The following is a 144,179-nucleotide window of genomic DNA, read 5'->3' as shown; positions in this document are numbered from 1 at the left end:
GGAAGTTAACAGAGTTACACCAGTTTTACAATGGTATTAGTGAGATCAGAATCAGGCCATTAGTCTTATTGGTAGCTCTTGGAAGATTGCCCACACAACCAGCTCCACCTAGAGCATGGAACAACAAGAGTTAATACACCAAGTGTGCTGCACAAGCCAGACCTTGAGCCTGCTAAATTCCTCTTGGCCTTCTATCAATTTGATTTCACTGCTCTACAGCCAAAATGCTTCTGAAATAAATGTAGTCAAACTTTACTAATTCTGGGTCACTGAGAACGAAAATGATGCTTAAAATTGTTGATTGGCTCTAGTTTTCAAGATATGCTATTGGGTCAGTATATACGACCCTTGACTTGGGAATGGCGGAGGATAAGTGAGTTATAAAGGGAAGGGATCTCAATTTAAACCAGAAATGACTAAAATACATCTTTGACTGGATCTATGAATAAATCTATGACTGGGTTTGGACAGTACTTGCTTTTTAGGCAAAACAATGAATGATGCAATCTGAAGCTGGTATTGCATCATACATGATATGAATTGCATCATGGTATTCCTAGAAGTCATGGATGATGCAATCATAATGAAGCTTACATCACTCTGCTGAACAAATTGCCCTATATCAGCTCTAGAAATCATACAGTGTCGTGCTCTCTTATTTGTCAGTGTTTGATTTTGCAAAGGGACACATTTCTGTTTAGCCAAAGTGAGCAGAGATGCCTCGTACTTGTGTGAACAGTGCAGATAACTTCTGCTATGTTTGTGGTGAAGTGACTTTTGCATCACAAAAGCGCAGTATAACCACTATGGTTAAGAAAGCCTATCACCTTTATTTTGGCTGCAAAATTGGAGATCAGGACAAGAAGTGGGCCCCACACATATGCTGCAACACTTGTGCAACAAATCTTCACCAGTGGTTGAACAGGAAAAGGAAATCTATGCCTTTTGCAGTGCCAATGATTTGGAGAGAGCCAACAGATCATACCAGCCATTGTTACTTCTGCATGGTGCCTCCAGTTGGGAAACGTGTGTCAAAGAGGAAAAAGTGGACTGTACATTATCCAAACATTCCATTAGCTATACGCCCAGTACCCCACGGAGAAGGACTGCCAGTTTCTGATACACCAGAATCATTCTCACTTGAGTCAGACGAGGAAGAGGAAGAGGATGAAACTTCTGGTCCTGAACCATCAATGTCACAGGACCCACATTTTCTCCCATCCTCCTCCTCTGAACCACACCTCATAACACAAGGTGAACTGAATGACCTTGTCAGGGATTTGGAACTACCCAAGAGTAAGGCAGAGCTGTTGGGCTCCAGACTACAGCAGTGGAATCTGGCAGGTGATGTTAGGGTTTCCATGTTCCGTGACTGTCAAAAGGATTTTGTCCCATTCTTCTTCATGGAAGGTGATCTTGTAGCCTGCAACAACATCGATGGTGTGATGGCAGCCCTCAACATCGTTCACGATCCAGATGAGTGGAGACTGTTCATTGATTCATCGAAGACGAGTCTTAAAGCTGTTTTACTGCATAATGGCAATGTTTTGCCATCAATTCCAGTTGGTCATGCAGTCCATATGAAGGAAACCTATGACAACATGAAACAACTTTTGAGGTGCATAAACTATGACCAACATCAGTGGCAGTTTTGTGGCGATTTGAAGGTTGTTGCTCTCTTGCTTGGTCTGCAGACTGGATACACAAAGTACTGCTGTTTTCTCTGCGAATGGGATAGTCGTGCAAGAGATTCCCACTACATCAAGAAAGATTGGTTACTCCGACAGTCACTGGAGCCTGGGAGGAAAAATGTTCAGCATCCACCATTTGTTGAATCAAGGAAGATTTTGTTACCACCCTTACACATTAAGCTGGGTCTGATGAAGAACTTTGTTAAGGCCATTGACAAAACACAAGCAGCTTTCAAGTACTTCCATGGAAAATTTCCAAGGTTAAGTGAAGCTAAGATAAAGGAAGGTGTCTTTGTTGGTCCTCAGATTTGTGAACTTCTTCGAGATGATGCATTTGACCATGCACTGCGTGGCAAGGAAAAGACGGCATGGAAAGCCTTCCAGTTAGTGGCAATACATTTTCTCGGAAACAACAAGGCAGACAACTACAGGTTGTTAGTGGAAAACCTCCTCAAGGCATACAAAAGCCTTGGTTGCAACATGTCACTAAAGATACATTTTTTGCACTCTCATCTAGATTTTTTTCCACCGAATTGCGGAGCAGTGAGCAACGAGCACGGCGAGCGATTTCACCAGGACATTGCAACAATGGAGAAACGCTATCAGGGCAAATGGAGCCCATCAATGCTTGCAGACTATTGCTGGACAGTGACAAGAGATGCTCCATTTAATGAATACAAGAGACAAGCCAAGAAGCGCCGAATAGACACTGAATAGGACTAAAATATGTACATAATAGTTTTTTGCCTTTTGTGTCATAATAAATTTTATTTATATAACCCTTCTGCTGATTTTTAAAGTGTTACATAAACAGGACAGGTGAAATATTATCATGTAAAGCAACCATAAACACATGAAAAGACCTAGGTTTACAATTTATGATTAAAACTCTACTATCTACACAATATACATAGACATAAAATGTAAAAACTTAAATATCTTAGAAACAGTAGCCAATCAGTTGTTTTAATTGTCGTATTTGAATTCAGCACATCAAAATACATAATAAATAGCACATTTTATCTCTGAAGCAGACGACTTCTCAAAAATTGTAGACCAGTGTTTTCAATGGCCTCTTGTTATGCAAACCCTTGAGTGAGCTGAGCATGCCTCCGGGCAAATGGGAACTAGAAGCACATTATGAGCCTGGTCCTGGTTTTGGTTATGGAAAGGGAGTTTTACCACTGATTTCAAAGGACTAAAGATTGGGCCTACTATGGATACACTTCTGCAAGGCAACTGAATCAGGATCCTGGCAATCAGCAGAGTATTGATGGCACATTATGGATAAGAAAAATATTGATGAATTCCACTATGTAAGTATTGGACAAACAAATATATGTGTAGTATACAAATGGTGTGGATGAAAGCTGTGATTGGGGCTTTTGGAAGACAGACTGAGCACTGTTAACAGTCTGTGGACAGAGCACCCTCTTCACCCATTAGATCACTATATAGTTTTCAGTTAACTTATTTCTTCTGCACTTTTTTGTCTATGGCCATCCAACATCGTCACAGATGAAAGGAAACATGACGAAGTCAGTCTGTCAATGGTGCTTGACAGTAGTGTGGGGAAAGAGCCAGATGTATGAGCGGCAAACCTTCTTATGGTGGCTACAGGTCCACTCACCTTATGGAGGTTGGAGCACACTCTGCTTCCTACCTCACCTGCAGGCCTCAGCCTGGACTCTCTGATGGCTCTCCGTGATGACTGCAGCAGCCTTGACCTGGCTTCTCTAGACTGAGCAGTTATGGGCAGGATTCAGTTGTCAGTGGGAATGCTGAATTTCTTGAGACCTTGCTTGATCTTGTCGCTGTATCGGAGCTTTGGCCTTCCTCTGTGTCACAGGCAGTCCATGAGTTGGCCACAGAGCACAGTCTTTGGCAGACAATCTTCAAGCAAAGGCTCCACATAGGGTGACCAAATAGAAAGTATGAAAAATCGGGACTGGGGTGGGGGGTAATAGGTGCCCCTATAAGAAAAATTCCCAAATATCGGGACTGTCCCTATAAAATCGGGACATCTGGTCACCCTAGCTCCACATGTCCCAGCCAGTGAAGCCTGTGAGCATCCAGCATAGCCTGCATAGACTGTAGGCTGGTTCTCTCAATGATCTCATTATTAGTGTATGGTGCATAGGGCTGAAGAACATTCCAATCAATCAGGACAGCTTGAGGGGAACAGCTGCCAGAGGTTTAGTATCTCTCTCAAACATGGTAATATAAAGAAACTGGTAACGCAGTCCAACACAGATGCTGGGTAAAATAATGGAGCAGCTGATCTGGAGGGTAATATAATTCACTTTTTTTTAATAGAAATAAATATCAACAAGGATATAAGCATTGCACCACCATCTTGGCATAAGAATCTGAACTTCACTGGAAATATTTCTATTAAATGCTCATGAAAATCAGCCAGGCTAGCACAATAAATCAAATGCATGAATTAGACATCCAAAGAAGTAGGAATGACTTTGTTTGGCTATTGTATCGTACATTTTCAAAGCACTCTATTTCCATATGGCTGTGGTAAGACTCATGACCTTAATGCTTTTTGAAGGAAAGGGTGTTGTATCTTAGTTTTAGTTGCAAATGGCTATGTTTATCATTTGGTTTGGTTTATATTATGGGCTGATTTTTATAAGTGGTAAAACAATGATCACTATCTTATAGTAATTTGCTAATGAATTGATTTATAATATGGAAAGCAAAGAGATGTTTTGTTTTATTGGCGACATTACCACTTACTATTTAAAATGTCAACTGTAATAATCCACAGATTGTGGAACGCAGACCACTTTCTATAGAGAGAGGGTTCTGTATACAACATGACCTCCCTCTCAGTAGGGGAAACCAATCTTCTAGGGACAGGCTGACTAGACTAGTCCAGAGAGTGTTAAACTAAAAAAAAAAAAATTAGGGATGAAGTGGAGTAAAAGGGTGGAACAAAGGAGCATTCATTTAGCAATAAATCAAGATGTCAAGAACAAAATTAATCAAGGCACCAAGAGACACAAAGAGAAGAAGTCTTTAATTGCCTATACACCAATTGGAGGAATTGGAATTGCCCATTTACAAAAATAAGTTTGACCTAATTGGAATTACTGAAACCTGGTGGGAAGCTGTTTGGAATGTGAAATCACAGGTTACACTCTATTTAGAAATAATCAAGTGGGCAAAAAAGTGGGAGAGTGCCAGTGTGTGTCAAAAATGGCATTCCTTCTTTCCAGGTCACTGACAACTTGGAAGCAAATGGTCTTGAATGTTTATGGACCAATGTTCTAACAGATACAGTATAGGATGGGGCATTAGTGGGTGTCTGCTACAGACCACCAAATAACACTAGAGAACAGGATGACCAATTTCTTATGCACCTGTTTTAATGTGTAGGAAAACTGGGGAAGTGCCAAAGGACTAAAAGAAAGCTAATGTGCCAATATTTTAAAAGGGTAGATCGAACAACCCAAATAATTATAGGTCTGTCAGGTTGACACAGACCCTGGATAAAATAATGGAACAGCTGATACAGAGGTTAATATAATTCATGCCAATCAACATGGGCTTATGGAAAATAGATCTTGTCAAACTAACTTGATATCATCTTTCTATGGCATTACACATTTGGTTAATAAAGGTACTGGTGTTGAGAGAGGTACTGGTAGACTTAAGGCATTTGACTTGGTACCACAGGCCATTTTGCTCAAGAAACTACAATGATACAAAATCAACATGGCACATAGTAAATGGATTAAAAGCTAGCTAACTGATAGGTCTCAAAATGTATGCCATGTTGGTGTAGCTGTGTCGGTCCAAGGATATTAGAGGGACAAGGTGGGTGATGTTATATCTTTTATTGGACCAACTTCTGTTGGTGAGAGAGACAAGCACCTTGAATAATCCCTTAGAATATGTGCTAACTACATTTGCTATACTATCTGTTCAACCTTGTATTAGCTGTGACACTCTGAGTAACTTTCCCCAAGCCAAGGAAGAGCTCTGTGTAGCTCAAAAACTTGTCTCTCTCACCACCAGAAGTTGATCCAATAAAGATATTACCTCACCCACCTTGTGTATTTAGGTTTCAAAATGTAATTGTAAATGGGGAATCATCATTGAGTAGTTTGCATCTAGTGAGATCCCACAGGAATTGTTTCTTGGCCCTAAGCTATTTTTATTAACGATCTGTTAGAAAACATAAAATCACTACTGATAATGTTTGCAGATGACACAAATATTGGGGGAGTGATAAATAACAAAGAGGACAGGTCACTGATAAAAAAACAAACTGGATCACTTTGTAAGCTGGGCTCAAGCAAACAATATCCATTTCAATATGACCGAATGGTAGGTCATGATTTAGGGACAAAGAGTGCAGGCCATACTTACATGACGGGGGACTCTTTCTTGGGAAACAGTGACTCTGAAAAAGATTTGGGATCATGGTGGATAATCAGTTGAACATTAGCTCCTGGTACAATGCTGTGACTTAAAAGACTAATGAGAATCATGGATTCATAAATGGGAATATTGAGTAGGAGTAGGAAGGTTATAGTAGCTTTGTATTTGGCACTAGTGTAACTGCTACTGGAATACTGTCTCCAGTTCTGGTGTCCACAGTTCAAGAAGGATGTTGAGAAATTGGAGAAGGAAATCAGAGAAGAGCCACAAGAATGATTAAAAGTTTGAAAACATGCCCTAAGAATCTCTTTATCAAAGAGAATGATAAGGAGTAATTTGATCACAGTCCATAAATACCTACTTGGGAAGCAAAATTTTGGTAAGAGAGGGCTCTTCAATCTAGCAGTCAAAGGTATAACAAGATCCAGTGTCTTGAAGTTGAAGCTAGACAAATTCAGACTAAAAATAAGGAAGAATTTTTGAATAGGGAGGATAATTAACTATTGCAACAATTTACCAAGGATTGTGGTGGATTCTCCATCACTGGAAATTTTAAAATCAAGATTGGATGTTTCTTCTAGAAAATATCCTTGATTAACCATATCTATTGGACTTGAAACAGGAAATAATTCAGGGAAATCCTATAGCCTGTGTTATGAAGGAGGTCAGACTAGATTATCACAATGGTGCCTTCTGACCTTAAAATCTATGAAAAAGAGAACCAGGTACAAAGTACCGTTTTAGCCATTTGTTTCTCACATAAGTCACAACTTTGCCTCTCAATCCAAGAAGCTCAACAGGACATCTGTGCACACAAAGGACACTGTAACATTCCCACATGTTATCATTAGTTTGCATGGTCTAGACCAGGGGTGGGCAAACTACGGTCCACGGGCCGGATCCGGCCCCTTAGGGCTTTGGATCTGGCCCGAAGGATTGCCACCCCTGTGGTGCCGCGAGCCCCACGCCGCTCTGTGAAGCAGCCAGCACCACATCCCTGTGGCTCCTATGGAAGTGGGGGCAGAGGGCTCCGCACGCTGCTCTTGCCCATGGATACCTCCCCAGAAGCTCTCATTGGCCGGGAACGGTGAACCACAGCCAATGGGAGCTTTGAGGGAGGTACCCACAGGCAAGCAGAGCCCTCTGCGCCCCCTTCCCCAGGGGCCACAGGGGCATGGTGCCGGCCGCTTCCCAGAGTGGCGCAGGGCCAGGGCAGGCAGGCAGGGAGCCTGCCCTGGCCCCAGTGCACACCACTGCCACCCCGGAGCAGCTCCAGGTAAGCAGCACCAGGCCGGAGCCCAAACCCCTCCTGAACCCCGCCCCCCAAGTCCCTGCCCTGAGCCCCCTACCTGCACCCCAACCCCCTGTTGCACCCTGCACCCCTCCTGAACCCCAACTCCCTGCCCTGAACCCCCTGCTGCACCCCGCACCCCTCCTGCACCCCAAGTCCCTGCCCTGAGCCCCCTCCCACACTGTGTACCCCCTCCTACACCCCAACCCGCTTCCCTGAGCCCCCTCGTACACCCCGCACCCCTCCCATGCCCCAACCCCTTGCCCTGAGCCCCTTCCTGCACACCACACCACCTCCCACAGTCTACACTCCCTCCTGCACCCCAGCCCCTGCCCCAGCCCTACATTCATGGTCCTGCAAGCAATTTCCCCATCCCGATGTGGCCCTCGGGCCAAAAAGTTTGCCCATCCCTGGTCTAGACTGACACTGCTAGGAGGGATTAATGCAAATATGCAATATATGTCTGTGCTATACCTTTTCGATCATTATTAAATCTTCATCCGTTCATTTAATTCACCTACTTTGAGCACATCTCAATTCCTCAGCTCTAGTGGCAGTTATGGATTGTATGCATTGATGCGAGTTTAACAGTGAAGGGGCCACATACAACAAGCCTTTCATCAAGGCTCTTCTCACTGTTTAGTTCCCTGTGGTGACCCTATGTATATTTCTTGCAAGATGATTTTATGAAGAAGTCGATTGTACCTCTTCAGGGTTAATGGATACAGAACTGATTGGGAACATATCTGACTGCAATCGCGTAGCTTTCATTTGCAGAGTTTCAGTGACTGTTCCATTGTAATTCACATGGCTTTGCAACCCATGAATTTCTCTTTGAAGTTGAACAAGCCCAAAAGCTTAAATCCTAACTCATCCAAAATGGCCAAGTATTTTCTGTTTTCTCATTAAAACTGTGTGAAACAAGTCTCCCATAGTGTCTACTCAAAATCATAATTTGCTCCAAATTCATTCAAAACTTGATCAGAAATTAAATGGGATTGACAACCCTTCCAGTGAACGTGGCCAAATTTGAGGTTTAGACAGAGTAAAAAATTGTCAGGTTTCAAATCTCATTGTGAACATTTGGCTCGGCTCTAATAGTGAATTAATTTGCCCAAAATGTTTCATTAGAGATGGGCCCATGCAATAAAACTCTGCCCTGAAAACGCTAACCTTCAGCGAGGCTCAGATCTGGAGTTTTATTTTCGCCAACTATAAAGACAGGAGGGACCAGATGCTAAGGTCAGGACCTAATGTCCCCTCAAATTCCAAACACAAAAATTCACACTATGTGGATCAGTGTTTTTCTTCAGACCCATTTATATTCTTCATTTACAACTCATGTTACTTAACTAGTATTTTCCCCTTAAGCCTATATTACTTTGCATAGATACAGTAAGTGGAGATATAAAAGCAGACTGAAGATCTTTGAAGCCAGACACCACTATAGCTCCTTGCCCTTTCTGGATTTGCAGTGGTGTCTAGGCTATGCTGCAAAAAGATTTATGGCTTTTAATCTTCTCATGTACTACAACTGTTAAGTACAGTATAATATATATGACAGGAATTAGTCCTGAATTTATTTAGGGTTTTTTTTTTTTTTTCCTAGTTCATATGTCAGAAAATGGCTATTTTCAATTATTTATTAGGAAAGTAATGTTTTTCGAGGTGGATGCATTACTTTTGTTATCTGCTTTCAATTAGCTGGGAATTCACTGTGTTCAGCCAAATGTCCATTCATCAACAAATTCCAGATTCCTGGCAATCTGAACAAATTCCCAATTTTCTTCTTTTATGGATAAAATAAGTGAGGATGTTCATGCCTCATGCTAAATCATGGCTGGGGGTGGCTAACCTGGAGAGAGAGGGAGAAGTGACTATGGAAGTTAATGGATGTTACAAAAGAAGTAAAGCCATAAACTCTCACGCCCCTTTTTTCAGGCGCATCCAATTATATAAATTTAGGCTCCCCCATTCTTTCCCAATCTGTGAAGTGGTCTGAGAATGCAGTAGCCTTTCCTCCAAAATACTGGAGACAAATTCATTGGGGAGAGCGAGAGAGCTTTACCATATGGACACTGCCCGATGCAGACAAATGTGAAAATAAAATTCAAGTAAAATAACATGCACATTGTGACACAGAGTGCAGGGAGTGGATAGATGAGCCTGCACTCTGATCACTTAGATGCCAATTCGTTCCCCAGAGAAAACTGGCTGAGGTAATTAGACAATCAGACCAGTGGGTTGGGTGGGATAAAGAGCCAATTAGCCCAACAGCCCACGTCTGGTAAAGAGTCACAGCAAGAAAGTGCTGGTTGCGGGAGAGAGAAAAAAAGAAACAAAGGGAAAGGGTTGGCTGAGCCCACTCACACAGAGGCGTCTGGGAAGGGAGACCTCTGTTGGTCCTCAGCTCCTGATGAGAGGACCAAAAGCACAGAAGACATTGTAAATAGACTGTTGCCTGAAGGCACTGGTAGTATTGGTGGAGGGAAGTCAAAATAAAGGGCCCTGTGAATGCACAACTAGCGGAGCCTGCGCAGTTTCTGAAGGACGACAGGAGTGAAGCCGTGCCCTGTTATACATCCAGAAGCTTTGCAGCGTACACAGCTGTTCCACTGACCAGAATTGCCCTCCCAAAGAAATGATTGGGGGGCAGCTGTGCTGGTGTCACCAACTACCCAGTGAACATGAGCACACTCTGGCAGTGCAGGGGGGTGGGGTGTTAAACCAAGAGCCGTTGGGTCTAACTGGCCAGTCCTAACAGCTCCAGCAGAGCACTGAGGGGCATCCATACGCAATGAGCACACTCCTGTAGGGGGCTTCACAGCAGCAGTAGATCTTTACAGAACAGTGTCTCAGGTACTGTGAAGTGCTGAGAGGCACTTTCATTTATTTAATCAGCAAGAGTAGAGCTAAGGCAAATTAAAGAACCCGGTAGTATGATGACTGGAACTGGAGCAAGCTACCTCAGAAACTCTACAGCCTCAGCCTGTAACACAGGCCTCTCAGCATATTTAATAAAGCTCTGCTTCCTACAGCTCTGCCTGCAGCATCACTTATTGCTAATGACATGTGCCCCAGCTGAAGTCTAACTGGGCAAGTTGGGTCACCAGTCTCACCAGGAGGGCAATCTCCAGGACGTCCCTGTGTCAGTCTCTCACCAGCAATGCACTGGCACTGGCATTGCGCCATTCAATTTTTAAAAGACTTTCTTTTATTTGTTCAGCATTTAATTTTACAATGAGAAAATTATCCTACCGGACATTCTCTAAGCAGACCGGCATTCATTTAAAACCAAGATGCAAAGTTTACTGACAATCAACCTCACATACCTTTCAGTGGAAACCACACATCACACCCACAGGCAATGGACATTAAACCACAACATGGAAGTCAACAAACAAGGCATCTGTCAGACCAACAGGGGAAGCAAATTCCAATGCCAAAACCCCATCACTAAGGCCTGGTCTCCTTTTGAAAGTTGTACTAGCATAACTATTTCAATTAGGTGTCTGCAGGGATTACCAATAGAGTTATACTGGTTCAACTCCTAGGGCTGGGCTACACTGGGAGGGAGGGGATCGATCTAAGATACGCAACTTCAGCTACAAGAATAGGGTAGCTGAAGTTGACGTATCTTAGATCAACTTACCTCGTATCCTCACGGCGCGGGATTGACGGCCGCGGCACCCCCGTCAACTCCACTTCCGCCTCTCGCCCTGGTGGAGTTCCGGAGTCGTCGGGGAGTGTGTTTGGGGATCGATTTATCACGTCTAGACGAGACGCAATAAATCGATCCCCGGTCAATCAATTACTACCCGCCGATCTGGCGGGTAGTGAAGACGTACCCTAAATGTGAACATAGTTATACCAATGTAAAGGTGATTTATTCTGGTATAATTTATTACCCTTCCTGTACAGAAATAGCTATACCAGTATAAAGCACCTTTATACAGATACAACTATGTTTACACTAGGGGAGGTGTACTACTTTAACTATACCGGAATAGTTAAAGTGGTGCAACTTTCTAATGTAGACAAGGCCAAAGGTCTTGCCAGCAGTCCCCAGATGTTAAAATCTGGACACTGTTGCAAAAATTCCCCTGCTGATCACACCTCTCATGTAGCGCAGCGGAAGCGTGCTGGGCCCATAACCCAGCAGTCAATGGATTGAAACCATCCTCTGCTAACTTGAGTTTAGGGGGAGGGATAGCTCAGTGGTTTGAGCATTGGGCTGCTAAATCCAAGGCTGTAAGTTCAATCCTTGAGGAGGCCACTTAGAGATCTGGGCCAAAAATCAATACTTGGTCCTGCTAGTGAAGGCAGGGGGCTGGACTCAATGACCTTTCAGGATCTCTTCCAGTTCTATAAGATAGGTAGCTGCTGTGTCAGAGGGACAGTCTTTCATGATGTGGTTAGATAGACTGATACCAATTTTCCACACATATGAAGTGCAAATTATTGCATGCAATGGAACTGGGAATAACAAGATTTTTTTTCTTTTTCCTTTTTTTGGTTCTGAAAAATTGAGAAAAAAATTATTTTTGGTTAAACTGAAAATGAAATTTTTGAATTTTTTTGTGAATTGAAAAGTTAAAAAAAATTGTTTTGAGTCAAATGTTTCATTTAGTTTGACCCAAAACAAAATATTTTGTTTCAATTTAGAACATTTAATGCTGTTTACTTTAAAAAAAATTAAGGCCATTTTAAAACAAAAAGTCATTTTGAATCAAATAATAAAAAAAATTGTTTTGAAAATATCAGAATGAAACATTTGGACTTTTTCAGAATTTTGTTTGTTTCTTTGTTTTCAACATGAACGATTTGGGGATGAAAGAAACAAAATCACAAAACATTTTGGCATCACAAAATCTGCATTTTTCACCAAAAAAAGTTTCAGGCAAAAATTTTCACCCAGATCTAACAGTGACAAATCCTTGTGTGAGGTACAGCTATAAGACATTGACTTCTTTCCTTTTGTCAAATATAACCCAACCCTGCAAACACTCGTGCATAAATGCTTGCAGGATTAGGGCCTAATTTTCTAATTCTCTTTGAAAAATGCATTGTTTGTCTGGCAATATTTACTACAGTAGAAGCTAGAAACAGCAGACATCTGACCTGCTGTATAATAACCCAGGCTGTTTATTGTCCATGATTCCATGATCCTCTGTAGATAGCGCTGGAGAGGTATGGTGTTTTTCAATATTTGTTTCATTATTTCATTAGAGATTGCAATTTGACAATATTTGTCAGTATCACACTCCTTTCCTTTTTTGGAACATCAGTGTCATCACTGCTCTTCCTTACCCCTCTAGCACCTCTCCAGTTTTCTAGGCTTCTTAAAAAATAATGGTTGGTGGCTTTGAACAATAATTATCTAGTTCCTCAATGCCATAAGATGCAAGGTACCTAGATACACTTATCAGAATATGTACAGAATACACTTTTCCAAGTATTCCTTTGCCCACTTTTTATCAACAGCTATTTTTACTATTGTTATATGTACTCTGGTAGTAATTAGAGCCCCCAGCTGAGAACAATGTCCCATTGGGCTACGCACTGCACATAGTAAGAGATTGTAAACCCTTAGTGCATGGACTATCTAAATAGACAAAACAGAGTCAGAGTGGAAGACAGGAAGTATTATCACCATTTTACAGATGGAGAATCAAGAGACAGAGAAATTAAGGGATTTGCACAAGGTCACAAAATATATATGTAGCAGAGCTAGGAATTGAAACCAGCTCCCCAAATCCCAGTCCACAAGACTGTCCTTCCACTCTTTTATGTCTTTGTTACTAAGCACTCAAGTCAGCACTTGACCTCAATGGGACTACTCACACATGTGAGGTGCTTAAGTACCATGCTGAATTGGGGCCTAATTATCCAAACACATTTCCTTTATTTTTCCTCTGAAGTGTAGGTTTTCAAAAGTAGTTCAGAATCTCTGCCATGTTAGAGCCATTCATTTAATCTCTTGCCTCATTTAGTCATGACATTGCTATGCCTCTTGGATTTTTCTTTCCTGGTTTTATTGTAAGTGTTCTCTTGCTCCTGTTAACTCCTCTGCTTATTACCTCATGCTGCTCTTCTGCTGCCTTATGTTTCCTGATGAGTCCTAACTAACTCTGGCTATTCTTCTTTGGTCATGTCCCTCTTTTTGCTTCCCAGGAAAGGTACCGGCTGCTTTTCATTCCTTCCATTTTTCTTTTTCAGTCAGACTGTAGTCTGTAGCACATTCATTATGCTGTGGGGTAGGATTCTCCAGCCTCCTTCCTCATGCATGGATTGTCATATATCTCTCACTGTCTATTTAGGTTCTTATATTGTGCCCATCACCACGGTATCTGAATGCCCTCTTTCTCACTGCACCACATTCATCACACTATATTTCTTAATTTGCTGACGCTTGTCCTCCTGAAGTGTCATCTTTCAACTACTCTGTTCCATAAACCCATTCCTTTCTATGTGGAGTTCAAATCGCACATGGTAACTGATATCAAAAATCCATATCATTCTGACTTCTTCATTTAGAGCCTCTGGTTGCTTTCTCATCCCCCAGACAGGAAATACATCACCCTAGAAACACACAGCCCACCAGCCAGCTCTCATTTTCAATCATTCACCAGTCCAAGTAGAGAATCTGTAGCTGAATGTGTCAATCCCCCAGGAATGCCTTCCTCTTGAGCTCCTTCATTGGCTGATTTCTTCCTTATTCCCTCTCACACATTTTCCTGAGTAGTAACTCTTTTCTGAGTCTGGGTGACCAGAGTTATCTCACATGCTGTATTTCTTAGCATGTAAGTAAATAACGGGAGTCATCTTAAGCTTGTGTGTCTTATTGACCTTATTATGGAGGTAGTAAATATTCATCACGCATACAACAGTTTTCCAAACCAAGTTCAGGATGTCTGAGGAGAAGGGCATGCCATTTTTCATTTAAATTGTTTGTGTATCACTCAACGAGCAACCAATCTCCACGCAGTGAGATGGTTAGTCTGCGGCCTTGGGATAATGCTGTGCTGCTTTGGTTTCTTGGTACTGTGCATCCCACAATACCCCCTTCCCACCACTGCACATCAGCTTTGTTGATGGCGTGTGTTCATCTAGACATCTTAAGTGTTTTCTCGCCGATGATACCATTGTGTTCTCTTTAACATCTGTCTAATGTTCTGCAGCCTACATGGTTGTGAATTCATGTGTTTATTTTACTAGCAGAATACACCTGCAACCTAAATATTGTATGATAAGCAGATGTTTGCATCTCTGAATTGAACCATGCACAAAGATTTGTAGACCCAAAAGCTTCAGATTTAGTGAGTGAGAGCCAAGGTCACTGGTGGACTTTCAGATTCAATAAATCTTGCCATTATTGGGCGGGGGGAGGCAAGGAAGAAGTCGTTATAGACCTATAACCATTTTAAAAGTATGCCACTGATGATCTGCAAAACAGATGTAAGTCAGGTCAATTTTTGATACATTAAACTGACCCCAGCAGGGCAGGAGATGAAATAAACTAGAGGTCTGACTGGGAACCACACAGGGAACATGAAGCACGTCAGGAGTGGAAATGGCAATAAGAAGCCACTGTTCTTACCAAGAGGAGGAATAAAATGCAATTAAAAAGACCAAATGTTTGATTCACACCATACAACAAAGCTGATATTTATATGGCTCCGCATGAGATGTATCTGAAATTAGATGTTTGTAAATCACATGTGGGAGGGTGGCATGGGGCTAAAATGGACTGCAGTAGTGAAGATGTTAGATTGGCATCCTTAACTCTGAAGTCCTCCATCATCAGAGCAGGTACAACTGCTGTGCCATCTTCTCCCCCCTGCCTGCCATAATAACCACCGGGCAAAGTTCTCCTATGACTGGCTGAGGTTCTGTGGCCTGTGTTATGAAGGAGATCAGACTCGATGACCATAACGATACATTCCAATCTATGAATATACCATAAAGCTGTCCTGGCAGACTTACCTCTAAGGCAAAGAAGATAGTTCCATTTTGATAATCCATCCAGTCCTTGGCCTCACTGCTGAGAATATCCCAGGAACCATATAGCCAATTGAACAGCCATCACCTTGTGATAACTTTAAGTCATACTGATCTGGGCTTGATCTGAAGCAGTGACATAGAGGTGATAGGCACCATATGCTATTCCCAATCCCTGCAGTCAGCTAGTCCCATTTCACACAGGGAGTTTTGCTATTTCCACCATTATTTTCAAAACAAACTCAAGTGGCCAAAAGTGGCTTCTTGAGCCATTTATAATAAAAATTAAAACACCTGCATGTGGACTTTTCAAAATCAGGTTATTTATATTTGGGTGCAGAAGGACCGACTCAGGAGCCTAACTTTGGGCATCCATATTGGCCCTAGTTTGTCACTTCTGGAGATGCAGGTTTCATTTTAGCTCCCACACTGCTGTATGCAGGATATAGGAATACATGGCCTCACGGGCTGCTGCTGAAAATTTCACTGTAAATGCAGACTTAGAAAAAACTGCTACAATAATGTGTTTGATTTACAGCAAACTGTGACATTCTAAGCCCTCAGTGAAACTACTATTTCAAAGCATACATCCATCACCTATTCTACATCTTGCATCTTTTACTTCCCACCTCCTCCCAAGTTGTTTCATACTTGAAGATATACAAAGCAAGATTATATGTCGTGCTCGCACTAAGAATTCAATACATAAGAACGGCCATCCTGGGTCAGACCAATGTTCCCCCAACCCAGTATCCTGTCTTCTGACAGTGACCAGCGCCAGGTGCTTCAGAGGGAATGAACATAACAGGCAATCAGCGAGTAATCCATCCCCTGTTATCCACTCCCAGCCTCTGGCAAACAGAGGCTAGGGACACTCAGCGTATGGGGTTGCATCCCTGCCAGTCCTGGCTAATAGCCATTGATGGACCTATCCTCCACACCCAGAACTGGGATGCCAACAGTAATGAATATGACTATCAGATTCACTAAGTGCAAGTTCTTCACCATCACTACAAGCTTCAGAATCAATTAAAGAACATATATTTGAGTGGCTTGTCGCCACTATATTTTGCCATTCATTTATTGGGCATCAAAAATACGAGCAGTGAAAATCCTAAGTAGCCAGAATAATTGAGGGGCTGTGTTCACATTTGCCCTTTCTGAGCTGTGTTCCCAATGTCATCAAACCTCTATTCTTAAAATTCTTCACCAGGACTTCTGACTTTCTTAAGGAAAATAACAAAGCATATTCTATATTTTATGTTCTGGGGAAGGACATATTGTAAATGTCCATGTCCTGGAAACCACAGTACATTGGTCTGATAACAGAGATATCCCTTAAGGACGCTACCAGCCTTTTTAGTGAAAAATGTGTCAATTTTCTGCTTTGTTGCCATCCCATCTCAGACTAGCCTGCAGGTGAAAGTGAGTTTGGTATTCACTATTTATCACAAACTGAGTACTCATCCAATTTCTCATTACTGAAATAAGGCATTAAAAATCAAAGTAATCTTTCACTCAAAGGGAGACTTTCCAACCAGCTGTTTCCTTCAAAAGCTTTGCTCCTTCTTTTCCCCTATTGCCTCCCCTAGGGAGCCCACAGGGAGACAGTATTATGTAGGATGCCAACTGTTGACTATTCATCATGGCCCTACTCTCCAAGGGCCCATCTACCTTGAATCATTTATCACTTGGGGTTGTGTGTGTTGCTGCAGAAATAAATCAGAGCAGGGAACACCAGATGCTCCTGCATCACATGGTTCTGTCTTAATTTATTGAAGAGGTGTTTCTTTATTCAGCATAAATGGAAGCAGTGTGGTTCTCACTAGGCACGGAGCAGCAGGGACAGTGATTTAGCTCCACTGAATAAAAGTGGGAATAACTTTCCAAGAGAGAAATTTAAAAGTAAAAGCACGCGAGCTTGGAAACACCCACGGGGTGAGCAAACGGTCAGTTTTCCAATTAAAGCCAGTGGGGAGAGAGCTCCAAGAAAAACACATTTAGTGCTTAAGTGTGTGTCTTTTGTTCTGGGCACACAATATCATTTTGTTTCTTGGACTAGGTCTTGCTCCCGGATAGAATAACTAAATATCCAGCTATAAATCATAGGATTCAGGCTTGCTTTTCTTTCTTCAAGGTTGTATTATATAATAAAAAAGGTCAAGTCAATGCAAAGCAAGTTGTAAGCTGCAGATCGACAAAGTACAAAAGGCCCTAGGTCTCTTCAAGAAAGTACCCTTCAAGAAAGATAGGGCTAGTGCTAACGTGAAGATCTACTTTTGTTACAGACCACACAAATCTTCTCAAGGGTAGCAAGAGTTTCTCCTGTTCTTGTTTTCCTTAATGCTCTTGGAATAGTTATGTCACTAATTACATAAAAAACAACTTAATTTGACCCCCTTTTGCATGCATATTCATTATGAAAGTCTTGCCCAACAACATATGGGAGTCTGTCACAGTGCCAGGACTAGAAGATCTCAGCTGTCCTAGGTTCCAGTCCAGAGTCTTTAACACATAGCAACCTTTTCCTTCGTGAGATCTTCTGCCTCATTCACTGTCCGTCTTGTCCACTGAGGCTCTGAAGCTGCACCATTAAAGTGAATTGGAGCTTTACCACTGACTTTAAGGAGTGTAGGGTCAAGCCCTAATTGAGGCAAGGCCCCTCTGGAACAAATACTACATCATTGTTTAGTTAAAGACTAGCCAAATTAACATTGCACGGACAACCTTAATTTTGGTATTTCCTAACTTTTGAATGCTTAACTTTGCATTCTTAATAGCCAGTGTCAGAAGACGGGATACTGGGATAGATGGACCTTTGGTCTGACCAGTATGGCCACTCTTATGTTCTTGTAATCTAATATAATATCCTCCTTATTAAAAACAATACATGGAAGAGCTGAACTTAGAACCCATGATTGCCTCTGGCTCCAAAGCCAGTACCCATTTCCTTCTGCCAGAGGAGGAAAGCAGTGGTGAGAACAGCAGCAAAATTCACCATAATTCACTTGATTTATCACTCTAGCTTTGTGCCCAACAAGTAGGCATTTTAATGGGGGGCTAGAAGCATACTCAGCGCTGATGGTGTAACACCAACAGACACCAGTTGTTGGTGGGCAAAATTGAACCTGGGACCTCTGTAGCTAAATCCATGAGTCTCTACTGCATGAGCTAAAAGCCCCATAGCTGTTCGCTAAGGCTGTGGCAGACTCATTAATCTCAAAGTGGTCTTGGTGCCATTAGAGAGGACAGAACACCACACCCAGGAGGTGTGTGGGTTACAATGGCCCATAGGAAGCTCTGGAGCAGGCGCATGATTAGTGCTGATGGAATGTTCCAGTAATGTAGCATCATGTCACTAACAAGCTCTGGACAGTCACAAATGGCCATTTTCAGAGGCTCAAAACTTGGCCGAATGACGGTGGATTTTTTATGGTGACAAGAAAAATGCATCTCTCTGAGCCAGGACTACTCCTCCAGCCTCTTTTCAAGTCTCTGCTTTAACCCCTGGAGATATCAGAGTTCTTTGAAGATATGACTGGAGGTGGGGGAGGGAGATTTTAACCATCCCTATTTTCCTTACTGCATTCTCAGAAATGGCTTCACCATTTTCCACTGACATTTTCCTAAATTATTCATCCAGAAGCAGACGTCTAGCGTGGAGAATTTCCGCCCAAGCAGTTAAAGTTGACAAAGTTATAAGCCACTGTAAGCAGCACCTTCATCCAGTACTGAGAAAAAAGTTATCTTAACTACGTTGTGGGGGACTTTTGCCCCCCAAAGAGGTTCAGAAACTAAGAGCAATTCTTTAAAGAGGAAAATTTTAGGCAACTTTTAACTCTAGGACTATGTCTGCACTAAAATAGCAGTGGAGGCAGGGGTAGCATGGGGGGCAGCTCAGGCTAGCCTCCTGATTGTAAACCCACCCAGACCCCAGGGTACATACTCTGGTAGATAGCCCAAGCTGCCACCCACGCAACCCCTGGCTACATTGCTATTTTTAGCATGATAGAGCTAGTACATATCTGTCTATCCACATTGGGAAACAGTCCCAGCAGCGTTGTAGACATACCCAGCCTGTTGTCTCATGAAGCTTTCAGGACACTGGGAAATCCTGAGTAGTCAATAAGAATTTTGTTTATCCCCCAGCAGAACACAGATTCCACTAAATCAGAGCTGCTCTCCTTAAAGACACAAATGTTAGAAAAATTACTGTAAATTGCAAGATGGCTAGGTAAGGTAGCAGCAAAATGTAATTTCCATTATAAACCCATCTTCTCCCTCTTCCAGCTTTCTGTAAACATGTCTTCTATGGAGCAAAACTTTTGTCTCAGCCTAAATATGAACTTTTGGGGGGAAGTTTGAACAAAACCCCTACAGCTGTTTTAGAATTATCCAGGAGGGGAACAAATGCACATTTCCCAGTATCAACATTATCTCGGTTTTGGTTTTTTTAGTTCAAGGGGAACATTTTGTTTATTTAGAATTAGACGGGGTTTTTTTTATTTAATTATCAGCATGGTACGTCCATAGTTCTCAATGAAAAATACTCAACTTGTTATGTTTGAAAAAATATGGTTTAAATCTGAGATGTAATTAGTAATCAAAATGACTACAAGTATGCATTGTGGACGGGTTGAAGTTTTGATTACTCACTTTGCTGTTGAAAGCACAACTTCTTATATCAAGTGAACCAAATTCAATTCACCTAAAACATTTAGAAGTTGCATTTCCTACATTTCCTTTGCTCCCTTAATGTTTCCATTAACTTAGGTCTTTGCATTTTTAATTGGACATTTAAACAGTCTCTAATTTTGCACTCAGAATTTTGCTTTTGCAATCTCTTTTGGGCAAAACTTAGTGGATGCAAATGACTTTGGACTAAATGTATTTGGACTAAATCTGCAGAAGTTATCACATAGTTAGACATCTGCAGTAAACGATGTGGTTTGAGCCCACAATTAAGAACTTGTCTACACATGGAAATTTACTGGCATTACTATACCAGTACAATTATAATGCTATAATTATGCAGTTATAACTCCTTGAGTGGGCTCTCTTTTTTGGAATGACAGAGCCTTTCTTTGGCTTAGTTTATGTTGCTTGAGCATAACTGTTCACAATTTTAATTATCTACAGTCACAAAATTGGTATCTAGATTCAGACACTTTTTAAAATTTGACCTGATATACAATACAGAGAGAGAGAGAGACAGACTGACAGACAGACACAAGACTAGCTAGGTAGACAAATAAGTCAGTAAACACGTCTAAAAATGTTTTCAATTTCAAAAAATATGAAATGTAAAAAATAGGAATTGGTGCTAACAATAAAGGCCTCATTCCGTCAAGGTGCTTAAGCACATGCCTAACTTTAAGCACTAGAGCAGTACCCTTGAAATCAACGCAACCAGTCTTGTGCTTTAAGTTAGGCACTTGCTTCTAGCCTTGCAGAATTGGGGCTTTAACAGACATCACCACAGATACCTCGGAGGCAAAGGTTCATTTGTGGTTTGGTTTTCAGGACTGCTCATCATTGCTTTGCGGTTTTCTCAGCTGCCGCATCTCACTCATTAGAAAATTCCCATAACGGGGGAATCTCAGGAGGCAGTGGTGCCAATTCAGATATTTCTTGGGGGCAAATTCTGTTCCAGGCCCCCCAGGAGGGACCCTGTTCTCGTCCCCGCTCATCCCTTTCCTCCTGCAGGGACCTTGGATCTCCTTCAGCCAGGGAGCCTTCTCCTCTCTTACCCACACAGTGCATGAGCTGGTGCCACCAGGGAATCATGCTCTTGGCAGACTCCCCTGCACTCTGCTGTTCGGGCACAACTCCCCCTGCACCAAGTCACACCATCATTTGGCCCAGCCAACCCTCTGTCTGGAGGGTGGGCAGCCGGGCCAAATTTGAGTGGCGTTGTGACCCCATGTGCCAGATCTCAATGCCGCTCACTGAAATTTGACCCAGATACCACTACGCCTGTATGGAGGGGTGGCTGGGTCAAATTTTAGTGGCTTTGTGACCACACAGCCAGAGTGATGCTTCAAGACCACTCCAGCAGCAGCCCTACTGATTTACTATGGGACGACTGCTTCAAAGTGGTCAGGCCATGCCCCTCCTTGCAACCCCAGCTCTGTGACCTAGGAAACTTTGCGCAAGTGCAAATATCTTGGGGGTGTGGGGATATTTACTCCCCCTCATTTACACCACTTCCCAGTTGCGATAAATTAAATTATAAATGAGAACTATAGCTACATAGATCACATTTCAGCAAAGAAAAACAAGCCTTAAGGACCCTTTTAAAGCTATGATAAATTAGACTGTGCATGGTACAAATATTTATCCTGCACCTTTATTTCTTTCTCACTGGTCAATTTAATTAAGACGAGTCCCTTTGGATTATATTTCTGTAAGAAAGGTGTGTTGCATTCTTTGCCCAAGAGGGACGTCATTCATTTTGAATGAAGATCTGAAAATTCATGTCTCCGCAGCTTATGAATATAGATGTGATTTAAAATACACACTTGGCTTGCTTGAAGTCTTAAGCATGGCTTGTTTTTTAAAGGCCCGATCCCAGAAGCACTGCCGAGTAGAGAGTATATGATGATGAGTTGGTCCCAATTATTTTCCTTTGACAGGAAAAAAGGAACAGAAGTAAAATAACACTAACCCATTGGCCAACTTTCTGACAAAGGGACGGGGGGAAGAGCCATTGTGGCCTCAGCTCTCTTCTCTCCAATCTCACAGACCCCCACCTCACCCCATAAAACACCAGGTATTTGCCAATCTGTAGCTTCAAAGGGAGGTGCCAGGGCGGGGAGAGGTGAGTCAAGCCTGATTACAGAGACTCGCTGTGGCATCATCCCTCAAATTTATAAGGATCAGCCCACAAAGATCAGTATTATCTTATGCACATAACTTCTCAGCACTGTTTGCCCTCACTAATGGCTCAGGTGCAACAGGGGAGCCTATGCCAGCGAGGCTCCAGCATGGCCGACAGGTTCTACGAGATCCAGTGAGTACCACTGAGGCCCTGAGATTTGTGGGGACTCCACTGGGGCTCTCAAGCACTCTGTGGATTGGGAGACCCAGGCTCATTGCCCACTCTGGAATGCAGGTGACGACCCCCACCCAACCCCCTTTTGCAAGATGTGGCAGACTGTCCGTGCAGCAAGGACACAGAGGAAGTGAGATGACCTTAAAACCAAAACAACTCCTGATGCCTGACACAACATATCAGTTGGGAGCCTGTTGCACAACACACTCAGATCATTTCTGAGGATGCCACGTTAACTCCAGAGGCCGTGTGACCCAGTGGCTTGGGCCCGGGACGAGGATGCAGGTGACCTGGGTTCTATTCCCAGCACTATCACTATGACCTCATGCAAATCACTTCACCTCTCTGGTTCCTTTGTCTTGTCTATTTAGATTGTGAGATCTTTGGGATGTGGATTGTTTCTCACTGTGTAGCTGTAAAGCACCTAGAAGCTTGCGAGACCCCCTCAGTGCTACTAGAATACATGTATACAATTGTGGACAAACAACATCACTTGTCCCATAACCTCAGCCGTACAGAACGCAATGCCATCCACAGCCTCAGAAACAACTCTGACATTATCATCAAAGGGGCTGACAAAGGAGGTGCTGTAGTCGTAATGAACAGGTCAGATTATGAACAGGAGGCTGCCAGGCAACTCTCCAAGACCACATTCTACAGGCCACTATCCTCTGATCCCACTGAGGAATACCAAAAGAAACTACACCATCTGCTCAAGAAACTCCCAGCTACAGTACGGGAACAAATCTACATGGACACACCTGCAGAACCCCGACCAGGGGTATTCTATCTGCTACCCAAGATCCATAAACCCGGAAACCCTGGACGCCCCATCATCTCAGGCATTGGCACTCTGACAGCAGGATTATCTGGCTATTTGGACTCTCTCCTCAGACCCTATGCTACCAGCACTCCCAGCTATCTTCGGGATACCACCGACTTCCTGAGGAAACTACAATGCATTGATGTTCTTCCTGAAAACACCATCCTGGCCACCATGGATGTAGAAGCACTTTACACCAATATTCCACATGAGGATGGACTACAAGCTGTCAGGAACAGTATCCCTGATGAGGCCACAGCAAGCCTGGTGGCTGAGCTTTGTGACTTTGTCCTCACCCACAACCACTTCAGATTTGGGGACAACTTATACCTTCAAGTCAGTGGCACTGCTATGGGTACTCGCATGGCCCCACAGTATGCCAACATTTTTATGGCTGACTTAGAACAACGCTTCCTCAGCTCTCGTCCCCTAATGCCCCTCCTCTACTTGCGCTATATTGATGACATCTTCATCATATGGACCCACGGAAAGGAGGCCCTTGAAGAATTCCACCTGGACTTCAACAATTTCCACCCCACCATCAACCTCAGCCTGGACCAGTCCACACAAGAGATCCACTTCCTGGACACTACAGTACAAATAATTGATGGTCACATAAACACCACCCTATACCGGAAACCTACTGACCGCTATACGTACCTACATGCCTCCAGCTTCCAACCAAGACACATCACACGATCCATTGTCTACAGCCAAGCCCTAAGATACAACCGAATTTGCTCCAACCCCTCAGACAGAGACAAACACCTACAAGATCTTTATCAAGCATTCGTAAAACTACAATACCCACCTGGGGAAGTGAGGAAACAGATTGACAGAGCAAGACGGGTACCCAGAAATCACCTACTGCAGGACAGGCCCAACAAGGACAATAACAGAACACCACTGGCCATCACATACAGCCCCCAGCTAAAACCTCTCCAGCGCATTATCCACGATCTACAACCTATCCTGGAAAATGATCCCTCACTCTCACAGACCTTGGGAGGCAGGCCAGTCCTCACTTACAGACAACCCCCCAACCTGAAGCAAATACTCACCAGCAACTACACACCACACCACAGAAACACCAACCCAGGAACCTATCCCTGTAGCAAACCTCGTTGCCTACTCTGTCCCCATATCTACTCTGGCAACAGCATCAGAGGACCCAACCACATCAGCCACACCATCAGGGGCTCATTCACCTGCACATCCACTAATGTCATATATGCCATCATGTGCCAGCAATGCCCCTCTGCCATGTACATTGGCCAAACCGGACAGTCCCTCCGCAAAAGAATAAATGGACACAAATCAGACATCAGGAATGGTAACATACATAAGCCAGTAAGTGAACACTTCAATCTCCCTGGTCATTCTATTACAGATTTAAAAGTCACTATCATTGAACAAAAAAACTTCAGAAACAGACTTCAAAGAGAAACAGCAGAACTAAAATTCATTTGCAAATTCAACACCATTAATCTGGGCTTGAATAGGGACTGGGAGTGGCTGGCTCACTACAGAAGCAGCTTTTCCTCTCCTGGAATTGACACCTCCTCATCTATTATTGGGAGTGGACTACATCCACCCTGATTGAATTGGCCCTGTCAACACTGGTTCTCCACTTGTGAAGTAACTCTCTGCTCTCCATGTGTCAGTATATAATGCCTGCATCTGTAACTTTCACTCTATGCATCCGAAGAAGTGAGGTTTTTACTCACGAAAGCTTATGCCCTGTTAGTCTTTAAGGTGCCACCAGACTCCTTGTTGTTTTTGTAGATACAGACTAACACGGCTACCCCCTGATACTTGATAGAATACATGTAGTAAAGCATAACAAAACTGCCACTTCTGTCTTTGTGCAAAGTATGTTCTCAGAACTGGGTGTCAGAACACTACGGCTCAGTTCAGAGAGGCGTGTGCCTGACTTTTCACTAGATCAATGTCATTTCTCCCATGAGTGAAAGTTTACATGTACACGTGTTTGGGATACCTGTACATCTCTAGGCTTTCCTTTGTTCACAAGTTTGGTGTATGCAACTTGAACAATTCCTTCTGCTGCCTAGCCGATAAAGGATGAATACAATGCACCTCAAGGTCAAACAATAATAAAAGACTGCATCACTTGAGTTCCTCTTTAAAGGAACAACTTTTTGATCAAGGCTGAATAATGTGTAAATAACTCCTGTCACATTTTCTTTCATGACCGAGCCCACCAATACACTGTGCTCAGCCTCATTCACAAAACAAGGGACTTCACTGCTCGCTATAAAGGTCACCAGAATATTAACACTACCTCTGCCATCACTTCTGAAGCACACAAGCCTGACTTGAATCACTGTGGGTGATTCATGCAGCTGACACCTGGGCAGGGCTGGAGCGGGTTTCTTTACACTTTTACAGCACACTGCACAGCTTCACGGCAATGCAATTCTAGCTCCCCAGTTCCAGCACCTGCAGAAACACTTTGTATTGGACCATGGACTCCCTGTTAGTTTTATTTAAGAATGTTCAGTTAATGCCTGGCTTGCATTAACTAGAGTTTTAATTGGTGATGTCCTTGCTGAGAAGTCAGGCAAAGTCCTTGGTGAAATCTGGCCCATTGTCTAATGAAACTCATTGTGAACAAGTGGGATCCTGTCTTCAGTGTAGGACCGTAATGTATTTTAAGCCCCTGTATTTCACTTTGTTAATGTCCGGTAACGTTCCATTTTTGAAGTCTCACTGTGGCAACACTGGCACTTTTAAACCACTATACTGTATAGAATGTTCTGGGCTGCACCAGGATTGGGTGCTACAATGTTTAAATGTAAATCCATTTGAATTGGTGTAGTATTCAACTTATTATCAGTGCTACAAAAATAAATGCAACATTAAAAAAAGTAGGTCCAAGAATGACTTACATTGTACATTGTGCTGTAAACTGTAGACACTGTTTAAGTTTGGTTTTCATGCTTTGGTTATGAAAATACACAGTCTGCTTCCAGAATGATGGCAGGCTGCCTGCTATCCTTAAGTGATACCAACTCAGTGCAGCAAATGTGGAACCAGTTAAAGAGTTGATGTGAACAACAGCAATATTAAATAAAAAGAAGTTCTATATTGTTCTCTAACTTATGCTGTGCATGCGACAATGGAGCATGTGAAAGCCTTTTGACAACAGATAGCAGAGTAATCCTAAATGTTTAACCAATACAACTGTCACCAGCTTACCATCCTGGAGCGCCTACCTCAGGCCGATCACAATGATGCAAGTGAATCCACCCTTAGGTTCTCCTCTTCCCATGGATTTGTCCTGTCACATCAAACCAGAAGAACCAACACCAAGTTTCAAGTCCAGTTTGACGCCTTTTCCTCAGGCTATCACTGTTTCTTGGAACAAAACAAAAACAAAAAAAAGATAAATAAACAAAGCTCCAATGATTCGTATAGGCTTTTACATGTTGTAAAAGGCTTGTAGTATAGCCAGTTATTCAATGGGTCCAGACCTTCTTGAGTCATTCCCCTTTTGTTCAAGGCATTCAGCCAGGACCCCACTGATCCAGAGGTTACTTTTCTTAGTTCACACACCATAGCTTTCTGCTGAATGTTTAGAGTTCCTTCCTTTCATGTTCTATGCCTAGATCCGGGGATCCCTACCAGAGGCTAAGGGCTTCCTACAGTCTCCTTTCACCAGCACATCCTGGGATCCCTGCCCAAGCCACTCCACTCTAGACAACCCCTTCCTCCTTGTTCACAGGGAGGACCTGAAGAGCTTTCTATATCTGCAACATCTTCATTCTCTCGCCCCTTTGGGCTCCCCCTCCTCACTCCCTTAGCTGCCCTTCCTGATATTATCATTTGTCCCTCATCAGGGCCACCTACTCCATCACAGGGGAACTGAACCTGATTCCCTTAAAGGGTCCAGTCACCCCATGATAGAAACATTACATAAAAACAAAATTGAATTCACCAACAGCAAGGCCCTCAAGAGGAGGGTATCAGTCACTTGACAGCTACATGCTGAAGGCTTGATTCTGCTTTCCAACATGTGTGGCATTAACATCAACACTATAAATCCATGTACAGCTCTATGTACCCCACTAGCATGGAAAAGCTTACCCAGGAGGCTTTCTAGAGGAGAGTAAATATTCCAAAAATATCGTAATACCATTTTACTGATAATCCAAAAGGTAACAGACACAATTGCCTTTGATTTGTAACCCTGCTTCACAACAGAGGATGCACCCCCTCACACATGTGTTTTCATACAAAAGTGCTTATTGATAAAGGAAGGAAAAGAAATACAGAAAAGCGTGGACCTGTCACTCCAAGAAACCAGTTGGCAGTTTAGGCTTTCCAAAAATGACAATGACTTAAAGAATAGGGCATTGAGGTCACCACAATCCTAATTTTAAACCTCAACTAAATGATAACCCATGTGAGTAAAGGCCCTGATCCAAAGCTGGCTAAGTCAACAGGAATCTTTCCAATGACTTCAACGGGCCCTGGAGCAGTGCCTAAATGTATATATTTTGTTAAAAAACGCATAACCCTGATGAGTCCAGTATTCTTCTTCTCTGTAACTCATGTAACAATCATGCCTGCCTGCTTAAATTAAGGACTATTTTAAAATAATGAACTGATTCTAGTCCTCGGTTCTGCTCCCACTGGAGGTTTTTATATATAAACATTTGTCTGTCACTTTACCATTTCCCTATACTTCAGTGCTGTTGTTGCAGACCTGCAGGTATAATAGGCTTTACAGACCAATGTATAGACTATTCTTAGGATGATGCGTGTGATGCACTGTACCACTCACCAATATATATGCAGAGCATTTTAAGAATGTTCTCTGATGGATAGGAATTATTGCTTTTACTATCCCGGGCTAGTTTTCCTAAAGTTACTTAAGAACCCTCTGTCAGTTGTGAGCTCTGGCTCTCATTGGAGTCACAATCCATTTTTATATCATGTACAGTGTATGATGCTGTGAGTTAAGGGAGGCAGCAAAATAAGACCCATTTATGCTGAATTAAGGTCAGATCCTGTTCACACTGAAATCAATAATAAAACTGCCACTGACTTAATGACCATTAGGATTGCCTCTTCAGACAAAGCCCTCTGCTCCACTAGGGTGCCGGGTCTCTTGTTTTTCTAATCTGAAAAACTGATTTTGCCTCAGTGGGTTTTCTTTTCTTCATTTTGTGCTTTCCTACAGGGAATCAATGGGTGCATCTCTGGATCTGCTGACTGGCCATAAAATATCAGTGCGTGTGCCATATGGAAAGTGTTGAAATGCATTTGCATGTTTGCTTAGGGATTACACCACTGTTAGCTACAGTTATTCCTGAAACATAACCCAAGAGCAAAATAAAGAGGATCGTTACATTAGAACAGATCTAAAGCCAACAGAGAATACATTTGCTTCCGGGTAATTGCACTTGCAAAGAAAAATATTTGATGGCGATATTTGCGGAGGTTCTGTCTGCATGATAACTGGCTCTTTGGAAGCCTTCAACACCGACCCCACCCCATAGGCGTAAAGGTGACAAATGCAATAGCACAGAGGTCAAAAGCATGTATCTCAATAGCCATTTGAGACACAATCCCGCTCTGAAACAGACTCTCACAAAAAGTAACAGAATAGAAGCTATGAAATGATGGGGGGGGGGGGAATTAAATTAAAACAGTGGTTACATAAGCAGGACAAGCAGTATGTGGGAGAGGGGGGATGGAGAGAAATTGATCCATTGCATACACTCTGGCTTTTCATGCAGAAATGGATTAATTCAGCTGCAGAGGCCAAAACATTCAGCTATTTTGATGAATTCAAACATATACACAAAATTAATGTACTTCAGCAAAAAACTCCCTTGGTACAGTTGGCTGATTATTGAACAACTGATTATTTAATTAAATAGAGTCTTGGCATCTTGCAAAACATATTTCAATGCATTTGTTTTTTAGATAAAGCAGAGGGTTGGTGTTGTTTGCAAATGATTGCATTAATCACTCCCTCAGCTCTGAATCCAAAGGAGTTCCTACTACAGAAAAGCTTTGCCCGTGTTAACCTTCAGGCTGCCATTGACGCCCACAGACTCTCTTCCATCCAATCCATCTGTCCATCAAGAATGCTGGCATCAAAATGGTTAAAGAGATGTAAAAATCCAGACACTACTGGTGGTGGGTTTTTGTTTGTTTGTTTTTAAATGAACATTCTTGAATAATCGCAGTGGAGGGGATTTTTGTTCCCACTTTCCACAGAGGGGAAAGACAAGGTGAAGACGTCATCAGAGCTTTTAAAACTAAGCCTCTTTCTTTTATTTAAAAAGGAAGGTTTTCCTATTGCCTGCAGACAAATTCAGAATTCATCACTGTTGCCAGACCACCTGGGACATAGGGAGGATGGGAGCTTTCCAGATGGGTTTTAAGACAATTCATTTATATTTATATAGCCAGAATAAATGTTTTTCCTGAGATAGCATTTCCTTTGCTGTATCTAGACCACCAACAAAAGAGGGAGGCACAGAAATTCTACTGCATTAATAGTCTTGGTGTTTACAGCTTTGGCATTTATTAACTTTTGGGAGCTGTTTATTGAGTCATAAACAGTACTAATGGGGATATTATCTCTAAATTATAGAAGTATTACAGTATTTGGGTTAGTTAAGAGAACAGTTTAAAGCAGTTACATAGTTTCAATTTATCACAATTACCAACATGATCCCATAATGGGAATTTAATTGCTAATTGTTGGCTTATACTATGAAAAAAATACAGTAATAACTTATGACATATAACACATGCACATGAGTGCAGACACAAACACACACACAGGCACGCACACACTTCTATAATACCTCCTTTCTATCCTATCTTCTAATATAATGTATTTTTATTACAGTGACTAAATTCATCAGGGCCTCGATTCAGCAGCCCATCCCAGTTCAACAAAGCATTTAAGCATGTGTGTCTGCTGCACTGCGTTCAATGAGATTTTTAAAACATGCTTAAATTGCTTTGGTAAATAGTGATGGGCTTAAGATCACACTTAAATGCTCTGATGAACTAGGGTCTAGAAGCACAACACAGTTAAGGAGAAAACCTGACTCCACTGAAGTCAATCTGACTTTGCTGTTGACTTCACTAGAGCAAGAATTTTATCTATGGATACTACAGCTGGAAACTGATTCAAAGCTCACTGAAGACAATGGGTGTATTTCTATTGACTTCAGTGAGCTTATGGATCATGGTGACCAAACTGAGAGCCCTGAGTTTCCACTAATACATGCAAGTGGAAAGTTTGTACCACTGAACCTTCAAGACAACGGCATTCTTCTAACAGTTTTCCCTTTCAATGAGGACATTTTCTAAACTACCGTAGTTAACACTATGAACTTGTACTGTGAAAGGGTATTTCTACCAAGTTGCTAACCATTGGCTTACACCATGGGCCTGAGAAGCGGCTGACTCTGAACTGGCTTCTCCAATTTTTACTAAAGCTAATTCTCAGTGTAAAACTATTAGCTAAAGAAGGGGAAGAGGAAGCGGACAGATGGCTCAGCTGAAGGGCAGTTGAGGACAGCCAATTTATTTATTGATAACACATTCCAAAACCAAACAAAAACTGCCAGATGTTTCAGACCATCCAGCTGTATACAGTAATAGCCTATATAACATATAACCTTAATATACTATACCTGGATGAAATGTCTTCCTCTTTCTTCCTTCCCGTCAAGATACTAGTTTTATTCTCCCGACTGCTGGATCAACCAGATGAGAAAAGTTATTCTAATGGCTCTGTAATTCCTTATCAGGAACCGTGGGAGCATCTGATGGTGTTTCACCAGAAATAAGCTGGCAAGTTGCTATTGCTGAAAGAGGGACATTTCTCTCCTATTATAGTTGAGTGACTAAATCTTCTGAAGCTTCAGACATCATGGTATTAAGATCTTTGTAGATCCACCATGGGAAGTTTGTACCTGGGGATACTCAATTGCCTATTGAGCTAAAAGACAGACCAAAGAGAGGGTCTATCAGTTTGTTTTGGTGTGGGGGAGGCCCTCCTTGGCATGAGATGGAATCAGCTCCTATTGACACCTGATGTAATAATGAAGAAGAGTGAGCTCAACGCTATCTTCACTCATCTGGGCAAAAATGATGTGGTAGCATGAAGGAGAGTGAAGGAGACAGGCAGTCATTGGCACTGATCTGGATGTACGTGAGGGTGATACAGTTGGCACTGCTGTCCAGGAGAGCTGGTGTACTGAGCCGGGCATGGAAAAATATTATAAGATGAGGAACATTACTCATGTTCATGGTAAGTTGATGCTGGTTCATGACGACACTGTTTATGGGTGCCTGCATCTGATGTACAGACATCTTTAGTGCAGACATACAGATATGGATTGAAGAAGTTGTAGGAGACAGCAGCTTAGCAATGCATTAGCTGCACCTGGTGGCAGGTAGCCCTTGCTCTCATATGACAAGTTATTTGGCTGAAGCAGCTTTTTTGAGGAATATGTAGAATTCCCATTCTGTCAGGTACCGCGGCTCTTGAACCCAGGCCGGGGCAGGGAGGGGGCAAAGGGAGACGTGCCAAGCAAAAGCCTGTCTCTGTGCCACAAGCTTACATGAGGGAAGTGCAGCTAACGCCTCACCACCACAGACTACTCTCACTGACTCAGCTGGGTCAGGAGACTGGCAGCAGACTGCTGATTGGACACCACCAAGCATAAAGTTTCCCGTTCCTGTCTGACCTTTTGTCTCAGCAACTAGTTGCCAGGTCTGCTGCTGACCAGAGTCCTGATATCAAGTTCCTGACCCTTGTCCCTGTTACCATACCTTGGTCCTGGTTCCTGCCTCCTCAGCTGGTTCTGCTCCTTGCTCCTGCTTCCTCACCTTAATTCCAGTGACTGACTCTGGCCTGACCCTTGGTGTGAATTCTGATTCTGATTCTGGCTTAATCCTTGGCATGGCTACCGACTCCACCTTGGCCCTGACCCTTGGTTTGGCTCCTGACTCTAACCCTGTCTTGGCTTCTGATGCTGCCCCACTATGGCCCCTGACACATTCTCAGGTACTGGGTTGAGCTAGTAAGTCAACATTGGGTACTTTACAAAATCCAGTCCGCATAGTGGGGTGAGGCAGTACCTCAGTGTGCATCTCAGCTACTGTCATGTAAAGCTGGGATGTCTGTGGACAAAAGTTATATTTAGGATATGAGGGAGGCTCTTCTCCAGAGACTGTTCGTTAAGATCAATGGCAAGGACTGCCTCCCACTTTATGAGATAAGTGCTTTAAAGTTGTGGCCTTATGCCATCTGGAAATATAATCTTATGATATGGTCTTCATTCAGGCATCTCATTAGCAATGTGAAGAGAGAGAGGAAGCCAGTGGCAGGATTAAGGGGTTGAAATAGTCAGGGGGGTTGTATGCTTTATGTTACATTATACAAACAATAAGGCTGGCTGATGATTGGCTGGGGCCTCTTCATTGCCACTTGTGAACAGAAGATCTGGTGAAAATTATTTGTACTATGTAGTTCCACACAACTTTGCCAGGCGCATTGTGAACATGGTGGCAAGAAATGAAAATCCTTACATGAACCTGCTATGCACCATTCCTAGTAGATTTTTCTGTGGCTATCCATGTTGCCTAGGCCATGAGAAAGAAAAGAAGGCACAGACAGAAGTGTGGGGGGGGGAATTCAGTGAGTATTACTAAAAATACACAGAACAGCATTACAAAATAGTCAAAAGACAGAAAGATGGTAGTTCTCAAACTTTCTTTCCAAGAAAAACAAGTCTTGTTACTAATCTACACAGAGATCTTGTCAGACATCTGAGAAGGCATTTTCAAGTCTAAAATAGCTTAAGGAGTGATTTGATCACAGTTTATAAGTACCTACCCAGGGAACAAAAATGTGGTAATAGAGGGCTCCTCAATCTATCAGATAAAGGTATAACAAGATCCAATCCCTGGACACTGAAGTTAGACAAATTCAGACTGGAAATAAGGCACACATTTTTAATGATGAGGGTAATTAACTTTTGGAACAACTTACTAAGAGGTGTGGTGGATTTTCCATCATTGGCAATATTTAAATCAAAATGGGATGTTTTTTCTGTAAAATATGCTTTAGTTCAAACAGGAATTAATTCTGGGAAGCTCTGTGGCCTGTAGGACGTTGGACTGGATGATCACAATGGCCCCTTTTGGCCTTGGAATCTATGACATTATGGAGTCTAATCTATGTTTTAAATGTATGACCACAAAACAAATCAGATTTAAATAATCTATTAAACTTGTTTATAATACAGAATCATAAGATAAGCTAAGTATTTGTCTTTCTAAATTAAGCACTTGTCCTTCTCCTTGAATTGCAATTTGAGATAAAAACCTGTGATCCTCAGTCAAAGAATTTGATAATTTCACAAAAGTAACCAGAAAATACTAGTGCAGAGCTGAGAGTCAGACCTTCTGAGTTCTAATCCCGGTTCTTCTACTGACTCACTATTGCCTCAGGCAAGTCCCTCCACGTCTCTGCCTCAGCTTCCCCACCCTTCTTAAACTGAAATAATACTTACCAGCTCACAGGGTTGCAGTGATAATGAAGGAAGTCATGTCTAAACATGGCTTTGAACTCGTACAGTGCTATATACGTGCAAAGTACTGACAGGAACTCCACTTAATCATCACAATCTTGACCAATGAGCAGGGTATCAATTCGTTTCAAATGAGAAATTGCTGTTTTACACTGAGGACACCCGTTCACTAAGACTGGAATAAAACCACCAATTCATTTCACACAGATTCCCCAAATAAGTTTTGACATCGATCGATTTAGGTTGTATGTAAAGCAAAAATCAAGAGCTCAGAGTTTCTGTGTTACACTTGCAAGATATTTACTTCTATATTGGGTAGGCTGCAATTATCTCTGATACCAGGAAATGTTATGCTTTGCTAGAACCCCTTCATAAACTAACTGGCTTTGACATAAACAACACTTTAGATTCAGCAGGGATACATCAACATAAAACTAAGCAGCATGAAAAAAAAATGGAAGAGAATATTAAATTATTGTGCCGATATAGTCTGACTTAATGTTGTCGATGATAATTTTTGTTTGTTTGCAGATGAGAATGGTTTAGGGTCAGTCACACTTTGCTATATTTGATTCTCACTGTAAGACTTCTGAATATTTGTGCATTCTACATATAACCAAACATGAAGATCAGTTTAAAGGATATTTTTATTTGTGCTCATGTACTTACAGTACAGTACTTTGTATTTTGAAAGAATTACAAAAATACATGAACTATATTTCTACATTGGAGTAAGACATTTACATTCAATAAAATCTACATCTGTGATTCTTTTATTTTTTAAGGAAAGTTTACAGTATCTGTCCAGATACGCTTGGTGAAGTTGCAACAGTAATTCAAAAGAAGTGACCTGCATAGACCAGATTATTCTTCAATGCCAAAAACATCCTGTATTAGGGGTAAATATTTGATCCTTTTCACTGGAAGGGATGGTGGCTGCCCACTCCAGTCATCTTCATACTGAAAGTGATAAACAAGAGGACAAACTCAGAACTCCATTTTGAAAACAAAAATAACTAGAAATGTCACAAAATAATGTTAAGCAAGTTATTTCATTTCTACATGCAAATCACCTGTGGAAAAAAAACAAATTTGTAAAGCATATCTTCCTAAAGAATATGGTATTATCAATTTTGATCAATGCTGCTGAAGTTTTAATTAAAAATATCCCTCCATCTCCACTTCTGTCCAATTTTTTAAAAAAAATTAAAGACTAGTGTACTGTTTTGTTCAGTTAGACACCTATACTTCAAAAGATATGTAGGTCAGCTAAGAGAACAAGACACTGTAGGAATTGTCAGCTTTGAAACTAGTAGACAAAACGAAGAAGAAAAGGAAGTTAGAAGATCAAAACTTCAGGACTAAATCAATGAGTAAGAATACAAACTGAAATTTTCGTTTGTCAAATATAATCATTTAACACCTAGACAAAATTACTGTAGTGCATATTAAATCACAGCTCGGATAAAGATTCAGCTGAGAAAGTCAAAGAATCAATAAAAGGATTTACATTCCCTTTGGTATCTTCTCTTTCTTCTTTTGTTACTCATCTTTTCATTAAAATGTACTCATCTAAAATAAATTCATTATTATATATTACAGCTAACCAACAAAGTAATAAATTGAATAAATAATGCCACCACAGCCAATTTGGACATAATTTACTAACATGTTTGTTAATGTACTATAGTTCAGGATATCTCAGTATGTTATGTAATTTACAGCCTTTTTTTTTTTTTTTTACACAATTAATACAGAAGTGATTCTCCTATCTAGCAGATAACTGAATACACCTCTGTGGCTTGGGGCAGGGATTGTTGTTGGGTTTTTTTGTTCTGTGTTTGCAAAGTGCTTAGCACAATGGGGTCCTGGTCCAGGACTGAGACTCTAAGGCACTATTGTACTGCAAATAATAAAATGAGAATACAACCAACAACTTCCTCTTTTTGACCTTGTCTGCAACCTTGCTCCCCTCAAGTCCGTTCACTGTGCTGCCACTAAGATGGTCTTCCTAGCCTGTAGCTCTGTCAGCTCACTTTCTGCAAGCCCCTCCACTGGCTCCAGTGCAAACACAAATGTCTTTTCCTGACCTTTACAGTGTAACCCTGCCCAAATTATCCCTGATATTTTATTATATTGATCACAGCCTTTGTTCCACTAAAGATGCCAACCCTGACTGACTTCTTGGTTCACAAATGCCTTTGTCTTTTCTCCCTTGCTGTCCCATGTACACTGGAAAAATTCCCTGCCAAAATCCATAAAACCAATCCTCCCTCAAATCACCTCTGCCATGATGCCTACAAAACACTGTCATCTGATAACAGTGAGGCAAATTGGCAAGCTGTGATCACAGCCACTGATTGGCTTATTACGACTACAAACTGAACACACTGCCTCTCCTCACTACCACTCAGGTCCTCCACCCCCCATTCAAGGTTTACTTCAGGCATACCACCTACAAGAAATAAGTCAGTCCTCTATGGCTAGTCTGTGGCAGTTGAGCAAGCAGCCAATACAGCTAGGAGAAAAATATGAAATAAATAACAAGCCAACATATTTGTATATTTTTCTGCCTCTTTTATCACCGCCCCTTCATATGGTGCTCATCCTCTTAGTTTTGTAAGTGCTTTGGGTCAGAAACTGCATCTACCTCTGTTTGCACAGCACCTAGTACAACAGTGCCCTAATCCTGACAAGCATCACTGGATGCTATCACAACATAATCATTGAGTAATATCTTTGAGTAGAATTCCGAACTCCCTGTTCGAAAAGTGCCCTCATCGAAACATGGAGCACACACTTTTTAAATCTGAAACATATCCAGTATAAGGTCGATTTTGTAAAAATATGTACAGGATCTTAATTATATGCATATAAGAAATTTTTTCCTAATTAAGGAGTCCAAGAAAATGACACCAAGGAAAGCTTAGCAACTCAGCAGCACTGTGCCCTCACTAGCCCCTATAGACAGTTTTATAGGCTCCAGAAGAGTGAGCAAGTAGTGCTGCCACTATGCTGTCAGGATGAAAACACAGCACTTGCATATAACTGGTGAAAATATGCAGCTGCTGAATTTAAAATGCACTGAACCCTAAGCTTCTAAACCAGTAGAAGCAGAGGAGACTAAATGAAACACATTCAATAACAGCAGTCAAGGGCTGGATCAGAAGAGCGATGTTATATGCGCACTAAGATGCTTTGGATTTCTTTGCTATGACATTTTTAAAAAATCAATTTGATTGGATTATTCACAATGCTATTTTAAACCATTCTATTCTCACACCAGCACAGGACAGCCAGGTCAGCTTAATCTTTGCCGTTTCCCGAAATGACATTTTTACTTACTCTAAGTACTAGGCTGACAGAGACATATTAGTTGATTTCTCCGTGCTACTCCCACTACCTACCAAGGAAGTGGTGTATTCTGTGCGAGTTTCCATCGAGTTATAGAAAATTGTAGGTACATTTTGCAGTGTCAGTGGAGTTTGTAGACTTTCCTGATAATTGTGACTTCTGAACATAAGGTTTGTGTAATAGAAAGGGTGAGCACCTGATAGTCATGCCCTTGTTCACAGGACAGCACAGCCCTTTTCCTTCCTATATTTCCCTAGAAATCCATTAGAGATGTGGCATCCACTGTGCACAACAGAGTTACAGAGTTCCCGTGCCTTACACTGGTTCTCTGCTTCGCCCAATCCTTCACAACAGAAACAAACTGCTCGAAAAACCCAGACAAGATCCATAAAGATTGAGATATTCTTTGTTGGATAAATCAATGATGTTAATATGTTTTGACTGAACGACATCAGCGGCAGCATGAAAGGGGCTTTCAGGTTTTGTGCACTGCTTTTTTGTTTTAAACGTCTTAACTTTACCTTTATAGGAACCTTTATTGTCTGGAAAGTCGGAACTGGATTCTCTCTCCAATTCAGCCCATTGACAAACTTCTTATAATCTACTTGTTCCTTGCCATCTTCAAACCTAAACGCAGAATATTTATATATATTTTGATTCAATTGTGACATATTTTAATATACTTTGCCATATTTTACATCACACAACAATTGCATTTTTGATAATTAATTTCAAAAATATAGAAAATGGACAACAGGCCAAGGAGAAGACTCTGCAGAATATGTCTCTCTATTGTACTATATATTACACTTCATATAAAACTTTACTCTTCATTATTGTCTGTCACATAGGACTTTTCATTGTCTTTAAAGTCTATTAGAGTTCAACTCATTTCATTTTTTAAATATGACTATTAACCAATTTTTCTTTAACACACGAACGTTATGATCAGTGGAAGCCTTATCGTTCTGGGATAAAGAGTGAAAATGTTCTTGGAGGCACCCTGCAAAATCCTGTCTTTATGTTTAGAAGAGAACTTGCTGGTGCTATAGACACAAGAGAATACAGCTGATCTGGTTTCTTTTGCTACTTTGATTTATATTCCTTTCATAAAAATAAGCACCCATCCAAAATGCTTAGCGCACCCATTTTGTGATCACCAGTGCTGAGTCGAGCAGAACAAATACTTCCTACTTTTTGATTAAGAAGCAAGCACGTGCCATAAAAGTTGACTGGCATTAACCTTTGATTGCACATATATCTTAATCTGATCTATGGTGCACATGCATTGAATTTCATAAGCCTTATGACATGTGATTTGTTTTTGTTTTTATTACGAACCTGTAGTATTGCTTTCAACCCTCTGAAGAAAAAGTTAGAGTACTGCATTATCTGCTACTCTGAAACCTACATTATGTTGACATCCTAAAACTTCATTAATTAGAACCTTTGAAGTTGTATGTTCTCAGTATATAGGTTGCCCTTTTGCTGGTTTGTGGAAAGTCAAGATATAATCCACAGCACAGACTCAGAGTTGTACAAGTTAACCGAGCAGTTTTTTTTATATAGGCAAAGTGAAAGAATATAATTACTTAAACCTGTACTGGACCACTTTCATCTAAGACTGTATAGGTGCAATCCAGTGACTCCCACTGACTTCAGCAAGCATTGGATTGGGACCAAAGTCCTTTGATCTGACTGTGAAAGCACCCTGAACAGCTAGGAATGCTGTCTCTGAATTAATACCCTTAACTAGAGTGAAAATTTTCAAGCCTGGGTGCTGAAAATTAGGCTCCTAAATCCATATTTAGGCAGCTATGTAAAATATTCCAAATTCATACTGGTATATAGTAGGGGGATACAAATCCCTTGACTCCCATGGACTGCACCTGCTTACACAGGTGAATTTGAATAAGGCGATGCCTTATTTTTGAGTTATGAGTTTGGAGCCAAAGGTACTAGATGGACTGGAAAGAGATGCCCTACATTTGAATGATCAGAGTTAATATGAGTAGCTACTATAATGCTTTTCAGTAATAAAGGAAGTTAGATTTGCCTCTTCCAAAAGGAGACAACTAAGATCACTTGCCACCTTGTTCCTCTTTAGTTTAGCTCTAGAATGTCATCAAAGCATTTGAGGTTAGAATATGTTATAAGATTCATTCCTCCCCACAACACTTGGAGAACAATTTTCTTTTCTTTGGCAGAAGACAGATAGCTCTTGTTTGTGGCCTCTGCAAAATGTGTTCACCTTGGATTACCCCAATGTGTAGAAGCCTGCTTTATCAATTTGTAAGAATGTAGTGCTGAGTGACCCAACCTGTTTACAAATTTTTTTTTCCCCAGCCAGGAAAGTTGCAACCCAAGTGTTCTTTTTCTAGATAGCAATATTTACAGAGCTTAAGTTCCTTTGTTTTGAAAAACACTTTATTAAAATGTTAATCTGATAGCCGTAGAAAGTACTATGTCACTTAGATTTAACGGAATATTTGTTGAGTATGCTGTGCTGCTACTTCAGTTTGTTTGATAGCTTCTGTATATTCTGGGTATGAATAAGTGTTTAAGTTGGTTACAGGAAAAGATTAAAGGACTAACACAAGCTGGTTTGTACAACTAGTCAGTATGAGCTAAGTAATGTTGGTGGCTAACCTGTGGTAAATATATTGATTACCATGTACCCAATAAATGTATACTGCACTACCTGTCTGTCATAGGGTACTGAAAAACCAAAAAAATGTTTGTCTGTCTGCCTCAAGATCTTTTTTGTTGTGGATGGGGAATTATGTCTACCCTACTGGAGGGAGCATAACACCCCCAAAATATACAGAGATTTGAGGGTAGGTTGCTGGGTAAAAGTCACCAGGGCACAGGCACCAAGAGACAGCAAAAAAGCAGAGAGATCCTGGCCTGTTGTGGGAGGGAAGTTCTAGGGGGAGAATTATTCTGGCCCAAATCTCATTGCTCTGGCCCTTCTGAGGATCAAAGATGCCTGTAGGTCTTCTCCCTCTTTCTGTTAAGCCAGGGGAGGTGGGGTGCTCAGAGGAATGTGTGACCCTCGGGGTGGTACCATATAAAAACAAATTATCAGTTTTGCATTGTTCAAATTAAAATTGAAGCAAAACGTAATGGTTTCGTTGTGTGTTGGCTCATACACACATGGAAACTTGGGGGCTATACAATGGAACTAAAAAACATCCAGCAAACAGCTGCAAACTGAAGTTGCTGCATTTTCCACAGTTCTACTCAAAATGCATCTAGTTTGCATAAAGATCGTCTTTGATGCATGCACTCTTCTACTGTCTTGTTCATCACTTCATACCATATAGGAATTACAGTAAATTTTGGAGTTACAGTGAGTGGGCCTCCTGGCACAAAGAGCAACCACTTGGGATATTGGGTTCCAGAGGCACACCCACTCCTGCCCTCCCCAGCCTGGCAGTTGCCCCCAAGGCTTTCCTGAGTCACAGCTGCCAAGCCTCCATCTGCCCTAGAAGCCCACCACAACTACCTCACAGCAGCAGGGCTGAGAGAAACCACCCAGATGTGTCCATAGCAATTATTTAGCATAAAACATACAATATGTTTTTTAAAAAGCCACAAGATGCGTGCAGTACGGATGAATTAACTCGTGATCTTATATTTGAAACCTGTGTCATACATTCCCTCTACCTGCTTCCTTTCCTCCATTTTATCTTTCCTCATTCACCATGTCTCTAGTTTGTAAGCCCTTTTTAATTGTCAATTAGTGCACTGTTAGGTTCACAGTGAATAAAAATAGGATCAAAAGAAAATACCAACAATTTCAAAATGCAAAATTTTATTTTTCAAGCATTTTAATTGTGCTTGTGTATTAAACAAGCTCATTGTTCCTTGTATGTTTGCATAAACTTAAAGAAATGCTATAATAAATGCTGCATTTTACTAGTAGAAACAAATAGGAAGCCTTTTCATATCTTAATACATCATAGTAAAAAATCTGCATCTGCTCTGTAATTTTAAAAAATATATTTATACCAATGAGACACTAAGAATTGCCTTAGTACTTTCAATGCACTGTAACTTCACATTATTGGCCAGGATTCTCTCTTCACTTGCTTAGATTGCGATACTCTTTGGGACAGAAATCTTGGGCTCATTGAAGCCAATAGCAAAACTCCTATTTACTTCAATGTGACCTAAATCCTTACTCTGTTTGATAAGTGCCATGGACACCTGTGGTATTATTTAACATTTGTATATAATAGATATTTATGGGTATTACTTTTTAAATAGAAAATTAAAAGTTAACAATAAGTTATTTATCGTTTAACCTCAGGAAAAAAACTGCAAGCTGTAGGATATATACCCCCAGCTAATGCATTAGCTAAAGCTGCCAGTGTTGTGGGATTTGCCTCATTTTCCTCCTTACTACATTTAATAAATTCAGAAATGTTCATTACAAATACCCATGGAAACAAAAATCAAATTATTCCTCATCCATAAAAACAGGTGAAGGGCCATCAGTGATAAGCGGCACTGCTTTAGATTAAACAGTGGACTTTCCAGGAGCGAAACTGGCTTATAAGCAGCAATGCTGCTGTGTTAGATGTTTCATGACTTTTCAACCTTCATGAGAAACAGGGGGATGGAAGGCAAGATACTAAATATCCTTCAACCTCTCCTATTACCTGTAAGGTAGAGTTTGAAGCCTCCCAATAAACTGGAAATTAATTCCAATTAAATCCACTACAGGAAACATCTTCCAGACCACAAACCCCAAATAAACACAAGTCACTATTAAATACACATCCTTACTTAAGTGGTACCAACTGCACAAGCCTTTGTTTAAAAATTTAAATACTTTTCTCTTATCTGTAATGTAAGGACTCACTGTATACACTGAGATCTTTCAATGCAATGAATCTTTATCTTATCACTAAAATTATTCACAGTCCTTTATCATGTAAAGCAACTTTTAGAATGAAATGATCTTCCAATAGATATTAAGCATCCTCCTTGTCTTCTAAGCTTGTATATTATTTTAATAAAAAGAACAGGAGTACTTGTGGCACCTTAGAGACTAACAAATTTATTAGAGCATAAGCTTTCCAAGAAGTGGGCTGTAGCCCAGGAAAGCTTATGCTCTAATAAATTTGTTAGTCTCTAAGGTGCCACAAGTACTCCTGTTCTTTTTGCGGATACAGACTAACACGGCTGCTACTCTGAAACCTGTGATTATTTTAATAATAATTTTAAATTAAAGGGGTTTGGTGGATTTTATTTTTTTTGAAGCTGACTCCATTCAACCCCCCCTCCCCTTATAAGAGAGGTTGTCAACTTTCAAAAGCTTTCCCTAATACCAAACAAGATATATTTATTTTTGAAGCCTATAATGTATCAGGTCTGTCAGTTCTTCTTCGGTGTTAGTTAGTAAATAAAGGAAAACTCCACTTCATCCCTCCTCTAAGTTGCATCTATTCAATCACAGTCTTTGAGACTATGAGAATTCTAGCTCTAAATGCCAATTGTCCCGATGCACTTTTTGTGCTGGACAGCTTTGTGGGAATTCTAAAACAATGAATTTTATACGTCTTTTGACTTATGCTTGTGACTCAACTGTCAGAAGTGATGAATGGCAGCAATTTGTAGAAGTCATCCATCTGGCTACCACAGGGAACTCCTCTGAATGCTTTTGGTCCATAGACAAACTGGGCTTGAAAACAATGGTGCCTTAGGTTTCTTAAGGCAGACTTGCAGGTATAAGAGTGACTTTAAAAGGTTTCTCCCCAAAGCAGTGTCCTGTGAACTTGGTGAAGTGTGGAGGGCTAGATTTGGGCATTAAGGATTTAAAGGTGGTCAAACTTTCCCTCACCTTCCTGTTTGTAGAGAATCCTGTCATTCAATGGTAAATCCCTGAAGCATACATTGAAATTCTGCTAAAAGCTAGAAGCTTGCATGCATGAAAGCATCTATTCCTGACAAGAAATAAGACCTCCTTCTGCTTTTTACATGATGTTAAGAGGTCTCTATAGCCTCAAAATAATTTTCTTAATGACTTCTAGTAGGAGAAAAGAAGGAACCAAAGACCATATTCTAAAACTCATAAAGTAGACTGTTGGCCAGTTGGCTTAGCCCTGCTTCAGAGCAGGGGGCTGGATTTGATGACTTCTCAAGGTCCCTTCCAGCCCAACATTTCTATGATTCTGTGGAGGCCTAGCAATCTGTGATGAGTGTTCAGATCACCATCTGGTAAACCTGTTTTTATTGTGAACTCTGCCCTCTAGAGTCTTGACACAAGGGCACTGAACATTTGTGCTTTTCTGTTCTTGTCCTGATCAGTGTGGCTGATCAAGGATCTTACCTCAAAGAATATATGTACAACCAAATTACACACTCCAAGAAAAAATACTGAAACTATTATGTAAATTCTGCTTTTGCCAATAATTTCTCTCCCTTTTCTAAAAAACTTAAAATATATATTTCAGGTAAGAACAACAACAGTAATATAGGGGTAACAAAGAAGGACTGTTGTATCTACAGTAATACCATCTATTTGATTCATTAACTTTTCCATATTATTCATCATGGCATCTTTCTGAGATCATATATAGTGTACTTTCTTGAGATACTATGTTTGTTCACCAAACCAATACACGGAGAAAGTGAATGTAAAAATGGGAATTCTCTACCCATTTATCCCAGACAATAAACATTAGTGGTTAATTCCTGTAAGCTTATTCAATCACAGCGTACATGCTTAGCCTAGGTGATTCAGAGGTGAAAGTAAGCCAGTACGCCCCGGTACGGCGTACTGGCAAGAGCCAGTGCGCCATACCGGGGCGACCTGGCTTCCTCAGGTGGCAATTTAAAGGGCCTGGGCTCCCAGCAGTGGCTGGAGCCCCAGGCCCTTTAAATTGCTGCCAGAGCCCTGCTGCTGGAGCCCTGGGATAGCGGCAGCAGGGCTCCAGGGGTTATTTAAAGGGCCAGGGCTCCCGCTGCCTCTACAGCCCTGGCCCTTTAAATAGCTGTCAGAGCCCCGCCACCGCTACCCCAGGGCTCCAGGGGCTATTTAAAGGTCCGGGGTGGTAGAAGCAGGGGAGTCCTGGGCCCTTTAAATAGCCGCCGGAGCCCTGCTGCCGGAGCCCTGGGGTAGCAGCAGCAGCTGGGGGCTCCAACAGCGGTTTAAAGGGCCCAGGGCGGTAGCGGCAGCTGAGCCCTGGGCCCTTTAAACTGCTGCCGGAGCCCCCAGCTGCCGCTGCTACCCCGGCAGGGGAGGCACTTACCGGTACAGGGCGGGCCGGGGCTGGCTCTGACCCCCCATCCCCACCCCTTCCGCCCGAGGCCAGAGCTGGCCCCAACCCAGCCCCGTACCAGTAAGTCCCTATTTTTACTTTCACCCCCGACGTGATTTTTTTCTGCCAACCAAAAATGACAAAAATGCTGCAATTCTCTTCCTTGTTAATTGCAAATGTTTACCAGTATGAAGACTCAAAGAAGTGCACGGAAAGAATCAGCACCATAGCACATACCCAATTGTGTGAACTGCTGAAATTCTTAGGAAATATTTCTACAATTTATGTTAAATACTCACCTACCATTAAACATACATTACATTATAGTGCAAGTGACTTGTACTCACACACCACATTTTATCTGGTCTTGACTTACATGGTCAGCAAAGCTCGCAGAAGATCATCAGCCAATGGCAATCTGAAGGACTTGCAAATAGTCCTGCATTTCTCATGGGGCAGCAACCCACATCTGCACAAATATAAAATGAAGTGAAAAAATGTCCTTCATGTTGTCTATCTTCACAGGTTTAACAACATGGAAGCAAAATGTATATTTCAAATATAAAACTTGTTGGAAATCTAAAGGTAAAAATGAAAATTGTATTTCACAAAACTTCACTTTTGCATAATAGGAAAAACCGACACTTTACACACAAATACTTCAGGGGAAGAGGGCTAAGTCACATGTATGGACTTTCACAGGTGGAAGGTATCCGTTTACAGATTTCTAATTCTAAATCTATGATCCCACAAAACCTGAAGGACAAACAATTTATGTAAGTGATTATTTTGAATTCAATAAAAATCCCAGATTTTTTATTTTTTGTTAAATGTCTATTTTTCCTCCTATATTTAAAAAAATGTTTTTCTATGGTGGCGGGGCCAGGAACATAACTATTTCACAGGCTACTCAATACATTTGAAATGATGGAGACTCCATCAGCAAATCAGAAAGAAAAAAAGAGGACAGAGAAGCAGTCTAGTTCTCATCCATCCTCAAGTGGCTCCTACCAGAAACCAGATCCTTTGAATGCATTCATGATATGCTAGGCAAGAGAGAGACAGAACCTGGGTCTCCAAATAGAATTTTATCAAATCGTGAACCAGCTAAAAAAAAAAAAAAAAGTCAATTATTAGCTTGAATTAAATACAGAAATCTTACTTTTCACAGTCATTGTATACAAAGGTAGCAGACAGTTGTCCGAAATTCTCAACGCTATTTTTCTTTAGCTGTTCTTGAGCCACAGCAAGAAGGAAATTGATGTCCATTTCAAACTCATTTTGCTCGCTGTAATGACGTCCAATAGTCATAATTTCATGTTCTGACAATTTTCCACCAGTGATATTCACCATCAAATTTCTGTTAGCAAGAAACAAATAAATTAAATAGAAAAATAAAGCAAAACAGTCAATTAAAAGGTGAGTATTCAATCTAATTAAGAGTTCTGTGAAATTAGGTGATGTACTATATACTCAACTTGTGATGCTGATATTAAGTCCATACAGTTTAACATGAACTCAACACTACTCAAGAAACTGTTTTAGAAATTACATAAATTTTAACTCTTTAGGGAAGAGACCATTTCTTCCTACCATTCTGCAGAATACCTAGCACAATGCTGGTACTATACAAATCTTTGTAATCTCTGAAATACCTTTCCACAGCCTTGTCTTATTGGAGTCATACTGAAGATAGTATTTATTGCATCACTGTCTATGTCCAACTACTATACATGATCTTATTTTATCTTATCATTTATAAACTACTTTCTACCCTACTTGATCAGATATTTGTAGAACTATGAGCTAGCAACGCAACCGGACTTATGTCACATACGCAGAAAATACATAAAATAGGGAAACAGGCGAGGATACTGCCAAAAGGACAGAGTGATAGAGCTAGCCATGCAAATGGGGCAGAGGTGTGAAGTTCCACTCCCCAGCACAGAGGAAGTGCTGTGAAAGCTGGCCCCAACCCAGAAGCGCTGATTGGCAGAGGGATGAAAAAACAAGGAGCTGGGCAGAGAGATGTCAGGAGCATGGTTCATGGCTAAACCTTGCACTGTTCTCTGATAATGTAGCCCTTAATAGGCAACAATTAATTCATAGCACAAATACATACTGCCCTGTAGCGGGGTGATTACCCCGCTCCTGCCCTGAAGGGCTTACAATAGCCCTGGGAGAAGGTTGTGGCTGGGAGCTGCTAAACTGGGCTGACTGGGAAGTGGCTGCAGCTGGGCCACACCCCAATCAGGCCACAGCTGGCCTGTATAAAAAGACTGAGAGCCAGGAGTCCAAAAAGTCTCCCTCTGCTTGTTGAGGGAGAAGGGCCTGGCTGCTTAGAAGCTAGGAAAGGTATCTAGAGTGGAGCAGGGCTGGGGAAAGGCGAGAGGAGCTGTGGAGCTCCAGCCTAGAGAACCCCCAGGCTGCAGGCCTTGATAAAGGCCAGGACAGGTACGGGGGCTACAGAGGGGTAGCCAGGGGTGGGCAAAGGCAGCAGGTCCAAACTCCCCCCTTTGCCAGTGATGAATGGTATGTACACTGCAGTCTGCTCCAGTGAGCGGGGGCTAGATGGTGACTAGCAGTAGCCATATTCTGAGGTGAAGTGGGGATAGTTGGTGAGGGTTCCCCTGGGAGGGGGAGACCCAGAATTGTGGGGGTACTGCCAGGGGGCAGCATCCCAGCTAACAGGGCACCGGAGTCCACGGAGGGACACGGGGGCCAAGCGGTAGTGGATCACTGGCCTGCAGAGGGTGCTCTGGGCTGGAAATCGAGCTAATTCTCTGAGAGACCAGCAGGAGGCGCAGCGGGGTGAGTCCTCTCGGCTATATGCGCCCCCCCACACACACACACACCTCTACCACAAATGTAATGATTTTTGTATCTGTTTCTTTTAAATGATTTGCTTTTTGGGGAGCCAGCCCAAATAAAAGTGTCAATCCAGGGCCTATAAAGTCTAAATTCTCAGAGCTATTCACTAAAGGATACTGAACACAACGTACTATCTGCTTTGATTCAGCTGATTCGCTGTGAGCTGGACTTATACTAAGTAACACAGAAAGACCCTTTATGTACAATGACTGGAGATGAATATCAGGAGAGGACAAGGTGTACAGGGCTCCAGATAAATCTTATTTCCAGACACAGGCAAACTGAGCATTTGCATTTTAAATGAGTGCATGAAATACAACACTATACCAAAGCTTGGTCCTGCCCTTGTTATTATGTGTTTTACGGTAATGCTCAGAGGCCCCAATCAAAATTAAAGCGCTTTGTGCACATATGAGTAGTCACACTGACTTCAGTGGGTCTTTTCACATGCACAACTTTACAACCACGGTTAAGTCTTTGCAGGATTAGGATCTAAATAAATCCTTCCATATGTTTTCTCAACTCAGACAATGACAATGAAAGCACCAAAGATTTCCTCCGATTTCTCTTTTGGGATTTAAGAGACTTCCTACGGTTACTATGATCTGAAAAGTGCTGAAGATCCAAAATTCCAACTCAGAATTTTATTGACTTCTCCTGCCAGGAAACAATGTCAAGTAACACAAATCTTCCCTATGCAGTATAGTTGTAGTTGTGTGGGTCCCAGGAAATTAGAGAGACAAGGTAGGTGAAGTAGAATCTTTTATTAGATCAAATTCTATTGGTGACCGGGACAAGCTTTCAAGCCACACAGAGCTCTGTGTGGCTCAAAAGCTTGTCTCTCCCACCAAACAGAAGTTGGTCCAATAAAAAATGTTACCTCACCCACCTTGTCTCATAATTTTTCCCTGTAACTTAGTTTTCTTTTCTTTTAATTTTTTTATTCTATAAGAATGAAGCAGATTGCAATCGGAGATTAGGAGGGGCAGAGAAGAAATTATAATTAACTGCTCAAGAAAACTTTCACAAGATAAATGAAAGAGCAGAATCTTCATTAAACCCATGTGATTCTGCTATGTCTCTCACTGTGAATCGCCCTGCATATCACCTTCTGAAAACCAGAGGTCAGGACAGGACTAAGACAGTGTTTAAGTTTCCAGACTGGTCTTTGCTCTAAGAATATAAGAATGGCCATACTGGGTCAGGTCAAAGGTCCATCCAGCCCAATATCCTGTCTGCTGACAGTGGCCAATGCCAGGTGTCCCAGAGGAAGTGATGCTAACAGGTAATGATCAAGTGATCTCTCTCCTGCCATCCATCTCCACCCTCTGACAAAAAGAGGCTAGGGACACCATTCTTTACCCATCCTGGCTAATAGCTATTAATGGACTTAACCTCCATGAATTTATCTAGTTCTCTTTTAAACACTGTTATAATCCTAACCTTCACAACCTCCTCAGGCAAGGAGTTCCACAGGTTGACTGTGCTCTGTGTGAAGAAGAACTTCCTTTTATTTGTTTTAAACCTGCTGCCCATTAATTTTATTTGGTGGACCCTAGTTCTTATATTATGGGAACAAGTAAATAACTTTTCCTTATTCACTTTTTTCACAGCACTCATGATTTTATATACCTCTATCATATCCCCCTTAGTCTCCTTTTTTCCAAGCTGAAAAGTCCTAGCCTCTTTAATCACTCCTCATATGGCACCCATTCCAAACCCCTAATAATTTTAGTTGCCCTTCTCTGAACCTCTTCTAATGCCAGTATATCTTTTTTGAGATGAGGAGACCACATCCATATGCAGTATTCAAGATGTGGGCGTACCATGGATTTATAGAAGGGCAATAAGATATTCTTCATCTTATTCTCTATCCCTTTTTTAATGATTCCGAACATCCTGTTTGCTTTTTTGACTGCCACTGCGCACTGCATGGATGTCTTCAGAGAACTATCCATGATGACTCCAAGATCTCTTTCCTGATTAGTTGTAGCTAAATTAGCCCCCATTATATTGTATGTATAGTTGGGGTTATTTTTTCCAATGTGCATTACTTTACATTTATCCACATTAAATTTCATTTGCCATTTTGTTGCCCAATCACTTAGTTTTGTGAGATCTTTTTGAAGTTTTTCACAGTCTGCTTTGGTCTTAACTATCTGGAACAGTTTAGTATTGTCTGCAAACTTTGCCACCTCACTGTTTACCCCTTTCTCCAGATCATTTATGAATAAGTTGAATAGAATTGGTCCAAGGACTGACCCTTGGGGAACACCACTAGTTACTCCTCTCCATTCTGAAAATTTACCATTTATTCCTAACCTTTGTTCCCTGTCTTTTAACCAGTTCTCAATCCGTGAAAGAATCTTCCCTCTTATCCCATGACAACTTAATTTACATAAGAGCCTTTGGAGAGGGACCTTGTCAAAGGCTTTCTGGAAATCTAAGTACACTATGTCCACTTGATCCCCCTTGTCCACATGTTTGTTGACCCCTTCAAAGAACTCTAATAGATTAGTAAGACATGATTTCCCTTTACAGAAACCATGTTGACTTTTGCCCAACAATTGATGTTCTTCTATGTGTCTGACAATTTTATTCTTTACTATTGTTTCAACTAATTTGCCCGGTACTGAATTTAGACTTACTGGTCTGTAATTGCTGGGATCACCTCAAGAGCCCTTTTTAAATATTGGCATTACATTAGCTATCTTCCAGTCATTGGGTACAGAAGCTGATTTAAAGGACAGGTTACAAACCATGGTTAGTAGTTCCGCAATTTCACATTTGAGTTCTTTCAGAACTCTTGGGTGAATGCCATCTGGTCCCGGTGACTTGTTACTGTTAAGTTTATCAGTTAATTCCAAAACCTCCTCTAGTGACACTTCAATCTGTGACAATTCCTCAGATTTGTCACCTACAAAGGACGGCTAAGGTTTGGGAATCTCCCTAACATCCTCAGCTGTGAAGACTGAAGCAAAGAATTCATTTAGTTTCTCCGCAATGACTTTATTGTCTTTAAGTGCTCCTTTTGTATCTTGATCGTCCAGAGGCCCCACTGGTTGGTTAGCAGGCTTCCTGCTTCTGATGTACTTAAAAAACATTTTGTTATTACTGTATCTTCTGAGTTTTTGGCTAGCTGTTCTTCAAACTCCTTTTTGGCTTTTCTTATTACATTTTTACACTTAATTTGGCAGTGTTTATGCTCCTTTCTATTTACCTCACTAAGATTTGACTTTCACTTTTTAAAAGATGCCTTTTTATCTCTCACTGCTTCTTTTACATGGTTGTTAAGCCACAGTGGCTCTTCTTTAGTTCTTTTACTGTGTTTTTTAATTTGGGGTATACATTGAAGTTGGGCCTCTATTATGGTGTCTTTGAAACGTGTCCATGCAGCTTGCAGGGATTTCACTCTAGTCACTGTACCTTTTAATTTCTGTTTAACTAACCTCCTCATTTTTGCATAGTTTCCCTTTCTGAAATTAAATGCCACAGTGTTGGGCTGCTGAGGTGTTCTTCCCACCACAGGAATGTTAAATGTTATTATATTCTGATCACTATTTCCAAGCAGTCCTGTTATAGTTCCTCTTGGACCAGATCCTGCACTCCACTCAGGACTAAATAGAGAATTGCCTCTCCCCTTGTGGGTTCCTGTACCAGCTGCTCCAAGAAGCAGTCATTTAAAGTATTGAGAAATTTTGTCTCTGCATTTCATCCTGAGGTGACATGAACCCAGTCAACATGGGGATAACTGAAATCCCCCACTACTACTGAGTTCTTTATTTTGGTAGCCTCTCTAATCTCCCTTAGCATTTCATAGTCACTATCACTGCCCTGGTCGCTTTAACAAAGCTTCTCAATAGCATGAACAATACCTCTGCAGATACTTTCTGCATATTCTATTTATATATTTCCGGTTTTCTATGCTGTGTGATTTGGGGTTTGTAAACAGAATAAATAAATGCTATAATTATAATTCTGCTTCACTGCATCATATCTAAGGGTGTATTTTCTCAGTGTAACTTGAGGAAAATTACACAAGAGAGGATCTGTACATTATGGAGAAAGCTATTTTGACTCATTAACTAGGCAGACAGGAGTATATTTGAACTGTAAACTTCAGAGCATAGTGAAATTCTTGTCTCATTCTAAGACAAGTCAGGAAGATTGTAGTACTGGAGCATAACCTTAAGTGTCCTTTACAGCTTCAGGCTGTCATGCAGGTGTGTGCATGCATTAAAAATATGCATTTTGTAAAGGCCTCTAAGTGTGAAATGCTGTGAAAGATTAAAAGCAATAGTAACATATGAGAAAATAAAAGACACATGTTTCCTCAACAAAATTGACTTTTTATAGAAGCAGAGAGGTTTTCTGTTTGCTTTGGCATAAAAATATTTCCCCCCCCCCCCCCCGAATGGTGGAAATATTTCCAGGAAGTTCTATAGTAATGCATATATTGCAAAATGGATCAGGAAGACATGGTTAAGATATTTCAAATCTGTGGATACTCCCCTGTCAGAATTGGTGGGATTCCACTCCACAAGGGGGTTCAGAAGGCCTGCAGTTGCAGGTGATGGGCACACCTTATGAGATACAGCTCATCCCTACAGGAGCACTGAACCTCAGCACACATGAGATATGAAGAGGTAGGCCTGTGGTGATCCATGTGAGAGATGAGGCTAGAAGATCTACTGCTTTGTGAGTCCTCCTCTCCTCTCACATTCGAGGAGGAGGCTATTGAAGCCATGCTGTTTAAAGAGTAGACCACAGATTGGCTCCACAGCCTTAGGGAGAGAATTCATCTCATTCCACACCCCTCTCACACTGCCCTGTACACGGTTTAGCACACAGGCTGTTCACAGCTGCGCAGAATTCGGGCTTCAAAGAATACATAGCAAGCTTACATGTAACAAAAGCTACACCTCCCAAAATAAAGACTTTTCCCACTATACATAAGTGCAGTCAGTCCTTCTCAAGTCTGCCACTCCAATTTGGTAATACAAGTGCTAGAGACTTTGACACCTTATTAATGCATGGCAGAGAACAACAAAATACTTCAGATAATTAGTTAATAATTTGGACCAAAGCAAATATTTAATGATCAAGTTATTTGGTTTTTAAACAGATTACTGGGCATGTGAAATAAACTCCTTACTCAAATAGTAAGGTTTCTCAACATATCATCATCAACTTGGTGTTTTGCCCTTTCTTACTGTAGTAGTAAGACTAACCATCTCAATGCATTTAATGGTCTAATATCTTGACTTTGATCATGGACTAACACCTATTTGATCTCAATAAAACTTCTAACACTGATCCTTGAGTACCTTGAGCAAAAAGAAGGTGCCAGTGGCACTGACTTCTCCTGGTATGACTCTTACCTCTCTAGCTACTCATTTTTCATTAATGAAGATGGGGTTTCTTTCTTTCGTTGATACTTCTACTATAAAGTGTTACAAAGACCTGTCTTTGGCCCTTTTCTTCTCACCTATATCTCTTCTAATATATTTCATCAGTAGTTTCTATCTGAGCTAACATTTCTATATGGATGACATCCCATGGTACATTTCTTTATTTCCCATTTACCTACTCAACTTATTTCTGAAGCTCCTGATTATATCATCATATACTACTACTCAAAGTTTCAAATCTGAAGTCCGAAGTAAAACAATCTTCTCTGTCCCACAGCTTTGACTTTACTACCACTCTCCTTAGCTCAGACCCCTCCTTTACCCCAAAGCCAGAAATTTTGAAGCTGGCCTTGATCCTGAATTTAATTTCCCCTTCCATATATAACTTGCCTATAAATTTGTTCATTACCACCTATGGATCATTGCCAGAATTCTGACTTCCATTAACCCAGCCTCTGCTCAAATACTTATTCATGCTTTAATCATTGCCTGAGTGAATTGCTACATTCCCCTCTTTTAAGATCTTCCTAGTTTGTTTCCTATACTTCAAGGGGCCTGGATTCAGTAACCAGGCTATCATCTTGCTCAAAGAATCAGGACTCAATTAACCCCATTCTCTGTTATTGTTTCCTATCCATCTCTGAATTCAACTCAAAATTGTCTTCCTGCTTTTCAGAACTTCCAGCTGACTTGGCTGACCCTACCTGTCTGCCCATACGTTCACCTGCTCCCCTGCCTGTGCAGTTCTGATCTTATTCTCCTGTGGCTGCTCGGCTAACTCCACAGAGAACAGCCATATTCATTTGTGCTGTCCAAGCTATTCAAAACATTATCTCGTTCTAAGCCAGAATCACTTCCTTTTCTTTAAATTCACCTGAAAACCTTCCTTTGTATTGCATTTCACACAAAGTCCTAAAACTAGTGGAAATCAAATACAAGCCATCTATCACTTAACACACAACTGTGCAAAGAGCTTCAAGAAACAGCAATGCTCTGTACATTTCCTGAAAATCACCCTAAGGAAACGTTAAAACTGCGAATCCCTCGTTCTTACCGGAAAGGGTTATATTCAATCACCATGGTGTGGTCAGGGTCAGTGGCTGCAAAAATCTGCTTGATCTCTCTGGAACTGGGTTCTCCTATAGCCTTCAGTTTGTTCAGGATGAGGCTGATATTGGCCATTGGGAACTTAATGGAGGGGGGAGAACAGAAAATACATATTACACTCAGAAAGGCATTACTTAGTTAATGTATGCACAGTGTTATGGAGATGTAAGGCACTGTATAATTACTAAATATTATCATCCTCATTGTCTCATCTCAAATGTGCAGTACATATCACAGCACTTTCTATGTGAGTTTGAGAAAAAGCCAACTATGAGAATTTGCTTTTTACTGAAAATGTTAAAAGCTCAAATGTACTTATCTGTTATACCTTCAGAAAGCTTAAATTTTAATTACTGAAAACGATGCCCAGTCTTGCTTCAATGCAACATCAAAGCAGGTAGAGGTACATTTTTAAAGCATAAGTTTAAAAATTATTTTTGCCCTCACTGTCCACTGCTGCATCCCAATTAATCCTCATTTAATACATATGATCAATTTAAAATAAATCTTTTCATCCTTCGCTTTGGTGAAGAGCTCACTACAGTTCCAATGCATATGCTCAGTCATATAAACTTGTCATTCACACTGGGTTCAGCAGAAATTGTATTATTAGGAACCAATTTTTCCCAGAACATAAGATGAACATTTATTTCAACAAGTAGCATTCTTCCCGATTGGGCCATTCCAATTAGACTTGAGCACTTAAGCTTCAAATCCAGTATTCAGCTTTGCTATGTTAAAACCCTGTACATAATTTGCTTGATACTCTTAAAAGTGTGTAGTCAACAAGAATAAAACTTTGATTTTTATTTTTTGGAATAAAGAGTCATTTAACAGATGCTGAATCAAGTTCTAGAAAGTCAGACATGCTCTGCTGCAGAACATACAGTATAATGAAACAAACTGAAAACACTTTTCTCCCATTCGATACACAATGTTGTTTTGAGTAGCAAATATTGAAATTGGATAAGGCTGGCAATTAAGGATCTAACCATAAGAGAGGTTGGGCCTGACTAGGGTTACCATTCGTTCGGATTCCCCCGGACATGTCCGGCTTTTTCGAGTTAAAAATAGTGTCCGGGGGGAATTTGTCAATGTCCGGACTTTCCCCGCCCCCCCATACAGAACGTGTGCGCGGCTTACAAAGCAGCCGGGGCTCCGACAGCCAGAGCCCGAGCCCTTCCGTCACTTCCCCCCTCCTCTCTCCTGAAACTTGACACCACTCCCCTCCTCTCTCTTCCTCCCCCTCCCTCCCTGCATTCTCAGATTGCCGGCCCTTCGCCGTCTGGAGCTCCGAGCCTGCTCCCCTCCCCCGCTGTCGAGCGCGCTGCTCTGCAGCACAGTAAGGGGGCCGGGGGTCAGAGAAGCGGCAGGGAGGTTCTGGGGTGGGGGGGGGGTAGTCAAGAGACAGGGAGCAGGGGGGAGGGTTGGATGGGTCAGGAGTGCGGGGGGGGCTGTCTGGGAGTTGGGGGTGTAAGGTTTTGGGCAGTCAGGGTACAGGTGGGGGGGTCTCAGGAGGGGGCAGTTAGGGGACAAGGTACAGGGAGGCTTAGGTAGGGTGTGGGGTTCTGGAGGGCAGTTAGGAGCAGGGGTCCCAGGAGGGGGCAGTCAGGGGACAAGGAGCGGGGGGAGGTCGGGAGTTCGGGGGGGGCTTTTTGGGGGGGTGGATAAGGTTTTGGGCAGTCAGGGTACAGGTAGGAGGTAGGGTCCTTGGGGGCAGTTAGGGATAGGGGTCTTAGGAAGGGGCAGTTAGGGGATAAGGAACAGGGAGGCTTAGGTAGGGGGTGGGGTTCTGGAGGGCAGTTAGGAGCAGGGGTCCCAGGAGGGGGGGGACAGGGAGCAGAGGGGTTTAGATGGGTCAGGAGTTCTGGGGGGGCTGTCAGGGGGTGGGGGTGTGGATAAGGGTTGGGGCAGTCAGGGGACAGGTAGGGGGTAGGGTCCTAGGGGGCCAGTTAGGATGTGGGGAAGGTCTCAGGAGGGGGCAGTCAGGGGACAAGAGGCAGGGAGGCTTAGGGAGGGGGTGGAGTCCTGGGGGGCAGTCAGGGGACAAGGAGTGGGGGGGAGGGTTGGGGGTTCTGAGGGGGCAGGAAGTGGGAGGGAGTGGAAGGGGCAGGGGCGGGGCTAGGACGGGGGCGGGGCTAGGACAGGACGGGGGCGGGGCTAGGACAGGATGGGGGCGGGGCTATGGCGGGGCTCCTCCCGTCCTCTTTTTTGATTGTTGAAATATGGTAACCCTAGGCCTGACTCTTAGTTACACTTAACATAACCGCGAGTCAGGCCCAGCATCTCTTAGGCATCTTTACATAACTCTGGTTGTGTTAAGAGCCCTAAAGGTGGGTGTACCTTAAGACCCTAATAACATTTCCTGAGCAGCGCAAAGGGGCCTTAGTGTAATTAATAATCACCAGTTCGAATTAACCTACCTGCTAGACAGGACATGCACACTTTGTCACTTAGGACTTGTCTACATGAACACTTCCTTTGCAGCAAGCTGGAGTGTGAATCTACCCTGCACTAGTGCATGGCAGGCTAACTATCCATGTGTACCTTGCTGACACTCATTAACAGTTCCTTAATGTGCTTTGATCTAGTCTCTTCAACTTGGCTAAAATATGTAGAGCTGTGTGGGAACTGGAATTTCTAATTTGTGGGAAATTCCTCAGTTTCTAACTTTGGTTTCATTCAAAATCAGAACAAAACCAAACAATTTCAAAATTTCCCACAAAATGATATTTTTGAAAATAATTCATTTTGGATCAATCAAAATGTTTCCTTTGATTATGACTTTTTACATTTTTTATAATATAAAAATGAAATAAATTTCAAAATTAAAATACTCTGTTCCAAAAATATAGAAATGGAACTTTATCAAAATGCTTTTTTTTTTTTAAATCTAAACAACATTGCATCAAAAATCAACACATTTCTGCAGAAAGTTTCTGTTTTGGCATAATGGCATTTTGTAATGGAGAAATGGTCAGTTGGAACTTTTTTGACCAGCTCTAAAAACAGACACTGATGAGGAAAGTGATCAAGGCAAAGGAAGGAAACAGAGAACTAAAGGTTAAAGAAATATTGAATTTAAAAATAAAAGGATTAATAATAATCTTAAAACTCTCTTCCTCTAGAATGTATTTATTTTTCATCTGTTTATCTCCAACTTTTATTGAAGTTCCTTACATTTGCTCAGGTAAGTGAAGTACATGACTCCCTGGACCATTGTGACGAATTAGTATACTTAATCCTAATATTCAGTATTCAGATACTATGCATAAATCACCTAGGCATCAATACAACAGTAAAGCTTATTCTCACCATCTGTTTTAAAATCTTATCTGCAAGAATAATAGTTTTCAAAACTCATTTTTAAAGGACTGTTTTCTCAATGTTTTTTGTTCACATTTTGCCAATTGGAATGCTGATATATGCATTCACTTAGTCTGAAAAACTAGGATCTCATTTATTTGCTTAGGGATTAATCAAATGCAAACAGCAGCTCCAAAGAACATTTGTAGTTTAATGGTGCACTGTATATTTTGGAGCATGGTTTGGTTATGATACTAGGAGTACAAACAAATTGCAGGGAATAAGAGGTGTATATAGCTTTATCTTTTTATTAATACATAACAGTTAAAACACTTTATATCAACAAGCACTCTACAAACAAATAATCCTTACTTCACCGAGTGAAGTAGACAATGTTAGTATCCTTATTTTACAAAGAAACAGAGGCTGAAAACCTGTTTGTCTCACTCAGATGAGTAGTGCATGGGGCCCAAAGGCATTAAGGGCTAGACTGTCTACACTCTACCACGACTGGGTAGTGGAATAAGGATTTCCACCCTCCCACATGAAACAGCGTTAGGCCTACCCACCCCTGGGATCTGGGACTTCAGCACAGCAGAGTCCTTGAATGGCTGCTTCTTGCCCCCCTTCCCTTTCAGTGAGCAGGTGGTCAGGGAATAGGTAAAGACCTGACTAGAGTAACACTGCCCCCGCACACCTCCACCCACCCACCCACAAGATGGCAGGACACAGGGCTGGAGGGCAATCCCCTTTCTTGTTAAGGACTGATTCAGTGTATTCTTTGCCCTTCCCCAGCTGCCACTGTGGGAAAGGACAGCTTTGGAGAAATTATGACTCAGACACACCGAGTCTGAGACACATTTCCTTCTGGTGATCCACCACAAGCAATGCAACTTATACTCTGCACAGAACTGTGCCTCAGGGCACAATCTGGCCCTAAGCAAGTTGCTCAAGGTGAGTATGGCAGAGCAGGGGTTAGAACTCAGGAGTTCCTGATTTCACATATTCTTCAAATGCATTTTAAAATAATTTCAGAATAATATTTTCAACATTTCAGAGAAAAGACTTCCCAAATATGTACACCTACAGTTATAATTATTTCATCAGAATCTCCCTAAGTGTATGCTTCTGCACAACATACCCAGACCAGTAGTCCACCCATAATACTCTGCAATTCTTTATAGTAGCTTGTTTTTATCTTCTCCTCCAAGTTACTGTTTCTGCCAGTGCCTCATGTGACAACTGCTGTGGGAAGATGCAGCCAGAACAACTATGAGATACCTGTGTGGCTTTGGTTAACATAGACTCGGTTACCAGGACCATGTATAAATTAACTGGCACAATAAAAGTATGTGTCATCAGTTTTTCCCATCCCTCTGCTAATTATTGCTTTCCTTTCTGAAAACAATGCCAGTGTCAGCAGATCATGAAACTCAATGCAACTGAGAGCTTGAATCCCCAGCTGTGAAGGGAATATGTGATATTTGTGACGAAGCACATGATCAGAGAGTATATACATCTCTACCCCGATATAACGCAACCTGATATCACACGAATTCAGATATAATGCAGTAAAGCAGTGCTCCGGAGGGGTGGGGCTGCGCACTCCGGCGGATCAAAGCAAGTTCAATATAACACGGTTTCACCTATAACGTGGTAAGATTTTTTGGCTCCTGAGGACAGCGTTATATCGGGCTAGAGGTGTATATATACACACACACAGAGGGGGGTAGTGAAATTATCAAATTGTTAAGATAAATAATTAAATAATGATAGTTCAGTATACATTTTAGTATGAAGAAATATGGTAAACTTGGTTCTGAGAAAATTATATAGATAAGATACTCAATGCACAGTCCTGAAAGGCAAAATTAAATAGCAAAAGCCCAATTCACCTCATCTGCATGCTTCTCCATATAGTTGAAAGCATACTCATCAGCATCCACCAAAAGAAAGTTGTGACCATGGAAACAAACTTTGGCTCCAACAAACAGATCCTGAGCTTTGAAGTACTCAGATATCTCACTCTTAAAGAGCTCCTGCCCAGGCTTCTTAATACGACTTCTTTCCAGGAACTTCCCACCAAGTATCCCTGGAGGAACAGAATTGTAAATAATTAGCTGTACTTTGCTATTTTGTTTTTAAATATTAGTTTTCATCTTCAAGTTTCATCTCCCAGACTCTCCCCCCCTCATTCCTGAAAAGGGCCATCTAGATCAGTGCCCACAGCAACAATTACACTGTGCACATTCCATGACATGTGATCCTTTTAATGCCTGCCAAACACCTTCCTTTTTTCATGAAAATGTGACAGAAGTTTGCCTCTTCTCACGGTTTCCACAACCCAGACATCAGCACTGGGATCCTTGGGAGGGATACAACACAAGCAGTTGCACTTGAACAGCTAAAGCCAAATACAGCTTTGGATAAGGAGAAAGTCCTAGTCCTATATAGTGAATTTTTGGTTTACCATTATTCCAACTTCTTTTTAAGAGCTTATGAATGTGAAAAACATAGCTCTAGCTTTCCCAGATAGCTCTTCCAATGCAACTTAGTTCTGATCAGTTTTCCTTTGTAAACTTGATGTCCTCGTGGTAATTTTATTTTCATATATAATGATTTCATTCACCTCATGGGAACTGAGCATGTGGTTGAAGGGCACTGTGTGTGATTTATACTATAGGGGGATTTTAAAATGTAAATGACATTTAAGTGCCAAGTACAAGTGCAAGTAGGGCAGAATGGGTACCATTGTTTGTAAAGCTAAAGTGACTAGTATGTAAAATACTAGAAGGAATAGGCTTTCTTTTGAATTGATTTACTATAGTTTTGCAATGCCCAGCAAATCTGCATCACATTTACCAAGTTCTAGAAAACAGTTTGTCAAGTGTTATGTTTTATCAAGATATGTTACTATGTTAAATGTGCACTACGCCAATTCTGTAGTGCCTGGGCCTCATTTCCTGTTTATATCTAACCTTTCAAACCAAAAGCCAAAAAGCATACTTTTGTAACTTTTTATGATGTCTTACATATTCTGTAGTGATGTAAATCCAATAAAAGGCTGATGGACAGTGTAATAAAATGCCATTTATAGTCAAAACTGTAAGTGAATGTGAAACCCAACTACTTATTAAACAAGAGTTTGGATCAGATATCTTACTTAATTGCTCCACTAACATCATAAAAGTGATAGAAAAAAATACATTAAGGTAATGATCAGGGTCTAGCTTAAATCCAAAAAAGCAGGAAAATTCAAAGTTAAGGATGGAACTCTGAACTTAACACATTCCTTTTCACCTAGGTATAGCAGCACATATGATACTTTAGATCATACAGTTTTAGAAGATGTATGCAATACTTAAGCACAACTGGCCACCATGAGATTGGAATTTTAGCCCTGACTGCACTTCCCTCATTCTGTGTGTTTAAATTAGAAATTTACCTTCATGTATTTTTCTAATGTTTAAAAATAACACTTTTCTAGTATTGCAAATAAAAATTAAAATAACAATAAGGAACACTGCTAGGTTAAGGACCTTAGGTTGAGATCAGATGAGCAATTTCAACGGAAATCTACAAGAAGCAGACTCAAAATAAACACCAACAAAAAAGTCTTCCACTGAGATCAGATCAGTCCTTGCAAGTGTTTGTACAGCTGCTAGATTAGTATTAACACAAGGTGAAAAATGGGTTATAGTCTCCTATATGGGGAGCCATAGGTCTCAGATTTTGCTCCCCTTTTCAACAGAAGCTTCAAAATGTCCAAAAATTTAAATTTCTAATCTAATTTGCAAAATATTAATAATGAGTTGCTTCTCCCCCTGTGATTTTCAGGATGCTGTACTGAGAAAAATGAGAACAATGTTAAGGTTGTAGTGTTCGTTTTGCAACTCCAAATAGTTTAATTTGCCTATTAACATCAATTTCTAAAATTAAAATAGGAATCATAAGCATTTTGAATCTGAGTAAAAGAGGGATGATCATTTAAAAAAAAAAAAAAAACCAATTTACTGTTACTGCGTGACTCCCATCTGGTCTGAGGTCATTATTATTTCCCCCTGCTTAGACCCATTCCAGTCCCATCTCGCTCCCTATGCCAAAGTATCCCTCCCACTCTCCTCTTCCAATCCCTGTCCCTTTGCCCTTATCCCTTGTACCCTCCCATCTGTGACCTCCGCAACCCCTCCTCTCTCATTCTTAATCTTGATTCTCTCAGCTAGCTCCTTTTTCTCGGCCTTCAAACATACCTACTTCTCTGCATCTTGAAAAATAAATCTTCCTCAGTTTCTCCCACCTTTCCAACTGCTACCCTGTCTCCCTAACCCCTTTCACATCCTAGCTGCTTGTACTTCCTTTCACTCCTCTGTTCCACAGAGACTTTTCTCACTGAGTCAGTCTCCAATGAGCTTTTCTTGGCCAAGTCCAAATCTCTCTTCTTCAGTCTCATCCTCCTTGACCTCTCCAGGCTCACCCTGCTTGACGTTTCTACTACCTTCAACACTGTTGACCATATCCTCCTTAACTCTCTTCTACTTCGCCTTTCTGAACTCATGTACTTTTATTTGACTATCAGAAACTTGATTTGGAGTGCTCCCTCCAGTATCTCCTCTGGAGGCGCCACCTCCTTTTTACTCCCAAATTCTGTCTTTTGGCCCCCTCCTCTTCTTCCTCTGAACTTTATGCCTGGGTAACCTCATCCACTCGATTTGAGCTACTACCTTTATGCTGACTCTCTCTCTCCCTCTGCCAATGACTGATCCCCTTTTGTTCCCTTCTCGCACAAGTGCCTGTGCTCTCCTGAGTGCTGGCTTCCGAGCCTGAAATGGTCTCGCTGGTCTGGTAGGCCAAGCAATCTCCCTTACTATATATCTTCTCAAAACCCACTGCTTTTCACAATCCCTCAAACAACAATCCACAAATTCCATTAAAACAATTATTAAAGGTAATTAACAAAACAAAAAAGACCACCCAGGAACTACTACAATAGGTAATGTAGTACCCAAACAAACCCTTAACTTTATTCTGTGTATTTCTTCTTTCCTGCATTTCCCTTGCTTGTTGTTCTCTTTCCAGTGTCATCTCGTGTCAATTTAGCTGGCTGAGGTGGACATCATGTCTTTATTTGCTATGTGAATTGCCATACATGACTATAGCACTACACACAAATATTTAATAATAAAATAAGGAATAAACAATAACAGCAGCAACTGGAAGCATCATATGGATAAAGGGTTTGTGTATGCATTATGCATTGCATACCATCTAAAATAAGCAGAATCCAAGGGAATGGAAAGACACTGATATATTGTTCCACCCTGAGGGATTTGTACCAGCATCTTCTCTCTATTGATAGAACATATATGGAAGCAACTGTTTCTATAGACAGTTCCATTATAACTAGTTAGAGATCTAATACGTAGGATGGAACAGTAAAAGTGTGAAAGCTAAAAGCTATGGAACATAGGTGAAGCGCCTTCCTACACTCAATTTTTGCCTCTACTCAAGGGGGGAGGGGACAGTGGCAGGTCATGGAACATATATGGACAACACATCTTGAAGAACCAATTACTGTAAAGTACAAGTAGCCATTTCTTCTTCTCTGAGAGCTTGTCCATAAACATTTCACTGTTGGTAACTCACAAGCAATGACCTAGGATACAGGAGGTGGATGCTAGGAGTCTACCTAACCAATGATTGTAGGACAGTCCTACCAAAATTAGCATCAGATCTTGATGCTTCCACTATGGAGTAATGCTGGGTGAATGTGTGTATTGAGCCCAAAGTAGCTACCTTAGTATCTCCAAGTATGGGAACATTTATCAAAGAAGCAACAGAGGTTGTTTGTGCTCTGGTAGACTGAGATGTAGACCCACCTATGAGAGTATGTTAGCTAATTCATCACATCACTTGATACAAGCGGAAATCCAGTTAGAACATCTGTGTTGAAAGGGCTTGTCCTTTAACCCTGTCTACATAAAATATCAATAATCTTGGGGATATCCTGAATGACTTAGCGTGCTCTCCTTCTATGTAGATAGGACTAAGAACTTCTGTAAAGTTCATTTCACCTCACCTTTATCTGAATGTGAATTTGGGGGGAGGAAGGGGCGGAACAGGTAGACGGATGACCTGACTTAAGTGAAAGACAGAGACCACTTTCCGTAACAATCTAGGGTGAGATCTTACTGACACCCTGTCTTTATAGGGGGCCTTGCCATCAAGTGCTTGTATCTCCTCAACCCTTCGGGCCAGTGTTACTGCCACAGAAAAGCTGTTTTAATAAAAAGTGGAAAGAAAGAACATATGGCCATTGGCTCAAAAGGTGGGGCCATTAGCCCCAATCAGTCCAATATTTAGATCCCGAGGAGGGAGAGGTTCTCTGACTGGGGGGGATATATAAACCTAGCTACCATAGGGTGTGGAAATGTAAAATATCACTGAAGTGGAGGGTGAAAAACTGAGATGGCTGCTAGGTGAACCCTCTGGGAACTCACTGACAGTCCAGAGTCCTTTAAAGATAGAAAGTAGTCCAGTATGTCTGGAATCTGTTCCAGGGATGGAGATAACTGATGCTGCACCCAGATTATGAATCTCTTCCATTTAACAGCATAAGTATGCCTTGTAGAATCTTTTCTACTGCAGATTAGGATGTTTTGTACTTCAGGGTAATAGGATCTTTCCACTCAGGTCAGCTAGCCAGCACCCATGCCCTAAGGTGCAGGGAATGTGGATCCAGATGGAGAATCTCATAGTGCCTGAAATATTACATCTGGCTGGAGAGGCAATTGAATTGGAGGTTGGATGGAGAGATTCTTTAGGCGTAAAGTACCGGAATTGTCCTGGCCATGCTGAAACTATGATCATACTGGCTGCATCTTGCCTGAACGTCCTGAGAACACTCAGGATAAATGCAATGGTGCAGGAGTATAGAACCACTAAGGATCTCAGTGTAGTATGTCAGTCCTTTAGAGAGTGTAAGGCCTCATCTGCTTTAGCACTGAGGAGTTCGCATCCCTTGAATGGGAGATCCTCCATTGTTATTTGAATTTCGTTAGAGATCCCTAAAGAGCAGAGACATGAGGATCCCTTCTAGAAATGAAAAGCAACGAGGAGTCCTTGTGGCCCTTAGAGACTAACAAATGTATTTGGGCTATAACCCACTTCATCAGATGCATGTGTATACCCAAACAAATATGTTAGTCTCTAAGGGACCATGAGGACTCCTCGTTGTTTTTGATGATACAGACTAACACAGCTACCCCTCTGAAACTTATATAAATGAGGTTACCATAGATCTAGAATCTATACCAGCAGCATCACAGGCTGCTTGGAGTGATATGCATAACCACCTCACCTTCAGCAACGAGCAACTTAAATTCTTCCCTACTGTCTTAAAAAAGCCTGCCTACACATTTAGCCATGTAATCCCACTTCAGATAACTGTATTTTGCCAACCAGACTTGGTAGTTAATGACTCATTTGCAGGCTCGATGTCGAGTAATTTTCCTCATCCAAATAAATCTATTATTTGGGTTCCTTGTCTTTTGATGTTGCTTTGTGTTGCCTTCCACGTGATCTCTCTCATTCACCACAAGAACCACCCATGATGCCAGCCGTGTATAAAATTGCTCAATACCCTGGGAAGATACTAGGTGGCAATGATGATCTGAGCTCTTTGATGCTCATACCAAAGAGGCAGGTGTCTGCCAGAGCGATTTAGCTGATTCTAGAAGTCCATCTTTGATGGGCACTACAAGAGATCCAAGTATGGACCTGTGTAGGATATCCAGAAGCTTCTGCGATTTTTCCTGTACTGCTTCAGCTGGAATCTCCAGCGTGTCAGCTATTCTGCATAACAAGTCCTGGAACAACTCATAGCCCTCTAGGGTTGAGGTAAATGACTCAGGGACAACAGTTTCATGCTGGGATGATGAGGACATGTGAAACTGGGTTAGGATGGCTTCTGCTTGGGATTCCTCACCGGGAACCATGAATGTCTGTTCAGCTGGGAGTGGAGCAGATTGGGTTGGTGGAGGTGAAGAAGGGGATCTAATCCTGGATTGGGAGGCAGAGACTGGCCTTCTAGCCTGATGCTTTCCTCTCACAGCCCAATACAGATAAAGGTACTGTTAAGCACAAGACACAAGTGGCCAAGGGAGAGGATACCAGAGAATTCTATCCCTCTTTGAGCTTCTATGTGAGGGTAATAGAAATCAACCCTTGACTCCCTCTCCGTGGTATGCTGCCTGAATATCTAGACCCCGGGGAACAAACTGGGCCAACCTCCCTACTGCCTGCAGAGCCCAAGGAGGAGAATATATAGTCCTCCTGGAGAGGAGGAGCTGTAGCAGCTGGTGTGCTAGGAGCACCTTTAGTCTGTGCCCTGGTTGGTACCACTAACGTACCTGGTACCAGTGTCAGAGCAGCAGTCGGTGCTGGAGGAGGCAGTTCCATCACTGCTAATAGTGGAGAGTCCAGCACTGAAGAGACCAGTAGGTCTTTCAATGCTATATAGGATTTCGATACTAATTATGTTGGTTTCAAAGACAGGTGAGTAGATGGTCATAGTGCCAGGGTTATTAGTATGAGAGACATGAGGACCTCAATGCTGAGAGCTCTGTACTGAGAGATTTAAGCGTTACCAAGGGAGGCACAGTGAACGGTGCCGGACTGGGTGCCTTTTCTTCTGAAGTTCGAGAGGATTTATGGTTCCTTGAGGAAGAGGACAGAGATCTCTTTCCTTTGTGGGTCCAGTGCTCTTTCCTTCCTCTGTACCCTGAGATTTTACCAAACTACAAAGATGGATCTTTAGGAGCAGCTGCTATTATTAATCATGTTTATTTTGAACAGTGACTATCACAATCAGGTCTTGGCCTATGACGGAGGTTCCTAGGTGCTACAGTAATAAATGGGGGGGGGGGGGGAGGGAGGGAGGATAGCTCAATGGTTTGAGCATTAGCCTGCTAAACCCAGGGTTGTGAGTTCAATCCTTGAGGGGGCCACTTACAGATCTGGGGCAAAATCAGTACTTGGTCCTGCTAGTGAAGGCAGGGGGCTGGACTCAATGACCTTTCAAGGTCCCTTTCAGTTCTAGGAGATAGGATATCTCCATATATTTAAAAAAAAATTATTATAAATAAATAAATAAATACGACATTGACGTGTCTAATGGCCAACAAAGAATGGACCCCTCTTTGCAAGACACTGTACAAACCCAGAGTAGTAAGTGGTCCTAGCCCCAAAGAGCTTACAGTCTAAATAGACAAGACAGACAGAGGGTGTGAGGAGTCTCTAACAACAGCAGAGTGAAAAGTGTGATAGCAGCTAACAAACTAATTCCACAAGTTTTTAACTTTTTGTGGTGGTGTTAGGGTGTAGATTTACTTAGGGATTGGTTAAATGGAAAGAAAAGAGAATGGAGAGGGGACACTGAAGGGCAGGGCATGAGGGAGACAGGCTAAGAGGGGCAGGTGTGGAGTGAAGCTGAGGTGAAAAAAATGGGAGGAAGGGAGAGGGGTGTGTTGGAATGAACAGCCAATCAAACACAGGGCAGGGAAAGTCCAGTTAAAACTGTAGAAAATTCTCTGAATGTCCAGAGGTCCCTGTTTTGGCCATTTCTACTCCAGCCAGCTGGAGACTCTGGCCAGCTAGGCCACATGGCAAAGGAAGAGGGGAGGCACCACCTGGGTCCTAGTACGTCCAGAGTAGGGGGAAGTCTCCCCTGCACAGTTCAGGGTTCAAGGAGATGCTGGGGTGAGAGATGGCCCATGAGGCCCCATTTTCTCCCACCCCCAGTGCAGCATTCCCTAGTTTGGCTGCTTCTGCTCCCACTTTGACTTCAGGAGTTAAGGAGACAGCCAGAGCACTTTTAGATAAGTATTAAGAAACTGCTGCTCCAGGTGTCTCGGGGTTTGGAAAGGGATGCACTGACCTCTCCAGGAAGAATATTTTCAGAGGAGATTCTCTACCTCTTTGGGTTCTCATAGAAACTGATTTACACGTGGTACATGATTCTGTTATGTGCACCTCACCCAAACACAGCAAGCATCTAGTGTGCCCATCATTGGAAGGCACTACAGCCTCACAGGAAGAGGAATTTTTGAAGCCTGGAGATTTCTGCTCAGCCATTATGACTGATCTCAGTTCCAGAGCTAACTCACGGGAAAACAAAAAAGTGAATTTCCTTCTAAAAGGAAGAAAGGAATTACTATAAAAAATCTGTAACAATAACACTAACTAACTAACTACTAAGTACCTAACTATCCAGAACTATTTACCTGACAAAGAATAGGCCACATAATGAGCTAAGAAGCTTGGACACTGCAAGTTCCAACCCATACCCAGAGGAAGGGAGAAGGAAATGAAGGGTAGGGTCGCCCTGCCCTTTTGGCCCTCAGAGGCACAGGAATACTCAGGGCGCAGGCATGGTCCCCAAAGAACATTGTTGGCCCAAAGTATCTGGACTTAATTGTATTGGATGCATGCTCACCAACAGTGAAATACATATGGACAAGAACTTGAAGCACAGACCGTTCATCACTAGAAAGCCTGGATGAGCCGTCTCCTGGAATTCAAATCAATGTCACTCTAGCAAGTCACTAGGACAGCTACTGGCACAAGACCAAATTTACCCTTTGAATGCCAATAAACTGTGTCAAGTATCAGGGGGTAGCCTTGTTAGTCTGTATCTACAAAAACAACAAGGAGTCTGGTGGCACCTTAAAGACTAAAATCTGTTAATAAACTGTGTATTGTTTAAGATATTGTTACATATATTAAAATAGATTACAATTATTTTGCTTTTATACTGTGCCTCTATATAATGGAAAACATATACAGTAGCTAGCATAATAATATTGATCCTGCAAAACATAGAACTTACTGTATGATTTCCAATGTGTTAAGTTTTCTATGGGTTTATCTCTATTTACCATCAATGACAACAATACAGTTTCTATACGTTATTTATAACAAAAGCAAGCTCCCCTGGGTAAGGTTTGCAAATAGAATATGTGCCACCATCTTTAGGAGCCAATAACTTTAAATGTTGTGAAGTGTTGTCTTACAACAAATGGTTTCATTCTGAGTATCACAGATTATAAATTAGCACAGCAAACTACTATTAAGGTAAAACAGTAGACCTCAGTCAAGCCTGAAAGAAACAGATGTAGATCTGACTGAATTCAAAAGGATTTGCACAAGCTTCCATTAGGACTGAGTTTGGCCATAGGGTTTAATCAAAGCAGCAGAACTCTTGGAATTACTTCCAGAGGGTTATTATCCCTTACCTGTATTTCGCTGTGGGGTCTCAAACACTGAAATTGTGTCATCACTCAGAAAATAAGAAATAATGAACTGCCGATCCTTGTCAATGGGATTATCAGTAATAAATTTTGCAAGAAAGCGCAGCAGGTTACTTTCGAGGCCTTTTCTATGAGGGTAGAAGAAGTGGAAAGAAATTCAGTACACAGTATGATGAAACTTTTCATTACTTGGAGATGTATTTTGTGAAATAAACAAAATGCATATTCTTGGTCTGGACAAGAAATGGAATGAAGTTCCCTATTTTTTCAAAAATAATTTTCAGATGGGGTTAACAAAGCCAAGCAGGGTCAGCCAGATAGAAAGGAATTATTTTTCCGGGCACAATTGGTTCTCTGATTACAGATTCTGATTACATTTGTATTCAATCTCAATTGCAAATCAGGCTCAAAGTTTATTTCCAGAAATTTCATTGGGGGAAAAAACATTTTTTAGATGTATTAATTTCAAACCTAAATACAAATCAAAATACATGTCAGGACCCGCTCCAGGAAATTTGGCCAATCAGATTCTTTTTCCACGTGGCTATTTTTTAAAATGTGAAAACTGCATGAATTCAACAATAGTAAATCTATTGATTTAGACGTTACTATTTCAAAATGTACCATGGTTATATAAATTATTAAAATTTTAATAAAGTCTTCTAAAAGCATTCTCCTTTTCTGAAGGCTCTACATGTGGGTTAATGGACCTCAGATCTGCAATGCAGCTTTGCTTTTTACTCAGGATTCATAAATCATGGCACTATCTATATAACCCACAATGGAAATAAAAGGTGCTAATGTTTTCATATTGCTATAGTACAACTGTGCATGAAAACCAGCCAACAAAGAAAGGAACTGTCAGGAAATCTCAAGAGAAACAAACGGGGGTTATATCATATTTGTGGATCTTCTGAAATTCTTTTTAGTCGTCTACACTTGGAGCCAGGGGTGTGATTGCCAGCTCAAGTAGATATACTCACACTAACTCTCATCCATCTAGCATGCTACAAATAGTAGTGGAGCAATGGTAACACGGGGAGCAGCAGCAGCAGTACAGGCTAGCCACCCCAAGTATGTACCCATGGGGTCTGGTTGGGTCATAGTTGGGGCAGCTAGCCACAACCACCTCTCACCACTGCATGTATGTACTACCACAGCAACACTACTTTTTTTTAGTATGATAGCTCAATGAGAGCTAGTGCAAGTATGTCTACTAGAGATGGGAATCACATCCTAGCTCCAAGTGTGGACATACCCTCAGAGTCTGATCCAACGCCAAATGAAGTCAACGGCGTCCTTGTATTTATTTTAATGGGAATCAGATTAGACCCTAACTTCACAGAAGACGGTATTTGCCTCGTTCACAGAAATGCCGAATGCAATGTTGCTAACCAAGTCCTAATATACCCGGACACTTAAGTAAGGTAACCTTGACATTTCACTTAGCACCCCTCTCCCCTGCAACCAGGAATTAAAAAAATTAACTGGGATTATCTTTCACTAAAATACCTGTCTTTCTCCATGAATTTCTTGAAATCTTTCTGGGGAGGTTGAGGAAGAAGGCTCAAGCAGGAGCATAGAGAATCCTCTTCAGAACCAAATCCAGTGTACGGTGGAAACTTCTTTTCTATTTTTGAAGGAGGTGGAGCCTTGAATGGAATTGGGGTAAAATCCTCTATAAGAAAATAAGACAGCAAGATTTTTTTTTCAGATCATGCTATTTTATTAAAGATATTGCATTTTCAGTATAGATGTCTATTAATATATTCGTGTAACAAAGCAGAACCTCCCCCTTTAAATCAGGGGTCCCAAACATATGGCCTGCAGAGTTAATTCCATAGGCGCCGACCTCACTGGCAGCCAAGCTCCCCGTCCCCATCCCCAACCCCCCACCTCCCAAGCACGCTGCTTCCCCACTCCTCTGCCTACCTCCCAGCGCTTCCATCTGTTTGGCAGCACTTAGGACTTTCCAGGAGGGAGGGGAGAGGAGCGGGGACATGGCGTGCTCGGGGAGGAGGCAGAGCTGGAGCGGGGATTTGGGGAAGGGGTTGGAATAGGGGCAGGGAAGGGGTGGGAGGAGGTGGGGCAGGGGCAGGGCCTCATGGACTAGATGAGCAGTCTGGGGTACAAAATTCAGCATGTATGATTCTTTGCTGTGAGAAGTTGGGAAAAATGTTTGTTAAAAGTGGCAACGTATTTTGTATGAATAGTTACTTTAAAAAGTTACTGCCATTAAAGCTATGTTGATAGACTGTTCATGTAGATCATCATCAGTGTTACTGACCACATAAGGAATAGTTACCGGTGTTTATATTTTATTAAAACCCTTCTTCGCATTACAGTTTTTAAAAAGTCAATACATTGACTTTTAATAGCATACTATATTACTCTTCATTTTTTTAATTTTTGACTATACTTTTGTATCGTTGTATAAAAAGGTGTCAGTGATGCAGCCCTCGGGCCAAAGCACTAGTCTTCATGTGGCCCTAGTGGTGATTTGAGTTTGAGATCCCTGCTTTAAATCATGCTTGCTTCACTATTTATAGGGTGAAATGCAAGCCTTATTGAAATCAATGGCAAAACTGCTATCATAATTTCGATGGGGCCAGGATTTTGCCCATGCCCTATAATGTTTGGAAGAAATCAGTCAATAGTAAGGGAAATATTATTCCTAAACAGAAAGACCAAATTTTAAAACCACTTTTCAACTCTTATCCCTTGGGATCATTCCACAATTCAAATTCCTTGCTTGTGATATTTTTTGATCTGCTTTTTGTCAATTTCTATGTTTGTATTGGAAGAACTCAAATGTTTATGTCAGTCTTGGCAAGTTGCCAATAAATTCAGTCCTATCCCAAATACATCCACCTTTTCTGAAGCTTTACTTTTATAGTCTTTCCCCTACCCTACTCTTAAATATTGCCTGAGCTCCAGACTCACTCATCAGCACTATTCCACAACTATGATCCCTTTCTCCATATGAACATGACCAATAACCAATCTGTCCTTTCTTCACATATGCTTGTCAACTCAACAAGCTGTTATAAGGTCCACTCTGATCCCTATATCTAGCGAAAATCCTGCTGCCCCAGTGTCAGCTGCTGCTCTGGTGTGCCATAGTTGCTCCCCTGAACCTGTTTTTCCCAGTATTACAACTTGCATCAGCTATTGAGGCTTACAGCCAACAGAAGAACCTAGATAGATACAGTCTTGATGATTATATTCCCTGAAAATAAAGTTTATTAACGTGGAAGCAACACTGATAGATGCTGGAAAATAAAAGTACAACGCACTAGGCAAAGCACCAGCCAGAAGGATGTCACAGCATCCACGGTCCATGAAAGAACTGAGGGCCTCAGAAAGGCAGTGTACAACAATGGCCACAAAGAAGAATGGGTTTTTTTCTTCCCAACCATTGTCTCTTCTACCTGGAGTGGGAGAGATTTAATTCACCATTTTTTCCCTTTTCATCACCAAAACAAAAGTATCCAGTGAAAATGGTGAAATTTACACATAGTTCTATAGGAAGAAAAACTGATTGAATGAATAATGCATTTTTTATCTGAAACATCCCCAACATTATTGTACTGTAGGTTTGGTTTCGGCCCATGTAGAGGAAAAGAGTGAAATTTGGGCCAATCCAAACTTTTCCTGAAGTGCTTTTTCAGTCTACATATCTATTTGAAATAGGGGTTCTCAAACTATGTCGGGACCCCAAAGTGGGTCACAACCCCATTTTAATGGGGTCGCCAGGGCTGGCATTAGATTTTCTGGGGCCAAAGCCAGAGAGCTTCAGCCCTGGGCAATGGAGATCAGGTTACAGGCCCCCTGCCTGGGGCAGTGGGACTCAGGCTTTGGCTTTGGGGAGCTCAGGTGGGCTCAGGCTTTGGTCCCCCCTCCTGGGGTCATGTAGTAATATTTGTTGTCAGAATGGGGTCGCAGCACAATGGAGTTTGAGAACCGGTGATTTAGAACATGCTAATAAACGAAGATCACAGCAACCTACTCTTTTAAATTCAGATTTATCTAAGACAGGTTTGTTGTTGAAAAGTACAGCAAGAATTCAGATGTCAGAATTTCTCCTAAGTAAAGTCCTAAACACAAGAAGCACCTTCTCCATCCTTCCTTCAGCAGTTACCTCTACTGCAACATATCCTGTTGAGAATAAGTTCTTCATGGAAAAGCTAATGCCTCCTCTTGAACCAGTCAAGAGGAGTTTCTATAAAAACAAAGCAGCCAATGTATTTCCCTCAGAAGTTACACATGCCCTTTCCATGATATAGCGCAACTAGTCTGGGAGGGCTCAAATACTAAATCAATAAATAAAAAGAAGTCTCCTGCTAGGAAATTTTCAAATTTTACACCAAAAACCATCACTGTAACAGAGTAGCATCATATAAGTAAACACATGACAAAACAAACATTATTTCTGGCAATACTGATCCTCTAAACAATTTCAATATAGTGCATGAGGAGTTACATGTGCGACTCTAGTTAAAAAACAAACACTGTGTACTTAAGTCTCTGCATACTGAGAAGGGGGGGGAAATCCCTATGAGTTTGTATGTTGAATCACAAGGTGATCACACATGTATTCTCTATTTGAAAAAGATCTATCAGATTTATAATATTGATTATTCTCAACTACGGTAGCTTTAATTTGTGGGGCTTACATAACAAATGGAACACTGATTAAGATCTTTCTTGCACTCCAACAGTGCCACCTAGTGTGTGTCTAGTAGACAAGTCAAAGATAATTGCTCAATTTAGTTTTACTCTCTTGGTACTCAGCATTTGTACATTTGTTTTAATGTGTCAGTCATACCTATAATCAACCATGCTTAATATAGCACTAATAAGTCATTATATCAACAAAATACCATAGCTTTCAATTGCTGTGTATTTAGGTGTCCATTTTTTGTCTTCCCAGGCCCCATTACATAAAGCCAATCTAGATTGGGCTCTGTGTAATTATGTACTATTTATGTGTGGTCTTTAACTTTGACCCTCAGAACCAATTCCTAACAATTTAATGATGTGTTATCCCTGAACTCATATTTTATCTCTATTAAAGTCCTGAAAGTCTGTAACAAAACAGTTAAGCAGAAGTATTTTTTGAACATTTATAAATATGTCTCTTGCTGTAACAATCTGCAGAGTAACCCAATGTTCTTATATGTTCTTCCCAAAAAACATCTTGCAAATCATTAGGGAACAATGCAGAAAATAAAGTAAGTGAAGTTCATTTATTGAAGTCTGAATACTAGTGATATCATAGCAGTATTTTCGGAAGCCTTCTCAATCCATAGCTAACTTTTCACACACAGCACTTGATCTCCCAATGATCTGCTGCACAACATCTATCCATCTCCTCACTGGTCGCCCCCTACTACAATGACCTTCTACCATTCCTGCCAACATTTTAATGTGAATTTACTGTGATATTGAAAGCCGTGGGTAATGAAATCCTATTCATGGACAGGACAGGTACACCATAGGCACTGGCAGTTTTCGCCACAATGCTGCATCAATGCACCTCAATCCTGAAACTGAAGGATCATCTCTATGGGTATGTCTTCACCCCACAGTTAACCTGGGTGATTGGTATCTGGGTCTGAGCACCTGGGTTAGGTGCTCAAGTGTGAGTGCCCCATCTGCAAAGTCCTACCCTATTTAATGTGTTCTCACTGTTTCTGCCTTCGGACATGCATGTCTGGGGGGATGGGAGGGAAGTATATCCCATGCTCCTTTGCTGTAGAATTCATTCCCAGTCAGTTGAGGGAGAATTTGTCTGTCTGGAAGGACTGTGGGAAGGGCATCGGAGGACTACTAGAACATGAGTGATTTTGTCTACATCTTCACTGCAAAGTGGGTGGGTTCTAGCCTAAGTGAAAGTGGGGTCTAACCCATACCTCCAGCTGAGCAATGTAACCTAGCCTGAGCTTAAAGCACCCTCAGACCTGAGTCAGAGGATTTTCTATCTAGATATTAGGGAACTCGGGCTAAAACCCAGGTAAGAGCTGGAGTTATCTGTGTAGTGAAGATATACTCTATGCATGAGAGAGCAGTTCAATCTCCAGAGCAATTCAAGGAGCCTTACTGTGGTGCTGTTTTTTATGATCAGAACACCTGTCCACTGACACCATCAAATTCATTTCACGTAACACACTGAATAGTCACTACATTCTAACCACTTTCAATCACAAAACAAGATCTGAACCAGCAACATAAAGGCGAAAAACTTTATAGCCCATTATTAATCCCCAGAGCCATCCAGTCCCCCTTAAGAATAAAAAAAACCTTGAATATTATATAGTCTTCTCAGTAGCAAAAATGGTGATAAGGACCAGTTCGGTAGCATAGCAAAAGCATTATGCTAGCAAGAAATCAGCTTTCAAATTTGAGATTTCATCTTTTGCTTCCAATTTCAATGGCATTTTAAAAGTACCAGTGAAGGGGTACTTGCAATTCCCTTGGACTGAAAACAGATGACTAGCGCTGGACATAATGCTTGGTTCATGTGTTTGCCAACAACCAACAGGTATAGAAGAGGCCTCCCCTAGTTTCCAACTTTATTTTAGTGAAATGGGATCCTGCTTCACAGTTCACCTACCAAGGAAAACAAGGAGGTAATGCCTCCTTTTCTCCTGCCTTCCAAAAGGAATATTACAAGAGCACCTATTTGTCACATGGTTGGCAGTGCAGCCAAAAATGTGACCCTATGTATTTTGGCTCACAAGAAATCCCTCTTCCCCCTCCACATAATATTTAATTAATAAATAATAGAAAGGTATTTAAGAAAGGACACGTCTTACTCTACTTCTGTGCTGTGATGAGATAAATATAGTTCTCCTCAGAGACATACTCATGAGTAAATTTCCCATTTCATTTGGGTATGCATTGTTTATAATGTATATGTGGCCATTGCTGCATTCAGATCATCCTTCTCTTTCTGTGCAGCTGCATTAGCAAAATTTAGGCAGAATATATCCCACATTAAGGTGTCTTTCCCTTGCATTCAGATCAGTGCTGCATTCATCCATAATAATGTCAGGCTTCCTGCTGAAGGGCATGAGCTATCGTTTACAAAGCCGCTGTCCTTTGAAAAATTTCCCTTTGCTTTCACAAATATTATGCCGAGGAAAACAGGCAGAAACATTGGAAACCTATTGATGAGCATAACCACTGCACTTCAAGAGAAATCTCCTCGTCCTCCTAAAAGGCAATTCTATCAGCATACAACTCCTGCTGAAGCCATATAGTCAAATAAATGCTTGTACAAAGAACAACAGGGGGTAAGATGAGTAACTCAAAATCACAACAGCAACAGTGAGCTCGGTCCGGCAAGGTGCTGAGCATTCTGGTCCCAATTTAACAAAGCCCTTAAGCAAGTGCTTAATCTTTGCCAAGGGCACAGTCCTACTGAAGACAAGTTAAAACTAAGCACCTGCTTATGTGCTTTGCTGGCTCAGGGACAGAGTGCTGAGCACATTGCATGATCAAGCCCAGAGAGTACATGGTATTTCTGCCCGCTCCAAATAAAGTGTGCACAAGCTCCATGGAGGACAAACATACCCTCTTCCTGGGGTCTGAATTTATAGGTAACTCACAAACAACAAAACATAAACCCCAACCTTGAGCTTTCTCCCCCAACCCTACTTGTTCCAAGAGTTACCCACAGGACCTCCTTGTCTCTACCTTTAGTCCCCTCTGACTAAAAGGTCACGCCTTTTTATATCCTGATAGGGAATCCAGGGGGTTAACACGTCACAGTAAATCAGCAGAACTTAGCAGCTTTATGCAAGGTTCTAACCCCCGTTAACAAGGTGGGTCACATCAAGATGCCTGCATTTCTACATAGAATTATAGATCCTACCACCCTATTACACACGATTTATTTTTCTGATGTGTGTGTGGGAAACACTGTGCCATTCTGCCCTCTCATAAACTTGCACAGCTAGCTGAAGTTAATATCCATAAACTAGTACCCGCAGTCAACCAGCCACTATTACACTAAAGAAACAACCTTTGCGGTCGTAATATTTAGCTGTATTACTTGGTGGGCAGATAATGGTTGTGTGTGTTCCACTTACCACACCACCCCAATTACGGAAGCCCCATTCACCATTCCAGTAATCACAGTATGGACATTCTTAATTTTAACAACATGTTCTGACGGGATCTTGTTTAATGCCTGGCATATTTGCACCAGTATTGTTCCAACTGTTTTCTTCTAATGCCAACAAATGAGACAAGAAGCAGTATTCAATATGTGTAGTTAGCTTTAATAAAGGCTTCTACCGTAATATTAGGCCAACCTCCAGAGAAATAAAATGGTGGCCTTCCTCCTTCTGATGTTTTTCAGCCATTCATTGTTGTCATTCTATAGCGCTACAGTAACTCATTCCACCAAGGAGTTAATTGGACTTTGGTCCAAACTCTGTGTTCCATCTGGTCATGAGTCTGGGTCACAAACACGTCTACCCAGATATCTTGTTTCACATGTCAGAAAAGGGCTGTAGCAGTACTTTTCTCACCACTTTTGAGCAGTCCATATACTCACTAGTTTCTATTCACTGGATAACTAAAATCGATGGTAGGATAAACTGCTCTTCCAAGAAGACACCCATACTAAAAACAGCTCTGATTCTGACTGGGGAATTCTGGGATCGCTAAACTAAATCCCATACTCCCAGAATGTTTTGCCATCTTGGAGAAAATGCTGATTGTTTTCCAAAATTCAGTCCTCCGGTTTGCAATTCTTGAGGCACTATGGGATACCTGCTGTAATGATCCAAACTGCACAGATTCTGTATAGTAGAGATCATTAAGTGTAGATTTGCCAGCATTTGTTGTGAGGATGCACTGAATCATCTCAAACACCTAAACTCAGCAACAGTTTTCAGAAAATAGATCTGACATCTTTACAAAATGCATTGTGATGAGAAGAATATGAATCATAGAATCATAGACTTTAAGGTCAGAAGGGACCATTATGATAATCTAGTCCGACCTCCTGCACAACGCAGGCCACAGAATCTCACCCACTCACTCCTGTAACAAACTCTTAACCTATATCTGAGCCACTGAAGTCCTCAAATCATGGTTTAAAGACTTCAAGGTGCAAAGAATCCTCCAGCACATGACCTGTGCCCCACGCTACAGAGGAAGGCAAAAAAAACCCAGGGCCTCTGCCAATCTGCCCTGGGGGAAAATTCCTTCCTGACCCCAAATATGGCGATCAGCTAAACCCTGAGCATGTGGGCAAGACTCACCAGCCAGACACCCAGGAAAGAATTCTCTGTAGTAACTCAGATCCCACCCCATCTAACATCCCATCACAAGCCATTGGGCATATTTACCGCTAATAATCAAAGATCAATTAATTGCCAAAATTAGGCTATCCCATCATACCATCCCCCTCCATAAACTTATCAAGCTTAGTCTTGAAGCCAATGTACACACATGTTCAGATGTACATTCTTGTTCAAACTCTGACTGAAGGTAGGGATATCGGAATAGGGAGGTGGAAGAATCAACAGCCTTTATGTAGGATCATTTTATTGTCCTGGTTTTGAAATAAAAACAGTCAAGAGCACAACATGCAAATCTGGGTTGGTTTTAAATAGATCACGATAGATGACCCATGTTCAAGAAAGATGAATTCAAACAGGCACAGGTGTAGAAAAGGGTTACTAGGATGATGAGGGGAATGGAGCCCTACCTTACAAGAGGAGGCTAAAAGAGCTTGGCTTGTTTAGCAAAACAAAGGCTGGCACGGGATATAATTGCTCTCCCTCAATACAGGGAGGGTGAAGAGATATTTAAGCTATGGGACAATGTTGGCACAAGAATAAATTGGTATAAATTGACCATGAATAAATTTAGGTGGGAAATTTGAAGAAGGTTTCTAACCATCAGAGGGGTGAGGATCTGGAACAGCCTCCCAACAGGAACTGTAGAGGCAAACAAACTAATTAGCTTTAAGATAATTTATGAAGTAGGACTGTATGACAGGGTTGCCTGCACTGAGAGAGGACTGGGCTAGGCACCTCTGGACATCTCTTACAGTTCATGCCTTATGTTCCTAAAATCTCACACTTCAGGGGCTTCTGGTGGGTCTCACTCATATGCTCAGGGTCTAACTGACCACCATATCCAAGGATGGGAAGCAATATTCCCACAAGTCAAATGGGCACAGATATTGGGCATTTTTTGCCTTCTTCTGCAGCATGGATCACAGGACACTTGCTAGGAACATCTGGGTATATCTTACTAAATCAATTCCCTGCCATTGCACTGGTGCACTTCAGTCCTGTTCACTGACTTTGGCACACAATAGTTCAGTTTCCTGAAGACTGTAACACTAACACTTTGGTCTAATTCTGGTTGTTGGGCTTGGTCTGGATGTGGTTGGGTGGTGTTTAGTGGTCTGTGATGTGCAGGAGGTCAGACGGGTGGTCCTTTCTGGCCTTAACTCTATAACAACTCCACTGGGACCCCTGCAAAACTACTATTTTGCTGTTAGCTACTTAAAGCAGATTATATATTGCTCCAGGTTTCTAATTCAAATAAATAAAAGTGTTTCTATTAATAGAGAATAACCTTTTAAAAATTCAAAGTTTAAAAGCAGGCACAGAAAAGGATAAATATAGCTACTTACTGATTCCATACTTTGTCATATAATATTCTTTAGTAAATTCATCACAGTCACAGAGTTTTACCCTCCTTCCCCAAACATTGATCACTGCCCCTATTGTCAGGTCAGAGTCTTTGTAAAATTCCTGATGCACAGTTCCTGTCTAATAAAAGAAAAAAAGATTTAAGAAGCACCTCTATGGAACTTTCTAAAAAAACAAACAAACAAAAAAAACACCACTGTTGAAATTTTACATAAATATTTGATCTTTAACAAAAAAACCTCCATATTTCACATTTTAGATGTTTTTACTCCCACTCCAAGCTAAAGCTTTTTCTAACCATTTTCACAAACACTGCATATTAAATTTCAACACTGCTCATTTAAGCAGTTCTACAGTGACATCAACATTCTTACAAATAACCTTCTTTGTTTTAAATAAGCAGGATGTTAGAAATGATAAAACAACATCTAATTACATTAGATGGCCTGAGGTATTCAAAAATATCTGACCTTACGATTGTCCAGAATGTAACGGCCTTTATTTCCTACTAAGCCTCCAAACACATTGAGAACTGTGCGATCTGTGATTGCACCAAGCTGATACAGCCCTGCTGGAGCATACTGCAAGGAAAAAGAACAGACGCTTAAGAACAGAGACTTCAGTTACCAAACAAAACCAGTAGTTGTATGAGACAATTTTTATGTGACTGTTTTTGTGTGAACATTTTTAGTGACCATATTGAGGTGTGCTAATGTTACTGACCTCCAAAGCCACTCTGCTGTTCAAACTATACATTCAGAGTCCTACTGTGCACCCAAGGGCACAGTCTCTTTCTCTGAAGCAAATGGAAAGCAAAGGTTGGCACAACTAAAGTATTGCATATCTTATTATTATTGCTGGTAGTTATTATATTATTGTAGCATGTAAAAGCTGCAAACGGGATTGGGGCCCCATTGTGTTGGGTTCTGTACAAATACAGAAAAGAGCTAATCAGCCTGTTCTATTGTGATGAATGTTCCTATAGGAGGTTTTTAATTTATACTAGTAATTTATTCTAGTTATAACCAAAAAAAAATACAAAACATTTTTAGATGAAGAATCAACTAGATGTGCGTATAACTAAAACAGATCTCATTATCTTTAATGTAACCCCAGTCCCTCCTGTATACCATCCCCATTTTGGGTAATCCTTTGCTGCCCCTTTCTCTAACTTCCATTGACTTCAGAGAGAAATAGACCCTTGAATCCCAATCCTTCAATGAGCAGTGCATGGGTACAGGGTCTGCTAAGTCAGAGCTCATTGCAAGATCAGGGTCCCAGACTGTTGGCTCTTTAAGGCAGGGATCTGTTTATTTTTTAACTTGGCCTGTAAACACCTATGGCTTACAAAATTAAATATTATAACAAATATTAAAAGCAAAGGAGGGGGGAAATAATTCATCACTGCATTACTCCAGACTTATAATGGTTCAAGTCTATCACCAGTATAAAAATGGAATGACACAAAAACATTGTATTCAAACTCTAAAACGGTAAATAAGTTATGGAGGACTAAACTAATTAGTAGACCCTCTCTAAGGTCCTGATCTAATATCCATTGAAGTTAGTGGAATGACTCCCATTGACTTCAACTGGCTTTGGATTAAGTTAAAGCAATGATACTGTAGCTGCTAGCAACAATTTACATTGCTGAATCTTGAAACTGGACTTTTTTTTTAAGGACTTAGGAAAAAATCATGGCCCAATTCTGAATGCACATCAGTTTTATGATGGTGTAACTCCACTAATTTCAATGGACTTATACTGATTTACACTGGTGTGCTGGAGTAAAACTATTAAACTTAAATTTCTGCATTGGTATAAAATTATAAGGAAAAGGAAATTGTAGAATACAAACCTATTACTTCACCCATCTGAATTTTCTCTCTTCTTGATTAAGTATAGCATGCCCAAGCCTAATTATTTTTGTATAATTTTTGTACCTATTGTGTGATCAAATACGTAGGCAAGAAAAAAAATCCCATAATTGTGATTATTCTCAGTCATTTTGATAATATACTATAATTATCATTATACTCCTAATACAGGCACTTCAAAATAATGCATTTAAGCTGTTAGTTGGCAAAAGAACTTAAAATATGCTGTATTTTTTATTCTTCACCTTTGGTAGCTTCTTCCTATTGAGGAAAAGTGGAACAGCATCGCGGCCTGAGTTTACTGGTATCACTTCTTTTATTTCAATAGTATCATCAGCCAAAAAATAGTGCAGAATAAGTTCTCGTGGGTCCCCAAATGTGGATTCTGTATCATCCCACATACAGTAAAAACGTAAAACGTGTCCATCGTGCTCCAGAAACTGTCTCAGAGTGTCAAAGCGCTCATAAGGGCGCAAGGGCTTCATACTATCTGCTATCTGAAGATCAAGGAGAAATGAAAGAGAGTTTTAAAATTACATGTTCTCAAGTGCAGAAAAAAACAGGGTAAAGACATGTTCTCAGATTAGTTTTAAGGGTTTCAAATTATGTAATTTAGCTACAGTAAATCAAACACAACATAGCCAAAGCACTATTTGAAAAAAGAAGATACTCTCGGTATATTTTTGAAAAGATCAATTATTTTAGACTTTTAAATCCTTGTTTCTCTTGCTATAAACAGTCCTTCAGATCAAAAAATTGTCAAGTTTTTAATGATAAGATATTAATAACCTGTGCAACACAAGTTTCAACAAATTATGTCTGGTACCTATATGGCTACATTTCATGATAAAAATCACCTTCTGATTTCTTTGAAGATATTTTATATCAGTAATTAACTATTGTGGAAGAAAGGTTAAACTAAAAAAATTTTTTACAGGATTTAACAGATAATGATTTGGTTATATGGAACCTTGAGCTACAAAGTGATCTATGTGGTTTACACTTATTGAATGGGGTATATTCCCTTCTTGGCATGCACTCATTTGTATAAATAGGAATTACACATATGCTTCAAAATGAAAATATATCCCATTTAGTATAAGATCTGAAAAGCAGCAGTTTCCAGTCATAGGAAGCTGCAGGATGGAGAAGTATTGCATTATATCTTACCCTGGGCTAAAGTTTTAGGCCCCAATTTAGGACAGCTTTTATATATGTTTAACTTTAAACACATGCTTAATGCTGTCCTGAATACGTATGCTTTGCTTAATTGAGAACTTGCACTGTCCAAAGAGGATGAAAGATGGCAGAATGGTGATTTTAACTGGCAAAAAATATGTAAAATTGTTGCTGAAAAAAAGCATAGGATGCAGTCAAAGAGATGATATAAACCAAGGTGTTTGAAATTAAAAAATAACTGTTGATTTGGAGTTTTCAAGGCTTCTGCGGAGCTTACATAATTGTTTTAGAAACAGACTAAACTTGATCAATCGAGACAAATTTTTGATGGTTTACATGTGGACGCATCCTTTGACCTTTATAGCACTTAGATGGGACAACTTTTGGATATTTTCTTCTCCTTAAGGGGAACTTAAAAACTTTCTAGAATGTGATCCTAAGCTTTGCACATCCATGTCACAACCAACCAGCACCAGCATTTCCATCATAGCCACCACCCTCCCCCAATGTTGGAATGCAGGGATTTACCATCACACAATTTGGCATTCTTTTCCCTAGACCTCCAAGGTGCTGTGAGCAGACTAAACAAGAAGAGGGAACTAGGCAAAATCACTTTTTCCATGGCGGTGTCTGAGCAACTGCAGAGATGTGAATCTAACGTTCCTACTGCACCTTGTTTGTGTAGCATTTTCCACCCCCACCTTATTCCTCCTGCTTCTCTCTCATCTTTCTCTTTTTGCCATGTGCTTATTTAGAGCTTGGTTTAGCCAACCAAGAGAGGCTTCACCTTGTTCAAAGTGGTCCTGAGCAGCCCAATCATAGTAAAATAAAAGATTTGTCTTCCACTGACTAGTCACAGAAAAATAAGAGCCACAAAACCGGCTGGAATTTGCACTACAGCTGTGTGTATGATTTTCCAGTAGTTGAACTGGAAATACCAAAAGAGAGAAGCTTCATTTTCATTCTTCTCTCTCTCTCCCCATTTGAGTGGGTTTATTTTGCATTGTCTTAAAAAAAAATAGGATTGACCTTTAGCAATAAAAGCTATCGAGCAAAGACATCCATTACCAACTAAGAGCTCATCAACATTAGGAAAATTCATCCTGGGTGTGTTTTCACACAGGTGTATTCTACAGAGTCAGATTAAGACAAAGGGATAGGCCCAATACCTGGAGTCATGTGATGAGTTCAAAATTTCAGTTTTCATTTGACAAAAAAAATAAAGGAAGTTTCTAGCCCTTGTAGTTATGCTGAAAAGTTTGAAAACATCAACAAAGGACAACTAGTGCACAGATGTCTGCCTGAGACTGCAGACAGCCTGACACAGCTTCCAAGATGTGTAGGCTGCGCCATGGATCTTTATGGGGTGTTAAATCCCATTGTCACTGCTGGTCACTGTCACAGAGGAGCCTCAACAACAGGAAGGGAGAGACAGACATGTGGGATCTGTACTAATTGCTGCTTCCATGGATGCTGGCTGGACCCCTGACAACTGTCTGCAAACCCCTGACCACAACTCCCACTAAGGGCAGGTCAGAAAAAAAGCACAATGCCTCCTCTCCTCCATGCTGATGAGGAAGAAAAGGAGACATAGCCCTCAAGAAAGTGACCAGGGAAAAATCTCTTGTTGCTACTCCCACTGCTCTTCCCTGATTTGTGGGGAGAGAGATCCCAAACCCTGCAAAAAACAAAAATCTATACAGGGTTTAGGAACTGACAGGGAGGGAGACTTGGTGGGATGTGTGCATGTGCACATGAAACTGGAAGCTTGTGAGACAGAGTGGGTGCCAGGCAAGGATGTGACTGGGACCTTGGGAATGCAAGAATTTGTTTCATGTAACACAGTGGTTCCCAAACTTGTTCCACCGCTTGTTCAGGGAAAGACCCTGGCGGTCCAGGCCGGTTTGTGTACCTGCCGCGACCGCAGGTTCGGCCGATCGCGGCTCCCACTGGCCGCAGTTCACTGCTCCAGGCCAATGGGAGCTGCTGGAAGTGGCGGCCAGTACGTCCCTTGGCCCGCGCCGCTTCCAGCAGCTCCCATTGGCCTGGAGCAGCGAACTGCGGCCACTGAGAGCCACGATCAGCTGAACCTGCGGACACAGCAGGTAAACAAACCGGCCCGGCCCACCAGGGGCTTTCCCTGCACAAGCAGCAAAACAAGTTTGGAAACCACTGATGTAACATAGTTTTAATAAGCAGAGAGGGTAGGGACTAATGAGGACATAGAAAAGTGCCCAAATGAATGAGTCTACAGTCACACATGTGCTTGGACCACAGAATCATAGAGTTAGAAGAGACTGCAAAGGTCATCTAGTCTAACCCCCTGCCAAGATGCAGGATTTGTTGTGTCTAAAACACCCAAGACAGATGGCGATCCCTATCCAAACTCCCTTTGAAAACCTCAAGTGAAGGAGCTTCCCTAGGCAGTCTGTTCCATTGCTCTATTGTTTTTACAGTTAGGAAATTTTTCCTGAGATTTAATCTAAATCTGCTATGCTGTAGTTTGAACCCACTGCCTCTTCTCTCTTTCTACAGAGGGAAGGACAACAACTTTTCTCCATCTTTTTTTCTGGCAACCTTTCAAGTACTTGAAGACCACTATCACGTCCCCTACTGAATCTCCTCTTTTCCAAACTAAACATACCCAGTTTCTTCAGCCTTTGCTCACATGGCTTGTGTTCCATCCCTTTGATCACCTTTGTTGCTAGCATCTGGATCCTTTACAGTTTCTCTACATCCTTTATATACACTGGTGATCAAAATTGGACACAGCACTCCAGAGGAGACATAACCAGTGGCGAGTAGAGTGGTACTATCACCTCCCAGGACTTGCATGATATGCCTCTGTTAATGCAATCTAAAACTGCATTTGCTTTTTCTGAAACAGTATCGCATGGCTGACTCATGTTGAGGTTGTGATCCACCACAACTCCCAGACCCTCCTCAGCAGTTCTGCTGCCAAGCCAGTTATCCCCCATTCTGAATTCGTGCATTTGATTTTTCTTCCCTAAATGTAGCACCTTACATTTGTCTTTGTTGAATTTCATGTTGTCGTCTATAGCCCCGTTCTCCAATTTATCAACATCCCTCTGACTTTTAGCTCTATCCTCCAAAGTATTGGTAACCCCCCGTGATCCCAATTAAATCTACCTTTAAAAATGTTAGGGAGACAAGGTGGGTGAGGTAATATCTTTTATTGGACCAACTTCTATTGGTGAGAGAGACAAGCTTTCAAGCTTACACAGAGCTCTTCTTCAGGTCTGGGAAATGTACTCTGAGAGTCACAGTTAAATATAAAGTGGAACAGATTGTTTAGAACAAGTAGTTAACCTTTTCAAGGGACTATTAAAGGTGAAGTGGAAGGGGAAGGAGGAGGAAGCTGAGGGGGTGGGTTGTTAATGGGTTACAGATTGTTGTAATAAGCCATAAATCCAATGTTTCTATGTAGTCCAGGTTCCTTAGTGTCTACCAGAGTTCTGAATGGAAGCTCCCAGGCTCGTCTTTTGAAAGTGTTGTGCAGGTTTCCTTTGAGGATGAGGACTAATAGGTTTATTAGTATTCATTCAGCCTACGCAATATCATAAGTAGGATGTTGTGATTGGGTATACAAACCCCACACTGGACAACAAAGGGTTAAAGACATGCTCTGGGCTCAGGCAGCTCTGCCCGCTATACTTGCAAAGCATGCACAGGCTGAAGGAGGAGCTTAACAGCAGTTCACTAGTGGCATACCTGCTAAGAGGACAGACTGTTAACGCTCAGCCCCTGAGAAAAGGGCTGACTGATGGCAGGAGCTTCCCCGACAACCACTGCCTGAAGCCTTCCCTGAGGGAAGTGAGGGCCAGGCTCTGACATACTCTGAGACGGAGACAATCCCCTCTGTCTCTTATTAATTCTGTTTATTTGCATTAATTCTCTTCGTTTTTTGCTCATGGACCACCCCAGAAGTGAAGAGACTGTGAAGTGACCTGGCTGGAGGATCAAGTCACAGGAAGAAGCAGATCACCACAGAGGAGCAACCATTGCCAGGAGATACCCAGCGGGGAGAGAGCTACTATGCCATGCCTCACCACAAGGAGGCATCATCAGTGAGTCAACCCCTTCACAACTGGTGAAGAATGCAGGACTCCTTCCCACCCCTGGAGAGGGTGAAGACTGATTGACCCAGACGGTCAAACACCCTACACTTCTACAGGTCTGAGTTGGTAGGTCAGACAACATGGATCTCAAGAATCTTCTCAAGTGCATGACAGAGAATCAGCAGCAGCTGCAACTCCTGCAGCAAGTGGCAGCCCAACAGCAACAGCTGGCCCGGCCCCTAGAGGCACAACAGCAGCAAAGGCTGGTCCAACAGTTAAGGGCCTGATGCAGCCCAGGGTCTCCCAGGGGTATCCCCTCCAGGCCCCATAGGCCTCACCTGTCAGTGAAACTCACTAACAGGAGACTTGAGGATGGACCCAGAGGCTTTCCTAGTAATGTCTGAGTGAGTAGCCACAGCAGCCCAGTAGCCACCTGACCAGTGAGCTACCCTGTTGGCACCTGACCTGACAGGACCAGCATAGGCTACATACTGGGGGCTGGATGTTTAAGTGAAAGCAGTTGTACTCGACTACCCTGACATCATGGAGGAGACTTTCTGACAGAGGTTCCATGGGGAGAAATTCCCCCAGGGAGCCTGACCCTGCATGGTTGCCCAGAAATTGAGACTTATGTTGAAGGTGTTTAAAGCCAGAGATTTGGACAGGAGTTCAGTTGGCTGAGCTCATCATGGGTGGAGTAATTTGCCTACATGCCTTCAGCTTAGGGTAGACACTAGGTACTCAAACACCAGCCAGAGTCCCTAGCCGATGTTGTCTGGCTGATGAAAGATGATCTAGCTGCTGAAGTGGCTCTGGCAGCATCACACAAGAACCTGCCTGACGCCAAGGGAGCCCCTCGACTCACCAGGGGTATTGGCGATGAGGCAGTATGGTCTCAGAAGCACCAGCCTCTAAGGGGCCCCAGGCTGTCCCTGTTGGGAAACCCCAGCATCTCAGGCCCCAGCCCCAACAAAGGTCAGTGGGGGCCACATGGACTCCTCTGCAGGAAAGCCAGGGGATGGAAGCAGACAAGCCACTTAAGGAAAGGCTATCTCAAACATTAGGCTTAGGGCCAGTGCCCACTGTGCCAGCAGTGGGAGTTTGCTTTTCATGTGGGCACCCAGGTCATCGGTATCACAAGTGTCGCTACATGGAGGGTGGTTGTGGATAGCTGTGGAAGGCAGATAGCTGTGCCCATAAGCAAACACCAGCTAAAGTAATGGTCTCTGTTCGGATAAACGGTACAGAGATGATGGGTCTGATGGATTCCCAGTGTGGGCAGACCCTGGTCCAGGATGACTTGGTCCCAAATCCTGAGCACCCAGGGAGTCTATCTTTCTACAGTATATTCACAGAGACGTTAATCCCTATTCTAATGTACACGTGCAGTTGACTACAGAGGAAAACATGAAGTCCCTTGTGTGGGGTTCACCTCCACACTAACCTGCCCCATTATCTGAGGGTGGGATTGGGAGCATTTCTCTGAGGTACTGAGGGAGTCTAAACCTGCCCCAGAGGAATTAATTAAGGGTGCCTTGGGAGATGGGATCTCAAACTCTGAAAAGTTGGCAGGTATAGGTGGGGAGCAGGACCCTGGAGAGAGGGGATCCATCCCAGTGAGAAAGGCCACCAAACAACAAAGTGATCTTGGTCCCCCTAACAGGAAGGGGACATTCTAACTAGAGGGACTTGACCTCACCAAGAATCAGAGGGAAGGTTTCTGGCCCTACCAAATCCATGGCTATGAAAAACACATCACGGACCATGAAATCTGATCTCCCCTATGAAATCTGATCTTTTGTGTACTTTTACTCTATACTATATACAGATTTCACAGGGAAGACCGGCGTTTCTCAAACTAGGGGTCCCAACCCAAAAGGGGGTCACTGGGGGGGGGGGTCACAAGATTATTGTGGGGGGGGGTTGCAGTATTGCCACCCTTACTTCTGCGCTGCCTTCAGAGCTGGGTGGCCAGAGAGCGGTTGGCTGCTGTCCAGGTGCCCGGCATTGAAAGCAGCAGCACAAAAATACCATACCATGCCATCCTTACTTCTGCACTGCTGCTGGTGGCAGCGCTGCCTTCAGAGCTGGGCTCCCAGCCAACAGCTGCCGCTCTCCAGCCACCTAGCTCTGAGGGCAGCGCAACCACCAGCAGCAGCGCAGAAGTAAGAGTGGCAATATTGTGAGTCCCCTACAATGGGAGCTGCGGGGGTGGTGCCTGCAAGCGGAGGCAACGCACAGAGCTGCCTGGCCACACCTCCGCCCAGCAGCTGAACGAGGGGGATGTTGCTGCTTCCGGGGAGCCCCCCACGTAAGCGCCGCCCAGAGCCCACCTCACCCCATCCCGTGCCCCAAGCCCCTGCCACCTCCCATACCCAAACTCTGCTGCTGCTGGTGGGGGGATGTGCAGAGCCAGGTAGGGAGCCTGCTGGTCCCACCAAACTTCCCCCCCAGCACCAGCGGGGGTCCTGGGCCACGTGCTGCCGTGTCCTGTCCCCCCCCGAAGCATCTGGGCTGCCCTCCCCCAGCACCCATGGGCCCCCAGGCAGTCCCCTCTGCCAAGTTTTATTCACTAGTATTTTTAGTAAAAGTCATGGACAGGTCACAGGCCGTGAATTTTTGTTTACTGCCCATGACCTATCCGTGACTTTTACTAAAAATACCCATGACTAAAACGTCACCATTAAATTTCAGATTTAAATATCTGAAATCATGAAATTTAGGATTTTTTAAAATCCTATAACCGTGTAATTGACCAAAATGGCCTGTGAATTTGGTAGGGCCCTATTTATGACCAACTGCCAGTGGTGAACAGGGAGGTGATAGACCCTCAACAAGCAGAGCAGTACCCCTGGTCTGAGCTCCAGGCAAAGCAACTGTACCAGTAGGAGAAAGACCAACTGACAGGTGAAGTTCAGTTGCAACTCCTCATTCCCTGGCCTCATAGGTGCAAGGTTATGCGACTGGCTCCCAATACCCTCTCTGCAGGTTACCTCAATCATGAGAAGACCCTGTCAGGATTCTGGATCACTTTTTTTGGCCCAGAATTCACCAAGAAGTTAAAGGCTCCTGCCCCAAATGCCAACAAGTAGGACCTAAAGGAGTGACAAAAGCCCCTCTGGTCTGACTCCCCACAGTAAGCATCCCATTTGAAAGCCACAGGATGGAACTCCTAGGGCCTTTAGAAAAAAGTGCAGCTGGGTGCAAACATGTACTAGTTATAGTTGATTATGCCACCCACTATCCTGAGGCAATCCCACTGCATGTCCCCAATGCAAAGATTATTACAGCAGAACTGCTAAAAATCTTTGCCAGAGTAAGGAGTACCTAAGGAGACTCTTACTGATCAAGGCACCAACTTTACGTCTTGGCTACTGAAGTGTGATCTATTAAATCGAAAGACTCTATATACGTCTGTCTATCATCCACCAATGGATGGTCTGGTTGAGCAATTCAACCAGACCCTGAAAAGGATGTTAAAGTTTATTGCTGAGGGCCCGCTTCACTCGGCTCATCTGATCCCTCCCCTGTTGTTTGCTATTTGAGAAGATCCCCAATCATCTACTGAATTCTCCCTGTTTGAGCTCTTATGTGGGAAACAACCATAAGGAATTCTTGCTACTTTGCAGCAGAGGGGAGGCACCTGGGGAACAGCTAGCACAGTATTACAGTTAATATCTATATTAAAAGAGTTACTTCCAGCCCTACATGTGGTGAATCAGATTTATTAGAGACAACCTCGTTTTGTATACTTTGTCTCAATAAATCTGATTCACCACATGTAGGGCTGGAAGTAACTCATTTTATACATACAGATATTAAATGTAATATTGTGCAGTTACATGCACACAAACATTGAAGACAATTTCACTTCTGTGTTCTTACAATTTTTAGTAACAGATAAGAACTGTTTTATCAAGCAAATACACACAACAGATATTGCTTTTATCGTAAGAATTTCTAATGCTAGCTATTCCCCAAATGCTTCTCCTCTGCTTCAAAGTAGATGTGCACATCAACAGGAAAATTGACCTGTCTGGGACTATATTATGTTCTATTGCTTTTGATAGTGAGTCAAAGTAAACCAAATGGGTATTTTCTTTTCTGCTTTATTCTTTTTGTACTCATTCCAAATTTAATTGACATATATTAAAATAGTTACTTGGACACATTTTTAATTTGCTGCAGGAGAAATGTTCTTATGTAATATACTTTGCATATGAATTCACAGAGGCTTTTTTGTTTGTAAAATTAGATTTTCACCATCATTGTTTTGCCTTACCTTTTGCCGGCCTCTGGTATATGGGTCTTCTGGATGATAAGCTGGAGGATTTAATCTGACTCCCAGCTTCCTCAAAAAACATTTTGTGAATTGATCACAATCTACAATCTTATATCTTCGGGCATAAAAGATTACTTCTGTATTGATGTTGAAATAATCTACAGTATAAAACTGATCTTCGTTAGGAGGCGGAAGTGGAATCCGATGACGTCGGACAATAGTTCCTGTATCAAAAAGATAAGGTAAGTATCTTTTGCTCCAAGGATCAAATTTCACATTAACCTAGTAGGCTTGTTTTATTTTTAAAAAATGGAAGAACCAACATAAAATAAAAAAATCAGCAAAAGTGAGACAACTATTCCTTTGTTCAGCAAAGATCGTGCACATAACTATATGTAAAGAGGGATCTTTTTTCTTCTTCTAACAACAACAATACTTGGCATTCATCACCTTCAGAAGTTCACAAATCACTCTCCAAATACTGAGGTCAAACACAGCTCTGTGACGCAAGTAAAGAAAATCGTTACCTTCTGAGACCAAGATTTACAAGTATGTTATTGGAATAGATTCCCAGCTTGGGGCCCTTAGATCTCAGAACATGATTGGCAGGTATTCTCTTAGCAGCATTCTAAACTGGATGACCATCCAAAGGGGAGGGCGGTCTTTGCCACTTCTATTGAGAAGCTATGGCAGCCCCTACTGCCTTTTATCACCAGTTATTTTCTAAAGAGAAAGTTGAAAAGTCACACGAAAACCAAATGGCTAAAACTCTATGGAGGTGGAAAGCTGGATGACACAGTCTGGGAAACAAAGGATGGCAGAGATGGGATGTCCCTGTACACCACTCTACAGGGTGAGAACAGTAATCCATCACTGTGATAAGAGAGGACAACTGTCCTGCCCAGGAGAAACTGCCTTAACTTCCAAGCATGGAGGGAAGGGCCTTCATCTTAAGGTCACTAAGTAGTAAGTCGGAAGCAGGGGCAATATTGGCTTCCAGTGCGGAAATGCAGACCACTGACTTGGAGAAGAGGCTCAGGGCTCACCAATCTGACAGGGACCAGAACCCTAATAGAAAAAAAAGAAACTTCACTTTGAATCTAGACAAATTTAGGACTTGCTTTAATTTTATTCTTTATAATCTATTACTAATATCCACACTTAAGAAAGGAAACCACTATTGTTTTATCAGCCAGACACTGGGAGATCAGTATATATCTTACATTTTACTATTATTCACAATCATAGCACTTTGAGCATCTCAAAAGACTTCGGGTTAATTCACTAGTATTTGTAAACACCACCCCACCCATGAAGTAGACAGAATTAATATCCATCAACTGAAACAAAGTAATTTAACCTTTCCTGAGGCCTCAGTTTTCCCACAGATAGTCTGTGACAAGAACCCAGAACTCCTGAGTCCACGTCCTGTGCTGCAGCCATAAGATAAGGAGACAAGGGCATTCATTGACTTATACAACGCCAGGAGGACTGGGGTTACTAACAATTGGAATCTCTTTCCAGAGGTTCTGAACATTATTAAATCCTATTAACCTTCAAACTGCTTGTTGCCCTATTTCTTGTTACACAAAGCCAGCCATAATCAGCTGATTGCCCAATTACCCATTACTATTTATATCATGTAGTACACAGGTGCCCTAATCAGGAAGCAGGACCCCATTGTGTTAGGCATTGTACAAATACATCACAAAGAAATGGTCCCTGCCTCAGTGATCTTACAATCTAACTATGAAATGAGCGATAACAAGCAAAAACAACCACCAGGTGGGGGAAGCACCAGGTAACGAGACAAATTAAATACAGAACAATAAGCAGTGGTCACAACACACCAGCTGCCTAATAATAGCTGGCCCATCCACAGCAGCCTTAGTTTTGCTTTTACAAGTCTAACCCCCCCAAAATAAACTCTGTCATATTTCAGCCTTTTGCTATACCCATGGGTGCCTGCAAGCATCTATCTTAGAAACCGTTGCTCTCCATGCTGAATCATGGAAGTCAAAAAACAGACAACTGATAACAGACAATGCCACCTCCAAGCCCTCACAGATAATATTTTTTAAACGTCTGCATATTTGACTTTAGGAAGAGAACTGATGAATTAGTAGCCCTTCTTCCATCTCTTGACTGGATACTTGTCCCTCTGGGGCTGATCATTCCCAACAGGCACTCCCAGCATTGAGAATGACAAACTTTACATCCATCACACTGCAAGTCTTACATTGTTTTTTCCTTTTGATATGTCTGCCTGGAAAACCGGACTCTCAGGGAAAGGGTGGAATGAACAGCAGATGGTGTCCTGTGGTATACGAGTCTCATTTATACTAATGCACTGTTACACTGTGAGCAGCACAAAGGGACTTTAAGGTGGGCGTAAATTGTCTTCAATGGGACTATACCTGTTTAAAGTTAGACATGCTTAAGTACGTTGCTGAATTGGGCACTGTGCATTGTAGTGATAAATGCCTTAAAATTACATATTACTCACAGTACTTCAGAAGCAGTTTGTAGCCTACTGCTCAAGTAATGTGCTGTAGTTAGGCATGTATAAATTAGGACCTACAATTATTATTTTTCTCTTTGGAGTGAATTTAGTGTTTATAATAAGTGGTGAAAAGACAACAGAGGACTTTAGTCCAAGGATTTATTCACGTAGGAACACCAGCATGGGCAACAGTAAAAAGGAAAGCTTTCCCACACCAATGTTTCTCAACCCATTACTGAGAAACCACCTCTAGGGAATGAGAAGGTAGTTCAGCCTTCATGTCCTTTCAGTCTTTGCCTCCCTGAGGAGCCTACCAACAAAGGTACCACTTTGTGGCAATAATTTTGCAATGAGGACATCTATTGGCTAGGACTGGAATAATATCACCAACTCATCCAATCAAAAATTGTAAACTGTTGTAATCACTACTTACAGCTACATAGTTCTTTTACCACTAACGGTTTCCAATGTGCCATACAATACTAATAAAGATGTAACAATATTCAAACAGTTCTAGTACTTAAGTGAGTACCGTGTAAGTGTGTGTCATATACAATATCTTTGGGGTCTTGTCCCTACTCTTCACCCAAGTAGGAGGTCTCTTCCCAATATCTTTCAACTGTGCATCTTGCACTCTACTTGGTACCACCTGAATCCCTTTTTGATATTTCTCCAATGTTGAGAAGTGGTAATTTTGCTGGGATTCCTCTTATGTATTCCTGTTTGGTGTGTGAATTGCCTTGTTTCTTAGTTAGCCCATGGAAATTCTTTATTGGATACCTTATTTCCCTGGGGAATGGCTTAGATGGCTTACATTCCAGCCCTGTATTCTCAGAGTTATTTGTCAAATATTCACTCCTGTTCGGAAAAGATGCCAATTCCTTCTAATTTTCAGGGTAGTTAACCAAATAAATAAATACATTTCCCACTGTGTTTGCCCCCTACTTTCATGCTACAATTTAAGACCCAGTTAAGTCACACATATATCCTATCTGTGTCACTGACCTCTCATTGGAAAATAATTATGAGCTACTATCTGGCTAGTCCAACACCAGGTCTGGATACCCACGATAGACAAAGCCTGCTCTATGGAGCCATACAATGAGTTGCAAAGATACGCCTCAGGGTTTATGATGTATCAATGTACTATCTATGTGCACATTTAGACCATGTCTCCACTAAGACAACAAATCATAACACATTCTAATTAACATGATGTAAAACACTACTTAGCACCAACTGTACACAGGCACAGGTGGTGTTTAAAAACGTGTTAGCTGGTCATGGTTTACACCTGGGTCTTGTGAGGTAATCCCTCAGCCAGCGCCTGAAATGACTCATTCCTCGGGCATGCTGCAACAGCCAACGCAGAAGCCAGGACGCGGTCAGATGACCCCCATGGGCAGCTATTTATCCCACAGAAAGAGCAGTCAGCCAGTCTGTGCAACGTCACCACTTGGCTGGGAACTCTCCCTCTGCCTTGTGGTGTTACTGACTGCTTGGGCATCCAGCCTGCACGGCTCCTGCCTCAGGCTTCCAGCCTGCTCTCACCAGCTGGCCCTACACCAGCATCCACCTGCACCTGCCCAAACCAGCTCCACCTCAGCCTCACTGAGTCACCCAGTGATCGCCCTGACAGGTCTCCCCCTGGGTTAACCATGACCTGCTACATATTTTTAAACACAACTTTCCTTACCCATATAAGGGGCAAAATCATGTTTAATTATCATTTTAGTTAAAATACATTAGTTGATGGTTTTGTAACATGATGCATCTTCCCAGTGTAGACAAAAACTCCCAAGAGTCGATTTCAACTAATTTTTCATGGATACTGTGTCTGATTGTGATACACATTTCATCTTGGTGCTAGGTAGGTAAGAATTACTTTGCCAATGGAAAATGTCTTGTGCAGAGGGTGTCAAAAGCACCCTTTTAAAAAAATGAGCTATTGTTATGCCTGATCAGGTTCATTTCTTCAAATGTAATGTAGATGATAAACTTTAGACTGGTGAATTTGAGATTTAATAGACATTGTTCAGCACAGTTTAGGCTTTTATTATCCTACTTTCGTCGGGGGGGACAGGGGGAGACCATTTCCGCATTAAAAAAATTGCCATAAGAATCCATTATAAGAGGACCTGTGTATGCATGCTCAGCTAATCAGATCACTCAGAATGAGTGAACATTCTAACACCTCCTTCACCTCATTAAGTAGATGTTACTTCATACAGTGCAGCATCCAACAGACTATTCTACTACATTACTGATTTTTTTTCATCTCCTTCTGTTCAGTAGGGCCAACCCTCTTCTTCATTATACTCATTTTGCTATCTGGAATATAGCTTCTCTTCTGTACCAGCCTGTGGTGCTGGCATTTATTTTCACTATATGCTTACTCCAGGAGCCAGAACATGTTATCTTTTCTGGCATGACTGGTGGACTGACTCTCCACAATCCTCATTGGAGTCTGGGCGACAGGAAGTTATTAATATATTTATAGAGCACCCCTGCCTGTGTCTCTTTAAAGTGTGCTTTTATTTTTGATTTGGACAAGTCCAATGGTATCTTACAAGATATCTTTAATACCAAAAAGGGATGCAAGGAAGGTTTAATGTTAGATTGTAATCTTGCTGAGCAGACCAGGGAACAAATTATGTCAAAATTGAGTCTCCACTTCCTCCCTAATTCCACAGGGAAAGTAAACAGCACCAGCACTCTTCCTGGTGTATATCTTACCTTCCGTACACACTGTCTCAGCTGTGTTGGCCCATGCATTGAGTAAAGGGAGGCAGAGGGAAATGAGTGAAGCCTTCACTCTACTCCAGGGGTTGGCAACCTTTCAGAAGTGGTGTGTCGAGTCTTCATTTATTCACTCAAATTTAAGGTTTCGTGTGCCAGTCATACATTTTAACGTTTTTAGAAGGGCTCTTTCTATAAATCTATAATATATAACTAAACGATTGTTGTATGTAAACTAAATAAGGTTTTTAAAATGTTTAAGAAGCTTCATTTAAAATTAAATTAAAATGCAGAGCCCCCCGGACCAATGGCCAGGACGCGGGCAGTGTGAGTGCCACTGAAAATCAGCTTGCATGCCGCCTTCAGCGCGCGTGCCATAGGTTGCCTACCCCTGCTCTACTCACTCAAAGCCCACATTCACAGAACACCCCAGGAGCCTCTGCTCATCCCACAATAGAAAAAGCAAGCATGGAGGCGTAAGAGGGCTCCTTATATCCACTCACCTGTGTGAGCATGCAGCGAGAGCATGATCTGGCCCTAAATAAACATGATAGAATCCTGATTATCTAAACGTTCCAGGAAACATCATAAAACTTTAGATAATCAGAGTCAGTTAAATTGGAGGAGCTAACTGTAACCTCGCTTGCCTGATTGCACTTTCCTCTTCAGCCAGCTGGCCTTGGGGAAGCCAGCCAGCAGGCAGCTCCGCTCTCCTTTTCAGCTGGCTGACCTTGGGGAAGCCAGCCAGCTGCTTAACTGTGCTCTAGATTGTGGGGCTTAGGCTGCACTAGAAACTACAGTTAACCCCATGGGACATAAATGACTTTCATAACAGAGAGCGTCAGCTAGCCAGGGTTCAGTTAGCTGGGGATTAGGAAATGGATATTAGAATCACCCTAACTTGTCCCCTCTGCACATGGAGGATTTCTTGTTTCTGTTCTGCAGTAACACTCTGACCTTGGAAAGATGTAGGTGGAGTTTTTATCTGTTTTCAAAGTTACTGATCTCTCCTTCACTCTGTTCCCCCATAGCCTTACTTAATTTTGTGTATTTTGATTGTCCTGGTATTTTTTAGCTTTGGTTCCAGTTTCTCCAAAGTCAGTTTCAAATTGGCCTGACAAAACATGAATGAATGTATTTGTTTCTCTGCTTGGAGAGCTTTCTTCTAATACTTCTAAGGGCTTGTATACGCCGTGGGGTAACACTCTACAGAAGCGAGATTTCTACAAAGCACTAATGTGTTGTGTATTAATTGGTCCACATAGACTCTGCTGGTGTGCACTAAAGGTTCCCTAATGTGCTTTAATGCAGTTCTGCTTCAAACAGCACTGTGTTAAAGAGCACCAGCAGGGTCTATATGAACCATTTAATGGGCAACATTTTAGTGAGCTTTAGAAATCACACCTCCATAGAGCGCATTACCCCACTGTGTAAAACAAGCCCAAAGGTTTTTTTCCTCCTTTAGTATTGTAAGTTCAAATTTTAGCAGTTCATCTTCTAGCATTAAATGTAGTTTACAATTTTAGTTCCTTCACAGCAGCCTTATTTATATTTTGTACATATTCACATCCCTATATTGCTGCCAATTTCACAGAAACTTTTTTCAAGTCTCTGAAAATCATTTCTGGAGACCCTTTACTCTTAGGGGGTTTTGATTAATGGTAAACATACATTTTCTGCTGTTTTCATTTTGTTTGTAAGCTAATTCTTTTACATTTGTAAACTCATTATTTTTGCTTCAGAAAAAACTTTTTTTCATTTGTGTCTACCTTGGAGTATTCTCTCGGTATGTGAGTCTATATAATACTCGGTCACCAAAGCAGCCAGCACTAGCCACAACAGAGAGCACATTGGGTAACTCACAAGCTTTCATGACCCCACCATGCCCACAGAGACCCACACAGGACATCACCCCCTATCTACACTACATGGGATACAGCAGAAGCTGGAGAGATCTCACAGAGAATGGACAATAGAAAACCCAAGCCTCTTCACTGAAGCAACCATCTGCAGCTGAAAGAGTAGGGGATAAGTCAAGGCCCTCCAGCCACCTCAGCAGTACTACACCCAGAAAGACCCTCTAGATCACTCTCTTATATCCTCTCCAAATGAAAAATAGGATTAGTCAGCAGGAGCCTTCTCAGTCTTCTACCACCATTCTATCAACCCTGACACTTGGCCCGTGGACTTCTTTCCCCTCATTTACCTCTACTGCCATTGTTCGCTGTTTCTCCCTGATTCTGCCCCTTTCCTACCACTGCATCCCCTTAGCTACCCAACCTGGTTCTCCATGACTATTATCCTTCTTACTCCCACTCCACTTTCTTTCCCCTCACCCTTCCAACTTCCCCCCGCTCAGCTGTCCTCTCACTTAATCCACTCTCTTTACTCCAACAATCCCTTCTCCTGAAATTCAACCTTGAGCGCAGCTCCCTCGCCCTCAAAAAATCCATAAATTTTCAATAATAATTAAATACCTTTTTAAAAAAAGCACCAGAAGGATGCTCTTGTAGTTAACACACTGGACTGGGATTTAGAGACCTGGGTTCACTTCCTGGTTCTGCCAGACTTCCTGTGTGACTATGCACAAGACACTTAATCTCTGTGCCTCAATTCCCCAATTGTATAATGAGGATAATTTTACTTCCCTTCTTAACAGAGGTATTGAGAGGTTAAATCCATTAACACTGGACGTCTCTGGGGGTGGAGGGAGAACCTGAGAGAAGAGTGGCCATTTCCTTAGGAGTGCACGCTGAGCTTGTGCAAGAAAATACACACAGCCTCCTTGATATTTTACAAACTCCTGCCTCAGAAAGAATTACCTTTCCCATTAATGAAGCCTTGTTGGAGCTGACGAAAACCATCTGGCAGAGCCTCACCTCTATACCAATTATAGTCGAATGGGTGGACAAATGTTGTCAAGTCCCTCAGCCAGACTTCAATTACTTTTTTACCCCACCAGTTCCCAATTCCTTGGTGATCATGGCTGCTCTTGACAGTCCCATCTTAAAGCCATTCCCAACGACAAGCAGTTCAAGAGACTGGATTTATATGACCAGAAGGCTTATTCTACCACTACTCTATAAATGAGAGTGGCCAACTATCGAGTTCTCTTATCTACATTTTTTTATTATTATTTTTTCCAAAATTTCATGACAAGTTGCCACAAGAACATAAGGAACAGTTCCTGGCTCTGGTTTCAAAAGGACATCTCACACCCTGATCACCACCACTTGATGACGCTTATGGGATCTTGTGTTCTATGGCCACCTCCATCTCCATGAGTGCTTTTCCTATCTGTAGACTTCTGGCATTCCAAAGGAGCTGCAAAATACAATCAAGGACTTGCCCTTCATAGGGTCTAAGCTATTTCCCCCGAAAAACAGATGGTGCTATGCACAGCCTGAAAGGCTCCCATGTAACGCTCCCTACGCTAAGAGTTTACACACCAGTGACAGAGGAAACAATTTCAACATCACCCGTACTATAAGATTCATGAACATTACGGGATTCCATGAAGAGAAGGTCTAGACCAGCTTGATTTTGCCAGTCGACGTTGTCTACAGCTGGCCCTTCTCACCAGACATCAACTTCCAAGCATTCATTTTGACTGCTTGATCAAGGACAGCACACTGACCATATCTTCTTCCTTCAGAAGACGCCTCTCTCTCTTTCACTGTGCTTGGAAAGACATCACATCAGACAAGTAGGTGCTCAGCACTGTCAAGGAGGGATCTGTTATCCGCTTCACACCACTCTCAGAACCAGGGCAAGTCTCTACATCCCAACCTCCAGTCTCCCCACTTCATGGATGATCCCTGGTTGAACACTCATGAGAGATCGTGCTCCCAGGATAGTCAAACCATCTTGTTAAACAACAGAAAAATCCAGTAGAGATGCAGCAAAGATCCATGTATGCAGCAAAGTTTAGATTTGGGTTTATGACTTGGGCGCAATCACAACATTTATTGCCTCATCAAACAGAATTTAGGCATGTACTGGACTATCTGTTGCACCTGAAATCATGTGACTTTCAGTTAGTTCTGGGAGAGTCCACCTGTCTTCCATATCTCACTACAACCAGCAATAGATGGATTTTCTATTTTCTCTCATCCTTTTGGTTTCCAGATATCTAGAAGGTATGCTGAATGTTTACCCGCCTGTGCCTAATCCCCTACCTGTATGGGATCTCAATTTAGTACTCTCCAGACTAATGGGATCCTCCTACGAACCTATGGCAACAACTTCACTACCTCTACTGTCTATGAGGATGGCATTTCTGGCTACCATCACTTCTGCAAGGAGAGTTTCAGAACTTCAAGCTCTTCTGGCTGACCCTCCTTTCATGATCTTTCATAAAGCCAAAGTTTCCCTTAGGCCACATCCCAAGTTTATTCCAAAGATAGTGTCAGCTTTCCACCCGAACCAATCTTCACCTTCTGTTGTTCTTTCCGAAACCCTCTTCTTCTCCAAAGCTGAAGACAGACTCCACACCTTTGATGTTTGTAGAGCTTTGGCATTCTACCTGGACCATATTAGATCCTTATGAGCCTCTCCCAGGCTTTTTGTAGCCTACGCTGTGAGAGTTAAAGGCCAAGTAGGGTATGTCTATACTGCAATTAAAAAGCCACAGCTGGCCCATGCCCACCGACTCGGGCTCAGGCTAAGGCAGTGTTTAACTGTGGTGTAGAACTGGAGCAGAGTTCTATGACCCTGCAAGGTGGGAGGGTCCCAGAGCTCAGGGCCCAGAGACTCTTGTGATGATGCTAACTCCAGCAAGTCAGCATTACAGTCTCTGTTCAGGTGATCCGAATTTGTTCCATCTGTAAGGGAGCTGCTGATGCGTCACCTGCAGTGGAATGTACATGTGCACAATCACTTGAAGGATAAAAAGGTTGGTTACTTGTACAGTAAGTGTTGTGCTTCAAGATGCGTTGTACACATGTGCTTTCCACAATCCTCCCACCTTCCCCTCTACTTTGGACATTAGACAGCAACAAGGAGGAATGAACAGGAAGGCAGCAGACAAGCTTGTTTTATGCCCTCAGCTGGGTGCATGAGGAGAGCAGGGGCTCATGTACCAGCTAATGGTCCTGCTGGCAAAAGTCTTTGACTCAAGTGTTTTTGGCACACATATGCCACAGTGGCATGTATATGTGCATTACACATTTCAAACAACAACAGTTAACATACAGGTAAGTAACTGTTTCGCCCCCACCATGGTAGTATCTGAGCACCTCACAAATGTTGAGGTTAATAACTTTGAAGTCCTCTGGGGGGAGATGTTGAATCTGGACTGATGACTTCATCAGGAGACGAGGATGAGATACTGGGGGAGGGGGGAGGGAGGAGAACATCTAGGGGTTCCTCCATTATTTATCCTTTCCCGATTGTGTCGAATACAGTAAGTGAACGGATGGTAGCAGGAGCCTGACCAGAGGTTTCCTGTACTGGAGTGGGAGGAATCCTCCCCTTAGATTGTGATTGTGATGGAGGTCTAGAATCCCTCAGAGCAGCCCAAGATTAGTAAAGCTAGGAGGGATACTGCAATGTCTGAGTAGCCCAGGGTGGAAAACCAGTCCTGATTCTTAGGACCCATAACCCTGGTAAGAGGTCTATAAGGTGATCTAAAAGACCTTCAAAGTGATACAAGTTTCTCCCTTTCAAAGTCTGAAGAAGAAATGTAGCTTTCTTCAGAAAAGGGAGGGGCAGTCCCCCTTGGAGTCTGCAGTGGTCAGGGTATGGAAGACACCAGCATATCCAAAGAAACCAAGGGAAAAGGTGGCCGGAGTACCAACAAGGTGATTGGTGCTGGCAGTACCAATGGCGCTGGCATAATAATGTAGAGAGACACGCTGTCTGCCCAGACTACATCACAGGCGCTGGCATTGCTGAGCAGTGCTGATTGTGCTGAAAGTATCAACTGTGCCAAAGACACTGAGTTGCCCCAACTGGAGCCAGGTATAACAATGAAAAGTCCGGTAAGAGGAGGCACAGAAATTCCCTTGCAGACAGGAATGCCTGAGGAGTCAACACGACTGAGACAGGTAAGTCTTCAAGTAGGATAGTTGGAGAACTGGCAATGCCAATAGGGTCCGAATCAGCTGTACTGACCATGTATCAAGTAAGGATGAAGACACTGCTCTCAATAGCCCCAAAGGAGCCAAAGTTGACAGTGTCACCTCAAATGGTGCCAGTGAGTGCTTATGCTTGTGACGCCTCAAACCAGTACTGGAGTGCTTACTGGAAGCCTTCTTATGAGATGAAGAGTCAGAATGCTGGGAATGCTCTGAGGTGACTGGGGGGAGAGGGCGAAGAGTAATATTTTCCCATCGACTTCTGCTTGGGATCCCAGGTAGCAGTAGGAGCACTTCTTATCGACTTGATTTCACTATTTTGTTGTTGGGGTCCAGTTAGGAAAAGGGGCGCATCATCCTGCTTCATCAGGGCTTTGAGACAGAAATCCCTCAGTCTCTTAGTCCTGGTAGGGAAGGAGGTACAAATACTGCATATGTCCCTCACCAAGCGAAATCAAAAAGCTTTTATGCCTGCCTGTCACAAGGAAAATGGCTCTGCATGTGGTACATTGCCTGAATCCTGATGATTTTTCTTCATTCCAAATGACCAGTTTTTTCCTAAATTAGATCTAAGTAACTACACTAACTTATAGCTACTCTAGAACTAACTATACATAACTATATACAATACAATTATTTAGAAAGCTAGCAAACCTAAGCTAAAGATATGGGGAGCTCCAACTTTCGCCACGGGTTGCGAGAAGAAACTGAGAGGGAGGCAGTGGATCAGCCCTTTTTATGCCCTTGGCTCGGTGCACAAGATGAGAGAGGGCACATGCAGCACCTAGTGATACTACTGGCTAAAGTCTCTGACTCGAGTGCATTGGGTGCACATGCACCTGCAGTATAAGTGCACAATCACTCGAAAGAGAATATGTAAGTATGAACAAAAATAAATGTATAAAAATAACTATGTGAAACATATGAGCCATTGTTACCCTGATCTCTTCACTTATTTGCTGTAATTCTTTCCCACACCCTTTGTCTGTTCTCCCACCCTCCTCCTTTTCAAGACTAAGCTCTTCTAAGTGAGGACTACATTTTCTCATATCTATACTGTATCTAATGCAGTGTGGCCCTAGTCCTGAATGGGACTTCTGAGGGCTACTAGAATATAAATAATATTAACAACATTAGACCACTGTTGTATCTACAACTGAATGTACTTGGCAACTAGTGATTTTGGATTTTTTTTTTTAAACAGTGCTTTTAAATGTTGTGTTTGCTTGAGTACTTTTAATGTGCTCAGGCTAAACCATACACCCGCAATAGACGTTTTCATATATACCAGTAATAGAAGTTTACTGTCATTTACTGTGTGAAAGAGTTAAAAATCTTCTGTAAAATCTAGTTTTCTGGCTTTTAGAAAAGCCAAGTTAATGCATACTTCTTACCTTTCCTGGGTATTTATTTAACACAAAATATAAATTCCTTATAACACATTGTATTTTACAGTTTACCTACATCAGGCAACCGAAAGATCACTGGCCGCCATGAAATTTAGAACACTTAAAATCTTCATTTTGTCTTTATGGACCATTTTATTCAAATGACATGGCTGAAATCTGTAATCTGATTGGCTGAAGAGGCTGTCTATCCATATCATCTCTCTACAGACTAGCAGTTTTCAAACTTTTTGAGCTGAGCCCCCTCTTTGAGTTACAATTTTTGATTGCACCCCCCCCATACCTACCCCTCCCCTCTTGGGTTTTCAGGGTTGGGGAAGGCGCATACAATGGTCTCTGGGGGTAGAGCCAGCACTGGGCATGCATATGTTGACACTGACCTACAGGCCAGGTGGCCTACTGAGGTGAGTCATGGGTAGAGGTGGCACTTCATGCCCAACACACCCCCACCCACACAGGGCTGGCCTGAGCCCCCTTGAATATTTCTCCATGGCCCCCTATGGGGGCACGCCCCACAGTCTGAAAACCTCTGCTATAGACACACTGAAATTATAAAGCCTCTTCAACAATCCAAGTGGCAACAGAGAGTTGGATTGTTTTTTAAAAAAATCTCAGAGTAGTCCTTTTGAATGAATTTTAATGCTTCAAGAGTTGTTGTATGCAGTGTTGTAGCCATGTCAGTCCCAGAATATTAGAAAGACAAGGTGGGTGAGGTAATATCTCTTATTGGGCCAACTTCTATTGGTGAGAGAGACAACCTTTCAAAAGCTCGTCTCTCTCACCAATAGAAGTTGGACCAATAAAAGATATTACCTCACCCACCTTGTCTCTCAAGAATAGTTGCTAATTCTGTAGTAAAGAATCAGGACAGAGTTGTATAAGCCATAAAGTTCTTCCAGATACACCTGTATAGTGCACTGAAAGTATTTTTGCTTCTCTACAATAATGTCCAAGGTAAGTTTCAGTATCTAGAACCAAAAGAAAAAAAATAAAGTACTCCAATAGCCGTCAGCACTAGCTTCAATCAAGTATGTAAGAGATAAGTCAGAACCTTCCAGTCTCCACTGGAACCTGAGCAAACTGTGTGAGACTCTAAGCCCAGCAGCCTAGCCTCTCCAACTCCTACCACTACACGGGCAATAGGAATAAATATTTGTCCAACACCCAAATCCAATGGAATGGAGAGTGGTCTTGCTCTATCTTGCTTTAGTGAAACAAGCCTGCAACAAGCCCCAAAGTGGCACCCTATGTTGTATTGCAGGCTCTCAAGCTTCAGGTGCACCAGCTGCTGAAGATCATTCTAGTAGCCAAGAAAGGCTGTGAACATCTAACCCAGAAGTAGCTTCTCTCATTTCTGTATCATAAAAACCAAGGAACAGCTTTACCTGCTGCCATCTCCAATCACAGATGGAGGGTTTAAATTCTTCATATTTTCCAAGATTAAGAGAATCAGATTTGACAAACCTTCATCCAGAGCCTGACAGAGCATTTGCCCAGGTAGGACTAGGAGTGCCTACTGAACAGCCAGCGAGACCTCTGACCACAAGGAGGGACCATTCGACACCCAGAGAGGCAGTGTCATTCAGTACACAAAGCACTGTCTTAAGGAAAAGAGACTCCTGGATCTGAATTCACCTCTAACACTGATCAGTAGAGCCCTGTGCAGATATAAAAATTTGAATCCGCATCTGTGATAACTTGTATCCAACCCGTGATCTGCACTCCACTTTTTATATGTATCCGCACCTGCATCAGCACCCTAGCTCACTGTTAAAGCCCTGCATGGATACAAAAAATGGGATCTGCATCTAAGATAGTAAACAATACAACCACCTCTGCATCCGCAGATGCAGATATCCATGGATATAAAGCGGATATCTGCAGGGCTCTACTGACCAGTTAGGTAACATTTCTGCTTTATCTCTGTTTGATAGATGGGGAAATTAATAATGCTTATCTACCTCAAAGGGGACTGTGGTGATTGAGTAGTTAATGTGTGCATATCGATGTACGTACTAAAATTCATCAGAAGGTACACAAAATGCTCCAGTGGTTGGGGAGACATAGTGGTCCCCAGCCTTCTTGCTTATTTGTACTATTATCTTTTGCAAACATTTCAAATACTGGGAAGTATATAGCTAGCCCCATAAACGCCAAGGACCTGCAGCTGCACTACACTTCTGCTGCAGGGCAATGGTCTGCAGATCACACAGTTTTTATGTAAAACCAGTCCATTAGATTTAGAGGGTATTCCAAAAAAAAAAAAAAATCCACTCACTAGCCCTCCCCCAAAACGCTGGCCCTGTGCATACTGGAGTCAACACAGTGCACAGGAGTCAGTTAATTTGGGGGTGTCAGTGACAAATTATTTAGCAGGCGCTATCAAAAAATGCTAAGACCAGCTCTAGTAATAAAGGAACTGACAGCTGGAGGCACTAAAAGCTGCTGTACCTCCTCACCAAAGGCAGGCACATGCTGCCCGAGTGGGCAATAAACAACGTTAGAATTCTATAGAGAAATTAACAACCAGTTCTAAGGGAGCAGCAGCAAGACAAGAGTGGAAGTCTATAATATACAACTTGCCTTTGGAAAACTAAGAGTTTACCCGACTGTGCTGACAGACCCATAATCATATAATTTCAATCATAGCTGTGTAAAAATAGGGACTTTGCCCAGCAGCTTGGTCACAGAATGTTCTTTCAAAAACAGGAGGTTCGTCTCCTAGGCCTGGATCCTCTAAACTGAAGCCTGTGAGGAAGTACTCATTAATGGCCATGGCAAGAAAAAGAATTCTATCTATACTCTTTGTCATAGATTTGTACTCAAAATTAGCTACACTATGGACTTGTCTATATTACAAAGACTTGGCCAGCATAGCTAGGCCAGCAGAGCCCCTTAGTACAGATGTGGAGTAAGCCACCACAAGTTCTTCTGCCAGCATAGTTGCACCATCTTCACAAACATTAACTATCCTGACAGAAGCACTCTGCTGTGAGTACAGCAGGGGGGTTTTGTCAGGACAGCTATGTCAGCTAGGGGATGTGATTTTTTTTCACACTCCTAGTGGACATAACTATGCTGGCAAAACTTTGTAGTATAGAATAGGCCTATGTAAGCAGATGCTTTAGGTATCCTTTTAGATGGAGAAAGACTTCAATGAGGAAAAGATCAGAGGTGAAGAAACAAAGGAAGGTCTATTATAAATAGGTACCTTGTGGTATTCCACTATTTTTGACTTGGGGTTCAACCACTTGAATTGTGTCATCTTCAAGATAGAAGTATATTTTACAATGTCTTATTCTATATAGCTCTTGATTTTTTTCAGGCACTTCTTCATCAAAATAGGCATCAAAAGACAATACCTACAAAAAAGCATAAATAAAGAAATATAAAGAAGCAAAATCTTCATCCAGTGTGTTTGCAATACAAAAGATGTCAATAAAGGAAAGTTGTACAGATGCACAATTAATTATAAAAATAACAAATGTGTGGATTTCAGCAGGTAGATTTACTTTTCAGAAATATAAGAATAGGAATCCAAATGAAATTGCATATTTTTATATTCTTTTGGATGGCATTTTTATCACCACATCTGAGTAGAGAAGGAAGACTCCAGTTAAAAAAAAAAAAATCAAATATTAAGCTATCAGCGGGCTACTGTCACAGAGAAGGCCAATATCAGCTTCCTATAACTGGGTGCTATTTAGGGCTATACAAAATAATCACTTCAAAACTTCCCTGAGATTCACACACTCACTGAAACACACCACCAGGTAAGGCTGCGCCTGGCCTCCCCAAACACAAATTTAGATCCTCCCTTACTGTAACTTACAGTAGTAGTAATCCTAGAAAAAAAAATGTTTGTGGGTGCACTGCTCAGTAGTTTACTACAGCAGCTTTCACCTCTAGAGACCCTGACATCTTCCATATGGTTACATGTACTAGTGAGTTTTGCTCTTGCATACTAATACTCATTTGTGCACATAGCAAACAGGGCTGACCAGAGGATTCAGGGGGCCTGGGGCAAAGCAGAGGAGCTGCAGCACTTGTACTCACCCGGGGGTGGTCCGGGTCTTCGGAGGCATTTCAGCGGCGGGGGGCCCTTCAGTCGCTCCACGTCTTCGGCAGCACTGAAGGGCCTCCCGCCACCGAAGACCGGACCGCCGCTGGGCCAGGCTCAGGGGGCCCCTGTGGGGCCCGGGGCTTGGGGCAAATTGCCCCACTTCTCCCATCCCCTCCACCCCCCCGGGGCGGCCCTGATAGCAAAACTACTAAACAATTTGGCACCATTTATTGTCTTTATTCATGAGGTCAAGCTTGGGGAAAATTGTAAAAAATATTTGTATATAAACCAACAGGAAAGTAGGCATAGACAAACAGGCAAGAAAACACTAAGGAAAATTGCATACTTTTCCCTACCATGTCCGGCTCAAACCAGTGCTAATTAGTACCTCTTTCATAATCATTATATTTTCAAGATTTACATAATGAAAGAATGTATTTTTAATCTGGATTCCATAGATAAAATTGACCATGGAAGAAAGACTCTAGCTATCCATTCTTCATGCCATACAGGTACTGATGGGTGTCTGACAGAAGTAGGCTTGGAAATTTTTTAAAGATGTCAAAATTCTCTACATAACATAACACATAGTTGCTAATACTTTGCCTTTCTTTAGCATTTCCATCAGAGACTCTCAAAGTACTTTTACAAATAGTAATTAAGTAGACTTCAGCACATCCCTGGGCAGGTATCAATATCCACCTTTACAGCTGGGGAAACTGAGGCAGAGAAGGGCCAAGTGCACTGTCTAAGATCACACAGGAAGTTCTGTGGCAGATCTCCTGGCTCCCAGTCCTGTTTCTTAATTGGGCTGTCCTTCCTGCTCTGCTGAAGAAGGATGTAACTACAAGAGTGGAGAATCACTCTTTACAGAAAAGCAGGGCAGCCCAGAGGGGGGGCAAGTGGGGCAATTTGCCCCAGGCCCTGGGCACCGCAGAGGCCCCTACGAGAATATAGTATTGCAACTTTTTTTTATAGAAGGGGCCCCCGAAATTGCTTTGCCCCAGGCCCCCTGAATCCTCTGGGCAGCCCTGCAGAAAAGGGGTTAAAATTTACCCAGAAGTAACAAAGACCTGGGCAGCTTTCAGTACTTGAACAGTATATGGCAATGCCCTTCTAACTTCCACCCTTCCCTTGCCCCAAAAAAAACAAAAAAAACTTAAGAACTTTAGTAACTTTGATTGCAAGTTAACAAGTCACTTAACACTTAAGCTTCAGTACAATAACATTAGGAGTTAAAATCACAACAAATCTGTAAGTTATCAGTTAAGATTGTCTATATAGTACAATATAGTCTCCAATCAACTTAGAGTTGATATAGTTAAAAAATAAGGCCAAAATTCTCACACTTGGTGCCTAAGTTGGGCATTTACAGTTTTCTAAACATGGATTTAAGTGCCTAACCTTAGGCACCCAGATATGAAAATACTGGCTAAAATTTTTGGTGGTCAGCGAAGTCAACATAAACAATCTTAACTTTGCCCAACACCCCGCAACAATCAACCACTTCAGATGAAATTACTTAAGTCTTAATAAAACTGGATGTATTGTGATCCAATGGACAAGGAGACCTGTTCCATTCCTGGCTCTGCTGCTGACTGGCTGTGTGTCCATAGACAACTTTCTTCAACGCTGTGCCTCAGTTTTCCCATACGGGGACACTAATGCCCACCTATTTGTAAAGCGCTTTCATGCAAATGCTATATAAACACCATTTGATTATTACTTACCATATATAATCGTTCATTAGCCTGTTCATTTATAAGCCAACCCCCCAAGATGGAAAGGTAAAAATAACAAGAACTATACGACCCTTTCATAAGCTGACCCTATATTTCAGGAGTTGGCAAACTTCGGCTCCCGTCCCGTCAGGGTAAGCCGCTAGCGGGCCTGGACATTTTGTTTACCTAGACCGTTCACAGGCACGGAGCCCCTCAGCTCCCAGTGGCCGCGGTTTGCCGTTCCCAGCCAATGGGAGCTGTGGAAAGTGGCACCACTTCCCGCAGCTCCCATTGGCTGGGAACGGCAAACCGCGGCCACTGGAAGCTGAGGGGCTCTGTGCCTGCAGACGCTCCAAGTAAACAAAACATCCCGACCCGCCAGCGGCTTACACTGACAGGCTGGGAGCCCAAGTTTGCCAACCCCTGCTATATTTTAAAAGCTGGCATCACAGGAAACACTCAAAAGTTTTGCTAGAATTATTTTAATGTAATCTAACAAAAAAACTGTTGTTATAATAACTGAACAAATATGTATTCACCTTCAAAATTACAGTCAATATTTAAAATCAGTAAATGGATATTTAAAACAAGTAACTTAGAACAATATGAGACTTTAAAGAGTCTTTAAATCCTTCAAAGTCCGAATCAGTCTCTCATTCACCAAACAGTTCATTAAACTCGGCTTCAGTCACAGCTGCACCTGCATTGTCATCGTAGATGTCGGCAGTGTCGTCTTCAGACTCAGATTCCTTCTCATCATCAGCCTCTGTTGTGTCATCATCAAATATGGCATCATCTTCTGACCCATCGAATGCATTGCTGATACACCTTTTCCAAAATGATTTTTCTATCATTTCCGAAGGAATAGACACCCATGCGTCCTTGATCCACTGGGCGACCAGATTGATTTCGGGCTTCATAAGATTCCTATCTTTTGTCAACTTCGCCATGCCTGAGCACATCCATTCAGACCACATTTTGCGTAGCCTGTCTTTAAAGGGTTTGTTCAGGCAGACATCAACCAGCTGTAGAACTGAAGTTAAGCCTCCAGGCATTACAGCCAAAGTAGTTTTCATATTTTTGGTCACATTTTTCACCTCATCTGTTTTGTGTGTCCTGAACATGTCCCAAACAAGCATAGCAGGTTTCTTAAAAAGTGCTTCTGGTCTCTTATTCCATACTTTTTCCAGCCATTCAATAGTCCCACTTTCATCCATCCATCCCTTTTCGTGTGCACATACAATGACACCAGCAGGAAATTTCATGTTTTTAGGCAAGGTTTTTCTTTTAAAAATAACAACAGGAGGGAGCTTTGATCCATTTGCCAAACAGGATAAAACTACCATAAAATGTTTTTTTTTTTCCCATGGCCAGTGGTTTTAATTAAAACTGTTTTTTCACCAACACTGGTTACCGTTCTGTTGCTCGAGAGATTGAATGTTATCGGTGTTTCGTCCATATTTCCTATTTGTGACAGTTCAAATGCATATTCCTTTAGATATTTTATAAAACACCTTTGGAAAGATTCGATTGTATCTTCCAGATCTCTCAGCAGCTTTTGCGCTATCTTTGTTCGCTGACGAAGACAGAGACCAGGACTGTTCATGAAGTGAGTACACCAACCCGCTGATGCGACAAACGTTGATGGCTTTATTGACTTGTATTTGTCGTCTTTCGACATTTGCAGAGCACACAGATAAATTCCAGTTTTAATGACAATGTACCCATTTTGTCGACATTCAACAACCCAATTATTGAGATCTTTTTCCAGCTCAGGAAATGAAGTACACCTCTCGGACATTTTTTCTTGCCTCTTGGCATGTCTTTTAGTGTTGTTTTATTTTTTCGCCATTCTCTTACTTGCTTCTCATTGATACAGAATTCACGAGCAGCGGTGCAATTATTGTTTGCTTCTGCATATTGGACAACTTTAAGTTTGAACACTGCATGATAAGCAGACCTTTTTCTTTTGATTTCACCATTGTTCATTTTAAATACTAGTATGAAAATAGATTATTATTATTGTAGTTCTAGATTTTGTAGGACTTCATATAGGAATGTCACCTGCTTTATCACTGTCAAATTATTATTGTTCTTTATTTCAAAGCATCCCTGTAGATTGGCATGTCTGTGGGGATAACAGACTATTTCAATTTTATTACAGATTCCATCTATTCTGCACATTATATTTTCATATTGGCTCAAGACTTATGAGGTCCATTGGTAGAAATGCATGAAGAGATCAAATTACACAGTAGCGGACTGACACCAGTGCTATAGTACTATCGTTCATTGTATTTTTCTGATTGTCTTGTAAGGCATAGCATTTTGTAAAACGCATGGGTCAAATGAGGACAAAATGCATGGGGAGGGATAACTCAGCGGTTTGAGCTTTGGCCTGCTAAACCCAGGGTTGTGAGTTGAATCCCTGAGGCGGCCATTTAAGGAACTGGGGTAAAAATCTGTCTGGGGATTGATCCTGCTTTGAGCAGGGGGTTGGACTAGATGACCTTCCAAGGTCCCTTCTAACCCTGATATTCTATGATTCTATGAAATGTCATGCAGATCTGCAGCACCGCTCTTTTAGTATTCCTTTCAAGCCAATCTAGTCCACTAAACAAAGCCTTTGCAACTTTAAAAGGCAGTGGTATTGACATCAATAAATGGGTCGGCAAACTTTGGCTCCAGGTCTGTCAGGGTAAGCCACTGGCAGGTCAGGACGTTTTGTTTACCTGGAGTGTCTGCAGGCATGGAGCCCCTCAGCTCCCTGTGGCCGCGGTTCGCCGTTCCCAGCCAATGGGAGCTGAGGGGCTCCATGCCTGCAGATGCTCCAGGTAAACAAAACGACAATGTATTAGATATTCAATTCCATAATTCCATAGAGTTTAAAATCATCAAATTTTGGTGTAGACCCATTTATAAGACCACTTCAGCTCTTTGATGTGTCACTTTTTTACCAAAAATATTCAGCTTATGAACGAGTATATATGGTATTTTTAATTCTGTAGAAGCTTAAATCTTATCTCTGTAGCAAGAATAACATGGGAGGTGACTGGGCTGCTTGACATATGTATAGTTAGCATCTCAAAGAAGGTATGTTAAATGATGAATGAGAATTCCTCCAAGGATGGAAGAGGTAGAGGTAAGAACCAGAGAATGGTTTGGGTAGATACTATTCCCCCATCCTCTCTTTCCGCTCCCTGGAGAAAGTGTCATCCCCAGCTTCATTCCTGACATTCCCTACAGCCCTCCAGAACCTATCCCTTTCCAAGCCTTCAAGCCTCTCTACCTTGGTTATTCTCCACTCAAGCTTCTCTAGAAAACCAGTGCTTGTACTTCTACTTAAATAAAGCTGGAACCAAGTTGATTGTGCAGGGCGCCTGGGCCATGAGGCTGCCAGTGGCTGGTATGTCCTCCTGTCCCATTCAGTTCTTTACACAGTAGAGTGTTCTGTGTGCCAGAAAAACCCTTGTCTCGTACATTTAGTAGAAAAGTACTTCTGTCATGGGACTCTTTGAAGTCATGGTTCCATCATTTTCTATTTTTTCCTGTAAGTCATACAATGTTCCATTAACTACGGCTAAAGAGGGAAAGGTTGGTAATAGCCTAGGGCAAAGAAAGATTCTGCCTTTACTTGCCGAATCCTCCAAGAGTGGTACACATAAAGAATTATCTGCCTTTTGGGGAGGGGTCCTGTTGAGACAAAGGTGCTTCTTAAATGAGGAGACTTTTAGAGGCATGGTGCTTCAGACACATCAGCATGGAGAACAGACGAGAGATTTTATCCCCTCCCCTCCGCCCCGTCTGGACAGCACATTTCTACTGAATGCCCTTCTTCTCAGAGCTTGTAAGTGCCCAAAGGAGACATTCCACTACCAACCCCCAGGAGCATCATTGTTCCAGGGAGGAGCAAAACTAAGTTAATATTTCCGTTATAGGCACTCCAAAAAGTATTAGTTATTTTTGTTATATTATAAAAGTAGGGGGAATTTTTACTTGCTTCTTATTGAAAACCAGTTTTCTCTAGACCCTTCACACTTGGCAAAATAAACTCCTCTTGCCATAGAGTAAGCATGTCAGATTTTCAGCTTCTTGATTAAACAGATGTGATTAGGCTAAGTACAGGGTTTATAATGAGAAGACTATTTGCAAGCCTACCTCTGGGGCACAGTCATGGCCCCATAATAATGGGATGCATTATGTGCTGACACGCCTCTACACATTAATGCCCTGATCCGCACAGGAATCCATGCAGTTGGTCCCTTGTACCCAAATGGAATCTCATGGACCCCCATGGGAATCTGTCTAGATGGAAGACCCCACATGCAAGGACCTCTATGCAAGATCAGGTCCTAAATAACGATTCATTACTGTACTCATATGCCCAATTGCTTTTTTACTTTGTTAAAATAGTTTGATCAATTAAGCTTTTTGCTCCACAAACATTGTTTCTCTTTATACCCTATGCTTATGCTTTGTAAGACTGAAATATATGTAATTGCTAAGTCATCCATTTCAATAATGCAAAATCATTTAGAAAGGAGGGTAGAGGGGAAGAGAAAAGGAGATTGCCTTAAACTGAAAAATGACAAGTCATGTTTTAATAAAAAAAAAAAAAATCACAAGCGCTTTAAGAATAAACACAATTTAGGGTGACAAATCAAATAATTTTTTCTATTGGATATTAAAGGTCCTAAAATATTTTGGTAGTCAATCTATCACAGTGATACACACAATAGCTATAAAAGTGAACTACAAATCTGCAGTCGCAGCGTGAAATTCATACTCAGTGACACGTATGCTATTTTACCCATTAACTAGGATGCAGTTTCAGTTTACTTAATGTACTGTGCTTAAGCAAAGCATTCTGTCAGTAACTTAGAAATGGAAACATACAACTGATAATATCGGTCATGACCCCCGGGGCTTTGCAAGGTTTATGGGAGCAGTCATGCTCTGACCCTCCACTTGGCAGCCTGCTGGCAACAGCCTACCTGAGAGCCATGAAGCCCAGCCCCACTATGAGGCTCCAACCCAGAAGGCCGATTGGCCCGCTGGCCCTAAGTCAGCAGCAGGAACAGGAAGCTGTCTGAACTGGGTTCCCCTTTCTCTGGACTGTGTGCCTTCTGCGCCTACTACCCTGGCTTGATTTCCTGGCATCCTGACCCAGCTTGACTCTTGGTATCAGACTTGTGGTTCCTGCCTCTAACTCCCTGGTATCCTGACCCGGCCTGACTTTAGTTCCTGCCTTATGGTTCTAACCTCCAGTTTGTCTCCTACCTCAGATCTTATGGTATCCTGACCCAGCTAACTCCTGTCTCACGACTGTGGACTCTGGCTCTGACTACTAGGTCTGGCTGCGCATGACCTGGCTATGACAATACCAAAGGAAAAGGGAGATAATACACACCTGCCTCTCCAAATCCCTCAACCTTGGGGAATTTTATATTCCTGTTAGCAATATAACAGCAGACTCCTGTTTAATATATGAATTTAGTGAGTATCTGTCCTCGTTCTTTAATTAAAACTAATAAAAGTTTTATACCAAAAACAACAACAACAACAACCAGGAACAGAGATTCAACAAACTCTGTGGGGCACCTGGAAACATCATTTAGTTTGGCCTACCTGATAGTATAGTTAGATGCACAAATTATGAGTAATGTTTCAAGCACAAAATGTCTCATTTGTGAACTCTTACCTCATTTATGTGAGCATTTAATCTCTTACTTCCTACTGAATGTTGAAAACCGTAAAAACCTGTTTCTTCACTACTAAATTGGTTAAATGAAGTACTACACATTCCCTTCTTTCCATTTTAATTGCATTATTAGATCTTGAGGAAAGCTACTAAACAAGAAGAAATGGGCAAAAGCGGAATAATTTTAAACCAAAAAATTAAAAGTCAAAATTTAAATAGTTTATCTAGTTTATTTAACCACAAGTCTGAAAATGGTGCAGTGTTCACCCTGCATGTGAGCTACAGTGCAATATGTAGTTTACAGCCTTATTTCATAAACTTGGGTCTCAAGCCTGCATACATGCACACGTGTGTAGTACACCTCTATCCCGATATAACACGACCCGATATAACACGAATTCTGATATAACGCGGTAAAGCAGTGCTCCGGGAGGGGCGAGGTTGCGCACTCCGGCGGATCAAAGCAAGTTCAATATAACACGGTTTCACCTATAACGTGGTAAGATTTTTTGGCTCCCGAGGACAGCGTTATATCGGGGTAGAGGTGTACCAGTAAAATCATTTGGACAACTCACATGCACTAAGTTAAGTATGTGCATAGGTGTTTGCAGGATTGACTGAGGCCTTAGTACTTTCACAAACTAAGGGACCAATAGACACTTCTACATATTAGTACGTTTACTTGTGAGCAGTGTTATTGACTTCAAAGGAACAACTAACGTGAATAAAGTTGCTTTTGTATGCGTTTGCAGATGAGGCCCTGCATAAATTTATAATTGATGCAGGCTAACCAAAAAGATGAATGTGTGTTTTAACTGTAGTTACTTGTATGACTTATTTTAAAGCAGAAATTGAAAGATTAGAAATTCCTCCAAATACTTCACCACCACAATAGTTTTGTCACACAATATTTCTGTGCCATTTGTTTTAAAAAGAGGCAAAATGCTGCAAAATGACCCTTGTCACTAGAACCTAAAACTTTAACATAACTTTAAACATCAAACATAATGACAGTTTGATTTTGTAACACTGTCAAATATTATGGTTTTTCAATAACTTGCTAATTTGAAGGATGTCACTACTCCGTTACAAAACAAAAATAATAGTTTAACTCCCAAAACCTACAAAGCGAATCAATCCAACCAGACCCTTACACCCATCTGGAGTCCCAATGGGGCTTTGCACAGGCATAAAGGTCTAGATAGGCAGATTATTTTGTAGAATCAGAGCCTCAACTCTGTTTCAGTGGGTCTCTGAGACACACACAGCTCACCGCTGGACAGGGATAGAAGTTATCAATTACATCTTGTAACTCTTCATATATGAGCTCCACTGATGTTTTTTAAAATAACCAGATAATTTCTTGGTCCCCATATATTTCACTAAAAATAAATATATCATTGTCCATCCTTATACTTTATGTCCTGCAGAAGTCACACTATACCCTCCAATCCCCAGTTAGGAGCTTTGTGGTGGACTATTTAGACAGTTGCAGCTAGTATATTGATCAATGTAACTATACTTAATACTATGGAAAAATAAATGTTAACCATTGCTTCACAGAAAATATTTTCTTTTTCTTTAACTGGGTTCTACCTATCTTATACTTTTTTAGCATAAATTAACCATTTGTAAAAACACTTTTATAACAGAGATCAACTTCTACATACCTGTTTATCAAATGCTACCCATGAAGGAGCATCACTTCCCACACCTCTAGGAAACACACTATATTTAGGTTTCAGATTTTGTCCATGCAATGGTTCACCTCCTATTCCAGGTTTATCTTCTGCCACCAACATAGCAATTTTATTGCAGTAACCCCAATGCTGAGACTTATGGAACTTTTCTTTCCCTAGCTGTAAACAGATTGGAAAAAAGAGAATAAGGCATTGCTAAATAATCATAAAAAGATGTATTTAAATCAACAGCTTAAAAACTTCCCTCAAATTAATTTTAACATAAATGGAAATTCTAAAAATATATCATAACCAGATTGCTGCCAGTCGAGTGAACCAATCCATCTGGTCAATTCTCAATGCCCATCTTACAAATAGGGATATTTGTGTTGTTTGTATCCTTGACATACTTGAGCGCACACACACAAACTTTTATGGTATAAATGTAGGACATAGTTTAGTGAGGGGATTTGGGGAGAGGGGGAATAGTGCTCATCTGTGGAACCAACTCCTTGTTCCGTCCAACTGTTGGACAAAAATTACTCCACTGGTCCTCCCTCATCTTCTTGTGTGCAGTTGCCCCTATGCCTGTAGAAGGGTGAATAGATGTCTCCTTTCCATTCTGTCCCTGCCTCTGGCAATAGGAATGTATGCCCATATGTTCAGTGAGAAGTGAAGTGTTGTTTAAGAGTATAAGGAGCATGTTTATGGTCAAGGAATGAAAGCAACTAAAGAACTACTACTTTATAACACAGTGCATCTTCCTCTGATGCTGGTTACCTTCACAGATGGGACACTAGACCGGGTAAACCACAGGTCTGATCCAGTGTGACAATTTATTTGTAAAAGGTTTGGGGTTGGGGGTTCCTACTTTTGTTCTCCGTCTTTTTTTTCTGATGCTGGTTAACTGCTCTCTTGTTCCGTTTCCTTATTTTATTACCTTAGCAGCTCCTCACCAACCTGGGAAAGGTGGTGTGGAGGATATAGAGCAGGAAAAAACTTCCTACATTTGAGTTCAAATGGGAAATAAATATAATAAAGCTGAATTTAAAAAGAGAAATTTGCAGGCAGAAATGGCTGATTTATACCAAAGGGTTCTACAGAATAGCACCAGTTTTGACACATCTAATATTTCTTATTTTTTCCCCATCTATTACTGAAGCAATAACTAGGGGGAAAAAGGCAGTTGACAAAAGCGTGGCCAATAAGTGAAGGAAGTATTTTATCTAGGTAAAGGAAAACAGCTCTCAGAACCAGGTGTTGTGTATCTCAAGCCTGTCCTGAGACAGCTTTCCTGTTGGTCTGTCTGGTTTTTATTTTGGTTAGTTGTGTCTTAAATTGTTAAGTTAAGTGATCAAGATTTGCTCCCATAGGAATTCTTCCGGAAATGTAACTTTTTATATGAAAACCAAATGGCCCAATAATTAAATTCCATCAAGAATCTTCCACTATCTGCTGCAAAATCGTAGAGGGTTCTACATAAAGAACACTTAAAAATGGTTATATGCAGAATCATTATTAGAAGCAAACTAACCTTAAAAGGTTCTGCGAACAATAAACTTTTCAAACAGTGTGTATGTGCCAGCAAGTTCCTTTAAGTAAGAAAGGAAGAAAAGAACAAAGATCTCTTCACACATATAGTTTGTTGGTTGCTTTAACCAAACACTGGAAGTGAATACCTATGGTGTACACTGTGGCAATGACGTCACTCTGACATTCAGGTTCTCTCTGGAAATAATAGATGACCAAGAAACTGAGGGATGAGCAAAGCAGCAGAAGTTGCCACAATATCTATTGGCAATTTCTCTCACCATGTTAGACCTTACAGCTATAACAAAGAAGCCAAATTTAAGTTGACCATTTTCTAGCCATGTACCATCCAAGACTTCCTGCAGACTATCCACTACGTTTAGGGATGTGTGGTATTTGTTGGGGAGAATCACATGAAGAAACAGTGATGCACTAGTTCTGGTGGCACTGACTGAAGATTACAGTGTTGCCAACGCTTGTCTCACGATGACATGAGAAGCTGCAGCCCCCTTGTGAAGTTCAGCCCTACAGGAAGCCAGCAGGGTCTCACCCCTCCACTCGCTGGACTCTCAGGAGGGGTGAAGGAAGGAGGGAACAAAGAGCCCAGCAGCTCAATGCTGCTCCTCTCCCTCCTCCACTGTGAGAAACACAGACAGGACAGCGCCTCTGATCCTCCCCCTCCCCCTGCAGCACCCAGCTTGGGAAGGGGCAGAGGGGTGGGAAGAGTCCCTGGACCTGCCCCAACAGCCTGGAAGGGAGAGAGGGTCCCCACCCCGCAGGCCTGGAAAAGAGGGATGAAGAGAAGGACCAGAGGTGAGGCTGGGGGGGACAGGATTAATCGCTGGGTACGGGATATGCAGATGTGGAGGAGAGAGCTCCTGCAGCAGGGGCCAAAATCCCCTTACCCAGTACGTGTGGGAGAGTGGGCAGCACTAATTGTCACACAGACATGCTGGGGATGGGCAGGGGGTGCTCAAAAATCAAGACGGTCCAAAATGCCCCTTACACAATGTAATCTTTTTTTTTTTTTTAATTTCATGATGGGGGGGCAACTTTTGATCTCTTGAGGTTGGCAACATTGGAGAAGTAGCAGAGAATGCATGAGGCAGCAATTGTCGTGGTAACAATAGCAACATTAGCATCATTGAGGGTAATTCCAGTAAGCTGTTGAAGTCAGAGGTGCATGCATGGAATTTGAGCTGTTCCAAACATTAGCGGCACAGAAGATGAGACCTTCCTCCACAGTCACCTTCTTCTAAGGTCTGTAAACTCACTTTCAGATCTTCTGAGAAGTACCAGGCAGAACTGTTTGAGAAACGGTGCATCTCAACAGGATCTCAAACTTTTGGAACAAAAATTCATTGGTCAGCTAAAAGCCAGCATTCTCTCCCTCACCCCACTAATTTAAAAGGGCTGCATGTCCACTGTCATCATCTCAGCTGTGTGATCTGCTGCATGGTGGGGTAAGAGGAACTGTGCTTGATCTTGGTATTAAAGCACTGCATGATTGGAACAATAATAGGCATTCATGTTGCTACTACCGATTTAGGTTGCGGATGGTTTTTTTTTTGCCCTTAGCCCCAGTGGAGAAGAGAACAGAGAATACAAGTGATGGTACTGCTACCTTGAGTGGAGGCAGATGGGACAGTACCAATAGCAGGAGAGTAGGATGACAGAGAAGGAAGAGGGAGAGAGTGCCAGGCATGCCACCGCACCTCTTTCCTTACCCATTCTGGACTCGAAACAGCTTGTGCATTCTTTTTGCTGTACTTGGGCATACCTCTCATGCTCTGAATTGGGACATCCATTACAGAGATGATTCAACAGATGGATCATAGTTGTCAGGCTTCACAAGTTTCTGTCCCAGCAAACAACATTCCTAAAGCGTGTGCCTACAGCTTGTGTGGCACTGACTATATGAAGCTCAAAATGCTGCCATTCTACATGGATTAAAAATCAACCACCACATTAACAATAGCAATGCTAGTTGGCCTTTGAGACTTCCTGCTCCTGAAGCTGTGCTTGCTTGTCCTGTTGCTATAACTACTACTAAGACACCATTGGTTCTTAATTAATCCTGGCCTCCTTAGTAGGATCAGGAAAATGGAATTGCACAATATATTTTCTCCTGTTTTTCAATGGAGCATGATAAGTGCCTTAAAAGAAAAAGGAGAAGGGGGCAGGGAGAAAAGTTCCTCCCTTTTCCCTTTGCAAGCAGTAAATTTTTCAAGCTTCCAATGCCTCCTGATCCATTTCTACCAGAAATCATCCTACTCTCTGCAGCAAATTGAACATCAAAACTTGCACTGTTTCTATTAGTTCTGCTGTTTCATCCAGTGAAAAGGGGGCATTAGGATACAGTAAAATCTATCTTTAGGTATTTATAAAGTGTATATATATATATAATCCTTGAGTCTAATTAACTGGGATGCCCAAATAGTTAGACATTGGTCCCAATTAAGTAGAATGGCCACTAACTAACAGAATAAGCCATTTCAGTAGTAATACTGTTTTCCAGGAAGTTGCCAAGTTGGGAGGAGGCACTATGTACAGTAGGACAGACAGAGACAGACTGCTACCTACCAAGTGCAAGCAACGGGGGCAGCTGCGAGATGTCCATTTTAGCAGTCTATTGTGTACAGTTAATATGGAAAGAGGAAACAAGCAGAGATTAAACCTTTCTGGACATAGCATAGCTAAGGAGGGACTGAATGCTGCTGGTAGATAAATGTTGACAAATACAGAACCAGAATGAGACTGAGACATACACAAAGACCTAAGCATCATGAAATCATTTTACAAGCCCCAATTTTAACAAAATCATCATCTCCACTAAGCTAGAATAATTGCCATAAAATTATCACAAAGTTCAACCAATACCCCTGAGAGACATCCCAGTTAGGCAAATTTCCTGATTAGGCATGTACAAATCAAATAAAATGGGTACTTTCACCTCTCCAACCACACTTCTTCTTGCCCTTCACATAGGCATAGTAACTGACAGATCGGTAGCAGTGGGAACAGAAAAGAATGGTTGTTGTAGTAGTGTTTACAACAGCAACAAGAAGCGCAATGATGGAATTAACAGCAGGGGAAAAAATAAGCCAAGAGCTAACAGGAGTAGCAACGACAAGGCCACTAATCCTTCTTGCTTTGTAGGTGCTATTGCTGGAACTAGATTTCTCCACAAAAGATGAGACACTGGTGGCAGTGCTCCTAGTGGTAACCAATGTGGCTTTTGTTTTTTCCAGTATATAAACGCAGTGACCTCCACAAACATCCAGAACACTGCTGCTGCTGCTCTGCACCTGTTGTTCTCATGGTGAAGATAAGAGAATGGAAGGCAGCTGTGGCAAGAATGGTCCAAACCTTTTTGTTAGTCTGCATATAGTATATAAAAGTATATAAACGCAGCAACCTCCACAAACATGCCTCCCAGCAAAACTGGACATCACTGCTACACTACAGCAAGCATAGCAATGGAAGACCACCTTAGTGCTATGAGCATGGTACAGTCCGGCTCTGTTGTGTTCTGTACTATCTTGTACTAACTGTGACTTAATTTTTGAAAATGATGCCTATAATTAGGTCTCTCTGGACTATATATATGTGTGCATGTATACATGTATATATAATTCAGTGACTTCTAACCATATGTATATATTATATTCACACAAACACTATATATATATATTTTTTCTATTATAAGCAAGTCATATTTATTTATTTATTTATTTATTTTCCTTATCTGGACCTCTAGTATATAAAGCCAAGTACTGTATCTAATCTGTGATAAAGTAGAACCTTCATGGTTCTCAAAGTCTGTTCAAAACTTCACAGAAGCAATAGAGACAACTCCTAACATTTCTCCCCAAAAACAGAGACCTCTACTGATTAAGCTAAAAGGAGCTCCTCTGTTAGAAAGAAGGTATAGCACACAATTGAGCAGTTCTGCTTCCGTCCAGTGTAGGGTTACCATATTTCAGCGAGCAAAAAAGAGGACGGGAGAAGCCCCGCCCTAGCCCCGCCCCTGCCCCTCCCACTTCCCGCCCCCCCGACCTCCCAACCCTCCCCCCGTTCCTTGTCCCCTGACTACCCCCTCCTGGGACCCCTGCCCCTAACTGCCCCCCAGGACTATCTAAGCCTCCCTGCCTCTTGTCCCCTGACTGCCCCAACCTTTATCCACACCCCCACCCCCAGACAGACCCCTGGGACTCCCACACCCCATCCAACCACTCCCCACCCCCTGACAGCCCCCCCCAGAACTCCCAACCCATCTAAACCCCTCTGCTCCCTGTCCCGACTGCTCCGATCCCTCTCCCCACTCCTGCCCCCTGACAGCTCCCCCCCAGAACTCCCAACCTATCTAAACCCCTCTGCTCCCTGTCCCCTGACTGCTCCGATCCCTCTCCGCACTCCTGCCCCCTGACAGCCCCCCCCAGAACTCCCAACCCATCTAAACCCCTCTGCTCCCTGTCCCCTGACTGCTCCGATCCCTCTCCCCACTCTTGCCCCCTGACAGCTCCCCCCCAGAACTCCCAGCCCCCTACCCCCCCGCTCCTTGTCCCCTGACTGCCCCCTCCTGGGACCCCTGCTCCTAACTTCCCTCCAGAACCCCACCCCCTACCTAAGACTCCCTGTTCCTTGTCCCCTAACTGCCCCCTCCTAAGACCCCCCCCCAACTGCCCACCAGGACCCTACCCCCTACCTGTACCCTGACTGCCCAAAACTTTCTCCACTCCCCCCAAAAGCCCCCCCCCTGTTTCTTGACTGCCCCCTCCAGAACCTCCCTGCCCCTTCTCCTGCCCCCCTTACCCTGCTGCTCAGAACAGGGTGTTGGGCTCTGTGCGAGCCGGACACGTGGCTAAGCTCCCCAGCACAACAAAACCCGGTCCCTGGCCCTGCACAACAAAACCCGGTCCCTGGCCCGGACCGGGTTGCAGGGGAGAGCTGCCCTTGTATCAGCACAAAGTGCTCTCGCTCCCGTTTTGCTACGCTGCATGGCAGTAACCGCTCCCAGTTGCAAAAGGGGAGGGCTGCACTTTGTGCTGAGACACTTGCTCAGAATGCAGGGCGGAGCTCCTCTCCAGCTGCTCCGGAGTCCAGCCCGGGACTTTCCTGCAGCCCTCCCAGCCGCTCCGGGGGAGGGGGGAAATCCCGGACATTGTGAGTGCTTTACAAATTCCCCCCGGACGCTATTTTTAGCACAAAAAGGAGGACATGTCCGGGTAAATCCGGACGAATGGTAACCCTAGTCCAGTGGATAGTGATGATACACATCTATGTAGGTATTTCTAATGCATCCAGGGTTGCTGGAACTATTTGCATCATAGGGGTGCTGAGAGACATTGAAACAAACTGTAAAGCCTGTATTTGATGGAAATCACTTCAAGCCACGGGGTGCACCAGCACCTCTGAATGCACTCATCACCAGAGTATCTGAGGAATCATATACACATCAGCCAGTTCATTACAAAATTAAACACAATAGGCCAACAACTGTAGCAGCTGAGATAAAGTGGCTCATGACAAAAATTTGAGAGTGAGATTTCCACCCCCATCCCACCTCCTAGTCTTCTCCGAGAAAAGGGCACTGCGAACAGAACAAGCTAGCAATAACAACCAGCACCCAAAATATCTGAAGAATGATTACAAAATAGATGAATGAGGCCACATGACTGAGCAGAATATTCTCATAAAGATTTAACTCTTTCTCTAGCCTTTGAACCTGAACTTTATTTTGTTACACTCACTTCTAAGTATTCATCTACTGATATTCAAAAATATTTGATAATAAATTAGCTGAATAGCACAAATATTATTTAAATTTTCCCATCCTTAATGGGCAGATTTGAAAAAGTGGTGGCTGCCTAAACTCTATTTTCTTTTATTTTAGAGTTCATGGTAAGAACCTTGTCCTTCTACATATTTACAAACAGCCATGAATACTTATGGAACTATATAAAGAATGCTGTTGTCAGCTATGACTGATGAATTATCGTTCTTAACTTTGTTTATCCCTGAAGTGTCCTTGTTTTGATTTTTTTTAAACTGTATTTGTCTCTCCATTTTCCTTTGTTACATAAATAAACAAAGTTCAAACTGTCCTAAAAACTACTGGTTGGTTACTCAGTTCTTCCTTGCTTGCTAAATATATTCATTTTTGACTTAAGCTCTCAAAAAGAAGAAATGTTATAAATGTAACACTATTTCACTTTTGCTCAATAAATGTGTAATGGGGAGGTGGCAAACTCCAGAATTTAAGTTAACTCTGCTTGTCACAACTACTGTGGAGCCCAATCCTGCTGCCAAATAATTCAATAGGAGTCTTGCCATTGACTTCAATGGAAGCAGAAAAAAGCACCCATGATGTACCTACATTGGAGATTTTTTTGATGCACTAGAGGTCAGTTCCCCCCTCCAGAAAGTCCCAGATTTGCTACAAATGTTTTAAAGGCATGCTTTATATCTTTTTTGTTTGCTCTACTATAAGCAAGTCTGAATAGAGTTATTCTTAGTCAATGCTAGCTTTCAATATTACAGTGTTCATGAACATGAGACGCACTAAAACTAGTTTGTATATGACAATTAGTCCTCCCATCACTGACTCCTGAGGGCAATGTGCTTATTTTACAGCTGTGTGTGGATGCAGAGATAAGTGCAAGTGAAATATTATTGATAGTGTGGCCACTAGTATACCACTTACATGTGGGCCAAGACTAATATTTTAATCACGCACTATATAATTCTCCAGTGCAGACAATGCCAGTGAAGATAAGTGTATTGGAAGCAAAGCCTCATATACACAAGAGAAAAATAACTATTGCTGACAACAGGTACAGCTGAAACATGATTTACCTGCAAGTATAGACAAGGACACATGTTGTGTTTGTCCTCATCTACACTTGCTGCTAGACCATGTTCATAGCAGCAGTTCATCAGGTGCAAACACTGCCAATGCCTGATGTCGGCAATAAACATTTATTTTTGAACAATCTTCTGAAAATTAGACCTACCCTCCCTTCTCCCCTGGAATAAGCACAGTCATTTCAAATGTATGGGTTTCTAGGAACATGATAAGTATAAGAGAGATAGGGTGAAGCAATCACATCTTGAGTTCAATCAAGAGCTATACTTCTGTATATTGAGAGAGCATACTGGAAGTGATAATGCTGAAGGGTGTGTTGTGGAGGATATTGGGGGAGCCTGGGGTTCATTAGGGTGCACGTGGGAGGTACGTTGAAGGGGAGCAACAACAACACTTGGCTCTTTCATAGCATTTTTCATCAGTAGATCTCAAAAGCTTTTTACCAAGGGAGCCAAGTATCATTATCCTTATTTCCCCGCACATGAGAAAACAAAGGCATCAGACACCTGCATGGTAGATTGGGCAGTATGCTGGGGTGATACCTAGGGAGCATATAGAGGGGAACAACGGGGGGGGGGAGAGCTGTGAGTGTGTGGGTAGGTGTGGGGTGATTAGAAAGAATATCTGGGGGTTGTTGGATTCATGGGGCAAGTACCAGGAGAGGGGTGCAGGGTGGGTCACTAGGTGCAGGAGCTACAAGGAGGTGTGTGAGGGTACCAGAAGGTAGAAGCAGTGCAGACGGGGCTCTGGTGCAGACCAAGGAGCTTATGCGGTTGCTAGGTGTGCTGGGACAGGGGTAGGGACTCTGTGAAGGGTAGGTGTGACAGGTAAAGGGGCTGAGTGGGACTGCTGATACAAGGGGCTCTGGGGCAGGTGTTGCTAGGTGCAAGGGGGTATAGGGGGTAGGTGGTGCAGGAGAGAGCCTATACAGAGTGGTAGATGCAGGGGAGGGGCTATGTGAGGTTGCCAGGGGGCTATGCAGGGTTGCTGGTGAAAGACCTATGCAAGGGGTGCGGGGTGGGAGGTACTAGGGGCACTGGGGAGACACAGGGGGTGGCTGGGGAGATGCACAGGGTTGCTATGGGGAGGGGTGCAAGGGGGCTAGCTGTAGGGGAGGTGAGTGCAGAGGGGGGCTATGCAGGGTTGCTAGGAGCAGGGGGCGGTGGGGATGGCAAAGGACGGGGGAGGGGGGCTAGGAGCGGGGGCGCAGGCGGCTGTGCGGATGGCGGGGGGCGGGGTCTCTGGCGCGGAGCTGCCGCTGTCACTGTCACTCACGCTGCGGTTGAAGGAGTTCCCGGGCAGGAGCGGTAGCGCCATGCTCGTGCCGGTCTCGAGCCCGGCGCCGCTCCGGGGCTGGTGTTGCTGCCCGGACACGGGCCACTCGCGCTCCGCGCGCTGCCAGGCGGAGAGGGAACGTGAACGCGCTGTTTGGGATTCTGTTGCCTAGAGACGTGCGTTTGACATCACAGGGGGAGGTGTCATGGCATCGGGGCGGGGCCCGGCCGATGAGTGCCTGCTCTCGGCTGCCCCCTGCAGGCTCAGGCGGTCACTGCACGTGCGTCTGCGGGCTGCCCCGCCCATGTGGACCCGGTGCTCAGCCGCTTGGGCTCCCGCTGTTCGTTTCCCCGGCCAGGGGACTCCCCGGGGTTTGTAGCGGCTGGCAGGGTGCTTCCCTTAAAGCGCCAGCTCCTGGAGTGAGGGGGTCAGGGCGGCATTTCCGCCTGTCTCCCCCCGGTGACTGTGGAGAAAAGCTTGGAAACGTGGTCCCCTGGAAGGTGCAAAACCCACCCTCTGGCCTAAAGAGAGAATCTCCTACTTTTTTGTTTGATCTTGCCTGTTACACAGTTCTGACCATTTTTCAGAGTAGCAGCCGTGTTAGTCTGTATCCGCAAAAAGAACAGGAGTACTTGTGCATGAAATTTAGCTCAGTGGTTTTCACTTTCTGCTTCCCATGCACTGGTCCCATGCCCCGATATTTGCATTTACAGGACTACATGGCAATATGTAAACATTTTAAAACTTTTTTTAGAGTGGTAGCCCTGTTAGTCTGTATCAGCAAAAAGAAGGAGTCCTTGTGGCACCTTAGAGATTAACAAATTTATTTGGGCATAAGCTTTCATGAGCTAAAACCCACTTCATCAGATGCATGCAGTGGAAAATACAGTAGAAAGATATATATACACAGAGAACATGAAAAAATGGGTATTGCCATACCAGCTATAACGAGCCTAATCAATTAAGGTGGGCTATTATCAGCAGGAGAAAAAAAACTTTTGTAGTGATTATCAGGATGGCCCATTTCCAACAGTTGACAAGAAGGTGTGAGTAACACTAGGGGGAGAAATTAGCATGGGGAAATAGTTTTACTTTGTGTAATGATCAATCCACTTTATTCAAGCCTAATTCAATGGTGTCCAGTTTGCAAATTAATTCCAATTCAGCAGTTTCTTGTTGGAGTCGGTTTTTGAAGTTTTTTTGTTGGAGTATTGCGACTTTTAGGTCTGTAATTGAGTGACCAGGGAGCTCCCACAAAAGCTTATGCCCAAATAAATTTGTTAGTCTCTAAGGTGCCACAAGGACTCCTCATTTTTAAACTGTTTTCATTGAAATTAAAAAGAAAAACATCATAATAATGTTTTACTCAAGAACTTCACTATAAGTAGTGGTGAGCAGGGTTCTGAGCACAAACTAAGCTGATAGTGTCCAAGGAAGGTTTAGTTTTTCCCTGTAAATAGGACACCCTCTTCAGGGCATTCTGGATGCCCAGTGCACCTCCAAAACATAGTCCAGAAAAGCAGCAGCTGAACGGCCTGTCTGTCCTTGTGTTTCACATATGGATGGTCTAGAACTTTTTCGTCAAAGCTGTTTTTCACAGAAATTTGGATTTTTGACTAATTTTTTTTTTGGCAGAAAGTTCTGCTTTCCACAGCAGATTTCAATTTTTAATAAAAAAAAACTGGACAGCCTAAATCCAAAAAGATTTTGATTTTTGGCCAATACCTGAAATATTTTAGCCAAAAAAAAATATTTTTTATTCTGATATGCTGCCACCACAGTGCTTCATGGGCACTGTAGTTCAGTTGCTTCATATCTGTATTCTCCATGGGTGAGACTGCAGTTCCCATGGTGCACCACAATCATGAGACTCCCATAATGCACTGCCTTCCTTCAGCAGGAGGGAAGAAGACCAGGAGACATTGTCTGATCATGGAGCCCAGCCTATAGAGAAATATGGGAACATGAGGCACCCAAACAACAATTCAAACATTCCCCACAGCAGCATTTCCTAATCAAATTACTTTGGTTGTTGGTAGAAATATTTCAGTTTTTGATTTTTTGCAGGAAAGTTGAATTTTTCCCTGGGGGAAATAACCTGTTTTGTCACCACCTCTAGTTTCAAAAAAGTTTTGCAAAGAGCTGTACACATTTTGAAGGGGCCATTCTGTGTATGTAGCACCTGTACCACTCATATGACTAACTCCTTTCTCTAAGGTGCCACAAGTACTCCTTGTTCTTTTTGCTGATACAGACTAACATGCCTACCACTCTGAACCCTGAAGTTCTAAGAACATCCCTGAGATACATGTACCTTCTATATCCATTTTAATGTGTCTTTACCTTTTATTTATCTGTATAGTCCTCAGGAAACACTGTGTATACTCAAGCAGCAAAACTTTCAATGTTAGTAGCTTTCATTTGAAAGAGAGGGTCTGGAGGACATTGACACAAAGCATCTTGGAAAGCTTACATGCCAATATGCTCCTGTTCTTTTTGTGTTTATTGAACTAGCATAGAAGCTTCTTTACACTTCCATAGATCCAGCATCATAAATCCTGTTTGAAAGCAAGAGGGCCACTATCAAAAATGGGCTCAGAGAAGCCAATTAAAAGTTCTACTTTCAAATACATTTCACTGTCAATTCATGGTGAGAAATTATTTCTACTTTTTTAAATATCTGAGCAAAATAGAGTTGTCTGTTCAGTCTCTTTTGCAGTTATGATGACCCCCGTCCCATACTACATAAGTTAACCACAGGGAAAGCTTAAATGGACTAGTGCAATTTCATAATAACTATTCATGGACACTTCTTGTATTGACCAATAGGCTGATGAAATTATATTACTACATTAGGAAAATACCTTTTAATACCTCAGTTTTCAACTCAGAAAGAATTGAGAAAGTACTGCAGAGTTTATCCTAAATTAGGTAGGCACAATTCTATAAAAGTGTGAAAATACAGACGTGAGCATGGCTTTTCCATCAGCATGGACTCCTGCCATTATTAAGATGATTTAAAAAAAAAGTGAACGGTACAGAGTTTAAGCGTAGAGTTTCTGGTTATCAGGGAATAACATACAGATTATCAAGGGGTGCGAAATTCAGTTTAAGATCAGATGGCGTAAGGAATACATAATCTGCAATATCCCCAACTGGGGGTAAAAGGTTGATGGGTCAAAGTACAGACACTGAGATATGAGGGTATATGTTCATATAATGGCTATGTTCAGGTGTGGAGTATAATAAATGGATACGATGATAAGGATGGATTGACCCTCATTTGGTGAGAATTAACGTTCAGTGACTTTATGGTTCCAGTTCATATGGCCCAACAGAAAATGTCTCTCAGTCCCTTTCTCATAGTCCATGCACGGTGTTATTAAAGCCCTATTGGATCCAAGACAAATAAGCAGAAATACAAACTTTACTCCTATATACTTTACTTTTGACATAATGTCCTTAACTATATTATTTCAAATCGTCAGTTTTACCAGCTTTTCCCGTTACTTTGGGGTATGCTCATTTATTAGGGTTACTATTCTGGGGGCGGGGTGGGAGGGTTTCTTTACTTCTATCCATGTACTGCTTGTGTCACTTGTGTTCTCATATGGAGCTCTACTTCTCCCTGCTGCAAGTTCCCTCCCAATGGAGCTATCCTGCAGGACCTAGGTTCCCCAGGGCTGGGGTCGTCCAGCCCCAGAATCAGACAAACACACACACACACACATTAGCAGAGCACGTCTGAGAGGACCGAGTTAATCAGCATTCCCAAGCTGACCCCTTAATATGTCCCTGGACTCAGTATGCTGGGTCGAACACCATCTCCAAGCTGTCACCCTCATATGCCCCGGGCACCGTACTGGAATAGAGTATGCCTGAGCAGGCTGGGTGGAGCAGCACTTTCAATCTGCCACCCTCATATGTCCCAGGTTCAGCATGTCGCTATTACAATTGTTCTGGTAGTAACCCACTTGATGAGCAAACCCCACAGGATTTTTGGGCGCTGCAGTGATCTTTTAGCTTAGGTACGAGAAGCGTTGCTGCAGAGTGAATGAGAAAACCAAAAATCACCCCGGGGGAAAGGGGGAGAGAGAGAGAAAAGCAACCAGCTTAATCATGAAAGTTATTTATTGCCAGGTAATAACCATAGGGGAGCCAAAGAAACAAAACAGTTATAATATTAAATCTAACTTAAATTTGATTATAAAATTCAGGTTTAGAAAACTATAACTGATCACACAAGTCAGGGTCAGAAGGCTATACCTAGAGAGAGAGAGAGAAAGCTGGGTTCTCACCACTCCGTGAATCTTGAATCAATCAGGGGGCCCAGGTGATGGTGGTAGCTGAGGGTCCGGAGTGTTGGAGACAGGCAGAGCCCCCAGCATGATCAGTCAGGAGAAGATGAAGTCCCAGTGGAACTGATGCAGATTTTGGATCCAGGTATCAGAACACTTACTTGAGCATGGGTAGGGATTTTTTGGAGAGAAACAACAATGGTTAAAGGGAGAACACTAGATTTGTTTATGCGTAAACTGATGGCTCAAGGGAGTATACCAAAGTTGTTTTGTTCAGGCTAGACAATGGGAGCTGATCATTCCTGGCTATGGATGGTGTTCCTTGGGGGGAGCTCACAGTGCAATTAGGGAGCTTCACTATTTTGGATACGATAAAGTATTTATTACTAGAATTGGTCTGAATAGCTACTGAGCAGGGTGTATGCAGGCATGGGTTCATTAACATCTGGAGCAGAGATCCCCCGTCATGCAGTGCTTCCCTGCTTTTCTGGTCCCAGAGTTCCATGCGGTTCTTGCCTTGGAATCTCTGTTCTCCATTCTGTATGCTAATGGAGATGCCTCCTTGTCCCATCTTCAATGCAAATGAGGCTAGGGGAGTTTCCTTAATCCTGTCACCTTTATCCCAGTGGTTTAGGTGTGTCTCTCACTGCCTTTTCATTGCTTTTTGTAAGTCTTTCTTCTGATCGGTTTTGGTTCAAGCAGAGGCTGGTGGGGGGCGGAGGGGTGAAAGGTCTTTTGTGAGTCAGACAGGCTGCGTACTGCGCCTGGGTTCCTCAAGAACACAGAGTTGCTAGGTAACATCAGATTGTAAAAATATTTTGAAATTGTACAAAACTCAGTTTCCTCTCTGTAGCTGAAGGAATGTGTGTTTTCATCTGTCACAAGCAACAAGAGATGGTTTTATGCTAGAGTATTATCAGCATCCTATTAAAAATCATAAGTAAATTTCAAGTGAGGTTTTGAAAGCCATACTTAGCACAATTAACACTCTGCATAAACATGTTATTTACTGTGGGCCGTATGCTTCTCTTCTTGTGTAAAAATGCACAGAATGGAAACACAGCCCCCAAAATGGCAGGACTTTCAAAAAGCTGCCACTCCCCTGACTTCTGGATAGAGCAGGAGCCCAGGAGAAATATTCCCAGCTCGGATTTTTCATTCACCCAGAGACCTACAGGGATACCCAGGGAACACCCTTCAGATCTCAGGCTACATATGGGTTTCCTTGTTCCTTTTGTGGGCTTGTCTTCACTGGAAACTCAGGTCATGTTAGAACATGACTTTGAGGTGACATGTTAACTAGCATGATGTAAGAGGTTTTATAGCCATATAAATAGGAAGAAAACAAAGAAAGAAGAAGTGGGACCGCTGAAGACTGTAGCTGGAGTGGAGATTAAGGATAATCTAGGCATGGCACAATATCTAAACGAATATTTTGCATCGGTCTTTAATGAGGCTAATGAAGGGCTTAGGAATAGTGGCAGCATTACAGAGGGGAATAAAGGACGGGGAATTGACATTACCGTATCCGAGGTAGAAGCCAAACTTGAACAGCTTAACGGGACTAAATCAGGTGGACCGGATGATCTTCATCCGAGAATATTGAAGGAACTGGCACGAGAAATTGCAAGCCCGTTAGCGATAATTTTTAATGAATCTATAAACTCAGGGGTGGTACCATTAGACTGGAGAATAGCTAATGTGGTTCCTATTTTCAAGAAAGGGAAAAAAAGTGACCCGGGTAACTACAGGCCTGTTAGTTTAACATCTGTAGTATGCAAGGTCTTGGAAAAAATTTTGAAGGAGAAAGTAGTTAAGGACCTTGAGGTCAATGGCAATTGCGACAAATTACAACATGGTTTTACGAAAGGCAGATCGTGCCAAACCAACCTGATCTCCTTCTTTGAGAAAGTAACAGACTTTTTAGATAAGGGAAATGCGGTGGATCTAATATACCTCGATTTCAGTAAAGCGTTTGATACGGTACCACACGAGGAATTATTGGTTAAATTGGAAAAGACGCGGATCGATATGAAAATCCAGAGGTGGATAAAGAACTGGTTAAAGGGGAGACGGCAGCGGGTCGTACTGAAAGGTGAACTGTCAGGTTGGAGGAAGGTCACCAATGGAGTTCCTCAAGGTTCAGTTTTGGGTCCAATTTTATTTAATCTATTTATTACTGACCTCGGAACCAAATGTAGGAGTGGGCTGATAAAGTTTGCGGATGACACAAAGTTGGGGGGTATTGCCAATTCAGAGAATGATCAGGATATCCTGCAGGGAGACTTGGATGAAATAGGATGAAATTTAATAGTGAAAAGTTTAAGGTGATGCATTTAGGGATGATTAACAAGAATTTTAGTTATAAGCTGGGGACGCATCGGTTGGAAGTGAAAAAAGCTAATGCGGTCTTGGGATGCATTAGGCGAGGTATATCTAGTAGGGATAAGGAGGTGCTGCTTCCGTTATACAAGGCACTGGTGAGATCTCATTTGGAGTACTGTGTGCAGTTCTGGTCTCCCATGTTTAAAAAGGATGAACTCAAACTGGAACGGGTACAGAGAAGGGCCACTAGGATGATCAGAGGAATGGAAAACCTGTCGTATGAAAGGAGACTCAAGGAGCTCGGTTTGTTTAGCCTAACCAAAAGAAGGCTGAGGGGGGATATGATTGCTCTCTTTAAATATATCAGAGGGATAAATACCAGGGAGGGAGAGGAATTATTTCAGCTCAGTACTAATGTGGACACGAGAACAAATGGATATAAACTGGCCGTGGGGAGGTTTAGGCTTGAAATTAGACGAAGGTTTCTAACCATCAGAGGGGTGAAATTTTGGAACAGCCTTCCGAGGGAAACAGTGGGGGCGAAGGACCTCTCTGGCTTTAAGATTAAGCTAGATAAGTTTATGGAGGGAATGGTTTGATAGGAATAACGTGATTTTAGTCAATTAGTCAACAACGTGGTATCGCTGGTAAATAGTATCAATGGTCAATGAGGGTCTGGCTGGAGAATCTTGACTGCATGTTCGGGGTTCTACTGATCGCCATATTTGGGGTCGGAAAGGAATTTTCCTCCAGGGTAGATTGGCAGAGGCCCTGGAGGTTTTTCGCCTTCCTCCGCAGCATGGGGCGGGGGTCGCTAGCTGGGGGATACTCTGCGACTTGAAGTCTTTAAATCACAGGATTTGGGGACTTCAACAGCTGAGTCAAGGGAAAGGGGGTGGGTCAGCTTTTGTGGCCTGCATCATGAGGGAGGTCAGACTAGATGATCATAATGGTCCCTTCTGACCTTAAAGTCTATGAGTCTATGAGTCTATGTCAAACAGACTTTGCAACCAATATAGTGTGACAGACCCAGACCAGTGGGGTACAGGAGTCTGGTAGAGGGCAAATATACTGGTCACTGGATGAGTAGTTTTCTGTTTCCCGAGTGACCAGAGAAGGGGCTGCACTAGAGTAATCAGGAACCTGCTAGAACCAGTTAAGACAGGCAGGCTAATTAGGACACCTGGAGCCAATTAAGAAGAAGCTGCTAGAATCAATTAAGGCAGGCTAATCAGAGCACCTGCCTTAATTGATTCTAGCAGCTGATTAAATTGATTAAAAGGAGCTCACTTTAGTTTGTGGTGGGAGTGTGAGGAGCTGGGAGCAAGAGGCGCAAGGAACTGAGAGTGAGGGTGTGCTGTGCTGCTGGCGGACTGAGGAGCACAAGTGTTATCAGACACCAGGAGGAAGGTCCTGTGGTGAGAATAAGGAAGGTGTTTGGAGGAGGCCACAGGGAAGTAGCCCAGGGAGTTGCAGCTGTTACAGAGGGCACTATAGACAGCTGCAGTCCACAGGGCCCTGGGCTGGAACCCAGAGTAGAGGGTGGGCCCGGGTTCCCCCCAAACCTCCCAATTGACCTGGACTGTGGGTTCTTCCAGAGGGGAAGTTCTCTGGGCTGTTCCCCAACCCATATGGTGAATCTCTGAGGCAGGAAAATCTGCCAATAAGCGCAGGACCCATCAAGATAGAGGAGGAACTTTGTCACACTGATGTCAGGAGTGGGATTCTGGGGTACACGGCGGAAGAAGGAGGGTGATTTAAAAAAAAACAAAAAAAACAAAACAACAACAAAAAAGGGAGAGGGTTTATTTTTTTTCACCACAATGGATGACATAGTGCGGGCACTGATACAAGCTACGGCGGCCCAGCAGGAGGCTACCCGTGTCCAGGCAGACGCCCAACAGGAGGCAGTGTGGCTGCAGCAAGAGACTAATCACCTGCTGATGGACCAGGCTGCTCAAGACCGAGCTATGTTGCGGGAACTGGTAAACCAGGTAAAGTCCCTTACAGAGCTGAATCGCGGCCATGATGGGACACGGCTAATACGGGCCAGCTATTGGCTGCAGAAAATGACACGGGAGGATGATGTAGAGGCATACCTTCTGGCCTTTGAGAGGACAGCCCTACGGGAGGCCTGGCCTCGAGATCAGTGTCTGGCATCCTTGCCCCATTCCTGTGTGGGGAGGCCCAGAAGGCCTACCATGATCTGCCTGAAGAGGCTGCGGCAGACTACCCCCAGCTGAAAGCAGAGATCCTGGCCAGATCTGGGGTAAGGACAGCAGTGCAGGCCCAGCAGTATCATGGTTGGAGGTACCAGGAAGACAAAACCCTGCGGTCCCAATTGTATGACCTCATCGATCTCGCACGAAAGTGGTTGCAAACAGAGTCCCAGAGTCCGGAAGAGATACTAGCGGTTCTGGTAATCGACCGATACATGAGGGGACTACCACCAGACCTTCATGCCTGGGTAAGCCAGACTACCACCAGACCTTCATGACGAGGTTGTCGCCCTGGTAGAGAGGCGAAGGACAGCGAGGGAGCTGACCCGACCAGTTAAGGAAGAGGTTCCCCAGGTTAAACTAGCAGCACCAAGCCCTAAAGTTCGGGTGACTGGGCCACCAGGAGGACCCAAGTGGAAAAAGAGAGAGGCTGAAGGCCCATCAGAGGCCACAAAGAATCAGAGCACGGAGGGAGAAGAGGATCGTGTTGTTAGACTGCCCAAACCAAGAGGCCGGGGAACGCCTAGGGCTCCATACAGATGTTATGCCTGCGGGGAGTGGGGACACATAGCTGCACAGTGTCCCAATGCTGAGGAGCCTATGCAGGGTAACCTGGAGAACTGGGCAGATCCATGCTCCCTAATCCACCTTGTGGGGGTCTCACTAACCCCACATATGTATACCATACCAGTGAAACTAAATGGGGTAGGGACCACGGCATTGGTTGATTCGGGGAGTGCTATCACACTTATCTCAGGGAAGCTCGTGAAGCGTAGTCAGCTGCTGCAGGCTAAATGTACGGGGATAACATGCATCCATGGGACAGTTAGTTACTACCCCACCATCCCAGAAAAATCGAGATCCAAGGGAACACTACTGAGGTAGCAGCAGGTGTAGTCCCTAAACTCCCATACCCGGTGCTCATAGAGAGGGACTTCCCAGGGTTTGGAAACTTACTCCCAGTAGGGGGATTGGAGAAAGATGGGTACCCTAAAATTGATGAGGCTCCACAGCAGACTGTCAACCCCCAATCTTCTCTGAAATATCCCCAGATTTGTTCTCCACTCCCAGACAGGGTAGAAAGACAAAAAGGGAAAGAAGGGCAGCTAAGGCCTTGGGAACCCAAATACTGACCCAAAGCCAGAGGGTTGCTCTTGTAGGTAGGCGGACCCGCGCAGCTGAAAAGGAGGCCACACAGGAGGGAGAAGCACCTGAGTCTGACCCCCACCCTAATGCTTCTGAACCAGTAGAGGCAACAGAGACTGGGCCCCTAGATCTTGGGCAGATTAGCCCTGGGAGAGGAAATTTTAGACGGGACCAGGCAGAAGACCCAAGGTATGACAACATTAGGAAGGAGGTGACTGAAATAGATGGGGTCCCCATGGAAGGGAAAACCCAGGGTCCAAGACCCTACTTCATAATGAAGAAGGATCTCTTATACCGAGTTGCACCAGTACAGGGGCAGAAGGTACAGCAGATCCTAGTACCACAAAAACACCAGAACGCTGTATTAAGTCTTGCTCATAGTCATCTTTTTGGGGGACATTTGGGGGTAGAGAAGACCCTGGCACGAGTCCTACGACGGTTCTTCTGGCCTGGAGTACATGAAGAAGTGCGGAGGTACTGTGTCTCCTGCCCGGAGTGTCAGCTGCACAGTCCCCATCCCCACTTGAGGGCACCTTTAGTACCCCTTCCCATCATAGAGGACCCCTTCGAGCAAATAGCCATGGACCTAGTGGGACCCCTGGAGAAGACGGCTTGGGGCCACCAATATATACTTGTTGTTTTGGACTATGCTACTCGCTACCCAGAAGCAGTCCCCCTGCGGAACATGGCCTCTAAAACTATAGCCAAAGAGCTGGTGGGCATCTTTGCCCGAATGGGGCTACCGAAGGAGATATTAACTGACCAAGGAACCCCATTTATGTCGAAGCTAATGAAGGACCTCTGTACTCTGCTCCATATACATACCCTGAGAACTTCGGTCTACCATCCTCAGACTGATGGGTTGGTAGAAAGGTTTAACTGAACCCTCAAGGCTATGATAAGGAAGGTGGTAAGTCGGGATGGGAAGGATTGGGACACCCTACTACCCTACCTTATGTTCGCTATGCAGGAGGTACCTCAGGCCTCAACTGGGTTTTCCCCCTTCGAATTATTATACGGGCGTCACCCCCGTAGCATACTAGATATCGCCAAAGAGGTCTGGGAAGAGGAACCCAGTGAGGGGAGAAATATAATAGAGCATGTAATGCAGATGCGAGACCGGATAGTCCGGGTTACCCCTATTGTACGGGAACATTTGGAGAAGGCACAGGAGGCCCAGCGAACCCATTACAATCGCCAGGCAAAAGTGCGACAGTTCCAACCAGGGGATCAGGATATGGTGTTGATGCCCACAGCAGAAAGCAAGCTTCTGGCCCAATGGCAGGGGCCCTATGAGGTGGTTGAACCCGTGGGGGAAGTAACCTACAAGGTGCAGCAGCCAGGACGCAGAAAACAAGAACAGATTTATCATGTTAACCTTCTGAAACCCTGGCATGCACAAGAGGCATGCACAACGGTCCAAAAAGACCTAACCCAGGAAAACAAGCCTTCCAAACAGGTGAGAGTGTCTCCCGATTGAACACCAAACCAGAAGAATGAGGTGTCGGAAATGATTTTCTGGAACCAAGATGTGTTCTTGACAAAACCGGGTCGAACAACCGAGACATATCACCAAATCGTCACGAACCCTGGGGCCGGAGTAACAATGAGGCCCTATCGGGTGCCAGCGGCAAAAAGGGAGGAAATAAAAGCAGAAGAAAAAAAAATGCTGGAGTTGGAGATCATCGAAGAATCCCACAGTCAGTGGTCCAGCCCAAACCTGATGGCACCACAAGATTTTGCAACGACTTCCGGCGACTAAACGAAGTATCCCAGTTCGACGTGTACCCCATACCTCACATAGATGAGCTAGTGGACCGTCTGGGTAATGCCCAGTACTTGACTACCCTAGACTTGACAAAGGGGTACTGGCAGATTCCCCTTGCAGAAGACGCAAAGGAAAAGACTGCGTTCTCTACACCAGAGGGTCTTTTTCAATATACTGTCCTCCCTTTTGGACTACATGGGGCCCCAGCTACCTTCCAGTGCCTCATGGACAAGCTATTACACCCGGATAACAGTTATGCTGCTGCCTACTTGGACGATGTGGTCATTCATACCCCAGACTGGGAAACCCACCTGGAGAAGGTGGAGGCAGTCCTCGATACCTTCAGGTGAGCTGGCATTACAGCAAACCCTGCCAAGTGCGCTGTAGGGTTTACAGAGGCCAAATATCTTGGCTACATTGTGGGAAAAGGTTTGGTAAAACCCCAAGTGAACAAGTTAGAGGCCATCCAAAATTGGCCCCGACCAAATCGCAAGAAACAAGTCCGTGCGTTCCTAGGTGTGGTAGGGTATTACCGACGATTTATCCCCCACTTTGCCACAAGGGCAAGCCCCCTGACAGACCTAGTGAAAGCCCGTGGACCTGATCTGGTGAGATGGTCTGACGCAGCAGAGGAAGCATTCACAGACCTACGGACTGCCCTCTGCAGTAACCCCGTACTGATTGCCCCTGATTTCACCAAGGAGTTTATCCTGCAGACGGATGCATCAGAAGTAGGGTTGGGGGCCATTCTATCACAGATGGTCGGGGAGGAGAAACACCCAATTCTATACCTCAGTCAGAAACTCCTTCCCAGGGAACAAAAATATGCAGTGGTGGAGAGAGAATGCCTCTCTGTAAAATGGGCCATGGAAATATTGCGCTACTACCTGCTCGGGCGCAGATTTGTCCTCGTGACCGACCATGCCCCTCTTCTATGGATGCAGCAGAACAAGGAGAAGAACACAAGGGTGACCAGATAGTTCTTATCCCTCCAACCTTTCCAGTTCCATGTGCAACACAGAGCAGGGAGCCATCATTGCAACGCTGATGGCTTGTCACGTGTGCACTGTCTGGCGCCCCAAGCTGCCCAACCCCTTGGCATTGAGCAGGGGGGAGGGATATGTGACAGACCCAGACCAGTGGGGTACAGGAGTCTGGTAAAGGGTAAATATACTGGTCACTGGATGAGTAGTTTTCTGTTTCCTGAGTGACCAGAGAAGGGGCTGCACTAGAGTAATCAGGAATCTGCTAGAACCAGTTCAGGCAGGCAGGCTAATTAAGACACCTGGAGCCAATTAAGAAGAAGCTGCTAGAATCAATTAAGGCAGGCTAATCAGGGCACCTGGGTTTTAAAAGGAGCTCACTTTAGTTTGTGGTGGGAGTGTGAGGAGCTGGGAGCAAGAGACGCAAGGAGCTGAGAGTGAGAGGGTGTGCTGCTGGAGGACTGAGGAGCACAAGCGTTATCAGACATCAGGAGGAAGGTCCTGTGGTGAGAATAAGGAAGGTGTTTGGAGGAGGCCATGGGGAAGTAGCCTAGGGAGTTGCAGCTGTTACAGGAGGCACTATAGACAGCTGTAGTTCACAGGGCCCTGGGCTGGAACCCGGAGTAGAGGGTGGGCCCGGGTTCCCCTCAAACCTCCCAATTGACCTGGACTGTGGGTTCTTCCAGAGGGGAAGGTCTCTGGGCTGCTCCCCAACCCACATGGTGAATCTCTGAGGCAAGAAAATCCACCAATAAGCGCAGGACCCACCAAGATAGAGGAGGAACTTTGTCACAATAACAGGTTTCAGAGTAGCAGCCATGTTAGTCTGTATCCGCAAAAAGAACAGGAGTACTTGTGGCACCTTAGAGACTAACAAATTTATTAGAGCATAAGCTTTCGTGGACTACAGCCCACTTCTTCGGATGCATCCAAAGAAGTGGGCTGTAGTCCACGAAAGCTTATGCTCTAATAAATTTGTTAGTCTCTAAGGTGCCACAAGTACTCCTGTTCTTTTGTCACAATAGGCAGGGACTGTTGTGTTTAATATTGTGTCAGATGGTCAGGGAACTATACATTTAACCGCAACCAGTTGACATGTTGTTAAACACAACTTGTACGAATCTACACTGGTTGCAAAAGTGTGTTTAACATCCCGTTAGTTAACATGAACCCACAACGTTAGGTTTAACTTGATCTAAATTTCCAATGAAGACAAGATCTGTGTTGATCTTGCCTTCCAGATAGCAATGGAAGTCTGACTCACACAGCTATAGCCCAAAAGGCACTCACACTTCTTCCTACTTCTTTCGTGCATCTAACTAGGAAAACTGGCAGCCATAATTCACCTTTGGTGTAGCTCCTCCATCAGAGGTAGTACAGAGTGGAAGTCATACTGTAGGCAGGATTCAGATCTTTTTGCTACCATGTCATCTAACACAACACAGAGCAAGATGAGACCACATGGTGATAAAAATGCCTGAGCCCTTACTATTGAATCAGATGACATCATTGCAAAGTACAATTCACTAACAAGGGAACATCCACAGTGAACAGTCCCATGACTTCTTCCCCACATTCTGGCCAAGCTTTTCTTAGCTACATGGAAATTAGCTCCTGCGTAGTGGCCTTGGAGAGGCCAGAGGCAGCTGTGGAGGGGAACACATAGAGAATTACTGCTTTCCCTCCACATCATCCCTCATCCTGCACAATTACTCAGCACAGTTAGGACTTTTCTCTTGGCCTACATGTTGTAACAGGTGAGGGAAGCATATGCTTTGTTTCAGGGGTTCTCAAACTTCATTGCACTGTGACCCCCTTCTGACAACAAAAAAACAGCTGTTAGCTGCCGGGGGGGGGGGGGTGGAAGGGAAGGGGGCCGGGAGAGAAGTGCTGGGAGAGAGGGGGAGGAGCGGGCACGCAGTGTGCTTGTGGGGGGGAGGAGGTGGCAAGGACGGGGGAGCTTGGCTGCCGGTGGGTGCGGAGCACCCGCTAATTTTTCCCCGTGGGTGCTCCAGTCCCGGAGCACCCACGGAGTCGGCGCCTATGGTTGTAACGCACTTTGGGGTCCTGAAACACAGTTTGAGAACTGCTGCTAGACAGTTCCTCTGTAAGAACAAAACACATCATTGCAAACATTTTCCATCTACTCTTCAGTCACATTTTGCTGTGTGAAGTGAAGGAGCAATATATCCTGTCTAGAACCATTGATTCTGTTACCACATCAAGTTTTCTTTGAGATTCATTGATTCATCATGGCTATCTTTTGTTCCTCACTTTTTATATTCATTTGAGAAGATGGCCAAAACAAAAACAAATTTATTAGTACCATCACTGAAAAAGTGTTAAAAGAAAATATTTTTGAATAAAATCTTTGTATTAAATGAAGATTTTAATGACAAAGGATAGTAATATTAAATTAATTGTACATCCTGACAGCAACAGAGAGTTATAAAGGCGAATGTACATCAGACACTACATTTGTTCTATAGTACAAGGAGGAAGAAGGCAGAAAGGAAGCCAAAGGGCTAAACAAAAAAAAAAAAAATACAATATATTATTACCATATTGAAAAGAGAAACATAGTGATTCTAATCTGTTTTGGGACTGTTTTTCAAGCAAATTTGAAAATATTCAGTATTCAAACTATGATCTACTGATCTGCTCTGAACAAAACTACTCACCACTTGGGCATTTTGTCACAAAGGGCCTGATTTTCCTCTCATTTATATTGGTTTTACACCGAAGTAATTCCATTCCCTTCAATGAAGTTACACTTGATTCACACCAGTGCACATGGGTGGAGAACTAGGTCCCAAGAATGCATTTAATCTATATATCCTCCATGTTTGCAAAATCTTCAAGTAATTGGAGCATCTACGATATAGCTGTCGGAAAGAGCACCGGCACACGGACCATAATCCCCTTCTCCCAGCCATGCTGCCTATGCCAGCTGCAGCTAGGGTGACCAGATGAGGGGAAGAAAATATTTGGGGGGGAGGGGAAGGGTTGCCCGCCGCAGAGCAAAAAACACGGGACAGACACCAAAATATTGGGACGTCTGGTCATCTGGTCACCCTAGCTGCAGAGAGAGAAATGGTTTAAGAGCGGCTATGCCGGTTTCAAACTACTGGCAGATCCCCCTACATTGAAGAGACCTTCCTGGGGCTAGTTACTTTGGCTAAGCTGCCCCAACACAGGGGAGAATCTGAGCTTGTAGGTGAAATACGGGTACTTCATAGTAAAAGCTGCCATTTCATAATGAGCATGAATATGAGATGGACTTGGATGTAAAGTTACATCAAGTACAGTGGCACTTTTAAAGTGTCTCTACAGGTTTTGAAGTTCTTACCCGTTTGATATACATACCCTGTACATGGAGGCAGAGGTGCTCAGAAGAAGTCAGCGTGGCTGCCATTGAAATCAGTGGGAATGTCACCATTGACTTCAAAAAAAGCAGAGTTAGGCCTACACAGAGCGCATTTGAAAATTATACCCATACTGGGGATCACCAGTAAAAGCAGCAAATATTTTCCAACTGACAGAAACTTTTAAAGTGAAGCCACTGTATATATTCAGTGTGACCTGGGATATGCGGTAACTGTGCAGATCCTACTCACCCCCACATTATGGGCCAATGTGAGATGCATCTGAAAGTAAAGCATCTGATTAAACTCAGAGCTGGAATGCAGATTTTGCAGGAAAACGGTAGACACACTTTTACTAAAACACACAGCAACTGCTGGGAAGACTAGGAAAGCTCTAGCCCCAAGTGACATGACAAACACAAGCAAAAGGGAAGTATGAATACACTGCTCAGCAGCAATAACCATTTTTTCATCATTTACTGAGGCCTCCCTATTATATTTTCTCAGACACAAAGCATGTATTTCTCAATCTAGGTGACATTTATTTTAGATTTGGAAACTGCACAGAAAGAACTAATATAAAGTCACCATGAGGCGGGAGAGCCCTGTGACTTCCTCTGTGACATTCTGCAACTGAACTGAAATGCAAAATGGCAATCTGTCCCCCAGCCAACCCTGCAGCTGCCAGGGAGAGGCCTCTATATTTAAAGGTACAGTATCTAAAAAACAGAATGGCAACATCAGAGTTTAAAGTAGAATGAAAGAGGAGGAGGAACTCTCACTGCACCAACCGAGGATTGGGAGGGCGGGGAGGGGGGGCTGTACTTTGCTTACATACACTTCCTTTTACTTTAATCACTGGGTAAAATTTCCCTTCAGTGATAGTACACAAACTACACACAGCACATGCATCTTGTGAATTTCTGCTTTGTGTAGTGTGATGTGCCCAGGTAACAAAACTTACAGATTTGGCCCAGAGGAAGTGCCCAGAGAAATTTATTCTTGATTCCACCATTGGTTACTTGTCTGCAGCCTGAATACTCTATTGTAAACACTATCAAATATAATAACTGAAATACAGCAAGTTGCTTAAAAGCCCAGTTGCTGTCTCTGGTCATCAAGGGTTGTTAACCTGCTGCCTACTGCCTTTGAAAATTCCCCAGGCATTTCTCCAAGTTTCCCCTTGAAGGCTGCCTTGAAGCTTTGACATCAATTGGAGCTGCAGGAAGGAATTACCAGTTCCCTCTCTCCTCCAAATTCTGCATTTCCCAGCATAAGCTTTTAGGTTGATGGATAAAAACAAAAACATTTTAAAAAATTCCCAAGCCTATGTTTAAGCTTCCCTTTTCCAGTCAATCTTGAGACTCTAATATTGATCAAGGCTTTTTTAAGGATGTACTTGTACTCCACCCTCATGCTACTGGTACACTGTGTCCTAGATTCAGTATCTATTTCAATTAAGAAAATAGAGGAGGAAATGCCATTTATTTTTTAAATAAAAAGCTTTCAAGCTACCCTTGCAGGCTGCTTTGAGGATCTGGTATTGATCAAAGCCGCTTTGAGGAATCATCTGTTTTGCCTGGAATAGGATAGCATATTGTCCATACAGACTGTTAATGCAGTGTAAGATATTAAAACAGCTGGTACATTTTTGCACTAAAAGAGGTGCTGGGAGAAACTCTAAGGATTCAAAAATCTGTGAACGCCCCAGAGATCTGAATAAAATCAGATGTTTCATAACCCCATCTCTTTTCATGCTGCCTTTCATTTTCTTATCTTTTTGTTTTCTTGTTTGTGCACTTCTTCCTGTCTCTTTTTGTCCTCTTTCCCCTTTGTCTTGTATTTCTTACGTTCCCTTCTTCCCTCCCCACATCATCCCTTTCCTGGCTACTTCTTTCTCTTCTTGATCCCCCTTACTCTCATGGCCTCTTT

The 144,179-nt window shown here is 42.6% G+C and overlaps 1 protein-coding gene across 1 annotated transcript; it reads right to left on the bottom strand.

Moving 5' to 3' along the window:
- Positions 1-34,482: 34,482 nt before the first annotated feature.
- EFHC2 (EF-hand domain containing 2) lies at positions 34,483-126,282 on the bottom strand. The gene is made up of 15 exons (XM_054016483.1): positions 126,144-126,282; positions 116,462-116,650; positions 106,518-106,668; positions 90,582-90,805; positions 81,287-81,538; positions 79,635-79,745; positions 79,146-79,284; positions 69,992-70,157; positions 68,465-68,607; positions 59,069-59,265; positions 53,815-53,948; positions 45,641-45,838; positions 44,855-44,947; positions 37,729-37,834; positions 34,483-34,813 (listed from the first exon to the last, which is right to left on the bottom strand). Exons 1-15 carry the CDS (start codon positions 126,183-126,185, stop codon positions 34,718-34,720), a joined length of 2,241 nt encoding a protein of 746 aa, XP_053872458.1. The 5' UTR covers positions 126,186-126,282; the 3' UTR covers positions 34,483-34,717.
- Positions 126,283-144,179: the final 17,897 nt, after the last annotated feature.

This window comes from Malaclemys terrapin, chromosome 1 (genome assembly GCF_027887155.1).
Source record: "Malaclemys terrapin pileata isolate rMalTer1 chromosome 1, rMalTer1.hap1, whole genome shotgun sequence".
NCBI lineage: Eukaryota > Metazoa > Chordata > Testudines > Emydidae > Malaclemys > Malaclemys terrapin.
Note: the sequence above shows the minus strand (reverse complement) of the source record. Positions and strands in the feature narration are given on the sequence as shown.

Coding starts and splice junctions, on each gene's coding strand:
- EFHC2 (XM_054016483.1), bottom strand. CDS start 126,185: ATGGCGCTACCGCTCCTGCCCGGGAACTCCTTCAACCGCAGC. Junction 116,651..126,143: donor GGAACTCCTTCAACCGCAGC/GTGAGTGACAGT, acceptor ATCTGTTTACAG/CTAGGGAAAGAAAAGTTCCA. Junction 53,949..59,068: donor TGGAGAAGCATGCAGATGAG/GTGAATTGGGCT, acceptor CCCTCCATTAAG/TTCCCAATGGCCAATATCAG.